Source organism: Pseudophryne corroboree, chromosome 12, assembly GCF_028390025.1.
Source record: "Pseudophryne corroboree isolate aPseCor3 chromosome 12, aPseCor3.hap2, whole genome shotgun sequence".
NCBI lineage: Eukaryota > Metazoa > Chordata > Amphibia > Anura > Myobatrachidae > Pseudophryne > Pseudophryne corroboree.
This window is the reverse complement of record NC_086455.1, coordinates 6,704,832-6,849,010: the sequence shown is the minus strand read 5'-3', so window position 1 is coordinate 6,849,010 and position 144,179 is coordinate 6,704,832. Positions and strand designations below refer to the sequence as shown.

Genomic DNA, 144,179 nt, shown 5'->3' with positions numbered 1-144,179 from the left:
GTGAGGCGTGTTATGAAAATGACTTATATCCAAATGTAAATGAGCCCCAATGTTAGTAAGATCTATTTGTTGAAGAAATTACACTGATATTTTGCAGGATTTGTTTGTGTATTGTGTTTTACAAGAGGTTCCATATACTATAAGTGGCCATAGGGATCATTGTGCCTTATAACCAATGCAGGGAAATGGCACTAATGATCCCATTTGAATGTATGTATCTCTGATTTATTTTTCCCCCAAGAATGTACTAGCTGCATAATGGGGGTAAGGTGCAATCAGGGAGATTGCTGGACTTTTCAGGGAGTGAGGGAGATTGTTACTATTTCAGGGAGTCTCTTGCAGAATGAGGGAGGGTAGGCAACTATGCATAGGAGGTTTGGTGTTCAAATCCCCTTGCTTTGAGTATTGTTGAGTAGCTAGCTTAGTGGAAACCATCAGTATTCTTGAGCCAATGTTTAGAACTTAACAATGTCTCTGCAGCGGGGTACACTGTGTTCCACAGGAAAACATCGGGGTGTAGAGATGGATCTTGATCCAGAGGCACCAACAGGCTAAAGCTTTAGGCTGTCCCAGGATACATTGGGGCCTCCTCTGTAACCCCGCCTCCAGGCACTGTGAGCTCAGTTTCGAATTGGTGGCTGTAGCAGCAGGTCACCTAACAGGAGGGCTGCACTGGGCAGCCCTGAAAAAGCTTTTTCAAATTACACTACAGTGCCCCCAGTTCACATTATGCCACATTTCCTCCTTTACTGTATACTCTGTTCCGTTACATTGTAGCAATAGTTTATTTGCCAATATATATTGTCGGGGCCAAAGCTCCAGAATGCAAAGTATTTTGGGGCTTGGTAGATCTAACTACATATGGGGGCAGCTGCAAATATTGGCGATATCTGCTGCAATCTCTATGGTACATCTCGGGGGGCCTTAATAATTTCGGGTACCACTGGAAAACATCTGTTTTTGGGGAATATCCTGCAGATACTGAATGATAAATATCTGCCCCATAGATCGTGAGTCGAGGAGTCGACAAACTGAGTCGGTTTATCAAGAGGTGAAAATAACAATGACCGATAGACCCCAGTGGTAATTTGTATCTTATTTACAATCATACAATATATACATTGCCACACATGGTGACCTGGTAGTCCTCCTCTGACATGTAACAATCACACTACACATCTCGTGTATCATTGTATCACAATAACATCACAACACAGTCAGATTTGTGGTTTCCTGACGCTCAGCCAGAACGGGCGGCCCCAGCGAGCCGCATCCTCTAGTATGGATGTCCGCTGACAGAATAAGAGAGGCTTATTAAATGGAGCATTATAATTACAAGTGTCATCATTGTACTGGTAACAGTATAGGCCACTACGGGACTAACCAGCCGCTGTGGAACTACAAGTCCAAGCATTCCTCACCAGCATCAGATATATCATTGTTTTGTAAGATAATATGTGACCACGGTGAGCACTGAACTATAACAAACTCAGAGAAACAGTTTCACAGGCTTGTGTTGAACTGTAAGTCCCAGCATGTCCTACCTGACTCTTCTAGGTTACCTACAGATCTATAATAAACTCAACGGAAGTATCTGTCTAGTTGGGGCAGAGGGGGACACAGATAAGAGAGAGAGATAAATGGGGCAGAGGGGGACACAGAGATAAGAGAGAGAGATAGATGGGGCAGAGGGGGGACACAGAGATAAGAGAGAGAGATAGATGGGGCAGAGGGGGACACAGAGATAAGAGAGAGAGATAAATGGGGCAGAGGGGGACACAGAGATAAGAGAGAGAGATAGATGGGGCAAAGGGGGACACTGAGATGAGAGAAAGTGAGAGATAGATGGGGCAGAGGGGGACACTGAGATAAGAGAAAGTGAGAGATAGATGGGGCAGAGGGGGACACAGAGATAAGAGAGAGAGAGAGATGGGGCAGAGGGGGACACTGAGATAAGAGAGAGAGAGATGGGGCAGGGGGGAACACAGAGATTAGAGCGAGAGATGGATGGGGCAGAGGGGGACACTGAGATAAGAGAGAGCGAGAGATGGGGCAGAGGGGGACACAGAGATAAGAGAGAGAGATAGATGGGGCAGAGGGGGACACGAAGATGAGAGAAAGTGAGAGATAGATGGGACAGAGGGGGACACAGAGATAAGAGAGAGAGAGATGGGGCAGAGGGGGACACTGAGATAAGAGAGAGATAGATGGGGCAGAGGGGGAGAGAAAGTGAGAGATAGATTGGGGCAGAGGGGGACACAGAGATAAGAGAGAGAGATAGATGGGGCAGAGGTGGACACTGAGATAAGAGAGAGAGATAGATGGGGCAGAGGGGGACACTGAGATAAGAGAGAGAGATGGGGCAGAGGGGGACACAGAGATAAGAGAGAGAGATAGTTGGGGCAGAGGTGGACACTGAGATAAGAGAGAGAGATAGATGGGGCAGAGGGGGACACTGAGATAAGAGAGAGAGAGAGATGGGGCAGAGGGGGACACAGATAGAGAGAGAGATGGGGCAGAGGGGGACACTGAGATAAGAGAGAGAGATGGGGCAGAGGGGGGCACAGAGATAAGAGAGAGAGAGAGATGGGGCAGAGGGGGACACTGAGATAAGAGAGAGAGATAGATGGGGCAGAGGGGGACACTGAGATAAGAGAGAGAGAGATAGATGGGGCAGAGGGGGACACTGAGATAAGAGAGAGAGAGAGAGATGGGGCAGAGGGGGACACTGAGATGAGAGAGATAGATGGGGCAGAGGGGGACACAGAGATAAGAGAGAGAGATAGATGTGGCAGAGGGGGACACAAAGATGAGAGAAAGTGAGAGATAGATGGGGCAGAGGGGGACACAGAGATAGAGATAGACTGGAGTAGAGGATGGGGGGCTGGAGATGAGAAAGACATGGGATAGAGGAGGGACAGAGATGTGAGAGACAGATGGGAGAGAGGAGAGACACAAAGATGAGATAGGAGTAGAGGATGGGGACCAGAGATGAGAGAGACAAATAGGAATGAGGAGGGGACACAGAGATGGGAGAGACGGACAGAAGTAGAGCATGTGGAACAGAGATGAGAGAAAGAGACAGACAGAAGTGAAGGGAAACACAGATGGGAATGAGGGGCGGCAAAAAAATGAGAGACGCGGATTAGTGACAGGGGGGCATAGATATGTAAGAGATAGGGGACATAGATGAGAGATACAGATGGGAGAGGAGGACACGGAGGTGAGAGAGACAGGCAGAAGAGAGGGGACTCACAAAGATGAGAGACGCAGACAGGAGAGGTGGGATGGGCACAGACATGGGAAGAAAGAGGAAAAAACCCTGTAACACTGGGCACTACCTCTAGCGATCCAGCACATGACTCTTCCAAGTACTGCTAAGGAAGTAAAGTTTGTGAATTCCTATGTACAAATGAATGTACAGGGTCACATAGAGTGGCCGTTGGAAACCCGTGGTAAAATCCTGACTGTTTGGGGACAGCAGTCTTTGGCTGCAGCCATCACATCCCGATGGTGGAGCTGTTGTTTTCTGTACAACATATGGACAACCTTACCCAGCAATCCTCCTACTGTAAGATGTAGAGAGGGCAGCACCATAACCCGTGTACACAGTACGTACATGCTGCCGGGAAATGAGCAGTTCCCTCTGCGTGAGCATTCCAACCAGACCAAACATGAATTTTACTCCTAGTCTGTAATGTGTTTTTTTGTTTTGTTCTCGTAATCGTAAGAAGGTCTTTGTGCCTTGGCGATTCTCAGAGCTCTGGCGCTGCCGCACGGCGTGTCCTGATTGGTCAGCCTGATACTGAGGCGTTATGTTACCAGGCCTTCACACTGCGTGTCCTCTGTAAGCTCTCAGTCAGCGTCGGGCAACATGGGGGCACACACGGTTACCGAAGTAGGGGGTGGGAAGGGCAACATGAGAGCTTCACTCTGCAGCGGCTGCGCTCTGGTGACTTTGGGCAGTGACTGGAACATGATCCTCAGCAGTCTCTCTTTTAAACTTAAGAGGTTCACGTCATGCTGCCTAAAAAGAAGACATTTTAGATTAAACTACATATATTTATTTATATACATGTTTAATAAAACACATGTATGCCCTCTGCACAAAGCACTTGACATTTCTGCAGTTATTACATCAGTAACACTGCGCATTAGATAAGGATAAATGCAATAACATCCCTAGGATCTGGTAGCAGAGTGCGTGGGCGTGTTTGTGTACCTCAGGGGTTGAGCTTACAGTGAGGTGGGTGGAGCTTCATCAAGCAAGGGTGTGATTGAGGGGATAGTGAGTGTGGCAAATGGGACATTCATTTGCATCCAGCAATATAAGACCTGTATGTAATGTCTACGTGTATATTGTAATGGAGTCTGTGACACAACATGGTTGCCAGCCTGTACTCTAAGTGAACTCATAGCTACATACTGTAGATATGGGAGTAGAGGACGCTGATGTATAGCGGGGAGTCAGAGGTTAGTTTATGGCCCTTACCTTATCTAAGAAGCTATTAACTATAGTTAGGAGAAACATCACAGGTCAAGAAACCTGACCTCTTGAAACGTAAAAGAAAGCTAGTTGGAATAAGTAACTCTGGTTTCTCACTGCCCAGGTACACAGCATTGAGAGAGTTAAGGAAACGGTGGGGGCTGCAGCTGTGAGGGGGTTATATCTGTCCCTCTCACCTACACTGGGTTGTTCATTCCTGAGGGAGCAAGAAGAGCTGGGAATGCACCATATATCTTACATTGTGAAATCCCTCCACACAGAAGGCTCACCAACTGCTGAGTAATTTAGGTTTTCTGAAATTATTCTCCCTTTTGTTTTATTTGAAATTGTATCCTAATCGGTGTGTACTTTTAAATATTTCTCATAATTTTTGTAACTGAAGCTCTGAAGATATTCCTGAAATGTAACATCTAATTTTTAGTTCTGGTCTGTGTTCTTATGCCCAAAGGCCTCATGGTCCATGCTATCATTTTGTGACGTATTAATAATTGTGTGTGTAGGCCGAAGCAAAGACGGCCTTGCGTTTAGTTGCTAAAATCTTCTTGCTGGTGGCAGTTTCGGGTTTAAAGTATTCTAGCAGTCACACATGGCGATTCTCGGATTGGTGTATCTGGAGAATCCGGCCGGTGGTCGTGACAGTGAGTGTGTCTGTAGTTCAGGGGTGGGGCTTATATTTTATCGGTTTTGTCTTTGTAAATGTTGGGACGTATGATTAAAGCTTGAAGTACTAATGTAGCCCACTATTGTTAGAGCACTGAGGGGACAGTTAAGTCAGTCGATCACGTCGTATTCCACAAACAGGAAGCTTCAGGGCTGATTCTGAGACAGACCTAAAATGGCTGTATTGGCAGGAAGCTGCAGTCCTTGCGGTGAAAGAAGACATTTTGTAAACTAAAGCTACTTTCAACTTATAGCTCACTAGGAAATAGTGACATCGTGAAGGCATGATGCAGAGGCTGCCCGCTGTCTCAGTGATATCCCTGGGTCCTAGAGACTTTGTAAGCAGCACTCCAGAATGGCTGCCTGTGCCGAGGACATGGGTGCGCAGTATGGTCTTTCCTTGTTTAGAAAAACCAAACAATAAAACGGTAACTCTTCTATCCAACCTGTGCTTCTTCTCACCTTATCAATATTATCATGAAGAGCAGAATGGCCACGGTCGCACTGAGTCCTGCTACAAGCCAGGGGTATCTGGGGATCGGCGCCACCGTGGGCTCCTTACCTGCAAGATAAAGAGATACATTGCTCTATGTCTTTTATGGTGCATATCCACATGTATAGTTACACCCATCGCCTGCAGACAGTAGAGGTTGGCCATTTTCTGGACGGGGCCCATAATGATTTCCTGTTTGTGCCTGACTGGTATCACAAGGGGTCTGGGACTCAAGGTCGACACCACTTAAGTTGACTCCAGTTGGTCGACACTGTAAATAGGCCGACATGGACAAAAGGTGGACAGAAAAAAAAGGTTGACGTGAGGGTTTTTTAGTGTCGTTTTCTTTGTAATGTGACCAGGAACCCCAATTAGTGCACCGTGTCCCCTCTTATGCTTCGGGCAAGGTGCCTCACTCTGCTACCGCTGCGCTCGGCACAGGTTACCGTTCCCAATCGTAGTCCACGTGGATCGTAAAGTATGAAAAAGTTCAAAAAAAAGGAAACAAATGTGAAAAACTCATGTCGACCCTTTTTCCTGTCGACCTTGTCCATGTCGACGTATTTGCAGTGTCGACCTTCGGTGTGTCAACCAACTAGTGTCGACTTGGAGTCCGGATGCCGTCACAAGTTGGTTGCCTTCACTGAGTATAAGCAACAGGTGCAACATGTACGACTATAGTGCAAAAAAAAAAAAGTTTGCATACATTTATAATTAAAATAGAATGCACAATATATTATAAAGCTTTAGTTGTAATAATATTTAATGACTTGTTTGGAGTCTCTCACTCTTGTGCGTTTTGTGGAGAGGATTGTAAGCTGCAGCACCACCTATAGACATGCACTCCCGTTACAGAAACTCCTGACGACTTCTGTAAAGTTGTGTACACTTTAAAAGATACCAATTCCATTAGTCCTTTCCATCCTCTGCCATTCTTCCCTTGGTCCTCTGCACCATGTGCCCTTTTCTTTGCCCTCTTCACACTTTGCCCTTAATCTCTTGGTTCTCCACACCCCTACAATATGGTTTCTCAGTCCTCTCCTCTTTCTGCTGTTCTCCCCTGTGGTTCTCTCCACCCTCTATTCTCCACCCTGCACTAATCATCTTTAGGTCTCCTCCTCTGTCTACCCCACTTACCTTGGTCTCATGCAACCACTGCTGGTCTTCTCCACTATCCAACATCTGTCATTTCCCCCATTGGTCTTCTCCACACACTGGCCTTCTTCTCTTGGTCATTTCCACCATGTGCCAGTTTTCTCTTGGTCCTCTCCAGCACTGGGCTGCTGCTCCGCCATATAGTGCAGGGGGAAACCTTTTAGCACATATAAACATACATGTTTTGATGTATGTAATATATGTGCTGGCTGGCTCTTCTGGGGATCGGCAGCGCTATGTGCATCAGGACCCATACGGGCACCCGGAACTCAGCATAAGGCATAATCACACTCCTTTAAAGTCTGCACCTGGACTCCCATTGGCTGGTTTCACAGGAGTCTGCGCGCAGGCTTAGAAGAAGTGTGATGCCTTAAGCTGAGTGTCAGGTGACCCCATGGCACCTGATACACACAGCACTGTTGATCACCAGAGGAACCAGCCATCACATATATGACATGCATCAGGACATGTATGTTTATATGTGCTAAGCAGTCCCCCCCTACACTATATGTCGGTGCTGCAGCCTCTGCTGTTCCTCTCCACATTTCTGCTCCTCTTTTCTTGGTCCTCTCCACCATGTGCATCTACTATTTTGGTGCTGTCCACCATCTGCCTCTCTCTTCTTGTTCCTTTCCACATCAGCTTCTCTTCTCCACCATAGGCATCTCTTCTCTTGGTCCTCTCAACAATCTGACCCTCTTCTCTTGGTCCTCTCCACCACCTACCTGTCTTCTCGAGGTCCTTTCCATATCTACTCCTCTTCTCTTGGTCCTCTCCACCATCTGCCCTTCGGCCTCTCCATCATCTCCTTCTCTTCTCTTGGCCCCCTCCACCCTTTGCCTCCTTTCTCTTGGACCTCTCTACCTACTGGCTCCTCAGCTCCTGGTCCTCTCCATCCTCTGCCAATCTTTTCTTGTGCTATCCACTCTTTACCTCTCTTCCCTATGTTCCTCTCTTCTCTTGATCCTCTCCACCGTATTCCTCTCTTTTCTTGGACATCTCCACCTTCTGCCTATCTTCTCTTGGTCCTCTCCACCATCTGCCAATCGTCTATACTTTCACTGCATCATATGCCTCTCTTCTACTGGTCCTCTCCATCCTCTGTCAATATTTGCTTGTGCGATCCACTCTCTATCTCTCTTTCTCACATGTTCTTCACTTGGTCCTCTCCACCATCTGCCTCTCTTCTCTTGGTCTTCTCCACCCTCTGCCTCCTTCCTCCTGGTCCTCTCTACCCTCTGCCATTCTTTTCTTGTGCTATCCACTCTCCACTCCTATCTTCTATTCTTCCTCTGTACCATCTGCCTCTCTTCTCTTGGTCCTCTCTACCCTATGACTCTCTTCTCTTGGTCCTGTCCACCCTCTGCTTCCCTTATCCTCGCCCTATCCACCCTCTACACCTCTCAGGTCCTGTCCATCACCACAGTGACATACCTGACCTTGGGGCTGCAAATCTATAAAACTCTGCTCAATGCACTACTTCTTTATGTTTGCATAGACCTTGACCATTTGGCTGAACCCAGTTTCAGTTGTTTCCTATATATATATTTTCATGAAATTCATTTTCACATAGATTCCTTCAATACATCATTATACAAAGCAAACTCCCTTACTGTCATTTTCTGGGTCTTCTTCCTGATATTCAGCCATCGAGTAATATTCACTGGGAGCCTGCCAGGGAAAGTCCAGAATTAGTGACACATTCTCTTTATAAGGACATTTCCCTCTGCAACCCCCACTCACACTCACCAGTGATGTCTGAGTCTCAGCCTCCTCCTCTTCCTCTTCTGTACACAGAACACAGTGTTGTTATTATCAGTGTAACCACAAACAGCCCTATCAGCATCCATATTCTCTGTGTTTTTTTATGTGTGTATATATATGTATGTATATATATATATATATATTTGCGCAAATGACGAGAATAGATATGGAATATCAGTTATATTTGGAGAGTAGTGATGTCATGTGTCACATGACTCATTGACTGTTCCGTTCTACTGGTAATTCAGAATGGGGACGTGACTATGGCATGCCTGGGGCAAGCGTGGCCCCCTGGTACCCACAAAAAAAATACTGAGGCCCATTTATCAATGAGTTTTAAAACTCGTTGCATATGATAAATGGTGATCCAGCCAATCAGCTTCCAACTGTCATTTTACATGAGAGGAGTTGATTGGCTGGTTCACCATTTTTCAAATGCAACCAGTAACATATATTAGAAACCACAGAATCAGTGGTGTATCTATAACGAAGGTGGGGGCAACTCAGACACTCGCACATGTACCCCACCCCTCATAAGACCTCATAAGTCCCCACTGCAGAGAGATATTTATTGCATAGTGACCTTGATTTCCCGGAAACATCCAAAAATGTTTCCTCCCGCGACATAACTGCCCTGTGCTGACCAGGCTCTTACTGACCGGACATAAATAGTTTACACATGACGCAACTAATTCTCCTTTTGGGTCCACTGAAAACTATTTCTGTGCCTCTGTAACTCAGTCAGAGCCGCACAGAATACTTCCCGTGTGAGCACCATCATTTTTCAAACACATGACAGTAGGCAGCTGATTGGCTGGAGAACCAATTATCATACGCAACAAGTATTAAATAGCAAAAACTCGTTGATAAATGGGCCGCAGTGTTTCTATGGTGATTTTATGATAATAACTCCAAACCTGCAGCAGGTCGCGACAAAAGTGCTGATGGCTGAAACTGGGACGGTTGGGAGTATGACTTGGGCTTGCACAGATTGGCCAGTGTAAATGCTGTGGGATGTGGAAAGAGTAGCGTGAGGCTGGGTAATAATGGTACAGAAGTCAGGTGATTCGGCAGCCGCAGCAGGAGGAAGTGAGGAGTGACTGCTGAGATTTCCCAAATCTGGTGACAGCGCAACTCTACTAAAAGGCTGAAGATAAATGTCTGTGCAGGAGCGGAGCGCTCTGTCTGTGCGTGCTGGCTGTGCAGCGCTAGCTCTGACCCAGTTACACCCACGCCAGAACAGTTTTCAGTGGACCCAAAAGGAGATTTTGTTGCGTCATGTGTAATCTATAGTCGTGCAAACGCATAGTCGCCGCCCACGGGGGAGTGTATTTTCGCTTTGCAAGTGTGCGAACGCCTGTGCAGCCGAGCGCTACAAAAATAGTTTGTGCAGTTTCTGAGTAGGTCTGAATTTACTCAGCCGCTGCGATCACTTCAGTCTGTCAGGTCACGGAATTGACGTCAGACACCCGCCCTGCAAATGCTTGGACACGCCTGCGTTTTTCCAAACACTCCCAGAAAACGGTCAGTTGACACCCACAAACGCCCTCTTTCTGTCAATCTCCTTGCGATCGGCTGTGCGAATGGATTCTTTGTTAAATCCATCGCTCAGCAACGATCCGCTTTGTATCCGTACGACGTGTCTGCGCATTGCGGTGCATACGCATGCCCAGTAGTGACCTGATCGTTGCGCTGTGAAAAACGTCAGCATGCGATCAGGTTGGAATGACCCCCTATGTCCGGTCAGTAAGAGCCTGATCAGCACAGGGCAGTGATGTAGCGGGAGGAGATGTTTTTGGGTGTTTCCAGGAAATCTAGGACACTATGCTATACATTCCTCTCTGCAATGGGCTCTCATGAGGGGAAGGGGGCGAATATATTGTTATTATATATACCATCAGACGGGTGTCATTACCTGACCATGGCGTGCCCACCGCCTCCTCGCTCCAGGAACCCCAGGGTGTACCAAACTCCTCCTTAGCCCTCACCCTGATTACGTGCCTCCGCCCCATCAAAGCGTCGTTAATGACAAATGAGGCGTCCGTCGTTGTGCCCTGGTTGAAAGAACAATATATGTATTACTAGTAACATTTCTAAATTTAGCAAAAAACTGCTGTAACTGGCATGATTGGGATCTTTTTTGAACTTTTTCATACTTTACAATCCACGTGGACTACGATTGGGAAGAGTAACCTGTGCCGAGCGCAGCTAGTCACCTCTCCCAAAGCATGGCGAGAGAAGCGAGGGGATACGGCGCACTAATTGGGGTTCCCGGTCACTTTACGAAGAAAATAACACAATTTTTTAAAAAACTTTTTCCATGTCGTCCTTGTTCACGTCGACCTAATGATTGTGTCGACCTATTTCAGGTGTCGACCTAGTTACTGTTGACCCTATAATCCACACCCATAATTGAGGCAGGACTGGAAGTTAATGCTGAGTTGTGTCGGGGGAAAGTCGCGCCATGATACGAATATTTTTAGATTGCATCTCCCAGAAGCTCAAAGTGGGTAATAAGAGCAATAGTCTGGTGCAAATGTTTACTGTTCAGAAATAGGGATATTGTGAGGTAGAGGAATTTGTCAGCAGTGCAGCCTCCATCGTGTGTAGGTGATATATAGAGTAGGAGGAGTTACGTGTTTTTGTTTTAGTTATTAACAGTTCAGGGAAAGAGCTGACTCTGCAATGAGACGTGCTGTGGACCGCTGCCCAGATTAAGATTGTGGTTATAAAGAAGAGGGGTGAGCAACAACACAAGCACTGTCTGTTTCCACCACCGCACAGTTTCACTTTCACCAGAAACATTAATGCAGGGGTGATGTAAACGTTACGCTCTCTTATCGGCTGTTACCTAAACTTAGGCTCACGTTGGAGACATGCTGTGGACCGCTGCCCAGATTAAGATTGTGGTGATAAAGAAGAGGGGTGAGCAACAACACAAGCATCATCTGTTTTCACCACCGCACAGTTTCACTTTCACCAGAAACATTAATGCAGGGGTGATGTAAAAGTTACACTCTCTTATCGGCTGTTACCTAAACTTAGACTCACGTTGGAGACGTGCTGTGAGTTCTCGACACGGTATTGGACCTGGTATTCCAGCTGGTAGAAACCGCCCACCCACAGCTGAGGGCATCTCCATGAGACATTGAGTCTTCTGGGTTGATTCTCCACCGGCGTCACTGTGATGTTGATGGGAGGGTCGGGCCGCACTGTGGGGAACAGAACAGTAACAGCAGGTTACTTGCCATCTCTTAGTACCAGGCAGAAGTATTGGCCCCTTGCCACTAATGAATATAGACTTCTAGGTCTCCAGGTCTAACGGTCCAACGCAGCAGTTTATTCTACGTTGTTTCACACTGGTGTTGATGCCCTTCCCCCATGAACTTCAGAAGAAGGGCACAGACACTCGTCTGGTCTTTGTGGAAAAAGAGAGGAGGAGAGTGGATTGTGATTTAGGACCAACAGACTCAGAAAAATATTGTTTCTCATCCAGCTCCAACCAAAACCAATTTTTATTTAAACAGTTTAACAGTCTGAGACTTCATCTTTTTATATTGCATCAGATTCCTTTGGAGCAAAAGATATGGGGTGTGCCTTCAGCTAATTGTCATGGAGTAAAAAGTTTTATATCCATATTACTCCAGTGTGTATGGGCCTTTATATGTATTTACTCCTGTGTGTATGGGCCTTTATACGCATTTACTCCAGTGTGTATGGGCATTTATACGTATTTACTCCAGTGTGTATGGGCCTTTATATGTATTTACTCCAGTGTGTATGGGCCTTTATACGCATTTACTCCAGTGTGTATGGGCATTTATACGTATTTACTTCAGTGTGTATGGGCCTTTATACGTATTTACTCCAGTGTGTATGGGCCTTTATACGTATTTACTCCTGTGTGTATGGGCCTTTATACGTATTTACTCCAGTGTGTATGGTCCTTTATACGTATTTACTCCAGTGTGTATGGGCCTTTATACGCATTTACTCCAGTGTGCATGGGCCTTTATACGTATTTACTCATGTGTGTATGGGCATTTATACGTATTTACTCCAGTGTGTATGGGCCTTTATACGTATTTACTCCAGTGTGTATGGGCCTTTATACGTATTTACTTCAGTGTATATAGGCTTTTATACGTATTTACTTCAGTGTGTATGGGCCTTTATACGTATTTACTCCAGTGTGTATGGGCCTTTATACGTATTTACTCCAGTGTGTATGGGCCTTTATACGTATTTACTCCAGTGTGTATGGGCCTTTATACGTATTTACTCCAGTGTGTATGGGCCTTTATACGTATTTACTCCAGTGTGTATGGGCCTTTATACGTATTTACTCCTGTGTGTATGGGCCTTTATACGTATTTACTCCTGTGTGTATGGGCCTTTATACGTATTTACTCCTGTGTGTATGGGCCTTTATACGTATTTACTCCTGTGTGTATGGGCCTTTATACTTATTTACTCCAGTGTGTATGGGCCTTTATACGTATTTACTCCAGTGTGTATGGGCATTTATACGTATTTACTCCAGTGTGTATGGGCCTTTATACGTATTTACTCCAGTGTGTATGGGCCTTTATACGTATTTACTTCAGTGTATATAGGCTTTTATACGTATTTACTTCAGTGTGTATGGGCCTTTATACGTATTTACTCCAGTGTGTATGGGCCTTTATACGTATTTACTCCAGTGTGTATGGGCCTTTATACGTATTTACTCCAGTGTGTATGGGCCTTTATACGTATTTACTTCAGTGTATATAGGCTTTTATACGTATTTACTTCAGTGTGTATGGGCCTTTATACGTATTTACTCCAGTGTGTATGGGCCTTTATACGTATTTACTCCAGTGTGTATGGGCCTTTATACGTATTTACTCCAGTGTGTATGGGCCTTTATACGTATTTACTCCAGTGTGTATGGGCCTTTATACGTATTTACTCCAGTGTGTATGGGCCTTTATACGTATTTACTCCAGTGTGTATGGGCCTTTATACGTATTTACTCCAGTGTGTATGGGCCTTTATACGTATTTACTCCTGTGTGTATGGGCCTTTATACGTATTTACTCCTGTGTGTATGGGCCTTTATACGTATTTACTCCAGTGTGTATGGGCCTTTATACTTATTTACTCCTGTGTGTATGGGCCTTTATACGTATTTACTCCTGTGTGTATGGGCCTTTATACGTATTTACTCCAGTGTGTATGGGCCTTTATAGTACGTATTTACTCCAGTGTGTATGGGCCTTTATACGTATTTACTCCTGTGTGTATGGGCCTTTATACGTATTTACTCCAGTGTGTATGGTCCTTTATACGTATTTACTCCAGTGTGTATGGGCCTTTATACGCATTTACTCCAGTGTGCATGGGCCTTTATACGTATTTACTCATGTGTGTATGGGCATTTATACGTATTTACTCCAGTGTGTATGGGCCTTTATACGTATTTACTCCAGTGTGTATGGGCCTTTATACGTATTTACTTCAGTGTATATAGGCTTTTATACGTATTTACTTCAGTGTGTATGGGCCTTTATACGTATTTACTCCAGTGTGTATGGGCCTTTATACGTATTTACTCCAGTGTGTATGGGCCTTTATACGTATTTACTCCAGTGTGTATGGGCCTTTATACGTATTTACTCCAGTGTGTATGGGCCTTTATACGTATTTACTCCAGTGTGTATGGGCCTTTATACGTATTTACTCCTGTGTGTATGGGCCTTTATACGTATTTACTCCTGTGTGTATGGGCCTTTATACGTATTTACTCCTGTGTGTATGGGCCTTTATACGTATTTACTCCTGTGTGTATGGGCCTTTATACTTATTTACTCCAGTGTGTATGGGCCTTTATACGTATTTACTCCAGTGTGTATGGGCATTTATACGTATTTACTCCAGTGTGTATGGGCCTTTATACGTATTTACTCCAGTGTGTATGGGCCTTTATACGTATTTACTTCAGTGTATATAGGCTTTTATACGTATTTACTTCAGTGTGTATGGGCCTTTATACGTATTTACTCCAGTGTGTATGGGCCTTTATACGTATTTACTCCAGTGTGTATGGGCCTTTATACGTATTTACTCCAGTGTGTATGGGCCTTTATACGTATTTACTCCAGTGTGTATGGGCCTTTATACGTATTTACTCCAGTGTGTATGGGCCTTTATACGTATTTACTCCAGTGTGTATGGGCCTTTATACGTATTTACTCCAGTGTGTATGGGCCTTTATACGTATTTACTCCTGTGTGTATGGGCCTTTATACGTATTTACTCCTGTGTGTATGGGCCTTTATACGTATTTACTCCAGTGTGTATGGGCCTTTATACTTATTTACTCCTGTGTGTATGGGCCTTTATACGTATTTACTCCTGTGTGTATGGGCCTTTATACGTATTTACTCCAGTGTGTATGGGCCTTTATAGTACGTATTTACTCCAGTGTGTATGGGCCTTTATACGTATTTACTCCTGTGTGTATGGGCCTTTATACGTATTTACTCCAGTGTGTATGGGCCTTTATACGTATTTACTCCAGTGTGTATGGGCCTTTATACGTATTTACTCCAGTGTGTATGGGCCTTTATACGTATTTACTTCAGTGTGTATGGGCCTTTATACGTATTTACTTCAGTGTGTATGGGCCTTTATACGTATTTACTCCAGTGTGTATGGGCCTTTATACGTATTTACTCCAGTGTGTATGGGCCTTTATACGTATTTACTCCAGTGTGTATGGGCCTTTATACGTATTTACTCCAGTGTGTATGGGCCTTTATACGTATTTACTCCAGTGTGTATGGGCCTTTATACGTATTTATTCCAGTGTGTATGGGCCTTTATACGTATTTACTCCAGTGTGTATGGGCCTTAAGCCAGCAGCATTTTTCCATTTGTTGTTATTATCTGAAAAATAGGGATTTTTGAGTTTAAGAATTATATGGACGAGCTGACTGGTTTCCAATAAAAATACTGTCGGGAACAATGGGGGTAAATTTACTAAGGTGGGAGGTTTATTTACTGGTGATGTTGCTCATAACAACCAATCAGATTCTACTTAACATTTATCTAGCTGCTTCTAGAAGATCATCGATAGACTCTGGTTGCTATGGGAAACATCACCAGATCTAAATAAAAATTCCACCTTAGTAAATTTACCCCAATGTGTGTAATTGTCACCTGTAACACTGACAAACATTTTGCCTATTTTAGCGGTTGGATACTTTAGCAAGCCAGTCAGCGTACCTTGGTCGTGCATGGAAGTCCTCACAGTGTTGCTGGATTGGCTGTCTGTCCGGCTGGTTACACACACGGATAATGTGTGCTGTCCGTTGTCTCCTTCGCTGTACGGCGAGGAACAGGCGAATGTCTCGGTAGAGCTGATAAAGGAGCAGGCGCTGACGGTGTGGTTCCCTGTAATGCTACAAGTGCGGAGCATAGAACAGTATCACTTCGGAGTATCACACAGATTGTCCATTCACTCAGCCATGAGGTCATAGTCTCACCTATGAGCCACTATGTGGCTGGGAGTCTCATAGCCTGCTGGGTGCGGACAAACCCAATGTGTGAATCCACACTCACTTACACGTGTACTGGTACCATCACAGATTCATATTACACGTCATCGCACACTCACTGTATGTGATCTGCGCCACCTCACTAGATAATACTGTAGTGTTCATTCTAGCACCCTACACCTGTCACAACCCGTGCAGTTAACCTTTACTGCCCGGGGTGTCGCGCTCTGCTCTGGTGCTTCTAGCACACTCTGGTCTGTAACGCAGCGCTGTGATACATACCAGAGTGTGCTAGAAGCACCAAAGCAGAGAGCAACGCCCCAGGCAGGAAAGGGGAACTGCAGGGATTGTGACAGGGGCAAGGTGCTAGAATACTGAGGTGAGTGAGTTGTTGCAGCCACAATGAGGATACAGGGGGAATCTAGGATTATTATTTATATATTAAATTGGATCCACAGGATTTTATTCTGAAAAGATTTTTATTTATTAAAGAGAGTGGTGAAATGATAACAGTAAGAGATTGGTGGTTTGACGCGTTTCGCGGGAAGCCTGCCCACTTCATCAGAGGAGTATGCTGTAAGATACTGTCGGATTGAGGAGGACACTCACAATTGGTGTTTACATGGGTTCAGGGACGTATTTCCCAGGGATTGCGTAGCTGAACGCAGGTAACAGTGCTGTGGGGTCATTTATAATAAGTATAATTTGCTGATGTTTAATATATTGTGAATTAGAGTATCGGCTATCCCAAGTACCCTCGTTTGATGGCATTGCACGCTCACTGAGGTATGTTCCAGTATAATACATGGTCACTCTCTTGTTCTTACAGTCAGGAATAGCGTCCGTTCAGCTTTTATCATCAACAACACACCTGCGTCCTCCTGACCATATTTATTATTATTATTTAGTAACAGTGTCTTATATAGCGCAGCATATTCCATTACACTTCACCATTGTAACAACAGTAATAGAACAAAACTGGGTAAACACAGACAGACACAGAGGTCGGAAGGCCCTGCTCGCAGCTTACATGCCACATACTGTATACACCTGCTGGAGGCAGCTTCCTGCACTTACCTCCATGCAGTCAGAGTGACCTTCGTCAGTGGGTGGAGATTCCTGGTGGGTTTCCACTCGCAGGTAATATTATGGGCTGGGTGCCTAAGGTAACACAAGATCTCCGGCTTCTCCAGCTCATCTGTGGATAGGGAGTAAGCGTGACTGGAGAATTTCACACAGCTGCACTCACACTCACTCCTCCTCTGACAATATACTGCACTCCACTGTGTGAAACAGCTGTCACACTAATCACCCTGTACTCACACTCACTCCTCCTCTGACAATATACTGCACTCCACTATGTGACACAGCTGTCACACTCATCACCCTGCACTCACACTCACATTTCCTCTGACAGTATACTGCGCACCACTCTGTAACACAGCTGTCACACTCATCACCCTGCACTCACACTCACATTTCCTCTGACAGTATACTGCACTTCACTATGTGAAACAGCTGTCACACTCATCACCCTGCACTCACACTCACATCTCCTCTGACACTAGACTGTACATCACTATATGACTAGAGAACATGACACAGCTGTCACACTCATCACCCTGCACTCACACTCACATCTCCTCTTACACTAGACTGAGCATCGCTACATGACTAGGGAACATGACACAGCTGTCACACTCGTCACCCTGCACTCACACTCACATCTCCTCTGACACTAGACTGTACATCACTATATGACTAGAGAACATGACACAGCTGTCACACTCATCACCCTGCACTCACACTCACATCTCCTCTTACACTAGACTGAGCATCGCTACATGACTAGGGAACATGACACAGCTGTCACACTCGTCACCCTGCACTCACACTCACATCTCCTCTGACACTAGACTGTACATCACTATATGACTAGAGAACATGACACAGCTGTCACACTCTTCACCCTGCACTCACACTCACATCTCCTCTGACAACAGACTGAGCATCACTATATGACTGGAGAACATGACATAGTTGTTACACTCATCACCCTGCACTCACATCTCCTCTGACACTAGACTGAGCATCACTATATGACTGGAGAACATGCCACAGCTGTCACACTCCTCACCCTGCACTCACACTCACATCTCCTCTGACACTAGACTGAGCATCACTATATGACTAGAGAACATGACACAGCTGTCACACTCTTCACCCTGCACTCACACTCACATCTCCTCTGACAACAGACTGAGCATCACTATATGACTGGAGAACATGACATAGCTGTTACACACATCACCCTGCACTCACACTCACATCTCCTCTGACACTAGACTGAGCATCACTATATGACTGGAGAACATGCCACAGCTGTCACACTCGTCACCCTGCACTCACATCTCCACTGACACTAGACTGAGCATCACTATATGACTGGAGAACATGACATAGTTGTTACACTCATCACCCTGCACTCACATCTCCTCTGACACTAGACTGAGCATCACTATATGACTAGAGAACATGACACAGCTGTCACACTCATCACCCCTGCACTCACATCTCCTCTGACACTAGACTGTACATCACTATATGACTAGAGAACATGACACAGCTGTCACACTCATCACCCTGCACTCACACTCACATCTCCTCTGACAACAGACTGAGCATCACTATATGACTGGAGAACATGACATAGCTGTTACACACATCACCCTGCACTCACACTCACATCTCCTCTGACAACAGACTGAGCATCACTATATGACTAGAGAACATGACACAGCTGTCACACTCTTCACCCTGCACTCACACTCACATCTCCTCTGACAACAGACTGAGCATCACTATATGACTGGAGAACATGACATAGCTGTTACACACATCACCCTGCACTCACACTCACATCTCCTCTGACACTAGACTGAGCATCACTATATGACTGGAGAACATGCCACAGCTGTCACACTCATCACCCCTGCACTCACATCTCCTCTGACACTAGACTGTACATCACTATATGACTAGAGAACATGACACAGCTGTCACACTCATCACCCTGCACTCACACTCACATCTCCTCTTACACTAGACTGAGCATCGCTACATGACTATGGAACATGACACAGCTGTCACACTCGTCACCCTGCACTCACACTCATATCTCCTCTGACACTAGACTGAACATCACTATATGACTAGAGAACATGACACAACTGTCACACTCATCACCCCTGCACTCACACTCACATCTCCTCTGACACTAGACTGAGCATCACTATTTGACTGGAGAACATGACATAGCTGTTACACTCATCACCCTGCACTCACACTCACATCTCCTCTGACAACAGACTGAGCATCACTATATGACTAGGGAACATGACACAGCTGTCACACTCATCATCCTGCACTCACATCTCCACTGACACTAGACTGAGCATCACTACATGACTAGGGAACATGACTCAGCTGTCACACTCACATCTCCTCTGACAACAGACTGAGCATCACTATATGACTAGGGAACATGACACAGCTGTCACACTCATCACCCTGCACTCACACTCACATCTCCTCTGACACTAGACTGAGCATCACTACATGACTAGAGAACATGACACAGCTGTCACACTCGTCACCCTGCACTCACATCTCCACTGACACTAGACTGAGCATCACTATATGACTAGAGAACATGACACAGCTGTCACACTCTTCACCCTGCACTCACACTCACATCTCCTCTGACACTAGACTGAGCATCACTATATGACTAGAGAACATGACACAGCTGTCACACTCTTCACCCTGCACTCACACTCACATCTCCTCTGACAACAGACTGAGCATCACTATATGACTGGAGAACATGACATAGCTGTTACACACATCACCCTGCACTCACACTCACATCTCCTCTGACACTAGACTGAGCATCACTATATGACTGGAGAACATGCCACAGCTGTCACACTCATCACCCCTGCACTCACATCTCCTCTGACACTAGACTGTACATCACTATATGACTAGAGAACATGACACAGCTGTCACACTCATCACCCTGCACTCACACTCACATCTCCTCTTACACTAGACTGAGCATCGCTACATGACTATGGAACATGACACAGCTGTCACACTCGTCACCCTGCACTCACACTCATATCTCCTCTGACACTAGACTGAACATCACTATATGACTAGAGAACATGACACAACTGTCACACTCATCACCCTGCACTCACACTCACATCTCCTCTGACACTAGACTGAGCATCACTATTTGACTGGAGAACATGACATAGCTGTTACACTCATCACCCTGCACTCACACTCACATCTCCTCTGACAACAGACTGAGCATCACTATATGACTAGGGAACATGACACAGCTGTCACACTCATCATCCTGCACTCACATCTCCACTGACACTAGACTGAGCATCACTACATGACTAGGGAACATGACTCAGCTGTCACACTCACATCTCCTCTGACAACAGACTGAGCATCACTATATGACTAGGGAACATGACACAGCTGTCACACTCATCACCCTGCACTCACACTCACATCTCCTCTGACACTAGACTGAGCATCACTATATGACTAGAGAACATGACACAGCTGTCACACTCTTCACCCTGCACTCACACTCACATCTCCTCTGACAACAGACTGAGCATCACTATATGACTGGAGAACATGACATAGCTGTTACACACATCACCCTGCACTCACACTCACATCTCCTCTGACACTAGACTGAGCATCACTATATGACTGGAGAACATGCCACAGCTGTCACACTCATCACCCCTGCACTCACATCTCCTCTGACACTAGACTGTACATCACTATATGACTAGAGAACATGACACAGCTGTCACACTCATCACCCTGCACTCACACTCACATCTCCTCTTACACTAGACTGAGCATCGCTACATGACTATGGAACATGACACAGCTGTCACACTCGTCACCCTGCACTCACACTCATATCTCCTCTGACACTAGACTGAACATCACTATATGACTAGAGAACATGACACAACTGTCACACTCATCACCCCTGCACTCACACTCACATCTCCTCTGACACTAGACTGAGCATCACTATTTGACTGGAGAACATGACATAGCTGTTACACTCATCACCCTGCACTCACACTCACATCTCCTCTGACAACAGACTGAGCATCACTATATGACTAGGGAACATGACACAGCTGTCACACTCATCATCCTGCACTCACATCTCCACTGACACTAGACTGAGCATCACTACATGACTAGGGAACATGACTCAGCTGTCACACTCACATCTCCTCTGACAACAGACTGAGCATCACTATATGACTAGGGAACATGACACAGCTGTCACACTCATCACCCTGCACTCACACTCACATCTCCTCTGACACTAGACTGAGCATCACTACATGACTAGAGAACATGACACAGCTGTCACACTCGTCACCCTGCACTCACATCTCCACTGACACTAGACTGAGCATCACTATATGACTAGAGAACATGACACAGCTGTCACACTCTTCACCCTGCACTCACACTCACATCTCCTCTGACACTAGACTGAGCATCACTATATGACTAGAGAACATGACATAGTTGTTACACTCATCACCCTGCACTCACACTCACATCTCCTCTGACACTAGACTGAGCATCACTATATGACTAGAGAACATGACACAGCTGTTACACTCACCACCCTGCACTCACACTCACATCTCCTCTGACACTAGACTGAGCATCACTATATGACTAGAGAACATGACACAGCTGTCACACTCTTCACCCTGCACTCACACTCACATCTCCTCTGACAACAGACTGAGCATCACTATATGACTGGAGAACATGACATAGTTGTTACACTCATCACCCTGCACTCACACTCACATATCTTCTGACACTAGACTGAGCATCACTATATGACTAGAGAACATGACACAGCTGTTTGTTACACTCATCACCCCTGCACTCACACTCACATCTCCTCTGACACTCGACTGAGCATCACTACATGACTAGAGAACATGACACAGCTGTCACACTCATCACCCTGCACTCACACTCACATCTCTTCTGACACTAGACTGAGCATCACTATATGACTGGAGAAAATGACACAGCTGTCACACTCATCACCCTGCACTCACACTCACATCTCCTCTGACACTAGACTGAGCATAACTATATGACTGGAGAACATGACACAGCTGTTTTTTACACTCATCACCCTGCACTCACACTCACATATCTTCTGACACTAGACTGAGCATCACTATATGACTAGAGAACATGACACAGCTGTTTGTTACACTCATCACCCCTGCACTCACACTCACATCTCCTCTGACACTCGACTGAGCATCACTACATGACTAGAGAACATGACACAGCTGTCACACTCATCACCCTGCACTCACACTCACATCTCCTCTGACACTAGACTGAACATCACTATATGACTGGAGAACATGACATAGCTGTTACACACATCACCCTGCACTCACACTCACATCTCTTCTGACACTAGACTGAGCATCACTATATGACTGGAGAAAATGACACAGCTGTCACACTCATCACCCTGCACTCACACTCACATCTCCTCTGACACTAGACTGAGCATCACTATATGACTAGAGAACATGCCACAGCTGTCACACTCCTCACCCTGCACTCACACTCACATCTCCTCTGACACTAGACTGAGCATCACTATATGACTGGAGAACATGCCACAGCTGTCACACTCTTCACCCTGCACTCACACTCACATCTCCTCTGACAACAGACTGAGCATCACTATATGACTGGAGAACATGACATAGTTGTTACACTCATCACCCTGCACTCACATCTCCTCTGACACTAGACTGAGCATCACTATATGACTGGAGAACATGCCACAGCTGTCACACTCCTCACCCTGCACTCACACTCACATCTCCTCTGACACTAGACTGAGCATCACTATATGACTGGAGAACATGCCACAGCTGTCACACTCGTCACCCTGCACTCACATCTCCACTGACACTAGACTGAGCATCACTATATGACTGGAGAACATGACATAGTTGTTACACTCGTCACCCTGCACTCACATCTCCTCTGACACTAGACTGAGCATCACTATATGACTAGAGAACATGACACAGCTGTCACACTCCTCACCCTGCACTCACACTCACATCTCCTCTGACACTAGACTGAGCATCACTATATGACTGGAGAACATGCCACAGCTGTCACACTCATCACCCCTGCACTCACACTCACATCTCCTCTGACACTAGACTGTACATCACTATATGACTAGAGAACATGACACAGCTGTCACACTCATCACCCTGCACTCACACTCACATCTCCTCTTACACTAGACTGAGCATCGCTACATGACTAGGGAACATGACACAGCTGTCACACTCGTCACCCTGCACTCACACTCATATCTCCTCTGACACTAGACTGAACATCACTATATGACTAGAGAACATGACACAACTGTCACACTCATCACCCCTGCACTCACACTCACATCTCCTCTGACACTAGACTGAGCATCACTATTTGACTGGAGAACATGACATAGCTGTTACACTCATCACCCTGCACTCACACTCACATCTCCTCTGACAACAGACTGAGCATCACTATATGACTAGGGAACATGACACAGCTGTCACACTCATCATCCTGCACTCACATCTCCACTGACACTAGACTGAGCATCACTACATGACTAGGGAACATGACCCAGCTGTCACACTCACATCTCCTCTGACAACAGACTGAGCATCACTATATGACTAGGGAACATGACACAGCTGTCACACTCATCACGCTGCACTCACACTCACATCTCCTCTGACACTAGACTGAGCATCACTACATGACTAGAGAACATGACACAGCTGTCACACTCGTCACCCTGCACTCACACTCACATCTCCTCTGACACTAGACTGAGCATCACTACATGACTAGAGAACATGACACAGCTGTCACACTTGTCACCCTGCACTCACACTCACATCTCATCTGACACTAGACTGAACATCACTATATGACTAGAGAACATGACACAACTGTCACACTCTCCACCCTGCACTCACACTCACATCTCCTCTGACAACAGACTGAGCATCACTATATGACTAGAGAACATGACATAGTTGTTACACTCATCACCCTGCACTCACACTCACATCTCCTCTGACACTAGACTGAGCATCACTACATGACTAGAGAACATGACACAGCTGTCACACTTGTCACCCTGCACTCACACTCACATCTCCACTGACACTAGACTGAGCATCACTATATGACTAGAGAACATGACACAGCTGTCACACTCTTCACCCTGCACTCACACTCACATCTCCTCTGACACTAGACTGAGCATCACTCTATGACTAGAGAACATGACATAGTTGTTACACTCATCACCCTGCACTCACACTCACATCTCCTCTGACACTAGACTGAGCATCACTATATGACTAGAGAACATGACACAGCTGTTACACTCACCACCCTGCACTCACACTCACATCTCCTCTGACACTAGACTGAGCATCACTATATGACTAGAGAACATGACACAGCTGTCACACTCTTCACCCTGCACTCACACTCACATCTCCTCTGACAACAGACTGAGCATCACTATATGACTGGAGAACATGACATAGCTGTCACACTCATCACCCTGCACTCACACTCACATATCTTCTGACACTAGACTGAGCATCACTAATTGACTAGAGAACATGACACAGCTGTTTGTTACACTCATCACCCCTGCACTCACACTCACATCTCCTCTGACACTCGACTGAGCATCACTACATGACTAGAGAACATGACACAGCTGTCACACTCATCACCCTGCACTCACACTCACATCTCTTCTGACACTAGACTGAGCATCACTATATGACTGGAGAAAATGACACAGCTGTCACACTCATCACCCTGCACTCACACTCACATCTCCTCTGACACTAGACTGAGCATCACTATATGACTGGAGAACATGCCACAGCTGTCACACTCCTCACCCTGCACTCACACTCACATCTCCTCTGACACTAGACTGAGCATCACTATATGACTGGAGAACATGCCACAGCTGTCACACTCGTCACCCTGCACTCACATCTCCACTGACACTAGACTGAGCATCACTATATGACTGGAGAACATGACATAGTTGTTACACTCATCACCCTGCACTCACATCTCCTCTGACACTAGACTGAGCATCACTATATGACTAGAGAACATGACACAGCTGTCACACTCCTCACCCTGCACTCACACTCACATCTCCTCTGACACTAGACTGAGCATCACTATATGACTGGAGAACATGCCACAGCTGTCACACTCATCACCCCTGCACTCACACTCACATCTCCTCTGACACTAGACTGTACATCACTATATGACTAGAGAACATGACACAGCTGTCACACTCATCACCCTGCACTCACACTCACATCTCCTCTTACACTAGACTGAGCATCGCTACATGACTAGGGAACATGACACAGCTGTCACACTCGTCACCCTGCACTCACACTCATATCTCCTCTGACACTAGACTGAACATCACTATATGACTAGAGAACATGACACAACTGTCACACTCATCACCCCTGCACTCACACTCACATCTCCTCTGACACTAGACTGAGCATCACTATTTGACTGGAGAACATGACATAGCTGTTACACTCATCACCCTGCACTCACACTCACATCTCCTCTGACAACAGACTGAGCATCACTATATGACTAGGGAACATGACACAGCTGTCACACTCATCATCCTGCACTCACATCTCCACTGACACTAGACTGAGCATCACTACATGACTAGGGAACATGACCCAGCTGTCACACTCACATCTCCTCTGACAACAGACTGAGCATCACTATATGACTAGGGAACATGACACAGCTGTCACACTCATCACCCTGCACTCACACTCACATCTCCTCTGACACTAGACTGAGCATCACTACATGACTAGAGAACATGACACAGCTGTCACACTCGTCACCCTGCACTCACACTCACATCTCATCTGACACTAGACTGAACATCACTATATGACTAGAGAACATGACACAACTGTCACACTCATCATCCTGCACTCACATCTCCTCTGACACTAGACTGAGCATCACTATATGACTAGAGAACATGACATAGTTGTTACACTCATCACCCTGCACTCACACTCACATCTCCTCTGACACTAGACTGAGCATCACTATATGACTAGAGAACATGACACAGCTGTTACACTCACCACCCTGCACTCACACTCACATCTCCTCTGACACTAGACTGAGCATCACTATATGACTAGAGAACATGACACAGCTGTCACACTCTTCACCCTGCACTCACACTCACATCTCCTCTGACAACAGACTGAGCATCACTATATGACTAGGGAACATGACACAGCTGTCACACTCATCACCCTGCACTCACACTCACATCTCCTCTGACACTAGACTGAGCATCACTACATGACTAGAGAACATGACACAGCTGTCACACTTGTCACCCTGCACTCACACTCACATCTCATCTGACACTAGACTGAACATCACTATATGACTAGAGAACATGACACAACTGTCACACTCATCATCCTGCACTCACATCTCCTCTGACACTAGACTGAGCATCACTATATGACTAGAGAACATGACATAGTTGTTACACTCATCACCCTGCACTCACACTCACATCTCCTCTGACACTAGACTGAGCATCACTATATGACTAGAGAACATGACACAGCTGTTACACTCACCACCCTGCACTCACACTCACATCTCCTCTGACACTAGACTGAGCATCACTATATGACTAGAGAACATGACACAGCTGTCACACTCTTCACCCTGCACTCACACTCACATCTCCTCTGACAACAGACTGAGCATCACTATATGACTGGAGAACATGACATAGTTGTTACACTCATCACTCCTGCACTCACACTCACATCTCCTCTGACACTCGACTGAGCATCACTACATGACTAGAGAACATGACACAGCTGTCACACTCATCACCCTGCACTCACACTCACATCTCTTCTGACACTAGACTGAGCATCACTATATGACTGGAGAAAATGACACAGCTGTCACACTCATCACCCTGCACTCACACTCACATCTCCTCTGACACTAGACTGAGCATAACTATATGACTGGAGAACATGACACAGCTGTTTGTTACACTCATCACCCTGCACTCACACTCACATATCTTCTGACACTAGACTGAGCATCACTATATGACTAGAGAACATGACACAGCTGTTTGTTACACTCATCACCCCTGCACTCACACTCACATCTCCTCTGACACTCGACTGAGCATCACTACATGACTAGAGAACATGACACAGCTGTCACACTCATCACCCTGCACTCACACTCACATCTCCTCTGACACTAGACTGAACATCACTATATGACTGGAGAACATGACATAGCTGTTACACACATCACCCTGCACTCACACTCACATCTCTTCTGACACTAGACTGAGCATCACTATATGACTGGAGAAAATGACACAGCTGTCACACTCATCACCCTGCACTCACACTCACATCTCCTCTGACACTAGACTGAGCATCACTATATGACTAGAGAACATGACACAGCTGTTACACTCATCACCCTGCACTCACACTCACATCTCCTCTGACACTAGACTGAACATCACTATATGACTGGAGAACATGACACAGCTGTTACACTCATCACCCTGCACTCACACTCACATCTCCTCTGACACTAGACTGAACATCACTATATGACTGGAGAACATGACATAGCTGTTACACACATCACCCTGCACTCACATCTCCTCTGACACTAGACTGAGCATCACTATATGACTAGAGAACATGACACAGCTGTCACACTCCTCACCCTGCACTCACACTCACATCTCCTCTGACACTAGACTGAGCATCACTATATGACTGGAGAACATGCCACAGCTGTCACACTCATCACCCCTGCACTCACACTCACATCTCTTCTGACACTAGACTGAGCATCACTATATGACTGGAGAAAATGACACAGCTGTCACACTCATCACCCTGCACTCACACTCACATCTCCTCTGACACTAGACTGAGCATAACTATATGACTGGAGAACATGACACAGCTGTTTGTTACACTCATCACCCTGCACTCACACTCACATATCTTCTGACACTAGACTGAGCATCACTATATGACTAGAGAACATGACACAGCTGTTTGTTACACTCATCACCCCTGCACTCACACTCACATCTCCTCTGACACTCGACTGAGCATCACTACATGACTAGAGAACATGACACAGCTGTCACACTCATCACCCTGCACTCACACTCACATCTCCTCTGACACTAGACTGAACATCACTATATGACTGGAGAACATGACATAGCTGTTACACACATCACCCTGCACTCACACTCACATCTCTTCTGACACTAGACTGAGCATCACTATATGACTGGAGAAAATGACACAGCTGTCACACTCATCACCCTGCACTCACACTCACATCTCCTCTGACACTAGACTGAGCATCACTATATGACTAGAGAACATGACACAGCTGTTACACTCATCACCCTGCACTCACACTCACATCTCCTCTGACACTAGACTGAACATCACTATATGACTGGAGAACATGACACAGCTGTTACACTCATCACCCTGCACTCACACTCACATCTCCTCTGACACTAGACTGAACATCACTATATGACTGGAGAACATGACATAGCTGTTACACACATCACCCTGCACTCACACCTCTTCTGACACTAGACTGAGCATCACTATATGACTAGAGAACATAATACACAGCTGTCACACTCATCATCCTGCACTCACATCTCCACTGACACTAGACTGAGCATCACTATATGACTAGAGAACATGACACAGCTGTCACACTCATCACCCTGCACTCACACTCACATCTAGCCTGATATAATGTGTGCTGGACAGAATTACCTGCAGTCAGTGAGTGTAGCGTTTGCGTGGCACAAGCACTTCAGACAATGACAATCACTTGCCCTGTGGCTTCCACAAATGTTAGTCTGACCCTGGCCAGGCTCATTTACAAACACCAGACCTACAGACGGGACTGATCTGTATTTGCACAAGTGTCTGTCTGTAGCACACACTACACACTCACTTCCCGGTCCTTAGACCAGCTCCCCGAAAGCCAGTGTGGAAATGCGTTTCAGTGAGTGTGCATCGGGAGCAGACGATGTGCGTCTCATTATAAATATAACAACGCCAGTACGGGCTGTGCTCAGAGTGTCCGGATAGATACAACTACTGGATTACAGGTTAAGACGTGGCGAGATGTACTAACATACCAGCCATTCAGCTCCTCACTGCCATGTTACAGGCTGTGTTTGAAAAGTGACACGAGCTGATTGGCTGGTACTTTATCTCTCTCCACATGTACTAAGCAGTGATAAGAGTGGAGAAGTGAGCCAGTGGAGAAGTTGCCCATGGCAACTAATCAGCTGCTCTGTATACTTTTATAGTATGCAAATTATAAATGTTACCTCAATGCTGATTGGTTGACATGGGCAACTTCTCCACTGGCTCACTTCTCCACTTTTATCACTGCTTAGTAAATCTCCCCCTAAGTCTTGGAGAGAGATAAAGCACCAGCCAGCCAGCTCCTAGCCTGTGACAGTGAGTAAGTAAGGAGCTGATTGGCTGGTACTTTCTCTCCACTTTATCTTTCTCCAAGGCTTAGTACATCTGCCCCATATACACACTTAACCCTCCCTGTGGTCTCATTCTGCCCGTGGCCCCTGCTCACCTTTTACCAGCAGCTCCACCACGCACAGAGGGGCCCCATCCCTGTAACAGGTGTAGTTATCCTCATCCCTGTATGTCACAGCTTTCAGGACAAGATGGCCGCTCTCTGACTCCCGGGATGGTCTGGGGGGGACTTGCTGGCTCTGACGTATCCAGGACACCCGGCCTTCACACCCTGGGCAGGTCAGGGTCACACTGGAGAGAAGAGGTACCAGCGTGGTCTTCTCTGAGAGGGCTGGCCGGGGGAGAAGGGAACAGCGGACACTGAGACAAGGCAGTACTGGGCGCAATGCAGAAGACAAGCTTTGTACCCACAGGGGGATATTTACTGACGTCCATTTTCATCGAGTAAGATCGATTTTAAATCTATGAGAATCGATGTAAATCGATGCTGTGTTTTGGGGTCTGTAACACACATTTACTAACAGATGATTTTTGTTATTTGTTTTTAAATCTTAGTAAATGTGTCTTATGGCCCCTGAAACACAACTTCGGTTTAGATTGATTTCCATTGATTTAAACCAGTCTAAATAGGTGAAAATCAAACTTTATTATATATATATATATATATATATATATATATATATATATATAGTCTTTCTAAGGTTATAAAGGGGAATATTTATCAAACCCTCTGAATACAACACGTGGTGGTGTTCCCAATCAATCACATGCTAGCTATCATTTAGTAAATTAAAATTCTTTAAAATGAAAGCTAGAATCTTTTTCTATGGGCATCACCTCCACTTGTTCTCTTGAAGGTTTGATAAATCTCCCCATAAGTGCTGTTGACATATTTTTGCAAACGTCTGTCCCACACCTTCACCGTCATGTGATACAGCAGAACGTTACTACAACCTTTATCTGGTTACAAACCACAAGGAAACCGCTATTCAGGGCATAGTATGTGTATTATCCTGTGTGTATTATGTGTAGTATGTGTATTATTCTGTGTGTATTATGTATAGTATGTGCATTATCCTGTGTGTATTATGTGTAGTATGTGTATTATCCTGTGTGTATTATGTATAGTATGTGCATTATCCTGTGTGTATTATGTATAGTATGTGTATTATCCTGTGTGTATTATGTATAGTATGTGTATTATCCTGTGTGTATTATGTATAGTATGTGTATTATCCTGTGTGTATTATGTATAGTATGTGCATTATCCTGTGTGTATTATGTATAGTATGTGTATTATCCTGTGTGTATTATGTATAGTATGTGTATTATCCTGTGTGTATTATGTATAGTATGTGTATTATCCTGTGTGTATTATGTATAGTATGTGTATTATCCTGTGTGTATTATGTATAGTATGTGTATTATCCTGTGTGTATTATGTATAGTATGTGTATTATCCTGTGTGTATTATGTATAGTATGTGCATTATCCTGTGTGTATTATGTATAGTATGTGTATTATCCTGTGTGTATTATGTATAGTATGTGCATTATCCTGTGTTTATTATGTATAGTATGTGTATTATCCTGTGTGTATTATGTATAGTATGTGCATTATCCTGTGTGTATTATGTATAGTATGTGTATTATCCTGTGTGTATTATGTATAGTATGTGTATTATCCTGTGTGTATTATGTGTATTATCCTATATGTATTATGTGTAGTATGTGTATTATCCTGCGTGTAGTATGTGTATTATCCTGTGTGTATTATCCTATATGTATTATATGTAGTATGTGTATTATCCTGTGTGTATTATGTATAGTATGTGCATTATCCTGTGTGTATTATGTATAGTATGTGTATTATCCTGTGTGTAGTATGTGTATTATCCTGTGTGTATTATGTATAGTATGTGCATTATCCTGTGTGTATTATGTATAGTATGTGTATTATCCTGTGTGTATTATATGTAGTATGTGTATTATCCTGTGTGTATTATGTATAGTATGTGTATTATCCTGTGTGTATTATGTGTAGTATGTGTATTATCCTGTGTGTATTATGTATAGTATGTGTATTATCCTGTGTGTATTATGTGTAGTATGTGTATTATCCTGTGTGTATTATGTGTAGTATGTGTATTATCCTGTGTATTATGTATAGTATGTGTATTATCCTGTGTGTATTATGTATAGTATGTGTATTATCCTGTGTGTATTATGTGTAGTATGTGTATTATCCTGTGTGTATTATGTATAGTATGTGTATTATCCTGTGTGTATTATGTGTAGTATGTGTATTATCCTGTGTGTATTATGTATAGTATGTGTATTATCCTGTGTGTAGTATGTGTATTATCCTGTGTGTATTATGTATAGTATGTGCATTATCCTGTGTGTATTATCCTGTGTGTATTATGTGTAGTATGTGTATTATCCTGTGTGTATTATGTATAGTATGTGTATTATCCTGTGTGTATTATGTATAGTATGTGCATTATCCTGTGTGTATTATGTATAGTATGTGTATTATCCTGTGTGTATTATGTATAGTATGTGCATTATCCTGTGTGTATTATGTATAGTATGTGTATTATCCTGTGTGTATTATGTATAGTATGTGCATTATCCTGTGTGTATTATGTATAGTATGTGTATTATCCTGTGTGTAGTATGTGTATTATCCTGTGTGTATTATGTATAGTATGTGCATTATCCTGTGTGTATTATGTATAGTATGTGTATTATCCTGTGTGTATTATGTGTAGTATGTGTATTATCCTGTGTGTATTATGTGTAGTATGTGTATTATCCTGTGTGTATTATGTATAGTATGTGTATTATCCTGTGTGTATTATGTGTAGTATGTGTATTATCCTGTGTGTATTATGTATAGTATGTGCATTATCCTGTGTGTATTATGTGTAGTATGTGTATTATCCTGTGTGTATTATGTATAGTATGTGTATTATCCTGTGTGTATTATGTATAGTATGTGCATTATCCTGTGTGTATTATGTGTAGTATGTGTATTATCCTGTGTGTATTATATGTAGTATGTGTATTATCCTGCGTGTATTATATGTAGTATGTATATTATCCTGTATGTAGTATGTATATTATCCTGTATGTAGTATGTGTATTATCCTACGTGTATTATATGTAGTATGGGGGTCATTCCGAGTTGTTCGCTCGGTATTTTTTTCTCGCAACGGAGCGAAGAGTCGCTAATGCGCATGCGCAATGTCCGCAGTGCGACTGCGCCAAGTAAATTTGCTATGCAGTTAGATATTTTACTCACGACATTACGAGTTTTTTTCTTCGTTCTGGTGATCGTAGTGTGATTGACAGGAAGTGGGTGTTTCTGGGCGGAAACTGGCCGTTTTATGGGAGTGTGTAAAAAAATGCTACAGTTTCTTGGAAAAATGCGGGAGTGTCTGGAGAAACGGAGGAGTGTCTGGGCGAACGCTGGGTGTGTTTGTGACGTCAAACCAGGAACGACAAGCACTGAACTGATCGCAGATGCCGAGTAAGTGTGGAGCTACTCAGAAACTGCTAAGAGGTGTCTATTCGCAATTCTGCTAATCTTTCGTTCGCAATTTTGATAAGCTAAGATTCACTCCCAGTAGGCGGCGGCTTAGCGTGTGCAAAGCTGCTAAAAGCAGCTAGCGAGCGAACAACTCGGAATGACCCCCTATGTGTATTATCCTATGTGTATTATCCTGCGTGTAGTATGTGTATTATCCTGCGTGTAGTATGTGTATTATCCTGTGTGTAGTATGTGTATTATCCTGTGTGTAGTATGTGTATTATCCTGCGTGTAGTATGTGTATTATCCTATGTGTATTATCCTGCGTGTAGTATGTGTATTATCCTGCGTGTAGTATGTGTATTATCCTGCGTGTAGTATGTGTATTATCCTATGTGTATTATCCTGCGTGTAGTATGTGTATTATCATGCGTGTAGTATGTGTATTATCCTGCGTGTAGTATGTGTATTATAGTGCGTGTATTATCCTGCGTGTAGTATGTGTATTATCCTGCGTGTAGTATGTGTATTATCCTGCGTGTAGTATGTGTATTATCCTGCGTGTAGTATGTGTATTATCCTGCGTGTATTATCCTGCGTGTAGTATGTGTATTATCCTGTGTGTAGTATGTGTATTATCCTGCGTGTAGTATGTGTATTATCCTGCGTGTATTATCCTGCGTGTAGTATGTGTATTATCCTGCGTGTAGTATGTGTATTATCCTGCGTGTATTATCCTGCGTGTAGTATGTGTATTATCCTATGTGTATTATCCTGCGTGTAGTATGTGTATTATCCTGCGTGTAGTATGTGTATTATCCTGTGTGTAGTATGTGTATTATCCTGCGTGTAGTATGTGTATTATCCTATGTGTATTATCCTGCGTGTAGTATGTGTATTATCCTATGTGTATTATCCTGCGTGTAGTATGTGTATTATCATGCGTGTAGTATGTGTATTATCCTGTGTGTAGTATGTGTATTATAGTGCGTGTATTATCCTGCGTGTAGTATGTGTATTATCCTGCGTGTAGTATGTGTATTATCCTGCGTGTAGTATGTGTATTATCCTGTGTGTAGTATGTGTATTATCCTGCGTGTATTATCCTGCGTGTAGTATGTGTATTATCCTGCGTGTAGTATGTGTATTATCCTGCGTGTAGTATGTGTATTATCCTGCGTGTATTATCCTGCGTGTAGTATGTGTATTATCCTGCGTGTAGTATGTGTATTATCCTGCGTGTATTATCCTGCGTGTAGTATGTGTATTATCCTATGTGTATTATCCTGCGTGTAGTATGTGTATTATCCTGCGTGTAGTATGTGTATTATCCTGCGTGTAGTATGTGTATAATCCTGCATGTATTATCCTGCGTGTAGTATGTGTATAATCCTGCGTGTATTATCCTGCGTGTAGTATGTGTATTATCCTGCGTGTATTATCCTGCGTGTAGTATGTGTATTATCCTATGTGTATTATCCTGCGTGTAGTATGTGTATTATCCTGCGTGTAGTATGTGTATTATCCTGCATGTAGTATGTGTATTATCCTGCGTGTATTATCCTGCGTGTAGTATGTGTATTATCCTGCGTGTAGTATGTGTATTATCCTGCGTGTAGTATGTGTATTATCCTGCATGTAGTATGTGTATTATCCTGCGTGTATTATCCTGCGTGTAGTATGTGTATTATCCTGCGTGTAGTATGTGTATTATCCTGCGTGTATTATCCTGCGTGTAGTATGTGTATTATCCTGCGTGTAGTATGTGTATTATCCTGTGTGTAGTATGTGTATTATCCTGCGTGTATTATATGTAGTATGTGTATTATCCTGTGTGTATTATGGCCCTCATTCCGAGTTGATCGCTCGCTAGCTGGTTTTAGCAGCCGTGCAAACGCTATGCCGCCGCCCTCTGGGAGTGTATCTTAGCTGAGCAGAATTGCGAACGAAAGGATCGCAGCGCTGATACAAAAATATTTTCAAGCAGTTTCTGAGCAGCTCCAGACCTACTCAGCGCTGGCGATCACTTCAGTCGATTTAGTTCCTGCTTTGACGTCACAAAAAAGCCCTGCGTTCGGCCAGCCACTCCCCCATTTTCCCAGGCACGCCAGCGTTTTCATCTGACACGCCTGCGTTTTCTAGCACACTCCCGGAAAACGGTCAGTTACCTCCCAGAAACGCCCCATTCATGTCAATCATTCAGCGATCAGCAGAGCGACTGAAAAGCGTCGCTAGACCTTGTGTGAAACTGCATAGTTTTTTGTGAAAGTACGTCGCACGTGCGCACTGCGCACCATACGCATGCACAGAAATGCCAATTTTTAGCCTATTCGCTGCGCTGCGAACAACGGCAGCTAGCGATCAACTCGGAATGACCCCCTGTGTGTATTATCCTGTGTGTATTGTATGCAGTTTGTGTATTATCTTGCGTGTAGTATGAATATTATATGTAGTATGTGTATTATCCTGCGTGTAGTATGTGTATTATATGTAATATGTGTATTATCCTGCGTGTAATATGTGTATTATATGTACTATGTGTATTATCCTGCGTGTAGTTTGTGTATTATATATAGTATGTGTATTATCCTGCGTGTAGTTTGTGTATTATATATAGTATGTGTATTATCCTGCGTGTAGTATGAATATTATATGTAGTATGGCCCTCATTCCGAGACGTTCGCTCGGTAATTTTCATCGCATCGCAGTGAAATTCCGCTTAGTACGCATGCGCAATATTCGCACTGCGACTGCGCCAAGTAATTTTACAATGAAGATAGTATTTTTTACTCACGGCTTTTTCTTCGCTCCGGCGATCGTAATGTGATTGACAGGAAATGGGTGTTACTGGGCGGAAACACAGCGTTTTCGGGGCGTGTGGATAAAAACGCTACCGTTTCCGGAAAAAACGCAGGAGTGGCCGGAGAAACGGGGGAGTGTCTGGGCGAACGCTGGGTGTGTTTATGACGTCAAACCAGGAACGACAAGCACTGAACTGATCGCAGATGCCGAGTAAGTCTGAAGCTACTCTGAAACTGCTAAGTAGTTTGTAATCGCAATATTGCGAATACATCGGTCGCAATTTTAAGAAGCTAAGATTCACTCCCAGTAGGCGGCGGCTTAGCGTGAGCAACTCTGCTAAAATCGCCTTGCGACCGATCAACTCGGAATGAGGGCCAATGTGTATTATCCTGCATGTAGTATGCGTATTGTATGTAATATGTGTATTATCCTGCGTGTAGTATGTGTATTATATGTAATATGTGTATTATCCTGTGTGTAGTATGTGTGTTATATGTACTATGGCCCTCATTCCGAGTTGTTCGCTCGTTCTTTTTCATCGCATCGCAGCGATTTTCCGCAAACTGCGCATGCGCAATGTTCGCACTGCGACTGCGCCAAGTAAATTTGCTAAGAAGTTTGGTATTTTACTCACGGCATTACAAGGTTTTTTCTTCGTTCTGGTGATCGGAGTGTGATTGACAGGAAGTGGGTGTTTCTGGGCGGAAACTGGCTGTTTTATGGGAGTGTGTGAAAAAACGCTACAGTTTCTGGGAAAAACGCGGGAGTGGCTGGAGAAACGGGGGAGTGTCTGGGCGAACGCTGGGTGTGTTTGTGACGTCATACCGGGAACGAAACTGACTGAACTGATCGCAGTGTAGGAGTAAGTCTCGAGCTACTCAGAAACTGCTAAGAAATTTCTATTCGTAATTCTGCTAATCTTTCGTTCGCAATTCTGCTAAGCTAAGATTCACTCCCAGAGGGCGGCGGCCTAGCGTGTGCAATGCTGCTAAAAGCAGCTAGCGAGCGAACAACTCGGAATGAGGGCCAATGTGTATTATTATCCTGCGTGTAGTATGTGTATTATATGTAGTATGTGTTTTATCCTGTGTGTATTTAATGTAGTATGTGTATTATCCTGTGTGTATTTTATGTAGTATGTGTGTTATATGTAGTATGTGTATTATCCTGTGTGTATTTTATGTAGTATGTGTGTTATATGTAGTATGTGTATTATCCTGTGTGTAGTATGTGTATTATATGTAGTATGTGTAATAGCCTGCATGTAGTATGTGTATTATCCTGCGTGTAGTATGTGTATTATCCTGTGTGTATTATCCTGCGTGTAGTATGTGTATTATGTATAGTATGTGTATTATCCTGTGTGTATTTTATGTAGTATGTGTGTATTATATGTAGTATGTGTATTATCCTGTGTGTATTTTATGTAGTATGTGTGTTATATGTAGTATGTGTATTATCCTGCGTGTAGTATGTGTATTATATGTAGTATGTGTATTAGCCTGCATGTAGTATGTGTATTATGTATAGTATGTGTATTATATGTAGTATGTGCATTATCATGTGTGTATTATGGTGGTCATTCCGAGTTGTTCGCTCGTTGCCGTTTTTCACAACGCAGCGATTAGGTGGAAAATGTGCATGCACATGGTTATTAACACAAAACTTAGCAGTTTTGCTGTAGTTCGAGCGACGCTTTTCAGTCGCACTGCTGATCGGTGAGTGATTGACAGGAAAGGGGCGTTTCTGGGTGGTAACTGAGCGTTTTCTGGGAGTGTGCTAAAAAACGCAGGCGTGTCAGGGAAAAACGCGGGAGTGTCTGGAGAAACGGGGGAGTGGCTGGCCGAACGCAGGGCGTGTTTGTGACGTCAAACCAGGAACTAAACGGACTGAGCTGATCGCAATCTGTGAGTAGATCTGGAGCTACTCAGAAACTGCAAGGAATTATTTAGTAGCAATTCTGCTAATCTTTCATTCGCTATTCTGCTAAGCTAAGATACACTCCCAGAGGGCGGCGGCCTAGCGTGTGCAATGCTGCTAAAAGCAGCTCGCGAGCGAACAACTCGGAATGAGGGCCATTGTGTATTATGTGTATTATCCTGCGTGTATTATGTGTAGTATGTGTGTTAGCCTATAATGTGAATGTGCAGAGATTAGCCCCGCCCACTCTCGGATGCAGCATCATGGCCGCCCACAGTCACTGAAGACTTTGTAGACTGATGTATGACATCATACTCCATGTCACTCATGGGTATGCAGTTATGTTCCTGATTGTCGGGATCCTGGTGGCCGAAATCCATACGCCGAAATCCCAACAGCCGTTGAAATGCCGACGGTCAGAATCTCAACCGCCGGACAAAACCCCACTTCCCGAGGGGAAATAGAGCCTTGGGTCACCACCGGGCCCGAAGCATGGCGAGCGGAAACGCTGCGCTTGAGGTCGGGATTACGGCGTTGGTATTTTGACCACTGGGATTCCGTCTGTCAGGTGATCGTAGCGATCCCCACCCATGTATTGCTTCCACACATATGAATACAGAATAATTTTGCTGCTGTGATCAGAATTAGGCCCTTTGTCCCCTGTACGACAGTATATAAATACTGCACCCAGTAATAGCTCACCTGGGCATGCCAAGGGGGCAGATGTACTAAAGCCTTGAAGAGTGATAAACTAGAGAAAGATAAAGTATCAGCCAATCAGCCCCTAACTCTTACTATTTACGAAGTGCAGTCGATGTATTCCGCCTAATGCAGGCTCTATGGGGCTAATTCAGGTTGGTTTCGCAAATCGCAATCCAACCGGAATTTTTGCATTTGCCCCATGGGCGCATGCGCGGGGCCCGTCCTGCGCATGCACCCGCATTTACTGCGGGTGACCCTCAGTAATTACAAATGCCTCTGCCTGATTGACAGGCAGAGGCGTTCACGGTGTGGGAGGGGGTCAACAACGCTCCGTTTCCAAGGCGGAGACGGAGCGTTGCGGGGGCCTTAGGAGGGAAACAGGGGTGTGGTGGTGCGAATGGGGGGCGTGGCATGATGTCACACACAGCTCCTCCAATCAAAAAGATGGCGGTGGGCCTCCTGCCGTCGCATCCATGCTGCGCCGGAAGGAGGCTTCCCTAATTCCTGTGACCGCGCACTAATTGCGGCATGTTTGCAATTAGTGCGTGGTCGCAGAGTGGGGGCGGTGGCTAGCGTACTTGGCAGCCCCAGCATGTGAGGCAAAGGATTGCAAATTCTGCTAAAAAGCAGGTCCTGTGACCTCATTCAGTAAGGATTGCAAAATCTGTGAATTGCATTGCGCATGTGTGAGTAAAAATAGCGTCAGGAATTGTGTAAGGTCCTATGGGGGTCATTCCGAGTTGATCGCTCGCTAGCAGTTTTTAGCAGCCATGCAAACGCATTGTCGCCGCCCACTGGGGAGTGTTTTTTCGCTTTGCAGGAGTGCGAACGCTTGTGCAGCCGAACGCCTGCAAAATCTTTTTCTGCAAAACAAGACCAGCCCCGGACTTACTCTTCGTGTGTGTTGATTCTAACGACGGAGGGACGGCTTTTGACGTCACACACCCACCCAGCGAACGCCCAGCCATGCCTGCATTTTTCTAAGCACTCCCTGAAAACGGTCAGTTGACACCCAGAAACGCCCCCTTCATGTCAATCTTCCTGCGTTCGGCCGGGCAATAGGAATGTACGTTAGACACTGTGCAAACCCACGATGCTCATTGTACCCGTACGACGCGCCTGCGCATTGCGGTGCATACGCAGAAATGCCGATTTTTAGCCTGATCGTTGCACGGCGAACAACGGCAGCTAGCGATCAACTCGGAATGATCCCCTATATACGTACATCCCTGCTCCCCGGACTGCCACCGGAACTGTGTGGAGCGTTCCCTGCTTCCCGGGAGTGTTGGCCACGCCCCATGATCTACCCTGATCCAATTTACCGTGAGCTGCATCTTCATGACCCCGCCCTGATTCTGCAACTTGTGTCACTGCGCAGCGGGGAGCAGGGCCATGAAGGCGCATCTATCACACAAAGCCATTCACGGCGGTGCAATAAGAAAAGTAGTCACATATGGACAGTTTTACGCCATAGGGTGGTCCGCTGAGCGCAGCCTAGGTGCAGGCCTGGGATCTAGATGGATGGTGGGAAATGGGGGCACAACAACACCATCCGTGACGTCACAGACCACCTTCCGCTGTGGTACATGCAGGATGCATCACCCTGATGTTGTACGGTTGTTCGGTGGTGTCATCATATCTCGCCGCACCCCACTCCCTGCCCTCATGTAGCGCCACCACACGCTGCTGTGCCGGCTATTGGGTTGATGCCGATCTTCAGTGTCGGCATGTGAGACCTAGGTGTGCAATGAGGTGGAAACTCCAGACAAAGTTATAAATGACGCATGGAAGTCCACCCTCCGACCACTTTACTTCCATCTCAGACAGTAGCAAGTCAGCAACTCAGAGATGGAGAATCCAATATGGCGGCAGCCTCAGTAACAGCGCTAATCTCTCACAACCGGCAAATGCTCGTCCAGCAGAATCCGATCAGCTCTGATAGATCTGGCGCAAGGCGATCACTGATAACGAGAAGTTCAGCTTTGTACATGGGGACGAAATAACTTTTTATACTGACTTATTTACTATTTAGTACGCATGCCCCCATAGTGGGCTAGAAACCACGCGCTGCTACACCCAGGGACCTCTGGTGCAGAGGAAGCTGATGTGAGTTCTCCTATATCCTGCACCCACAGCAGCTGCCTCCGTGCACAAGGCAGGATGTATTCCGGGGCCGCTTTCTATGCAAATCATCCTGATTTACATACTGGCAATAGTAACATCTGCCGGAGGCCCAGATAGTCTCAGCAGACGCTCAGGGCCAAGTCATACAGGGGGCTCCGAATACAGTAGAGATAAGGGTGACAAGGGTTACAGCATGGAAAGAGTTACACAAACTGCGTATTCTACGTCTGCAATGAACCTCACAAATCTGCGTCAGTTACTGAATCCAACATGAAGAAACATAATGATAAGTAATAGCGGGTCCTTGGATAGTAACAGGTCAATTTACCATTGGTGGCAGTGGGCTGGCGGTACCTGACATCATATATTGTTGCATATCATGATGCACCGACACTGCAAGGATTTCCTATACGCTGGGAATGCTATGTGCTGGCGCATAATGCTCTGGCCTCTCCGGCAGTGATGGGTAGGGCTGGCGCCATCCTGAGATGACGTTAGTTTGCTGCCAATAGGCCAAACTTTTCACTGCTTGATAAATTGACTTAATCTGCTGTGTGTGTAATATAGCAGCGGGGCAGTGGAGGTAGGATTCTGCACTATGACTGGTGGATGGCCAGTGCTCTGCACCAATCAGAGTGCTCCTGCGTCCGCGCACTGCATGTCTGTGTCTGAGAAGCAGGCAGAGGAGGGCTCAGCCACAGGACCCACTGGTCTATCTCTCAGCCATCTCTATATATTGTGCAGCCAGAGGCCGTCTGCCCATGCTAAGTAGGGTGGTCCCCCCTCCCCCCACCCTGTATCCAGCAAAAAGCAATATTTAATAATTGAAGTTTCTGCAGTCACTTGGGCAGAAGTGGAGCCTGGACAGTGTTGTTCACACACATCATCTACAATAGAGCTCATGTGGCACAGGGGTGAGTACCGCACCATCAACCTTACTGGAGATGGGTGGAGGAGACTAGCCACTGGGTGGTGGAATGACGATGAGCTTACCTTTGGATATATTACTTTGAGGCACCATTCTGCCATCCAAGTGGGGATGGTGGAGACACAGAGAAGTGAGAGAGGAGAGAAGGAGAAAGGTCGGGGAGGAGGAGGAGGGTGTAGATCAGGGCCTCATCAGCATAGAGGTGATTTGGGGGTGAAGGAGCAGATGAGTCACGACAGAGGGAGTGCATAGTAAAAAGAGGGTGGCCAATTGTCTCAACATTGGCAGAGAGGTCACGGAGCAGAGACAAGCAGAAGTGACCCTGCCAGTTACCCTGGAGCAGATCATTCATCACTTTGGTCCTGATGGGGTGGATAGGGAAAAAGTAGTCTAGTGTCCCAGAGATGAGCAGAACTGTAAAACTCCTTCATGAAACATAAGTCTCCTGCCACATTCACCAGATTGTGGTATTCATTTCCCCCCCCCCCCCTCCCCCAACAGGTATCCACTCAGAAGGTCGGCAGTAGCCGTGTCAACATTCATGTCAACACCACAATGTCAACATTAAAATGACAACATTGTTCAGACTGTCGACAGCCTTACAATGTGGATATCGGAACTATTGCCATGAAATGTTGACATGCTGAACTCATCCACATGAGACCGCCGGGGCCCGAAAGAAGACGCTGGAGCCGCTGCAGCCGCAAGAAGAAGGTAAGATACCGATAGACCACCGGGGACGGTTTGTCGACAGTTCATCATGTTGATGTATTATCCATGCACACATGATGAATATCAACATTATAACTGTCAACCAATCATACCCAACCCTCCGCCCCACCAGCGCACACTGTAGAATGAGTTGTCTGTCATGGAGTCTGCTCTGCTCATTGGATAATGACTCGGATACAGTGTGGGATTGCGTTGTGCGGAATGGCGACATAATGCAAGACTGGAATGTTGTATTTCCGGAACTTCCAGCTCTCTGACCCGGCCAGTTCCTAACTCTGGTCACATGAGCTGGGAATCCACTTATCTGCATTACGTCTATGTGGTCCATTGCCACCATATCGGGAGCTGCAGGGTTACCCGCTGGTAACGCAGGCGGTGACCTTTGTACTATTACACAGAGTCCTCCCCAGTTACTGCCCTCTCTCTGTCCGTAAACATTCTCTGTGTTACTGGAAGGAGAGCAGGTACTGTACATTTACATTATGCAGAACATCCCCCCGCCAGGCCCCTACAATGCTCTGCACCCACGTATCACGTATACAGCTCGTCTTCTGACTGCCATGTTACAGGCTGTGCTAGATATATGACAGAAGCTGATCAGTTGGTACTTTATCTCTCTCCACTCTGGGGGACATTTACTAAGCAGTGATAAGAGCGGAGAAGTGAGCCAGTGGGGAAGTTGGCCATGGCAACCAATCAGCACTATAAAATGATACAGAGCTGCTGATTGGTTGATGGGATAACCTCCACTTGCTCACTTCTCCGCTCTTATCACTGCTTAGTAAATGTCCCTTTCTGTCTCTATCCTATCTCTCTCCACTCTATCTCTCTCAGCTCTTTGCAATGGGCACTGTCATAACACTATACATCATGGTATATGTGAAAGTCTCCTATGACACCACTAGACTGTAAGCTCCCTGGGACAGTCTGCAATTATACCCTGAGACTGTAACATTAGTATGGAGCAGTGTCCCGGGCGTGTAAGCTGTGGGGCACAGTGTCGGCCAAGTCATAACTGGATGGCAGTGATCTTGGGAGAGGGTGTGCCGTGTTACCAATAGATTGTAAGCTCTTGGTACAGGATTGGCAGCCTTTTTCCCATTGCTTGCCCCCATTGTTTCCCTTATTGTATTACAGATAAATCAGCCTGCTGTGTTCCTATTTGCACGTTCACTCATGAATATAATAGGTCAGTCTTATGGACTGGAGAAAGAGAAGGAGACACAGGTATTCTGGAGGTGTAATAGGCAGGTGAAAGGTCAGAGAGCAAGGCGAGGTCACAGAGAGGCAGATGTTACCTGGCTTTGCGCAGCTGTTTCTCTGGGACTCTGCAAATGTCAGGAGCGCGACCGTCATCAGATAGGAGTACCAACGTCCAGTAATGACCACCATCGTCACACAGTGTGCTGTGATTTCCCCCAGTCTCTGAATGTCTCATTTGTCGTCCTCTCGTGTCTCCGTTACATGCAGTCTGTGTGTTTGCGTCGTCTCTTCCATGGCTGTCACTTCTGCACGTTTTTGCTGCCTTTAGTCTCTCCCTCTGTTTCTGGACTGTCTCGGTAATGCTCAGTCTCTTACACTCTCTCCCTCGCACCCCGTCCCTCTCGCACTTAGCAGCCTGTTCCTCTACGTAATGAACATCGTGTCCCGGCTCCCTGTCTCTTTAACGCCTGTACCATCCTGGATTCCAGCTGCTTGGTTGCTATGGGAAACGTCTCCACGTCCTCTTTAGAAGGTTTGATGCATCTCCCCCTCTGTAACATCACTCTCGCTGTGTCTCATCATGTATATGTGTGTCTGCCCTCTGCACTCTCTGTACGGCCGATGCACGCCCACGAAAGCTTCTGAATAAATAACAGGCTGACAGGAACATGTTTGAGGAACCAGCTACTGATTGAGCTGAAGGTCCCAGAGAGATTGTGCAATCTGGTGACACTATTCACTCCTGAGCCTCTGGGAGCTGAGACCGCAGCACCTGAGAGGGGAGGGGTCTGCGTGCAGCGCCGACGAATAATTGAGGGGGGTGTTAATGGTGCAGGCAGTTGGGCCGCACGGTGCTTTTCAGAGGAAATACTGTAGGTGTGTTTGGCCCGCACCACGGTACGACGCGCTGCTATAAAAGTGCCATCATCTGTCGCCGCAGTCATCCAGTATGACGTGTGCCCCTTTCTCCTAATCCCCCAGTCTTGCGGCAGGCTAGACAGGTGCCTGGCTTGTAGCTGTCACCTGTGCCCTATTTTCATCAGACCATTACCCACTGCAAATATTTGCCTCAAAAATATAATATAAGCAGAATGACTGATGCACACAGAATCGTGCCGGCCGCGCGACCGTTAACCTGCGCATTCAGGGCCGGATTCGGGGATGTGCGCAAACCCGATGCGCTCGCAGCTGCGCGATTATCAGGTGACTGCGCAATTTGCGATGGCGGTTGCGGAGGGGATTTATTCGTAAAGTGAGTGACAGGGAGCGCTTGGGAGTGTTTATAGGGAGTGGGCGGCAAAAGCGTAGGCATGTCTCGGACATTTTCTGGGCGTGTCTCAGTCTGCGCCTGCGATTCTGTATGCAGCTGCAATGGCTCCAGCGTCTCACTTCTTGCGCCCATGCTGCGTCTTTGTATACAGAAGTTCCATAAAGGACTGATCTGCGACTGATGCTTTGTACGCAGCTTCTAAGACTCGCTAAGCCGCCGGTGGGCGTCTCAGTACAGATCTGTTTTCTGTTACCCCAAAACATTGTGGTGGAAACAGTGGGCCTGATTCCGATTTGTACGCTTATGTACAAACCCGATGCTTGGGGGTCTGCACATGTGCAAGGCGGGTGTTCAACCCATCCCGATTAACATACCGTTTTGTGGGCGCGCCTAGCCCAGGGTTCCGACGGGCTTATGCAGAATGGCCGAGGGCTTGGGACCATCGTGATAGGTAGTCACGATGGTGGTCCAATGTCTTGAGATGGCAGATGCCGGCAGGAGACATTGTTTTCCTGCAGACCCCTCCTGCAGCATTTGCATTTTAGTTGTACGGTATTGCACGGCGGCTTCCCTGCGCCTCCCTGTGGCTGTGCAATCCCGTACAAATCGTAATCAGTCCCAGTATTTGGTACAGTATTCCATTTCCCCCTCTCACAAAACATCTGAATTTATTTCAAAGTAATGCACCCACTGATTGGCTGAGAGAGGTCTGACTCTAAGCCAATCAGCGCTGAGGTGCAGGAAACCATGCGGGACCTGTCATTTACATGCAGTGCTTGCATGTCTGTGGGATCAGGAGAGCGCGCTGGGTGTCTACCGGAGACTCAGAGGGCGCCAGAGCAGCGTTTGTCTTCAGGCGTTCTGTGACTCCAGTTACCAGGTCTCCCTGTATCTGCTGTCACTCGGGTAAATTTACTAAGATGGGATGTTGCCCATAGCAACCAACCAGATTTCACTTCTCATTTATCTAGCACCTTCTAGAAGATAATACCTGGAATCTGATTGGTTGCTATAGGCAACATCCCATCTTAAATAGAACTCCCATATGCTAACATATGCGATCAACATCGCAATGCGGTGACGGAGGCTCCCCACGATACCTGTGAGGTGATGTGCAGGGGTCTCCGTCACCTCCCTGGGCTCTCCACATTCCTCCCATGCCGACACAGCAGCAGGCTGTCCCCGGCGCCTCCTCCTCCTCCCTGCAGCTGGGAGGACCTTCGGCTGCGTTGCTTGGGGGCGGAGGAGTTTTCTTTCCGGGTCCGGGCTTCCTGGAGGAAGGTTTGCCGGGGGAGAGGGGTCGGCGTCAGCGGAGGAGAGCGGCGAGTTGCGGCGGCCGGCGATAAGAAGCCCAAATGGGGGTTTTATCGCATTTTCCCTTTATTACATCTCACCCTAAGAGAGGAGGTTATGGTTAGGCAATAAAGATGGAGGTTACGATGAGGTAAGTGAGGGTAAGTGTGGTAGCGGGAGGAGGTAGAATATTTACCTCTCCCTTGTTAGGTTTGTGACATCGATATTGTGACCAAAGTCCTGACATTTCTACCTTTAATTACCTATTTTCCCTGACATGCGAGAAAAAGCCACAGACATTTCATTTTAGAATTACCGCGGCAGAATTCTCGCACCTAATTGAATACTGAAAACATTGCGGCTGCGGGAAAACCTTGCACTAAGAGGAATAGAAATTGCGGACAATCGGATAGGCCCCTATATGTGTAATACAGTAAGCCGTATTGGGTTGTCTTGTGCTTACAGCCTAAATCTGTGTAAAATGCCTGCTGGTATGTTATTACAGATGTGAGTAATTATATTGTGCGGCCCATGTGAAGGTTAGAGGGCCGCCCGTCCGGCCTCTGATGTCCATCATTATCACCGATTATCACAGTCTTTAGGCAACACCTGGTAAGACTATTACCCTACTTTAATACCATGCATAAAGTCTATAGAACACCGGATATGACTCTACCAGAAGCCCAGAAGAACCTGACCATCTTGATGCCTTCTAGGGAATTTATTCAACACATGGAGATGACCTTCAGCCACTTAAGCTCCTCTGCTGCCCACTATTGCTGGTAAGTTTGCCTGAGATCATAGAGAAAATGTCATTTCATAACCTGGTCTATATAACCGATCAGTGAAGTGACGTCCTCGGGTACCAATGACTGTCTATGTATAAGTCGCACATTATCTTGGATTTTTTCTGCCATGTACAAGAGAAAAGGCAGAACGCGGCCACCTTATTCACACAGCATACAATACCTATTGTGCTACGTTCCATGGTGGAAGCAGAGCAGAGAGACGGTGATGCCCCCAGGCTTGCAGCAAGTAAAGTTCTCTTCCTATTAGCCAATTATTACATGGTGAGTACCATCTGGGAGCTACAGAACTGTATGCAGGCCTCCCCGTGCTTCCCTCTGCCTTCAACACTTACCACACCGGCTGCGTCAATGTCCTACACCAGTGTGCCGCTCTCCTTCATGGGTCATATGCTGCCTGTAATATGTTCTCTGATGGAAACAGCGACTGATCCCCGCACCCACAGAACTCTGGCTATAATGACCCATAACGCTGCTTAGACCATGGAAAGTATGGCTGTGCTAGAGCCAGGAATAAAAGGACATTGCACCAAAGCCTGCGTCCTGCTGACCACCTGGGAAACACAAAGCAGGAATAACCCTGATTATCTGGATACAGTGATAACCGCCGTAGTAGAAGTGGAGACTTTGCAGAAGATCTATGTGGAGTACAGACCTAGGAGGCCCCAGGACACCTCTTCTTCCTTATGGCACAGGAGAAATAGGCCACCCAATTCTAACTAACAGAGACAATAAACCTGTATCTGCTGAGGACTATGTTAGTAGTCTCGTCCACACCGGGCACTGGAAGGACTTATTGTGTCATCTTATGCCATTAGGGAGATCTAGTACCATCCACAACAAAGTGACCATGGTCAGTATTTGTGCACCCCACCTGGCACATCCAGACCATCTACTGGACGCCCGTATGATGTGGTCACTGGGGAGATGTTACACATGTTGGATGACACTGATATCAACATTTGCATGAAAGTCCTAGAAGGTATCACCAATTCCACCAGGACATCACCAGACCAGGTCCTGAGATACACAGATGTATTTATAGCTACTATCCTGCAGATAATGAAAAAGCGACACCTACAGCTGCTCCCCACGCTGCTAAAAACATGATTGGCGGTAATACAGATGCGTCACCATAAAACATGGACGAAGTATGACCAAGTCCTCCTCCACATCATACATTGTATGGTCTACGGCCTCCATGACATTGATCTCCGTGCAACTGTACTATTTGAGGAGATACAGTAGTTGAGAGATACAGGGTGTTCCCATGGAGTCCTATCAAGAGGCTGTTGAAAGAACAGTGCCTGTCACTAATGATAAAGCTACAGAGCTGGGACATGTCTCACCCCATGCCTTTCTCACCTGGGCTGCAGGTCCATGGTGCTGGAAGAGGGCTGCCAGTGGCAGGACACAAGGTGAGTGTGGGCTGTGTACCGTAAGGTGGCAAGGAAACATCTCCTTAAGCCTACGCTGCTATGGGCAGTAGACAATCTGGCCATCTATAGGGATGTTTGGGCCACAGTGAGACATATTAATACTATGAAGACCCTTATGGGCCACCCTCTCCCCTAGTTGCCGAGGCCCTCTCCTTTTGGGGAGGGCCAGGGGCTGTATCGATCCCCAGGGGGAAGCTTCGGACAACCTTGGGGATACTCGAGGGTCCTTCTGCGCTTCGGCAAGGGGGGACCCACAGTCCCTTTTTCCCCTCAGACCTTTTGGCTCTGAGGGGTTAGGGGAGTAACGGGGCCCTTCTCCTTTCGGAGAGGGTCCAAGAACTTATGCACCCAGCATGTTTGGCACAGACACTGGGTGATGAAGCCACGCACCTCAGGCTTCAAGTATAAAAAAAGAAAAATATCCTATGAGGAGCTCACCGCGACTGACTACAAAGACTTATGGTGTGGTTTAATAAACACATAGAGCCCAATTTACTCCAGAGGAATACAGGAGGCCGCCATGAGGACATCACTGAATTTAGTAGAGAAGTGGAAATATCTAGTAACAGTGACGTAAAGAAAAAGGTTGTCTACGCAAGTCGCAGGTGGGAACGTTAGGCTTCCCAAGGTTAGTCCATTCCACAACAACACCATCGTTTTGTGTAGCCATGTCTCTGATACCACCTAATCTATAAGGAATACATGAAGAACTTTGCCAGGGTCTTGCACGCCCACGTTGAGTGACGCAGGGGAGTTGCTGGTGATGATTCCTGCACCTTCATCGCGTGTATACACCTGTGATCTCCTACACGCAACAACCATTTGCTGATTGTGGAGCAACATTCCACCCCCACCGGACAAGGCAGCAAGGAAGGAAAAGACCTTTCTTCCCAGAGATATTTCTTTTGTTATATTAATGTCACAACTGAGGGCCTGAGCTGACGGAAGGCAGCCTCAGTTGTAGGGGCTGAGATGTACCGGAACCTGGGAGGTTGTATCAGACCCCTGGACATGTAAGTAACATGAAGAGAAACCGCCCGAAGGCGTGACCACGACAACTTGAGTAAAAGTCAATGATATTTATTTATGACAAACTCCATGCATCACAGTAGCAGTAAAAAGTAACATAAAAATCAGCAGAGAAATAATAATACAGTTCCTGGGTACTACAGGGTGGCAGGGGCCACAGAGCTCTGGTGGTATGAGACAGTTCTTATTATCTGCAAGTTGGAAAGTCCTTACCAGGCTCAACTGTAGCAATGAGGAAAGCCCAGGGTCGTACCAGCTGGTGTTCCAGGGAAAGCTGGACTGCTGTAGATAAAATGCTGCTGTGGGTACTGGTTAGAACCAGACAGGTGTTGGCACGGAGTGGATACTGGCTGGAACCAGTTAAATAATAAATAAAGCTTGAGAGCGATGAAATATAGATGAAATGTAGAATTTGAGAGCGGAGAAATAATAATACCGGTGGAGAGTGGTAAACTGCAGAAAGGACACCGGCCCTTTAAGAGAAGCTGTACACTGCTGGAAGCTGAGCTGGAAGCAGGTGATGTTGTAGCTGGAAACAGGTGAGTCCAGAATGGATCGGAGAGTCAGGCTACACCGCAGATGGAATGCTGGTGCGGGTCTCTATAGCAGAAGTCTGGAGACAGGAGCTGGAACCTGGAAGACAATCACAGGAGAGAGACAAACTGGAACTAGGTTTGACAACCAAAGCACTGACGCCTTCCTTGCTCAGGCACAACCTATTTATACCTGCAGCAAGGAAGGCATTGGCTAGGCAATTATGCAAATTAATAATACTGACAACGGATTGGTAGGAAAGATCAGCTGACAGAATCCAAGATGGCTGCGCCCATGCAGACACTTGGAGGGAAGTTTGGATTGTAATCCATGTGGTCTGGAAAACAGTAATGGCGGCGCCGGCCACCGGAGACAGGAGACGCCAGGCTGACAGATGCACATCCGACCACGCGGACACAGCGGAGGCCGCGGCTGACGTAATCACCACTCTGACACTCTGCATGCAGAAGCTCAGGGACGGCGGCGGAGGCCGCGGGAGACGCCATGCCAGATGTATAAGGCGTTACTGTGACTGCGTCCAGAGAGACAGGAGAGGATGCGGGAATGTGCACATCAGGATAACAGATGGGATCCGGTCCTGGAGCGCTGAGCCAGCCTTAGGAGGCATCTGAAAGGTAAGAAATGGCGTCCAGATACCCGGATCGTGACAATTAATGGTAATGGTGAATGGCTGCCAGTGGATTGCAGGTGGCATTTGGTAGTGGCAGGAGATGGGGGTCCATATCGTGGGTGCAAAACGGCCCCTTTGCCTGTGCACAACCAGGCAATGCCATTTCCAAATGCCAATTACTGCTGTACCCTGCCGGATTACTGCAAAGCTTTAAAATAGCTTATTGCCAAATTCTTTTGTTTTATTTTCTTCCCATGTACTGTAATATGCTGAGATGTGACTCTGATGTCTGTTTTTGTTGTTTTTAGGCTGTTTTTCTTTTTTTCCTTGAATAAAATGTTTTTATGCCGTTCTGATCTTTATATTTGTATGTGTACAGGAGGATCTGCATCAGGAAAGCACTGGATGGTGGTGATGCGAGAGAGGGAATCAGCGCGTCTTGTGCGCCAAAGTAGATCAGGCAGCATATGGGCCCGGTTCTTGGTGGAGGAGTGGAAGCTAAGGCTGGTGTGCGCCCTGCATCCGACCTCTCTACACAATAAGGTAAGAGACTAGGAATAGTTTGTATAAGCCTTACAGTAATCTCCTCATATGTTAATGCTGGTGCTGAGATCACTCTGTTTGTATTTTGTATAATTTTTTCTTTCAATAATTACTTTCTGTGTTATTTTAGAGTGACACCGTACAGGGTATGTAGTCAAAATCTCATCATTCACAATGTCTACACTACAGTTTTGGGTTTACGGTTAACGTTAGGCTGTGGTTAAAGTTAGGATAGGGTTAGGGTAAGGTTAGAGTCAGGTTAGAGTTGGGATATGGTAAGGTTAGAGTTAGGATAGGGTTAGGGTAAGGTGACAGTTAGGTTAGGTTAGGATAGGGTTAGGTAAGGTTATAGTTAGGTTAGGATAGGGTAAGGTTAGGTTAGAGTTGGGATAGGGTAAGGTTAGAGTTAGGATAGGGTTAGAGTAAGATTAGAGTTAGGTTAGAGTTGGGATAGGGTAAGGTTAGAGTTGGGTTAGGGTAAGGTTACAGTTAGGATAGGGTTAGGGTAAGGTTAGAGTTAGGTTAGAGTTGAGATAGGGTAAGGTTAGAGTTGGGATAGGGTTAGGGTAAGGTTACAGTAGGGTTAGGGTAAGGTTACAGTTAGGATAGGGTTAGGGTAAGGTTAGAGTAAAGGTGCGCACACACGGTAAGATTTTGTAAAATGATGTGGGCATTTCCGACAGATCGGAATGACACATTGTTTAAAAACGGTCCATGCGTGGGCATGTAAATGATGTGATGCGCGCATCTGTGAGTCATTCGCCACCTCCTCAGATCTGTTGAACATGCAGAAAGATCTAAGAAGGTAACATGTTACTCATTCACCCAGCACCCAGGTAGGGTTAGCATTAAGGTAGTGTTGGAGTAAGGGTACGGTTAGAGGTAGCGTTAAGTTAGTGTAAAGGTAAAGTAATGGTGGGGTTAGCATTAGACTATAGTAAGAGTAGGGTTAGAGTTAGCGTTAAGTTAGAGTAAGGGTACAGTAATGGTGGGGTTAGCGTTAGACTATAGTAAGAGTAGGGTTTGTTAGTGTTAGGCTAAAGTAAGGGTAGGGTTAGAGTTAGGGTTAGGTTAGAGTAATGGTAGGGTTTGTTAGCGTTAGGTTAGAGTAAGAGTAGGGTTAGAGTTAGCATTAGGTTAGAGTAAGGTTAGAGTTAGTGTTACGTGAAAGTATGGGTAGGATTAGAGTATGGGTAGGGTTAGAGTTAGCATTAGGTTAGAGTAAGGGTAGGGTTAGAGTTAGCATTAGGTTAGAGTATGGGTAGGGTTAGAGTTAGCATTAGGTTAGAGTAAGGGTAGGGTTAGAGTTAGCATTAGGTTAGAGTAAGGGTAGGGTTAGAGTTAGCATTAGGTTAGAGTAAGGGTAGGGTTTGAGTTAGCGTTAGGTTAGAGTAAGGGTAGGGTTAGAGTTTGCATTAGGTTAGAGCAAGGGTAGGGTTTGAGTTAATGGCCCTCATTCCGAGTTGATCGCTCGCAAGGCGAATTTAGCAGAGTTGCTCACGCTAAGCCTACGCCTACTGGGAGTGTATCTTAGCTTCTTAAAATTGCGACCGATGTATTCGCAATATTGCGATTACAAACTACTTAGCAGTTTCAGAGTAGCTTCAGACTTACTCGGCATCTGCGATCAGTTCAGTGCTTGTCGTTCCTGGTTTGACGTCATAAACACACCCAGCGTTCGCCCAGACACTCCCCCGTTTCTCCGGCCACTCCTGCGTTTTTTCCGGAAACTGTAGCGTTTTTATCCACACGCCCCTAAAACGCCGTGTTTCCGCCCAGTAACACCCATTTCCTGTCAATCACACTACGATCGCCGGAGCGAAGAAAAAGCCGTGAGTAAAAATACTATCTTCATTGTAAAATTACTTGGCGCAGTCACAGTGCGATTATTGCGCATGCGTACTAAGCGGAATTTCACTGCGATGCGATGAAAATTACCGAGCGAACGACTCGGAATGAGGGCCAATGTTAGGTTAGAGTAAGGGTAGGGTTTGAGTTAGCGTTAGGTTAGAGTAAGGATAGGGTTAGAGTTAGCATTAGGTTAGAGTAAGGGTAGGGTTTGAGTTAGCGTTAGGTTAGCGTAAGGGTAGGGTTAGAGTTAGCATTAGGTTAGAGTAAGGGTAGGGTTTGAGTTAGCGTTAGGTTAGAGTATGGGTAGGATTAGAGTATGGGTAGGGTTAGAGTTAGCATTAGGTTAGAGTAAGGGTAGGGTTAGAGTTAGCATTAGGTTAGGGTTAGAGTTAGCATTAGGTTAGAGTAAGGGTAGGGTTAGAGTTAACATTAGGTTAGCGTAAGGGTAGGGTAAGGTTAGAGTAAGGGTAGGGTTAGAGTTAACATTAGGATAGAGTTAGGGTAGGGTTAGAGTAAGGGTAGGGTAACGTTAGAGTAAAGGTCATTAGGTTAGAGTAAGGGTAGGGTAAGGTTAGAGTTATGTAAGGGTAGGGTTAGAGTTAGCGTTAGGTAGATTAGAGTATGGGTAGGATTAGAGTTAGCATTAGGTTAGAGTAAGGGTAGGGTAAGGTTAGAGTTATGTAAGGGTAGGGTTAGAGTTAGCATTAGGTTAGAGTAAGGGTAAGGTTAGAGTTAGCGTTAGATTAGAGTAAGGTTACAGTTAGGTTAGAGTAAGGGTAGGGTTAGAGAATGCGTTAGGTTAGAGTAAAGGTAGGGTTAGAGTTAGCATTAGGTTAGAGTAAGGGTAGGGTTTGAGTTAGCGTTAGGTTAGAGTAACGGTAGCGTTAGAGTTAGCATTAGGTTAGAGTAAGGGTATGGTTAGAGTAAGGGTAGGGTTTGAGTTAACGTTACGTTAGAGTATGGGTAGGATTAGAGTATGGGTAGGGTTAGAGTTAGCATTAGGTTAGAGTAAGGGTAGGGTTAGAGTTAGCATTAGGTTAGAGTTAGGGTAGGGTTAGAGTTAACATTAGGTTAGAGTAAGGGTAGGGTTAGAGTTAACATTAGGATAGTGTAAGGGTAGGGTTAGAGTAAGGGTAGGGTAACGTTAGAGTAAAGGTAGGGTTAGAGTAAGGGTATGGTAAGGTTAGAGTTAGGTTAGAGTAAGGGTAGGGTTAGAGTTAGCATTAGGTTAGAGTAAGGGTAGGGTAAAGTTAGAGTAAGGGTAGGGATAGAGTAAGGGTATGGTTAGAGTTAGCATTAGGATAGAGTAAGGGTAGGGTTAGTGTTAGCGTTCGGTTAGAGTAAGGATAGGGTTAGAGTTAGCATTAGGTTAGAGTAAGGGTAGGGTTAGATTTAGCGTTAGGTAGATTAGAGTATGGGTAGGGTTAGAGTTTGCATTAGGTTAGAGTAAGGGTAGGGTAAGGTTAGAGTTATGTAAGGGTAGGGTTAGAGTTAGCATTAGGTTAGAGTAAGGGTAAGGTTAGAGTTAGCGTTAGATCAGAGTAAGGGTAAGGTTACAGTTAGGTTAGAGTAAGGGTAGGGTTAGAGTTAGCATTAGGTTAGAGTAAGGGTAGGGTTAGAGTTAGCATTAGGTTAGCATAAGGGTAGGGTTAGAAGTTAGAGTTAGCGTTAGGTTAGAATAAGGGTAGGAGTTAGTGTTAGGATAGAGTAAGGGTGGGTTAGAGTTAGCGTTAGGTTAGAGTAAGGGTAGGGTTAGAGTTAGCATTAGGCTAGAGTAAGGGTAGGATAAGGTTAGGGTAGGGTCCCAGGGTTAGTTTTGAGTAATCTCTTGTACGTGATGCAGTTGCGCTGGTTTGGAGAGGAAGATTCTGACCAGTGGTGTTAGTTGTTACTTTTTGCGAGTGTGACATATTGTTGTTTTTTATTTTTCTTCCAACGTCTTACTTTCATCTCAACAATAATGTGAAAAGATTCATCTTAAACTTTAGGGTCGATCCAATTAGGTGTGAGCTGGCTTCTGCTTCCCGTTCTCACAGCAATCTCACACCGCGATTTGCATCTGCAATCCATTTCCAAACTCGCATTGTTTTTCCAGCGGAAATTCATGTTTTTCGTGCGCTCCCCACTGAGCAGGTGAAAAGGTAGGCACATCTTTATTTTGGGGTACAAATGTTGGGGACATTGTTCATTGTACAAATGTTGGGGAATGTTCAGAACCCCTTGGACATCCCCATTACTCGTTAAATTTATTTGCGTTTTATTAAAATACACAAATCACCCAGTTGCCACGTTTTAAGTGCACCCAGTACTTTCCCTGTGCCCAAAAACAGCCTTCTGTATGATTCTGCTTACAAAGTTGGCACTTTCTGGGGCCCAGGGAGGCCCCCCTCCCCCGGCCCATTTTGATGCACTTCTCCCAGATGTCATTGTGTAAATTCACACACCCTGAAAATTCAATTGAAAATTCACCCCCCACCCCTCACCGCAACTACCCCAATAGGCTTTTCTAATTCCTGCCCCCATCTCTCTCTATTAGGGGTATCCAATTAGCTGTGATATCTCAGTTTTACAATGATTTATCGCAAATGCGATAATTCGGTATCCTATTGGCGGTGATAAGTTATCGGCGATAAGTCTCCAGAGGGTCTATCACGGATTTCTCTTCACCATCTCAGAGCTGGTGAGAAGTAGTGCAAAATCCCTATTTTAAGGTAAAAATGTCGGGGTTAGGTTCAAAACCCCTGGGACACCTGAATGACTAATTAGGCACTTAGATGTTTTTAATTATTTTTAATTAGCCAATAATGACATCATTTTTGTTGTGCAGGTATATTGGGGTGCTTTATGAGTGGACAAGTGTTTTTAGGCTTGCGGGTTGGAGTAATCCGTCCATTTCCACTTAGTCCCCTAAAATGACCCAATTATACACTTATACCCATTCTAATGTACCGCAAATATAATGAGAGCGCTTGTTTTGAAGGAAAAAAAAATAGCTTTCTATCATTTTTCAGCTTTTAAAAAAACAAAACATGCATATAACATCCATGTGACCCGATTTAATTACACCGATTACTTATATTAAGGCCACGAATAGACTTCTATAATGTTTTCCGATATTAGTTTGCCATTTTTGAGCCTACAGGCAGAGTTCCCCACTTTTTCCTATGCTTTTGCCGGCTAGAATTATCGTGCGAATCCCGTTATCGCCTGAATAGCATAGGTGCTATAAGTGGGAGTGCGCAGGCTGCGATAACACAATTTTTATTAGCCGCGATCGCGTTATAATGGCTAATTGGTTACCCTTGTGTGTGTGTATATATATATATATATATATATATATATATATTGTGTGTGTGTGTGTATATACATATATATGTTTGTTTTAAAAAAAAAAATTCCTGATTGCCGATACACTGGGCTAGCTGAGAGGACTGGTAGCGGTGCGCCGTACTGCGAATATGGTAGATCGCCTCCTTCCAGTTCTGCGCTGTACGTACTGTAGGTGTTGCAGATCTTGTACCTGACTGATGGAAGTAATGGAATCCGTTTGGCAGGTCGACCCTACTTAGGTCGACCACTATTGGTCGACATTGACATGGTCGACACGTGTAAAATGTTGACACGGGACAGGTCGACACATGAAAAGGTCGACATGGCTTCTTTTTTTTTACACAATTTTTTTACTTTTTCATACTTTACCATCCACGTGGACTATGATTGGGAGTAGTAACCTGCGAGACATGCCAGGCGACGCGGTACACTAATTGAGGTTCCTGGTCATGTTACGGAAAAAATGACACGAAAAACAGTTCAAAAATCCATGACGACCTTTTTATGTGTTGACTTGTCATGTGCCGACCATTTTCAGGCGTCGACCATTAGCCCATGTAGACTACTGTATGTCAATGTCGACCAGTCATGGTCGACCTTAACATGGTTGACCATTCATACCAGAACCGGCGGTAACATAGGACGCCATGCTTGGAGGCTGCACTGACACCCTGGGCTGGCACGTAGTCTCTGCACACAACAAGTGTGTAATGCCAGGTGTAAATCCCACTATAAGATTCTTTTTCAGAACAAGGGAACTTGAACCTCATTTCTCATTGTGCTACCAGCCGGGCAGTCTTATGCCAGCTTCAGTGGAGAACCGTAGGCATCAGCTGACAAGCTTCTCTTTAGTGTCTCTGCATGGCACACAGGGTTGGTTGTTCCCCGGTCAGTGGGCTGGTATCCAATACATCTTCTCATCAGTGGTCATGAGCCTAAGTAGAACCCACAGCCGGGCATCATCCTATTATACACTGCATGTTGCTCCAGGCAGGTGGATGATACGGTTACATGTCGCCCCACCTACACAAGGTGTTAGCCGGAACAGCCGCCCAGCAGACAGAAGCCACCGCCAGTGATGGTGGATGTCCTGGTGCCTTACATGTGACAACAGGCTGGCAGGTGACATTGGGAACAGGCATGCGCTGGCTGAGCGCATTAGTAGCTGTCACGTGGAGGCCGCAGTTACAATACACAGGCAGCTTTCTCTTAGCACTTTGCTGCATTTGGCTGGTTGGTGAATAAAAAACTGCACTTGGTATGAGATGGCACAATGGTCTAGTAGACTGACTGCAATGCTGGAGTCTGTGGTTCTATTCCCATAGTGAGCTGGTTTTGCTGTGTATTGGCCATTGCACTGGGGTGATTGATAATAATGAGAAGAATCTTTCTGTAGTAGTAGAACCTTCTGTGGCTCGGTCTGTATATCTGCAGGCAGTTGGTACTCTATGGTGGTGGAGTCTCAGGTTTGAATCCCATGTAGTTTGTTTTTGTGTACATTGGCAATTGCACTGGGATAATTGCTAAGAATGAGACAAATCATCTAAGTACTATCTGACCTTCCATAGCTCAGCCTGTATGATGGCAGACACTCTGTGCTACTCTATGGTGGTGGAGACTGTGGTTCGAATCCCATGGTGAGCTTGACCTCAGCTATGTGTTTAGAAAATAACCTGTGGCTATTAAGTGCTGTTTTAATTATTTTATTAGGTACTTAAAAAAATCCTGCATAGCTCCTTTGCCCTGTAGCTGCCCTCCCTACTGGCAATGACGGGGATGTCCTAGCTCGGATCTCTATCCTGGGGACGCTCCTTGCGTGTTCTGATTGTGTGTTATGCACCATCAGGGCTGCTGGGAGGCATCCTCCACATGAGGCACCTAGCTACGAGGACTCACCATTGCTGTCAGGGTGGGAGGGAGGCATGCAGGGTGAGTGCGGTGCGGGGGTGGGCATGCAGTGTGGAGAGGCATACTGGGAGCCTGCTTACAAGAAGCAGCGAGAGTATCGTCATCCAGCCGGGATCATTATCCAAGGTGCTAAAGGGAAGCCGTCATGGGATTCGAACCTGGGATCCCACCATCATTGCCAGTGTATGGAGCAGCTACTAGCCCACTGAGCTACGCAGGCTACAGAGACATAGGCTTCCGTTCCTCAGTGTCATCATACAGCCTAGTGCAAAATCCACAGAACTAAATAGAAACCCACATGGGACTCGAACCAGGAACACCACCATCAATTACCAGTAGAGAGAGCATCTATTAGACCACTGAGCTACGCAGGATACTATAACTTATCTTTCCGTTCCTCAGTGTTATCATCTATCCTAGTGAAAAATACACAGAACTAAATTGAAACCCCCATTGGAGTCAAACCAGGGATCCCACCATCATTGCCTGTGTAGGGGAAACCTATTAGACCACTGAGCTACGCAGACTACAGTAACATAAGTTTCCGTTCCTCAGTGTTATCATCTAGCCTAGTGCAAAACCCACAGAACTAAATGGAAACCCACACGGGACTCAAAACCCACAGAACAGAAACACACATGGGATTGGAACCAGGGACCTCACCATCATTGCCAGTATACAGGGCAGCCGCTAGCCCACAGTGATACAGTAAGACAGCCTTCCTTTCCTCAGTTTTATCATCTAGTCTAGTGCAAAATCCCATCACCATTGCCAGCATAGATAGCAGCTACTAGACCACTGAGCTACACAAGTAATGGTGAGATTTGCTTCCGTTCCTCAGTGTTATCATCTAGCCTAATGCAAAACCCACAGAACAGAAACACACATGGGATTGGAACCAGGGACCTCACCATCATTGCCAGTATACAGGGCCCACAGTGATACAGTAAGACAGCCTTCCTTTCCTCAGTGTTATCATCTAGTCTAGTGCAAAATCCAGAGAACTAGACCTAAACCCACGTGGGAATGGAATCAGGGATCCACCATCACAGCCAGTACAGGGAGCAGCTACTAGCCCACTAAGCTATGTAGGCTATGGTAAACCAGCGTTCTTTTACTCGGTGTCATAAACAAGTCTACTGCAAAATCCATAGAACTAAATGTAAACCTACATGTAAATAAGAACCAGGGCTCCCATTAACGCTGCCATTATACAACAGGGCATTAGTGCACCGAGCCATCCTGCTCTGTCCTGGAACTCAGCACTTATTAATGACATTAATCAGCCAGGTGCACCATGCGAGGCACTGACAGGAGGCCAGACGGGGGATTTTACCCATGATCAGCCCAATGAAGCACCTGGCCACATGGCGTTACTCTGTCAGTGGGAGACTGCGCCCCGGTGTATGTAAGCAGGGAGACTTCCATCATCCAGCAAGGAGCAAAACAGAGACGTGAACCAGGGACCCCACTATCACTCCTACCAGCCCACTAGGCTACTCTGGCTGCAGCTCGCTGGAACTGTTTTCTCAGGACCCTGGCCCCATCACCAGCAAGGTTGGTATCTATCAGGGAATGGGAACCAGGACCCTGGGATGTACTGCTGAGTATAGGAGCGGGGCATTAGTGTACTGATCTGGCTTATACCAGAAGTCGCGTGGAATATTATATCAGTGCCATCAGACATCTTGTTGCACCATCCATGGTAATAAGTTGATCCTGCCTGGGGAATCCGTCCCAGGACTCCGCTATAATGCCAGGAGAGAACAGTTGCACATCAATGCTCAAACTCCAGAACCCATAGTAAGAAGAAGGAATATTGCTTGGAAATACAAAGCAGCTGCCAGCCGACCTACATGTCCACTGAGCCGCGCTATGCTTACAGGAAGTAGAGAGAATTACTGTCATTATCCATTCAGGCGCAACAGCCAAGGCGTCACACGTGGGGTGCACCCAGATGTCACCCTTACTGGGGGAGACGCCAAATCTTCCACAGTGACCAAAACCGGGTCCTGCAGAGTGACATTACCCTGCAGCAACAAGCTCCTCACTGTGAAGGAGCTGACATTGCAGGTACCGTGTCTGGGGGCAGCCCAACAACTCCAGGGAAATAAAATCATCTTACCCCACCTGCAGTCCCATGCCGTCTCTCTACATGCTTCCATACAGCGAATGACTGCCAGCACTCTGATTAGTGGATAGCTCCAGCCATCCACCAATCCACTGGCTGCAGGCTGGGAGGCAGGTAGAGAATGCTGCATTCTGATTGGTGGATAGCTCCAGCCATCCACCAATCAGCATGCTGCCAGCCATCCACTGGCTGCAGGCTGGGAGGCAGGTAGAGAATGCTGCATTCTGATTGGTGGATAGCTACAACCATCCACCAATAAGCATGCTGTCATTCACTGTTTGGCTGGGAGGCAGGTAGAGAATGCTGCATTCTGATTGGTGGATAGCTGCAACCATCCACCAATCAGCATACAGTCATTCACTGTCTGGCTGTGGCTGGGAGACAGGTAGAGAATGCTGCATTCTGATTGATGGATAGCTCAAACCATCCACCAATCAGTATGCCGTTGAGAAATCACTGCGTCTCCTTTCTCGCACCCCCAGAGCAGATCTGATTATTCCTAAAGACTTTGTGTGTGTGTGTGTGTGTGTGTGTGTGGCAGCAGCAGGGAGAACCACATCTCCCAGCAGCCACCTCCCCTCCCAACATCTTCCGCTGCAATGGAAAGATGAAGGGGAGATGACCAGGAGCTGCGGAGACCGCCGGACCGGCTGGAAACACTCAGGTAAGTATCCTTTTTTTTCTCCTCCCACGTCATTTTGGCAGGAAATGTTTTATAACTGGATACCCCGGGTATTGGGTGTGTGCATACCCGCGGTAATCCAAAATTGGGTGCGAGGCCGCAAGGTTTTATAGCAGCCAGAACCTCTCCGCTATTTAGATACCCCTCACACAGTCAGTAGGCACCAGCCTGCCCCTACAATGGTGGGACCCAGGGAAGCAGTGTGCCCATACGTAAAGATGCCCGATTGAGGCACACAGTATCAGTACCGGGAATTAGCTGGCCGTCTTGGGCGGTGACTGTGAGGTGCTGATCGTCTGTCTTATGGGTGCGTTATGGGAGTGTCGCTGAACTTCACATTGGAGGCCACCTAGAGTGGGGCTGGTGCAAGATGCGACGGTGCGACTTATGGCGATGTCTAAAGAAGTAACAAGCGCTGACAGTGCGCATCTCAGACCTAAGATATGTAGACGCAGCTGTACACAAGGGAGGGGCTTGTACAGCAGGGAGGGGCTTGTACACCAGGGAGGGGCTTGTACACCAGGGAAGGAGCTTGTACACCAGGGTGGGGCTTGTACAGCAGGGAGGGGCTTGTACAGCAGGGTGGGGCTTGTACAGCAGGGTGGGGCTTGTACAGCAGGGAGGGGCTTGTACAGCAGGGAGGGGCTTGTACACCAGGGTGGGGCTTGTACACCAGGGTGGGGCTTGTACAGCAGGGAGGGGCTTGTACACCAGGGAGGGGCTTGTACACCAGGGTGGGGCTTGTACAGATGGATTTGCACACCAGGGAGGGGCCTGTACACCAGGGTGGGGCTTGTACAGATGGATTTGCACACCAGGGAGGGGCCTGTACACCAGGGTGGGGCTTGTGCAGATGGACTTGCACACCAGTGAGGGGCCTGTACACCAGCGTGGGGCTTGTACAGATGGACTTGCACACCAGGGAGGGGCTTGTACAGATGGACTTGCACACCAGGGTGGGGCTTGTACAGATGGACTTGCACACCAGGGTGGGGCTTGTACAGATGGACTTGCACACCAGGGTGGGGCTTGTACAGATGGACTTGCACACCAGGGAGGGGCCTGTACACCAGGGTGGGGCTTGTACAGATGGATTTGCACACCAGGGAGGGGCCTGTACACCAGGGTGGGGCTTGTACAGATGGACTTGCACACCAGGGAGGGGCCTGTACACCAGGGTGGGGCTTGTACAGATGGACTTGCACACCAGGGAGGGGCTTGTACAGATGGACTTGCACACCAGGGTGGGGCTTGTACAGATGGACTTGCACACCAGGGAGGGGCCTGTACACCAGGGTGGGGCTTGTACAGATGGACTTGCACACCAGGAAGGGGCCTGTACACCAGGGTGGGGCTTGTACAGATGGACTTGCACACCAGGGAGGGGCCTGTACACCAGGGTGGGGCTTGTACAGATGGACTTGCACACCAGGGAGGGGCCTGTACACCAGGGTGGGGCTTGTACAGATGGATTTGCACACCAGGGAGGGTCCTGTACACCAGGGTGGGGCTTGTACAGATGGACTTGCACACCAGGGTGGGGCTTGTACAGATGGACTTGCACACCAGGGAGGGGCCTGTACACCAGGGTGGGGCTTGTACAGATGGACTTGCACACCAGGGAGGGGCCTGTACACCAGGGTGGGGCTTGTACAGATGGACTTGCACACCAGGAAGGGGCTGTACACCAGGGTGGGGCTTGTACAGATGGACTTGTACACCAGGGTGGGGCTTGTACAGATGGACTTGCACACCAGGGAGGGGCCTGTACACCAGGGAGGGGCTTGTACAGATGGACTTGCACACCAGGGAGGGGCCTGTACACCAGGGTGGGCTTGTACAGATGGATTTGCACACCAGGGAGGGGCCTGTACACCAGGGTGGGGCTTGCACACCAGGGTGGGGCTTGTACAGATGGACTTGCACACCAGGGAGGGGCCTGTACACCAGGGTGGGGCTTGTACAGATGGACTTGCACACCAGGGAGGGGCCTGTACACCAGGGTGGGGCTTGTACAGATGGACTTGCACACCAGGGAGGGGCCTGTACACCAGGGTGGGGCTTGTACAGATGGACTTGCACACCAGGAAGGGGCCTGTACACCAGGGTGGGGCTTGTACAGATGGACTTGCACACCAGGGAGGGGCCTGTACACCAGGGTGGGGCTTGTACAGATGGACTTGCACACCAGGAAGGGGCCTGTACACCAGGGAGGGGCTTGTACAGATGGACTTGCACACCAGGAAGGGGCCTGTACACCAGGGAGGGGCTTGTACAGATGGACTTGCACACCAGGAAGGGGCCTGTACACCAGGGTGGGGCTTGTACAGATGGACTTGCACACCAGGAAGGGGCCTGTACACCAGGGAGGGGCTTGTAGCAATAATTACATTGAGTAACAGAAGCAGTACCAGCAAGAAATACAGACACGAACGCTGCAGCGACCGACTCAGAAGCGGGCCCTGTGTGCTAGGAGAACATTCATTGCATACAGTAGTCACATCTACAGGACTGTGTATGTCTGCAGTGCCGCTCGTTGCCCTTCACATCCATTCTGCTCACTTTTATTTACAATTTTGTTGCACTGATTGATAGTGCAGTTTGTTAGCAAGAGTGTGTTACCAGGGTGGGGCGAGTGCCCAGGGTGCCTGCGTCTGGTGGGGGCACGGTCTGGCAGGTGATTGCCCTTTCTCACTGGGACCGAATGTCACAATAAGGTATTAATCCCCCAACACTGTATGTCCCCCTCCCTATGCCGCCTCCCCACTTACCACATGCATGGCACAAGTGAAATAGGACGCTCCTGCAGCACACACGTGTTCGTGAAGGTATAGAATGGGTAGGGGGCACTGATTGGATCATTTGCTAATGAAATGGCTTGCTGAATGGAGCTAACCGAGTCTGAAAAGGGGATCATCGTAGGCTGATGGATCGGAGGTATGAGGGTGAAAAGCGTTGCGGATGTCTGGAAGGTTTCTATATCCACTGTGTCTTTTGTCATTAATGTGTGGAAGAAGAGCGGGCATTGCAGGAATGCGCCTCGCCCTGGAAGACTCCCAAAACTTCAACCCAGGTACCAGAGAGTACTAACCAGGGGTCATCCCATAGATACATTATACACGAGCTCCAAATGGCCCCTAATGTGCTGGTTTCCACAGGAACACTTGGCAGGGAGGCCCATGCACTTGGATATTATGGGCGAGCAGATGATCATACACCTCTGATCACAAAGAAGAATGCAGCCACCAGGTGTGATGCATAGTCACAGTATCTCTGAGAAGTATAGAGATGTTCTCTATAACTCTGTGCTCCCTGTTCTGCGGAAACGACAAATGTGTTTATCTGGGTGACAATGCCACCTGTCATGTTTCCAGGGCAGCGCTGGGCTGGTATACAGAAGATTTAGTAACCCAGATGGACTGATTAGCTCAGAGTCCAGATTTTAACCTCGCTGAGAACCTCTGGGGTGAATTGGAGCGATGGGTGCGTTCTAGACCAACTCGACCTTCAGTGTCACAGTACTAACGGCGGAATGGCAAAACATAGTGTCTACTGCTGTCCAGGAACTTGTGGACAGTTTGCCAGGAAGGTGTCTGTAGTAATCACTGCACGTGGTGACCTACACAGTACTGACCTCAGTAACATCTCACTGATCTATCTGCTGTCAGTGTCCAATCACTTTTGTCTACGTAGTGTAAATATATATATATATATATATACACACACACACACACACACTATGTGTATATATATGTATACTACATGTTTGTACAATACATGTAATTACACTACGTATAAGTATATAGGCCTACATGGCAGTCTAAGGACAGGAATCTAGAGCTATAGCAATTACTTTTCAGGAGATGACATTTGTGGGGTACAGGGAGCACTGGCGTGTGGGGCACATGGAGCACTGCCGTGTGGGGCACAGGGAGCACTTCTCGTCTATCTATTCCCCACCTACGCCTTCTCTCCATGGAAAGTGGATGATGACCAGAAGGGAGGTGAATAAAGAGGCACATCCATACACAATGTCACACCTTAGGATGTCAGGCCAGCACAATTTAGTTGAATAAAGTATTTCATAATTTGTAAAGATGTCATATATGAAAAACTGTTGTGACAATCTGTTTATGTACGAGTGTCTATGTATAGGTTGCTGTACAGTTCCCTATTGTACACTAGAGGGCGACATAACACAATGTTCTCTCACATAGGTAGTATACAGTGTGTCGCTATATTCTGCCCATCACTGTCAGACCAGAGGCGAAGTGACTGGTTGGTGTACAACCAGCTCCTCATCTGTTTTATATCTATTCTAATGTATACTATGCCTGTGCTTGTAACACTGGGCGCCAGAGACGTCCGCTGAGAGCACATGGTGTGGACACGGCACAAGAGGTCAGACACAGCACAGAGCCCAGCAAGTATCCTGACATTTAGGTCAGGGAAGGGTAAAGAATAATAGGAGATGGGTGGTGGAGAGGGCTCAGGTAAGAGGGGCACAAGGATAAGGCACAGAGAGGAAGGGATGGGTGCGGGAGAAGGCGCGGGGAGGATGGGTGCAAGGATACGGCACAGAGGGGAAGAGATGGGAGAGGGTGCGGGGAGGATGGGTGCAAGGAAACGGCATAGAGAGGAAGAGATGGGTGCGGGAGAGGGCGCGGGGAGGATGGGTGCAAGGATACGGCACAGAGGGGAAGAGATGGGTGCGGGAGAGGGCGCGGGGAGGATGGGTGCAAGGATACGGCACAGAGGGGAAGAGATGGGTGCGGGAGAGGGCGCGGGGAGAATGGGTGCAAGGATAAGGCACACAGAGGAAGGGATGGGTGCAAGGATACGGCACAGAGAATAAAGGGATGGACACAAGGATAAGGCACGGAGAGTAAGGGATGGGTGCGGGAGAGGGTGCGGGGAGGATTGGCACAAGGATAAGGCACATAGAGGAAGAGATGGGTACAAGGATAAGGCACATAGAGGAAGAGATGGGTACAAGGATAAGGCACAGAGAGAAAGGGATGGGTACAAGGATAAGGCACAGAGAGGAAGGGATGGGTAAGGGGAGAATGGGCACAAGGATAAGGCACAGAGAGGAAGGGATGGGTACAAGGATAAGGCACAGAGAGAAAGGGATGGGTAAGGGGAGAATGGGCACAAGGATAAGGCACAGAGAGAAAGGGATGGGTAAGGGGAGAATGGGCACAAGGATAAGGCACAGAGAGGAATGGATGGGTACAAGGATAAGGCACATAGAGGAAGAGATGGGTACAAGGATAAGGCACATAGAGGAAGAGATGGGTACAAGGATAAGGCACAGAGAGAAAGGGATGGGTACAAGGATAAGGCACAGAGAGAAAGGGATGGGTAAGGGGAGAATAGGCACAAGGATAAGGCACAGAGAGAAAGGGATGGGTGCGGGGAGAATGGGCACAAGGATAAGGCACAGAGAGGAAGGGATGGGTACAAGGATAAGGCACAGAGAGGAAGGGATGGGTGCGGGGAGAATGGGCACAAGGATAAGGCACAGAGAGGAATGGATGGGTAAGGGGAGAATGGGCACAAGGATAAAGGCACAGAGAGGAAGGGATGGGTACAAGGATAAGGCACAGAGAGGAAGGGATGGGTAAGGGGAGAATGGGCACAAGGATAAGGCACAGAGAGGAATGGATGGGCGCGGGCGGGGAGAATGGGCACAAGGATAAGGCACAGAGAGGAAGGGATGGGCACAAGGATAAGGCACAGAGAGGAAGGGATGGGTGCGGGGAGAATGGGCACAAGGATAAGGCACAGAGAGGAAGGGATGGGTGCGGGGAGAATGGGCACAAGGATAAGGCACAGAGAGGAAGGGATGGGCACAAGGATAAGGCACAGAGAGGAAGGGATGGGTAAGGGGAGAATGGGCACAAGGATAAGGCACAGAGAGAAAGGGATGGGTAAGGGGAGAATGGGCACAAGGATAAGGCACAGAGAGGAATGGATGGGTACAAGGATAAGGCACAGAGAGGAAGGGATGGGTACAAGGATAAGGCACAGAGAGGAAGGGATGGGTACAAGGATAAGGCACAGAGAGGAAGGGGTGGGTACAAGGATAAGGCACAGAGAGGAAGGGATGGGTACAAGGATAAGGCACAGAGAGGAAGGGATGGGTACAAGGATAAGGCACAGAGAGGAAGGGATGGGTGCGGGGAGGATGGGCACAAGGATAAGGCACAGAGAGAAAGGGATGGGTGCGGGGAGAATGGGCACAAGGATAAGGCACAGAGAGGAAGGGGTGGGTAAGGGGAGAATGGGCACAAGGATAAGGCACAGAGAGAAAGGGATGGGTAAGGGGAGAATGGGCACAAGGATAAGGCACAGAGAGGAATGGATGGGTACAAGGATAAGGCACAGAGAGGAAGGGATGGGTAAGGGGAGAATGGGCACAAGGATAAGGCACAGAGAGGAAGGGATGGGTACAAGGATAAGGCACAGAGAGAAAGGGATGGGTAAGGGGAGAATGGGCACAAGGATAAGGCACAGAGAGAAAGGGATGGGTAAGGGGAGAATGGGCACAAGGATAAGGCACAGAGAGGAAGGGATGGGTACAAGGAGGATGGGCACAAGGATACGGCACAGAGAGGAATGGATGGGTACACGGATAAGGCACAGAGAGGAAGGGATGGGTACAAGGATAAGGCACAGAGAGGAAAGGATGGGTACAAGGATAAGGCACAGAGAGGAAGGGATGGGTACAAGGATAAGGCACAGAGAGGAAGGGATGGGTACAAGGATAAGGCACAGAGAGGAAGGGATGGGTACAAGGATAAGGCACAGAGAGGAAGGGATGGGTACAAGGATAAGGCACAGAGAGGAAGGGATGGGTGCGGGGAGGATGGGCACAAGGATAAGGCACAGAGAGGAAGGGATGGGCACAAGGATAAGGCACAGAGAGGAAGGGATGGGTACAAGGATAAGGCACAGAGAGGAATGGATGGGTAAGGGGAGAATGGGCACAAGGATAAGGCACAGAGAGGAAGGGATGGGTACAAGGATAAGGCACAGAGAGGAATGGATGGGTGCGGGGAGGATGGGCACAAGGATAAGGCACAGAGAGGAATGGATGGGTACAAGGAGGATGGGCACAAGGATACGGCACAGAGAGGAATGGATGGGTACAAGGATAAGGCACAGAGAGGAAGGGATGGGTACAAGGATAAAGGCACAGTGAGGAAGGGATGGGTACAAGGATACGGCACAGAGAGGAAGGGATGGGTACAAGGATAAGGCACAGAGAGGAAGGGATGGGTACAAGGATAAGGCACAGAGAGGAAGGGATGGGTACACGGATAAGACACAGAGAGGAAGGGATGGGTACAAGGATAAGGCACAGAGAGGAAGGGATGGGTACAAGGATAAGGCACAGAGAGGAAGGGATGGGTACAAGGATAAGGCACAGAGAGGAAGGGATGGGTACAAGGATAAGGCACAGAGAGGAAGGGATGGGCACAAGGATAAGGCACAGAGAGGAAGGGATGGGTGCAAGGATAAGGCACAGAGAGGAAGGGATGGGTGCAAGGATAAGGCACAGAGAGGAAGGGATGGGTGCGGGGAGGATGGGCACAAGGATAAGGCACAGAGAGGAAGGGATGGGTAAGGGGAGAATGGGCACAAGGATAAGGCACAGAGAGAAAGGGATGGGTAAGGGGAGAATGGGCACAAGGATAAGGCACAGAGAGGAAGGGATGGGCACAAGGATAAGGCACAGAGAGGAAGGGATGGGTAAGGGGAGAATGGGCACAAGGATAAGGCACAGAGAGGAAGGGATGGGCGCGGGCGGGGAGAGACACAGAGGAAGGATGCAGTAAGACGGGCATGTGAGAAGACAGAGGGTTATATGGTAATAAAGTGGAAAACCACAGTCGCCCATAGCAACCTAACACGTACTTCCATCATATCGCTCTAGAATTGCACAGATGATTGGTGTTAAGGGGATGACATATTTGCATGGCACCCAAAGACCCCCCCCCCCCCCCCCCTTTCTGCTCATATTTTGACATCTCTGTTTATCGCCACTAACCTGGTATGAATTAAACCGGTGATAATGAAACGTCGCGTGTCGGCATCCCCGGAACATTGATACGTAGACTCAGCATAAAGACCACACACAGACTAAGATGGGTTCATCGGCTATTTATACAGAAGCTTTAATTGCACAGAAATTTGCTTGTCGCTATTAGGAATCATATAAACAAAGCAAAGCCATGAACAGAAATCTACAAACATCATGCAGAGAGGGGCAGTGGGGGTCTTCCATCCCAGCGGGACACCGATAAGGCACTTATTCTGCTCCGTCATCCGTCTAAGGCACCTGGAACCACATCTTCCTGCACTTACAGTCAGTCATCTTCTAGCGGACACATTTTTGGTATATTGAGATTAAATCTGACCGGCCACCTCCATACTAGGTACCCGGGACATAGTACTATCTCAGCAGTCCCCCGCGGACAGCGGTGACCTCATCCTGGGTTTGGGGAGTGACTGCAAAGTGCTGGGATTATATGGTGAATAAAGGCACAAGCGGTCATGTAAGGCCACGTACTGTGAAGCTTGGACATCTTCCCGACCCATCGCGTTTTACAATTCCTAATCCCTACTTCAAAGCTCCTCTAACGGTGAACAAGTACTTTACATCAACCAGCTTTACAAAACCTCCCCTGGGATTACATCATCTAAACCTTGTAATATAGATATATATATATACACCTCGACCTAACGCATTTCGCAGTTAGGACTATGTGCTTTATAACCTCAATGACAACTGTAAAATAAGGATATTACTTATAAAGAGTTAAGTGAAATATTAGCTTAGTGTCGCCATTGAGACAATATTATTTTTATATATATTTTTTAAATATTATTTTTTTGGTGTTTGCTTGTTTTTTGGGGTTTTTTTTTTGTAGACACATCATGAAATGCTAATTTTAAAGGAAAACATCAAAAGGCGTCACATATAAAAGCTGCACTACCCCCTCCCTCCACTAGCCCGAGTCTTTAGATTGTGGCTTGAGGCTGGTCCTCTCCTCCGCAGCCTCACACAGCCCAGGTGGTAAGCGGACGCACGGAGCAGCTCCGCAGGTACCCTATACTGAACAGATCACAGCGCAGCTTTAATATAGACCCTATAATGAGCGGTTATATTGGTGTCCCTTTAACACTGGCATTTCATGAGTTGCTGTTTTCATTATTATATGTCAAAAAATAATTCCAATATAAAAAAAACAAATCATAACTCGTCAAAAAAAAGCAGGACCTAACGAACAGAACATACAATATATATATATATATAGATATATATATAGATATACTTATAGGGACATGCTCTGCTAAAGTGTGAAAGCGGCTGCATAGCGGATTATGGAAGGTAAAGCGTTAATAATAGACTTTACTGCGCACCGACGCTGCAAAAGCCAAATGGTAGCGGGATTCCTATCATAGACGTCCCCCACAGATTTACTATCTCTACGACAAAGCCACATTCGGGGGCCCCTGTGAGTTAGGACCTCAACGGTATACACCATTGTGAGTTAGAATGTTGGGGGACAATCCTCCCGCGGTCCTAGACAAAATCTCTACACCCTGAAATACTGTTTCCCATCCCCCAACAATCCCGCAGCATCCTGTCACTTCCCTACAACCGCTATGGCGCAGTTAGCACCGGTTACTGTAGTATAACACAGACAAGAAACGGGACGTAACAAATTGAGATGCGCTCACATAATAAAATGGCAGCCTCCTGTGGCGTCATTAACAACTGGCACTTAGTGGCATAAAGGCGACTCAAGGGGTGACGGCGGCTAAGCCACAGTTATAGTTTGACCTTTATTATTCCTGACAGGGCTTATTCATTGGTTATACCAGGTCATGTGACATTGGCGGCTATTAATCTGGTGACCCGATTCCTGACTAATCTAATAGGGCACTATGTACAATAACCCCCACATGAACCGATCTGTAAAACAAGACGTTTTTGGGACCATAATGCATACTAGGAGGCCGGATCTCTACCACAGCCTCACAAGATGGAGGCCCTACCGCTCGGGGGCCCTCGTCGTCCTTCCCAGTCCTGCCGCACGGGAAGAGGACAAAGGCCGAATCGGGCACATGTTGCGTCTTTGGTTTCATTTGTAAAAATATACAAAAAAAAATAAATGCTGCATTGTTTTTTCCTTCTATATAAAATACCTGATGTAGTGAGTACAAAAAAACAAAACAAAAAAAACCCACAGAAAAATAGTTATATCTGTATTTCGTTTCGGCACTTGTGGGCATCACTGGGCGCGGCCGGGTTACATTATGTGGCAGTTCTGCGGCGAGACCTGTAACAGAGTAACACAGGATTAGCATCTTCCACTAGCAGTGGACCAACTCGCTGTCATAATAGATAGATAGATAGATAGATAGATAGATAGATAGATAGATAGATAGGGCTATTGACCCTCACCTGCGCACGCTGGTTGTTGTTCCCCAGGATGTAAGACCTGGGAGTCAGACTCTCGCCGAGGCTGCTGGCTCCACCAGCTCCCCCTGCTCCCCCTGCGCTGCGGAAGGTGCGGGTGACTGTAGTGTAGGAGCTGGAGGAGGAAGAAGAGGCGCCGGCTGCCGGGGTGCCCCCCAGTCCTTTATCAGCCGGCTGTCCGCAGGTGGTGCATGTGATATTGCGGGAGCGCAGGTTATACTCGCTGGGGTCTCCAGTCGAGTTCTGACCATCCTGCAAGCAGGGGAGATAATATGCAAATTAGCCGCAGTGGGAGGAGACTCCGTAACACACCAGTACATACGGCTGGTGGTAAATCATGACTTACATGATGATGGTGATGGTGGTGGTGATGCTCGTCGTCTTCATCATCGTCATCCTCATCCTCATCATTCACCGTGGTCCGGACTAGCTTCCGCATTGCCACTTCCTGCGGGTAATTGATAAAGAGATGAACAGAAAATCACTAACAGGGGAGGAGCTAACCCCACGTCACATGACTGCGTTCCTTATGAGCCTACTTCTTCCTAACAAAGTCCTACACCCGCCCCACCATGGGTAACCTCTGGGTAATTCCACAGCCACTGTTCCTGGCCCTGTATACGTATGTGCGGGTTTATGTAGCGTGTTACGGCACTGCAGGTTTAGCCTGTTCTGTTCATGCAAATCTATCACCTGCTGAGTACTAAGCGCGGTGGGCATAGTGTCCGGTACTCACCTCATTGCTGGAGGTGAGCAGAGCTGTACGGATGCTGTCTCCCGTTCCCCAGGAAGTGTGGGACTTCAGCACAAAGTCAGTGGGGGGGTTGTGGGGAACTCCGGCCCCGGAGGCCCAGACCTGAGGGATGACAAGAGATAAAGACACCATTAGTGAAATGCAAATTACATCCCCCACGCTCCTCCTCACTCCTCATCTGTGACTAATAACCAAATAACAGATCTAGGGACGTTTGACCAGGGCCGTAACTACGTGTGTGCCAAGTGGGCTTGGCACACAGCGCAGTTGCCCTGAGGGCGCACGGCCAGCGGCATGTAATGAGTCAAATTGACTCATTACATGCCCCCTGTGCTGTGCACCGCCGCGCTGTGAAGGGAGAAGAGAGCAGCGCCGGGCAGCTGAGAAGGAGGAGGAGGGAGGGGGACTGGAGCAGCAGCAGCGCTATTTCATTGGTAGTAAGCGCCGCTGCAGCATCCCCCTCTCCTTCTGTATTGGCTGCCTGGCGCTGCTGTGGATGCTGGGATGTGGTTCCTCCATCCCAGCATCCACAGCAGCGCCAGGCAGCCAATACGGAAGAAGAGGGGGATGCTGCAGCGGCGCTTACTACCAATTACATAGCGCTGCTGCGGCTCCAGTCCCCCTCCCTCCTCCTCCTTCTCCCCTGCCTGCACCGAGGAAGCTGCACAAGGAGCCTGTCAGCGGGGAGATGGTAAGTATCTATCTCTCTCTCGGACACCGTCTGCCGCAATGTGTAAAAAGGGGGCCTGGCTGCCGCAATGTGTAAAAAGGGGGCCTGGCTGCCGCAATGTGTAAAAAGGGGGCCTGGCTGCAGCAATGTGTAAAACGGAGGACCGGCTGCCGCAATGTGTAAAAAGGGGGCCTGGCTGCAGCAATGTGTAAAAAGGGGGCCTGGCTGCAGCAATGTGTAAAAAGGAGGACCGGCTGCCGCAATGTGTAAAAAGGGGGACTGGCTGCAGCAATGTGTAAAAAGGGGGACTGGCTGCCGCAATGTGTAAAAAGGGGTACACCATCTGGTGTAATATGTAAAAAGGGGGCCTGGCTGCCGTAATATGTAAAAAGGGGACTGGCTGCCGCAATGTGTAAAAAGGGGGACTGGCTGCCGCAATGTGTAAAAAGGGGGACGCTGGCTGCTGCAATGTGTATAAAGGGGGACACCATCTGCCGTAATGTGTAAAAAGGAGGACGCTGTCTGCCGTAATGTGTAAAAAGGGGCACTGTCTGCTGTAATGTGTAAAAAGGGGGACGCCGTCTGCTGTAATGTATAAAAGGGTCTCTACCTGGTTTAGTGGCAATACTGTGCAGCGTCAGAGAATCATGTTAAACAAACCTTATTTACTTTTTTGACTGTGACACTAAAGTAATAGATAAAGGAGGAGCTGTAGAAGATATAGACTTTAGTAAGGCTTTTGACGCTGTCCCACATCGCAGACTGCTAAATTAACAGGAGGAGGGGGGGGGGGGGGGGGGGGAAAGCACCCACCTCTCTGTCTACTGTTTGTCTGTGACCCCTCCCCCTTTCTAGCACCTGATATATAATTATCTCCAGGAATGATAGAGCAACTGCCACTGTTTGTATGCTAAATAAACTCGAAAGCTTGGGATTGGATGCTAAAATGGTTGAATGAATAAGATCTTGGTTGCAGGATAGAAAACAGAGAGTTGTGGTAAATGGAGTGCATTCACAGGAGGGAAATCTTACCAGTGGAGTACACCAGGGATCTTATGTACTAGATAAGCAGCCGAAACCAAGTGATGAAGAGAAAGTGTGTCACCTTCACACTATAATAAACCACAAGTAAAAAAAAACAACCACATTTTCACCACTCTGTTTCCAGATGCTGATAAATTTCCAGATCTTGTCAATGGATATTAATATATATATCAGGTGCTAGAATATAGATATATATATGCCGTACAGACAACTCTCCATCAGTGAGTGTTACCTAAAAAAACAACAAAAGGACATACAATAGTGCAATACAATTAAAACCACAGTGGTCATGAAAGGTGACTTGATATATTCGTGCCGAAAATATAGGTCTACGTATATATAAAGTCACTATTCAAGACAACTGTGGTTTTAATTGTATTACACTATTGCATGACTTTTTGTTCTTTTTTAGGTAACACTTACTGATGGAGAGTTGTCTGTACGGTGTATATAATATATATCCATTGATAAGATCTGGGAATTTCACAGCTCCTGGAAACAGAGTGGTGAAAAGGTGTTTCCCACCCCAGGGATCTGTACTCGGATCAATGCTTTTTAATATCTTTATTGGTGACATTGCAAATGGCATTAAAGGGAAAGTATGCCTTTTTCTTGCAGATGACACAAAGGTATGCAACAGGGTAGACACACCAGGAGGAGTAAAACAAATGACTGAGGATCTAGGTAGACTAGAGGAATGGTCAAGAGTCTGGCAATTACAGTTTACTGCCAAAAAATGCAAAATCATGCACTCTCTCAAAAATCCAAAAGCTAAATATAGTATTAATGGCACTATACTGGAGACTACTGAGGAGGAAAGGGATCTAGGAGTCACTATTTCAGGTGACATAAAGGATAAATATAGTATTAATGGCACTATACTGGGAACTACTGAGGAGGAATGGGATCTAGGAGTCACTATTTCATGTGACATAAAGGATAAATATAGTATTAATGGCACTATACTGGAAACTACTGAGGAGGAAAGGGATCTAGGAGTCACTATTTCAGGTGACATAAAGGATAAATATAGTATTAATGGCACTATACTGGAAGCTACTGAGGAGGAAAGGGATCTAGAAGTCACTATTTCAGGTGACATAAAGGATAAATATAGTATTAATGGCACTATACTGGAAACTACTGAGGAGGAAAGGTATCTAGGAGTCACTATTTCAGGTGACATAAAGGATAAATATAGTATTAATGGCACTATACTGGGAGCTACTGAGGAGGAAAGGGATCTAGGAGTCACTATTTCAGGTGACATAAAGGATAAATATAGTAATAATGGCACTATACTGGGAACTACTGAGGAGGAAAGGGATCTAGGAGTCACTATCTCAGGTGACATAAAGGATAAATATAGTATTAATGGCTCTATACTGGAACTACTGAGGAGGAAAGGGATTTAGTAGTCACTTTCTCAGGTGACAAAGGATAAATATAGTATTAATGGCACTATACTGGGAGATACTGAGGAGGAAAGGGATCTAGTAGTCACTATCTCAGGTGACATAAAGGATAAATATAGTATTAATGGCACTATACTGGAGACTACTGAGGAGGAAAGGGATCTAGGAGTCACTATTTCAGGTGACATAAAGGATAAATATAGTATTAATGGCACTATACTGGGAACTACTGAGGAGGAAAGGGATCTAGGAGTCACTATTTCAGGTGACATAAAGGATAAATATAGTAGTAATGGCACTATACTGGAAACTACTGAGGAGGAAAGGGATCTAGGAGTCACTATCTCAGGTGACATAAAGGATAAATATAGTATTAATGGCACTATACTGGAAACTACTGAGGAGGAAAGGGATCTAGGAGTCACTATTTCAGGTGACATAAAGGATAAATATTGTATTAATGGCACTATACTGGAAACTACTGAGGAGGAAAGGGATCTAGGAGTCACTATTTCAGGTGACATAAAGGATAAATATAGTATTAATGGCACTATACTGGAGACTACTGAGGAGGAAAGGGATCTAGGAGTCACTATCTCAGTTGACATAAAGGATAAATATAGTATTAATGGCACTATACTGGAAACTACTGAGGAGGAAAGGGATCTAGGAGTCACTATCTCAGGTGATATAAAGGATAAATATAGTATTAATGGCACTATACTGGAAACTACTGAGGAGGAAAGGGATCTAGAAGTCACTATCTCAGGTGACAAAGGATAAATATAGCATTAATGGCACTATACTGGATACTACTGAGGAGGAAAGGGATCTAGGAGTCACTATCTCAGGTGACATAAAGGATAAATATAGTATTAATGGCTCTATACTGGGAACTACTGAGGAGGAAAGGGATCTAGTAGTCACTTTCTCAGGTGACAAAGGATAAATATAGTATTAATGGCACTATACTGGAGACTACTGAGGAGGAAAGGGATCTAGGAGTCACTATTTCAGGTGACATAAAGGATAAATATAGTATTAATGGCACTATACTGGAAACTACTGAGGAGGAAAGGGATCTAGGAGTCACTATCTCAGGTGACATAAAGGATAAATATAGTATTAATGGCTCTATACTGGAACTACTGAGGAGGAAAGGGATCTAGTAGTCACTTTCTCAGGTGACAAAGGATAAATATAGTATTAATGGCACTATACTGGAGACTACTGAGGAGGAAAGGGATCTAGGAGTCACTATTTCAGGTGACATAAAGGATAAATATAGTATTAATGGCACTATACTGGGAACTACTGAGGAGGAATGGGATCTAGGAGTCACTATTTCATGTGACATAAAGGATAAATATAGTATTAATGGCACTATACTGGAAACTACTGAGGAGGAAAGGGATCTAGGAGTCACTATTTCAGGTGACATAAAGGATAAATATAGTATTAATGGCACTATACTGGAAGCTACTGAGGAGGAAAGGGATCTAGAAGTCACTATTTCAGGTGACATAAAGGATAAATATAGTATTAATGGCACTATACTGGAAACTACTGAGGAGGAAAGGTATCTAGGAGTCACTATTTCAGGTGACATAAAGGATAAATATAGTATTAATGGCACTATACTGGGAGCTACTGAGGAGGAAAGGGATCTAGGAGTCACTATTTCAGGTGACAAAGGATAAATATAGTATTAATGGCACTATACTGGAGACTACTGAGGAGGAGAGGGATCTAGGAGTCACTATTTCAGGTGACATAAAGGATAAATATAGTATTAATGGCACTATACTGGACACTACTGAGGAGGAAAGGGATCTAGGAGTCACTATTTCAGGTGACATAAAGGATAAATATAGTATTAATGGCACTATACTGGGAACTACTGAGGAGGAAAGGGATCTAGGAGTCACTATTTCAGGTGACATAAAGGATAAATATAGTATTAATGGCACTATACTGGAAACTACTGAGGAGGAAAGGGATCTAGGAGTCACTATTTCAGGTGATATAAAGGATAAATATAGTATTAATGGCACTATACTGGGAACTACTGAGGAGGAAAGGGATCTAGGAGTCACTATCTCAGGTGACATAAAGGATAAATATAGTATTAATGGCTCTATACTGGAACTACTGAGGAGGAAAGGGATCTAGTAGTCACTTTCTCAGGTGACAAAGGATAAATATAGTATTAATGGCACTATACTGGGAGATACTGAGGAGGAAAGGGATCTAGTAGTCACTATCTCAGGTGACATAAAGGATAAATATAGTATTAATGGCACTATACTGGAGACTACTGAGGAGGAAAGGGATCTAGGAGTCACTATTTCAGGTGACATAAAGGATAAATATAGTATTAATGGCACTATACTGGAGACTACTGAGGAGGAAAGGGATCTAGGAGTCACTATCTCAGGTGACATAAAGGATAAATATAGTATTAATGGCACTATACTGGAAACTACTGAGGAGGAAAGGGATCTAGGAGTCACTATCTCAGGTGACATAAAGGATAAATATAGTATTAATGGCACTATACTGGAAACTACTGAGGAGGAAAGGGATCTAGGAGTCACTATTTCAGGTGACATAAAGGATAAATATAGTATTAATGGCACTATACTGGAAACTACTGAGGAGGAAAGGGATCTAGGAGTCACTATCTCAGGTGACATAAAGGATAAATATAGTATTAATGGCACTATACTGGAAACTACTGAGGAGGAAAGGGATCTAGGAGTCACTATCTCAGGTGACATAAAGGATAAATATAGTATTAATGGCACTATACTGGAAACTACTGAGGAGGAAAGGGATCTAGGAGTCACTATTTCAGGTGACATAAAGGATAAATATAGTATTAATGGCACTATACTGGAAACTACTGAGGAGGAAAGGGATCTAGGAGTCACTATTTCAGGTGACATAAAGGATAAATATAGTATTAATGGCACTATACTGGGAACTACTGAGGAGGAAAGGGATATAGGAGTCACTATCTCAGGTGATATAAAGGATAAATATAGTATTAATGGCAGTATACTGGGAACTCCTGAGGAGGAAAGGGATCTAGGAGTCACTATCTCATGTGACATAAAGGATAAATATAGTATTAATGGCACTATACTGGAGACTCCTGAGGAGGAAAAGGATCTAGGAGTCACTATCTCAGGTGACATAAAGGATAAATATAGTATTAATGGCACTATACTGGAAACTACTGAGGAGGAAAGGGATCTAGGAGTCACTATCTCAGGTGACATAAAGGATAAAATAAGATTTTACTCACCGGTAAATCTATTTCTCGTAGTCCGTAGTGGATGCTGGGGACTCCGTAAGGACCATGGGGAATAGACGGGCTCCGCAGGAGACTGGGCACTCTAAGAAAGATTTAGTACTACTGGTGTGCACTGGCTCCTCCCTCTATGCCCCTCCTCCAGACCTCAGTTAAGGAAACTGTGCCCGGAAGAGCTGACATTACAAGGAAAGGATTTTGGAATCCAGGGTAAGACTTATACCAGCCACACCAATCACACCGTATAACTTGTGATAACCATACCCAGTTAACAGTATGAACAACAACAAAGCATCAACCACGGATGCCAACATAACATAACTCTTTATTAAGCAATAACTATATACACGTATTGCAGAAAGTCCGCACTTGGGACGGGCGCCCAGCATCCACTACGGACTACGAGAAATAGATTTACCGGTGAGTAAAATCTTATTTTCTCTAACGTCCTAGTGGATGCTGGGGACTCCGTAAGGACCATGGGGATTATACCAAAGCTCCCAAACGGGCGGGAGAGTGCGGATGACTCTGCAGCACCGAATTAGCAAACACAAGGTCCTCCTCAGCCAGGGTATCAAACTTGTAGAACTTTGCAAAGGTGTTTGAACCCGACCAAGTAGCTGCTCGGCAAAGCTGTAATGCCGAGACCCCTCGGGCAGCCGCCCAAGAAGAGCCCACCTTCCTTGCGGAATGGGCTTTTACTGATTTTGGAGGCGGCAAGCCAGCCGCAGAATGAGCCTGCTGAATCGTGTTACAGATCCAGCGAGCAATAGTTTGCTTTGAAGCAGGAGCACCCAGCTTGTTGGATGCATACAGGATAAACAGCGAGTCAGTTTTCCCGACTCTAGCCGTTCTGGCCACATAAACCTTCAAAGCCCTGACTACATCTAGTAACTTGGAATCCTCCAAGTCACGAGTAGCCGCAGGCACCACAATAGGTTGGTTCAAATGAAAAGATGACACCACCTTTGGCAGAAATTGCGGACGAGTCCGTAATTCTGCCCTGTCCATATGGAAAACCAGATAGGGGCTTTTGCATGACAAAGCCGCCAATTCTGACACACGCCTAGCCGAAGCTAAGGCCAATAGCATGACCACTTTCCACGTGAGATATTTTAACTCCACGGTCTTAAGTGGCTCAAACCAGTGAGATTTCAGGAAACTCAACACCACGTTAAGATCCCAAGGTGCCACTGGTGGCACAAAAGGGGGCTGAATATGCAGCACTCCCTTTACAAACGTCTGAACTTCAGGTAGAGAAGCTATTTTTTTTTTTTTTTTTGAAAGAAAATGGATAGGGCCGAAATCTGGACCTTAATGGACCCCAATTTTAGGCCCAAAGTCACTCCCGACTGTAGGAAGTGAAGGAAACGGCCCAGCTGGAATTCCTCTGTAGAGGCATTCCTGGCCTCACACCCAGCAACACATTTTCGCCATATACGGTGATAATGTTTAGCCGTCACGTCCTTCCTAGCCTTTATCTGCGTAGGAATAACCTCATCCGGAATCCCTTTTTTCTACTAGGATCCGGCGTTCAACCGCCATGCCGTCAAACGCAGCTGCGGTAAGTCTTGGAACAGACAAGGTCCATGCTGAAACAGATCCCTGCCCTAGAGGCAGAGGCCATGGGTCCTCTGTGAGCATTTCTTGCAGCTCTGGATACCAAGTCCTTCTTGGCCAATCCGGAACAATGAGTATTGTTCTCACTCCTCTTTTCCTTATGATTCGCAGCACCTTGGGTAAGAGAGGAAGCTCCGGGAACGGACGACCAAGGTTAAGTTCCTGTGTTCGATCCCTCTGGAGCTAATGGTGTCCAGTAGCCTAAGAAGCGCAACCTAGCCGCAGTTAGTAGGTTTGCTTCTCTCCCCTCAGTCCCACGTAGCAGAGAGTCTGTTGCCAGCAGAAGCTCTCTGAAAATAAAAAACCTAACTAAAATACTTTCTTAATAGCAAGCTCAGGAGAGCTCACTAAAATGCACCCAGCTCCTTCCGGGCACAGATTCTAACTGAGGTCTGGAGGAGGGGCATAGAGGGAGGAGCCAGTGCACACCAGTAGTACTAAATCTTTCTTAGAGTGCCCAGTCTCCTGCGGAGCCCGTCTATTCCCCATGGTCCTTACGGAGTCCCCAGCATCCACTAGGACGTTAGAGAAATATATAGTATTAATGGCACTATACTGGAAACTACTGAGGAGGAAAGGGATCTAGGAGTCACTATCTCAGGTGACATAAAGGCAGGTAAGCAATGTAACACAGCTATGAGGAAGGCTAGTCAGATGCTTGGTGCATAGGGAGAGGAATCAGCAGCAGAGAGAAGTAATGATGCCACTGTATAGGTCACTGGTGCGGCCTCATCTAGAATACTGTGTCCAGTTCTGGAGGCCATATCTTCAGAAGGATATTATTACATTAGAGACTGTACAAAGAAGGGCATCGAACATGTTGCATGGTCTACATCACAAAACTTACCCAGAAAGACTAAAACATCTCACTATGTACAGTGTGGGGCAGAGAAGGGAAAGGAGGGACATGATAGAGACTGTCACATATATCGGGTTTTACCAAAGTCCAGGAGGGAAACATTCCTCACAGGAAGAGAAGTAATAGGACACAAGGACATGCACTGAGGCTGGGGGGAGGTTCAGGGGAAATTTGAGGGAAAATGACTTCACAGAAAGAGTAATGAACAAGTGGAACAGCCTCCCATCAGAGGTGGTAGAGGCTAAGACAGTAGAGCAATGTATACATGCATGTAACAGACATTAGCATATCATTATAAGGTTTGAGGTAAAAAAATATGGTAAAAAAGGGGCAGACTAGATGGGCCAAGTGGTTCTTATCTGCGTCACATTCTATGTTTCTATCTCATATTGGGAGCAAAATTATTTAAAGTGTTAAATCTATAGAATGTAAGCTCTTAAGAGCAGGGTCTTCAACCCTCATGTGCTTATCCTACGCTTACTTAAACCATCTTCAACGGCACCAAATCCCTCGGTTTTCTGCCACCTGATACCTATCTCAGTGTCATCTGCTGATGGAGCTATGTTTAGTTACCCTGTACTTGTGCTATATTGTCTTCACCTGTAAGTCACTTTTGTCCTGTTATGATTATTTAGTTTATGTACTATGTAATTGGGCGCTGCGGAACCTTTCTGGCGCCGTATAAATATTATTAATAATAAATACAATATTCAGTTCCCTGCTTGCAACAGCAGGGGGCGCCCAAGGTCCATCTACAAGAACAAGCACACAAGTAAAAGAAACTCCAGTGTAACACTTACCGTCAGCGTCTGGCCAGCTTTCAGTGTCGCTCTGGGGGGGAAGCGGAATATAATCGGTTTCTCCTCCCCGATCTGGCGCTTGATCTGCCAGTTCCCCAGCGATTGGTCCTTTAAGACAATACAAATACAGTACAATAGGTTACCCCACAGCGGTGACCCTAGAACTCTTCCACATTCTATCACTGTCCCTACAATGACTGGGACACTCTCCCATCACATTCCCAGGCTGAGCCCAATTACCCCAGCCACCCGCCCACATTTATTAAGATGTATGCAATAACTCTCCCCTTCCTATGGCACAGATACCGCAGATGTGGAATTGCAACCCGACGCTGGAAATAACATGGGCACACGTGGACAGTCACCAGTACGAGAGCCACTTTATACCATCAGAATGTGCAATGTGCTGTTTCGAGGTATGAGGCACCCTTGTAGGAGCAAACAATGAAACTCGCCCTTAAATCCTGCCGTTCCCCGTAGGTCCCTCCGAGCAACAGCAGAGGGCGCCCAAGGCCCATGTACAACAAGAATGACGTTGCTGTATCTGTAATACAGTACATGACTCTGGCATCTGCTGGCATTCTAGTCACGGGGGGACTGTAGCAGACCACTGCCACAAACATAAAGCCGGGACATGCCGCAGGAGAGTTTGATTGTGGTTGGTCACTGCGCAAGCATCATACATAGTGACTGCGGCAAAGTTAGCGTGCTGCTAGCTAAAAAAAGCGGCGTGAGGTTATTTTTATTTTTTTATTCGGTCTTTTATATTTCACCCAAAATCAAAATGATAAATTAATTACACCCCCCCCCCCCCTCCCCCTTCCTCAGTAATCAGCTCTGCAAATTCTCCGCACATCCTTCCAGGGCCCGTTTATAAATAAGAGTCCTACATTGGGCCAGAGACAGGGCTCCTGCCTGTCCTACATTGTAGATGAATCTGTTAGTGGGAGCGTGATACTGGGTTTCCAGTACAGAGCGCATGTGATATGGATTGGCCGGCGATATCTTACCGCTGCCATTCTCCGATAGAGAATGTGTTCTACCCCAGCACAATGATAGCGATACCCCTTACTGCAGGGTATGTCTGATCATTACCTCCTAGAAACCCTCTGAGATAGTTCTGTGGAGAAACCCTCTGAGATAGTTCTGTAGAGAAACCCTCTGAGATTTCCACGCACTCACCTCACTTGATTTGTTCTTCAGACGGACAAACTTCCCGTCTAAATCTACCTCCTCCACGGCCACTTTCCCACTGGTCCTGGCATGCTGGCTGTAACTGGTGGTCTTCCGCTCCCCTTCCTCCAGCCTCCTCTTCTTAGAAGAGGAGGTAACGTTACTCCCGGAATGTGCTGTCCGCGAGGACCTCTTCTGCCCAGTGGGGCTGGGCGAGAGACGGAGCCTGCGCAGAAGTACAGAAGTCAGACATTCACATCGCCCTAATATAAGATTAGTAAGAAAGACCGCTATACTGTATCATCAGCTGCATTGTGCCAAGAACAAACTTTTATACCAAAGCTACAGTCATGCTTGAAGGAGCGTATCCACTAGGGGGCAACATTCACCCACCTCTCCTCCTCTCCCTCCAGCAGTTTGCGATAAGCGTGGATCTCCATGTCCAACGCCAACTTGATGTCCAACAGTTCCTGGTATTCATCCAGTTGCTGTTGCATACGAGCTCTCATCTCCGCCATCTCCCGGTCCTTCTCCGCCAACGCCCGCCGGTTGGAGTCCCTCTCCCTGGTCAGGGCATCCTCCAGGTCACGTAACTTGGCTTCTTTAGCCGCCAGCTAAAATTGAATCACAAGATGTTAGATACAAGGGAGTATATTTACAAAAGTGCGAGTCTACAGAAATGGAGACCTATTCCCATAGTAACCAATCAGATTCTACTAATCATTTATCTAGCACCTACCAGAAAATAAAAGCTAGAATCTGATTGGTTAGTATGAACAACATCTTCACTTCTGCAAAAACGCACTTTAGTAAATGTACCCCTAGGTGTCAAGGTTGGGCTGGCCTGAGCAGTGCAGTGAAGTGAACTTGACGCGTTTCGTCAACAAGCCAATCAGCCTCACCTGTTTCTGCAGCTGACTGAGCTGCGCGCTCAGGCTGTCTATCCGGATCCTGCTCTGCTGGATCTCGTCGTGGGCCTCTCCAACCATGGTACTGTTCCGCTCCGCAGACAGCTTGGCATTCTCCAGCTGGATAGGGACACAACACGCACAGTCAGATGAAGACGGAATCATCAACCAAAAAGTTTCCAGTAACGGGCTCTAGCATAATCATACCAGACGCCAAAGTAATACCTTGGCATTGTACGTCTTCTCCAGCTCCTCCTTATACAGGGCGATCTGCCCCTCGTGTTGGGCACGCAGACCGTGCAGAGCATCAGCCAATTTGCTTTCGAACTCCTGCTGCCGCCCACTGTCAACCTCCACCAGACGCGTTTCGTGGCGCCGTTTGGTCTCTCGCAGTTCCTGCAGGACAGGTAGAAGACAAGGTCACCCACGACGCCAGAAAGGTCGCATTTGTTAGAGCGGGCGTTTTAGCTGGCCTGGATTCGGCCCCGTCGTGAGCGCACACTCACCTCACTATAGATGCTCTTCTGGAATTCTAGCTCTTCTCTCAGAGTCTGATTGCGGTTTTCCGCATCCACGCGACGCAGCATCTCATCCTGAAGTTGCTTCTTGGCGTCAGCCAGACTGCCTTCCAGCTGTGCAGAGGGTGAAAAGAACACTTAACGGAGATGGCAGCGGCCTACAGTATACAGTAAGTACACAATCCAATAAAGTATCACTCAGCAATAGCAGAATGCCACCTAGTGGCCAGTTATCAAGAAAAATGTGACAAGCTCAGAAAGATACAATGATACAGAGAATAAATTATTTATATCCAATATTTTCCAATAAAAGCAATTCCGCTTCAAACTAAACATATCTTTCCTATTTTGGATTGCAGCTCGGAGGGGTAATGTCCCCTCATTCATCGGTCAAGTACTGGGAGAAATACTACATAATTAGAGGATCATTTCATCTTTCAGTGCAAAAAAAAATAATCTAAGACCCCAACCAGCTTACTCTAACTGTGGTACAAATTCCCGGACTGCAGGCGGCAGCGCCTTTTTCTGCTGCCCGGCCTCAAGATTCCACTCTCCAATGTCCCCGCCCCCTTCTACACTGCCCCCCCCCCCCCCCCCCCCCCCAAGCGCTAGTCCCTGCAGTGACCTCCTCTCCCGTTTGTCAATGGACGTGCACAGGACAGTGTTCCAACAGGATACAGAGCTCGGTCACCAAGACACACGTACAGGCTCTTTTATACCGGGCTGCGCAGATCCTTGTAGTGAATGCGCATGTCACACAGACCAGCCATAGTTTCCATGTCACGATGGGACTGGTGTTTTCTCGTAGGCAATAGTGCCTGTAGCCTAACATCCGGGGAACAAACAGCGTGACGTCCTCCTGAAGAAGCCGCACTGACGGTATGCTATCATTCTGGCCCCTGCCCCCACTACACAGACGCTCTGCGTTACGCCGCAAGGGTGCAATGATGGAAAGTGCAGAGGTGCGGAGTGTTAAGTGCGTACATTCACACTGCGCTGATCAGCAAATGAGCGCACACTGCGGCAGGAAGCCAGGGAGAGCCGCACTGTCACTGCCACAGCTACTGTATGGGGGGAGGCCACTGTTCTGTCTAGCTACAGTTTTCATGTGAATGTATTGCTCCCATTCCCTTTTGTAGAAACCACAATTCCCTTTGCAAGTTCTCAGTATGCAGGACGCTACAGTTCCCTCCAAAACCGGCCCTGGGAGCAGCGTGACAGTACAGATCAGCTGACCAGTCGGGATCCAATCAGGAGTCAGTCAGCGGTCAGGTGACTCCTCTGACCAATCATCAGAGACCCAGGGGTATAAAGTTCCTGCAAAGGCCCTTCCTGGTTGTCAGATCTTTGTTGTCTGTAGACCTGCTGAGACCCTCCCTGACCAGCATTCTGCTTATTGTGACTCCAGTGCAGTTACTATCCTTAGCACTCACTGACTCCTTTCAGCATTTCTAAGTAGCTGGTCGTGCTCCAGCAATCCTGAGTAGCTGGCCGTGCTCCGCAGCACAGTATCTAAATCTGAGCAGTTAGCAGTGTCCCAGCAATCCTGAACAGCTGGTTCTGCTCCGCATGCCAGCGTCTAAGCCTGGGTAGCTGGTTGTAACCCAGCAATCCTGAATAGCTGGTTCTGCTCCGCATGCCAGCGTCTAAGCCTGGGTAGCTGGTTGTAACCCAGCAATCCTGTGTAGCTGGATCTTCTTCGCATCCCAACATCCAACCTGTGAAGCTAGTACTGTCCCGTCTGTATCTCAGCCCAGTTTCCGTATGAGAAAGAACTACCAAAGACTCTCCCAGTTTCTGCTCAAGCACCCATGACCCTAACCCAATATCTACGTCTAGTCCGAGTTCACAACCAAATAGACCCGTGACAGACCGTTCCCCATAATAACCTAAGTAAGGCCAGAAGAGGAGGCAGATTCAGCAGTCACTCTAGTAGTGTAAAAGGAAACACGTTTGGGAGAGAAAACACTACATGACGCAATAATGGCCGCCCATGTCTGACCTTAGCAATCTGGGCCTTCAGGTCGCGCAGTTCCGTCTCAATGTTCCTCTTCTCCCCCAGAGCGGTGGTCAGCGTTGCATCCTTTGAGTTCAGAAGGGCCTCCAAATCCTTCAGGCGAGCCTGCGCGGCCAGCAAGTCAGACTCCTTCTTCTTGTTCCTGGAATAGAGAGAGAGGGTTCTGGGTGAGGAGAGGAGGTGCCCAGTGGGCGCTGTGCCAGGCGCAGGGATGATAGTCAGTGACAGGACTGGGTGAGGAGAGGAGGTGCCCAGTGAGCGCTGTGCCAGGTGCAGGGATGATAGTCAGTGACAGGACTGGGTGAGGAGAGGAGGTGCCCAGTGAGCGCTGTGCCAGGTGCAGGGATGATAGTCAGTGACAGGACTGGGTGAGGAGAGGAGGTGCCCAGTGAGCGCTGTGCCAGGTGCAGGGATGATAGTCAGTGACAGGACTGGGTGAGGAGAGGAGGTGCCCAGTGAGCGCTGTGCCAGGTGCAGGGATGATAGTCAGTGACAGGACTGGGTGAGGAGAGGAGGTGCCCAGTGAGCGCTGTGCCAGGTGCAGGGATGATAGTCAGTGACAGGACTGGGTGAGGAGAGGAGGTGCCCAGTGAGCGCTGTGCCAGGCGCAGGGATGATAGTCAGTGACAGGACTGGGTGAGGAGAGGAGGTGCCCAGTGAGCGCTGTGCCAGGTGCAGGGATGATAGTCAGTGACAGGACTGGGTGAGGAGAGGAGGTGCCCAGTGGGCGCTGTGCCAGGCGCAGGGATGATAGTCAGTGACAGGACTGGGTGAGGAGAGGAGGTGCCCAGTGAGCGCTGTGCCAGGTGCAGGGATGATAGTCAGTGACAGGACTGGGTGAGGAGAGGAGGTGCCCAGTGAGCGCTGTGCCAGGTGCAGGGATGATAGTCAGTGACAGGACTGGGTGAGGAGAGGAGGTGCCCAGTGAGCGCTGTGCCAGGTGCAGGGATGATAGTCAGTGACAGGACTGGGTGAGGAGAGGAGGTGCCCAGTGAGCGCTGTGCCAGGTGCAGGGATGATAGTCAGTGACAGGACTGGGTGAGGAGACCAGGTGCCCAGTGAGCGCTGTGCCAGGCGCAGGGATGATAGTCAGTGACAGGACTGGGTGAGGAGAGGAGGTGCCCAGTGAGCGCTGTGCCAGGTGCAGGGATGATAGTCAGTGACAGGACTGGGTGAGGAGAGGAGGTGCCCAGTGAGCGCTGTGCCAGGTGCAGGGATGATAGTCAGTGACAGGACTGGGTGAGGAGAGGAGGTGCCCAGTGAGCGCTGTGCCAGGCGCAGGGATGATAGTCAGTGACAGGACTGGGTGAGGAGAGGAGGTGCCCAGTGAGCGCTGTGCCAGGCGCAGGGATGATAGTCAGTGACAGGACTGGGTGAGGAGAGGAGGTGCCCAGTGAGCGCTGTGCCAGGTGCAGGGATGATAGTCAGAGACAGGACTGGGTGAGGAGAGGAGGTGCCCAGTGAGCGCTGTGCCAGGCGCAGGGATGATAGTCAGTGACAGGACTGGGTGAGGAGAGGAGGTGCCCAGTGAGCGCTGTGCCAGGCGCAGGGATGATAGTCAGTGACAGGACTGGGTGAGGAGAGGAGGTGCCCAGTGAGCGCTGTGCCAGGTGCAGGGATGATAGTCAGAGACAGGACTGGGTGAGGAGAGGAGGTGCCCAGTGAGCGCTGTGCCAGGCGCAGGGATGATAGTCAGTGACAGGACTGGGTGAGGAGAGGAGGTGCCCAGTGAGCGCTGTGCCAGGCGCAGGGATGATAGTCAGTGACAGGACTGGGTGAGGAGAGGAGGTGCCCAGTGAGCGCTGTGCCAGGCACAGGGATGATAGTCAGTGACAGGACTGGGTGAGGAGAGGAGGTGCCCAGTGGGCGCTGTGCCAGGCGCAGGGATGATAGTCAGTGACAGGACTGGGTGAGGAGAGGAGGTGCCCAGTGAGCGCTGTGCCAGGCGCAGGGATGATAGTCAGTGACAGGACTGGGTGAGGAGAGGAGGTGCCCAGTGAGCGCTGTGCCAGGCACAGGGATGATAGTCAGTGACAGGACTGGGTGAGGAGAGGAGGTGCCCAGTGAGCGCTGTGCCAGGCGCAGGGATGATAGTCAGTGACAGGACTGGGTGAGGAGAGGAGGTGCCCAGTGAGCGCTGTGCCAGGTGCAGGGATGATAGTCAGTGACAGGACTGGGTGAGGAGAGGAGGTGCCCAGTGAGCGCTGTGCCAGGTGCAGGGATGATAGTCAGTGACAGGACTGGGTGAGGAGAGGAGGTGCCCAGTGGGCGCTGTGCCAGGTGCAGGGATGATAGTCAGTGACAGGACTGGGTGAGGAGAGGAGGTGCCCAGTGGGCGCTGTGCCAGGTGCAGGGATGATAGTCAGTGACAGGACTGGGTGAGGAGAGGAGGTGCCCAGTGGGCGCTGTGCCAGGTGCAGGGATGATAGTCAGTGACAGGACTGGGTGAGGAGACCAGGTGCCCAGTGAGCGCTGTGCCAGGCACAGGGATGATAGTCAGTGACAGGACTGGGTGAGGAGAGGAGGTGCCCAGTGAGCGCTGTGCCAGGCGCAGGGATGATAGTCAGTGACAGGACTGGGTGAGGAGAGGAGGTGCCCAGTGGGCGCTGTGCCAGGCGCAGGGATGATAGTCAGTGACAGGACTGGGTGAGGAGAGGAGGTGCCCAGTGGGCGCTGTGCCAGGTGCAGGGATGATAGTCAGTGACAGGACTGGGTGAGGAGAGGAGGTGCCCAGTGAGCGCTGTGCCAGGTGCAGGGATGATAGTCAGTGACAGGACTGGGTGAGGAGACCAGGTGCCCAGTGAGCGCTGTGCCAGGTGCAGGGATGATAGTCAGTGACAGGACTGGGTGAGGAGAGGAGGTGCCCAGTGGGCGCTGTGCCAGGCGCAGGGATGATAGTCAGTGACAGGACTGGGTGAGGAGAGGAGGTGCCCAGTGGGCGCTGTGCCAGGTGCAGGGATGATAGTCAGTGACAGGACTGGGTGAGGAGAGGAGGTGCCCAGTGAGCGCTGTGCCAGGTGCAGGGATGATAGTCAGTGACAGGACTGGGTGAGGAGACCAGGTGCCCAGTGAGCGCTGTGCCAGGTGCAGGGATGATAGTCAGTGACAGGACTGGGTGAGGAGAGGAGGTGCCCAGTGGGCGCTGTGCCAGGCGCAGGGATGATAGTCAGTGACAGGACTGGGTGAGGAGAGGAGGTGCCCAGTGAGCGCTGTGCCAGGCACAGGGATGATAGTCAGAGACAGGACTGGGTGAGGAGAGGAGGTGCCCAGTGAGCGCTGTGCCAGGCGCAGGGATGATAGTCAGTGACAGGACTGGGTGAGGAGAGGAGGTGCCCAGTGGGCGCTGTGCCAGGCGCAGGGATGATAGTCAGTGACAGGACTGGGTGAGGAGAGGAGGTGCCCAGTGGGCGCTGTGCCAGGCGCAGGGATGATAGTCAGTGACAGGACTGGGTGAGGAGACCAGGTGCCCAGTGAGCGCTGTGCCAGGCGCAGGGATGATAGTCAGTGACAGGACTGGGTGAGGAGAGGAGGTGCCCAGTGGGCGCTGTGCCAGGCGCAGGGATGATAGTCAGTGACAGGACTGGGTGAGGAGAGGAGGTGCCCAGTGGGCACTGTGCCAGGTGCAGGGATGATAGTCAGTGACAGGACTGGGTGAGGAGAGGAGGTGCCCAGTGAGCGCTGTGCCAGGCGCAGGGATGATAGTCAGTGACAGGACTGGGTGAGGAGAGGAGGTGCCCAGTGGGCGCTGTGCCAGGTGCAGGGATGATAGTCAGTGACAGGACTGGGTGAGGAGAGGAGGTGCCCAGTGGGCGCTGTGCCAGGTGCAGGGATGATAGTCAGTGACAGGACTGGGTGAGGAGAGGAGGTGCCCAGTGGGCGCTGTGCCAGGTGCAGGGATGATAGTCAGTGACAGGACTGGGTGAGGAGAGGAGGTGCCCAGTGGGCGCTGTGCCAGGTGCAGGGATGATAGTCAGTGACAGGACTGGGTGAGGAGACCAGGTGCCCAGTGAGCGCTGTGCCAGGTGCAGGGATGATAGTCAGTGACAGGACTGGGTGAGGAGAGGAGGTGCCCAGTGAGCGCTGTGCCAGGTGCAGGGATGATAGTCAGTGACAGGACTGGGTGAGGAGACCAGGTGCCCAGTGAGCGCTGTGCCAGGCGCAGGGATGATAGTCAGTGACAGGACTGGGTGAGGAGAGGAGGTGCCCAGTGAGCGCTGTGCCAGGCACAGGGATGATAGTCAGTGACAGGACTGGGTGAGGAGAGGAGGTGCCCAGTGAGCGCTGTGCCAGGCGCAGGGATGATAGTCAGTGACAGGACTGGGTGAGGAGACCAGGTGCCCAGTGAGCGCTGTGCCAGGCGCAGGGATGATAGTCAGTGACAGGACTGGGTGAGGAGAGGAGGTGCCCAGTGGGCGCTGTGCCAGGCGCAGGGATGATAGTCAGTGACAGGACTGGGTGAGGAGAGGAGGTGCCCAGTGGGCGCTGTGCCAGGTGCAGGGATGATAGTCAGTGACAGGACTGGGTGAGGAGACCAGGTGCCCAGTGAGCGCTGTGCCAGGCGCAGGGATGATAGTCAGTGACAGGACTGGGTGAGGAGAGGAGGTGCCCAGTGGGCGCTGTGCCAGGCGCAGGGATGATAGTCAGTGACAGGACTGGGTGAGGAGAGGAGGTGCCCAGTGGGCGCTGTGCCAGGTGCAGGGATGATAGTCAGTGACAGGACTGGGTGAGGAGACCAGGTGCCCAGTGAGCGCTGTGCCAGGTGCAGGGATGATAGTCAGTGACAGGACTGGGTGAGGAGAGGAGGTGCCCAGTGAGCGCTGTGCCAGGTGCAGGGATGATAGTCAGTGACAGGACTGGGTGAGGAGACCAGGTGCCCAGTGAGCGCTGTGCCAGGCGCAGGGATGATAGTCAGTGACAGGACTGGGTGAGGAGAGGAGGTGCCCAGTGAGCGCTGTGCCAGGCACAGGGATGATAGTCAGTGACAGGACTGGGTGAGGAGAGGAGGTGCCCAGTGGGCGCTGTGCCAGGTGCAGGGATGATAGTCAGTGACAGGACTGGGTGAGGAGACCAGGTGCCCAGTGAGCGCTGTGCCAGGTGCAGGGATGATAGTCAGTGACAGGACTGGGTGAGGAGAGGAGGTGCCCAGTGAGCGCTGTGCCAGGTGCAGGGATGATAGTCAGTGACAGGACTGGGTGAGGAGACCAGGTGCCCAGTGAGCGCTGTGCCAGGCGCAGGGATGATAGTCAGTGACAGGACTGGGTGAGGAGAGGAGGTGCCCAGTGAGCGCTGTGCCAGGCACAGGGATGATAGTCAGTGACAGGACTGGGTGAGGAGAGGAGGTGCCCAGTGAGCGCTGTGCCAGGCGCAGGGATGATAGTCAGTGACAGGACTGGGTGAGGAGACCAGGTGCCCAGTGAGCGCTGTGCCAGGTGCAGGGATGATAGTCAGTGACAGGACTGGGTGAGGAGAGGAGGTGCCCAGTGAGCGCTGTGCCAGGCGCAGGGATGATAGTCAGTGACAGGACTGGGTGAGGAGAGGAGGTGCCCAGTGGGCGCTGTGCCAGGCGCAGGGATGATAGTCAGTGACAGGACTGGGTGAGGAGAGGAGGTGCCCAGTGAGCGCTGTGCCAGGCGCAGGGATGATAGTCAGTGACAGGACTGGGTGAGGAGAGGAGGTGCCCAGTGGGCGCTGTGCCAGGCGCAGGGATGATAGTCAGTGACAGGACTGGGTGAGGAGAGGAGGTGCCCAGTGAGCGCTGTGCCAGGTGCAGGGATGATAGTCAGTGACAGGACTGGGTGAGGAGAGGAGGTGCCCAGTGGGCGCTGTGCCAGGCGCAGGGATGATAGTCAGTGACAGGACTGGGTGAGGAGAGGAGGTGCCCAGTGGGCGCTGTGCCAGGCGCAGGGATGATAGTCAGTGACAGGACTGGGTGAGGAGAGGAGGTGCCCAGTGAGCGCTGTGCCAGGCGCAGGGATGATAGTCAGTGACAGGACTGGGTGAGGAGAGGAGGTGCCCAGTGGGCGCTGTGCCAGGTGCAGGGATGATAGTCAGTGACAGGACTGGGTGAGGAGACCAGGTGCCCAGTGAGCGCTGTGCCAGGTGCAGGAATGATAGTCAGTGACAGGACTGGGTGAGGAGACCAGGTGCCCAGTGAGCGCTGTGCCAGGTGCAGGGATGATAGTCAGTGACAGGACTGGGTGAGGAGAGGAGGTGCCCAGTGAGCGCTGTGCCAGGTGCAGGGATGATAGTCAGTGACAGGACTGGGTGAGGAGAGGAGGTGCCCAGTGAGCGCTGTGCCAGGCGCAGGGATGATAGTCAGTGACAGGACTGGGTGAGGAGAGGAGGTGCCCAGTGGGCGCTGTGCCAGGTGCAGGGATGATAGTCAGTGACAGGACTGGGTGAGGAGAGGAGGTGCCCAGTGAGCGCTGTGCCAGGCGCAGGGATGATAGTCAGTGACAGGACTGGGTGAGGAGAGGAGGTGCCCAGTGAGCGCTGTGCCAGGCGCAGGGATGATAGTCAGTGACAGGACTGGGTGAGGAGAGGAGGTGCCCAGTGGGCGCTGTGCCAGGCGCAGGGATGATAGTCAGTGACAGGACTGGGTGAGGAGAGGAGGTGCCCAGTGGGCGCTGTGCCAGGCGCAGGGATGATAGTCAGTGACAGGACTGGGTGAGGAGAGGAGGTGCCCAGTGGGCGCTGTGCCAGGTGCAGGGATGATAGTCAGTGACAGGACTGGGTGAGGAGACCAGGTGCCCAGTGAGCGCTGTGCCAGGCGCAGGGATGATAGTCAGTGACAGGACTGGGTGAGGAGAGGAGGTGCCCAGTGGGCGCTGTGCCAGGCGCAGGGATGATAGTCAGTGACAGGACTGGGTGAGGAGAGGAGGTGCCCAGTGGGCGCTGTGCCAGGTGCAGGGATGATAGTCAGTGACAGGACTGGGTGAGGAGACCAGGTGCCCAGTGAGCGCTGTGCCAGGCGCAGGGATGATAGTCAGTGACAGGACTGGGTGAGGAGAGGAGGTGCCCAGTGGGCGCTGTGCCAGGCGCAGGGATGATAGTCAGTGACAGGACTGGGTGAGGAGAGGAGGTGCCCAGTGGGCGCTGTGCCAGGCGCAGGGATGATAGTCAGTGACAGGACTGGGTGAGGAGAGGAGGTGCCCAGTGGGCGCTGTGCCAGGCGCAGGGATGATAGTCAGTGACAGGACTGGGTGAGGAGACCAGGTGCCCAGTGAGCGCTGTGCCAGGTGCAGGGATGATAGTCAGTGACAGGACTGGGTGAGGAGACCAGGTGCCCAGTGAGCGCTGTGCCAGGCGCAGGGATGATAGTCAGTGACAGGACTGGGTGAGGAGAGGAGGTGCCCAGTGGGCGCTGTGCCAGGCGCAGGGATGATAGTCAGTGACAGGACTGGGTGAGGAGAGGAGGTGCCCAGTGGGCGCTGTGCCAGGTGCAGGGATGATAGTCAGTGACAGGACTGGGTGAGGAGACCAGGTGCCCAGTGAGCGCTGTGCCAGGCGCAGGGATGATAGTCAGTGACAGGACTGGGTGAGGAGAGGAGGTGCCCAGTGGGCGCTGTGCCAGGCGCAGGGATGATAGTCAGTGACAGGACTGGGTGAGGAGAGGAGGTGCCCAGTGGGCGCTGTGCCAGGTGCAGGGATGATAGTCAGTGACAGGACTGGGTGAGGAGACCAGGTGCCCAGTGAGCGCTGTGCCAGGCGCAGGGATGATAGTCAGTGACAGGACTGGGTGAGGAGAGGAGGTGCCCAGTGAGCGCTGTGCCAGGCGCAGGGATGATAGTCAGTGACAGGACTGGGTGAGGAGACCAGGTGCCCAGTGAGCGCTGTGCCAGGTGCAGGGATGATAGTCAGTGACAGGACTGGGTGAGGAGACCAGGTGCCCAGTGAGCGCTGTGCCAGGCGCAGGGATGATAGTCAGTGACAGGACTGGGTGAGGAGAGGAGGTGCCCAGTGGGCGCTGTGCCAGGCGCAGGGATGATAGTCAGTGACAGGACTGGGTGAGGAGAGGAGGTGCCCAGTGGGCGCTGTGCCAGGTGCAGGGATGATAGTCAGTGACAGGACTGGGTGAGGAGAGGAGGTGCCCAGTGGGCGCTGTGCCAGGCACAGGGATGATAGTCAGTGACAGGACTGGGTGAGGAGAGGAGGTGCCCAGTGGGCGCTGTGCCAGGCGCAGGGATGATAGTCAGTGACAGGACTGGGTGAGGAGAGGAGGTGCCCAGTGGGCGCTGTGCCAGGCGCAGGGATGATAGTCAGTGACAGGACTGGGTGAGGAGAGGAGGTGCCCAGTGGGCACTGTGCCAGGTGCAGGGATGATAGTCAGTGACAGGACTGGGTGAGGAGAGGAGGTGCCCAGTGAGCGCTGTGCCAGGTGCAGGGATGATAGTCAGTGACAGGACTGGGTGAGGAGAGGTGGTGCCCAGTGAGCGCTGTGCCAGGTGCAGGGATGATAGTCAGTGACAGGACTGGGTGAGGAGAGGAGGTGCCCAGTGAGCGCTGTGCCAGGTGCAGGGATGATAGTCAGTGACAGGACTGGGTGAGGAGAGGAGGTGCCCAGTGAGCGCTGTGCCAGGTGCAGGGATGATAGTCAGTGACAGGACTGGGTGAGGAGAGGAGGTGCCCAGTGAGCGCTGTGCCAGGCGCAGGGATGATAGTCAGTGACAGGACTGGGTGAGGAGAGGAGGTGCCCAGTGAGCGCTGTGCCAGGCGCAGGGATGATAGTCAGTGACAGGACTGGGTGAGGAGAGGAGGTGCCCAGTGGGCGCTGTGCCAGGCGCAGGGATGATAGTCAGTGACAGGACTGGGTGAGGAGAGGAGGTGCCCAGTGAGCGCTGTGCCAGGCGCAGGGATGATAGTCAGTGACAGGACTGGGTGAGGAGAGGAGGTGCCCAGTGGGCGCTGTGCCAGGTGCAGGGATGATAGTCAGTGACAGGACTGGGTGAGGAGAGGAGGTGCCCAGTGGGCGCTGTGCCAGGTGCAGGGATGATAGTCAGTGACAGGACTGGGTGAGGAGAGGAGGTGCCCAGTGGGCGCTGTGCCAGGTGCAGGGATGATAGTCAGTGACAGGACTGGGTGAGGAGAGGAGGTGCCCAGTGGGCGCTGTGCCAGGTGCAGGGATGATAGTCAGTGACAGGACTGGGTGAGGAGACCAGGTGCCCAGTGAGCGCTGTACCAGGTGCAGGGATGATAGTCAGTGACAGGACTGGGTGAGGAGAGGAGGTGCCCAGTGAGCGCTGTGCCAGGTGCAGGGATGATAGTCAGTGACAGGACTGGGTGAGGAGACCAGGTGCCCAGTGAGCGCTGTGCCAGGCGCAGGGATGATAGTCAGTGACAGGACTGGGTGAGGAGAGGAGGTGCCCAGTGAGCGCTGTGCCAGGCACAGGGATGATAGTCAGTGACAGGACTGGGTGAGGAGAGGAGGTGCCCAGTGAGCGCTGTGCCAGGCGCAGGGATGATAGTCAGTGACAGGACTGGGTGAGGAGACCAGGTGCCCAGTGAGCGCTGTGCCAGGCGCAGGGATGATAGTCAGTGACAGGACTGGGTGAGGAGAGGAGGTGCCCAGTGAGCGCTGTGCCAGGCACAGGGATGATAGTCAGTGACAGGACTGGGTGAGGAGAGGAGGTGCCCAGTGAGCACTGTGCCAGGCGCAGGGATGATAGTCAGTGACAGGACTGGGTGAGGAGAGGAGGTGCCCAGTGAGCGCTGTGCCAGGTGCAGGAATGATAGTCAGTGACAGGACTGGGTGAGGAGACCAGGTGCCCAGTGAGCGCTGTGCCAGGTGCAGGGATGATAGTCAGTGACAGGACTGGGTGAGGAGAGGAGGTGCCCAGTGAGCGCTGTGCCAGGTGCAGGGATGATAGTCAGTGACAGGACTGGGTGAGGAGAGGAGGTGCCCAGTGAGCGCTGTGCCAGGCGCAGGGATGATAGTCAGTGACAGGACTGGGTGAGGAGAGGAGGTGCCCAGTGAGCGCTGTGCCAGGCGCAGGGATGATAGTCAGTGACAGGACTGGGTGAGGAGACCAGGTGCCCAGTGAGCGCTGTGCCAGGCGCAGGGATGATAGTCAGTGACAGGACTGGGTGAGGAGACCAGGTGCCCAGTGAGCGCTGTGCCAGGTGCAGGGATGATAGTCAGTGACAGGACTGGGTGAGGAGACCAGGTGCCCAGTGAGCGCTGTGCCAGGCGCAGGGATGATAGTCAGTGACAGGACTGGGTGAGGAGACCAGGTGCCCAGTGAGCGCTGTGCCAGGTGCAGGGATGATAGTCAGTGACAGGACTGGGTGAGGCGAGGAGGTGCCCAGTGAGCGCTGTGCCAGGTGCAGGGATGATAGTCAGTGACAGGACTGGGTGAGGAGACCAGGTGCCCAGTGAGCGCTGTGCCAGGTGCAGGGATGATAGTCAGTGACAGGACTGGGTGAGGAGACCAGGTGCCCAGTGAGCGCTGTGCCAGGCGCAGGGATGATAGTCAGTGACAGGACTGGGTGAGGAGAGGAGGTGCCCAGTGGGCGCTGTGCCAGGCGCAGGGATGATAGTCAGTGACAGGACTGGGTGAGGAGACCAGGTGCCCAGTGAGCGCTGTGCCAGGCGCAGGGATGATAGTCAGTGACAGGACTGGGTGAGGAGAGGAGGTGCCCAGTGAGCGCTGTGCCAGGCACAGGGATGATAGTCAGTGACAGGACTGGGTGAGGAGAGGAGGTGCCCAGTGAGCGCTGTGCCAGGCGCAGGGATGATAGTCAGTGACAGGACTGGGTGAGGAGAGGAGGTGCCCAGTGAGCGCTGTGCCAGGTGCAGGAATGATAGTCAGTGACAGGACTGGGTGAGGAGACCAGGTGCCCAGTGAGCGCTGTGCCAGGTGCAGGGATGATAGTCAGTGACAGGACTGGGTGAGGAGAGGAGGTGCCCAGTGAGCGCTGTGCCAGGTGCAGGGATGATAGTCAGTGACAGGACTGGGTGAGGAGAGGAGGTGCCCAGTGAGCGCTGTGCCAGGTGCAGGGATGATAGTCAGTGACAGGACTGGGTGAGGAGACCAGGTGCCCAGTGAGCGCTGTGCCAGGCGCAGGGATGATAGTCAGTGACAGGACTGGGTGAGGAGAGGAGGTGCCCAGTGGGCGCTGTGCCAGGCGCAGGGATGATAGTCAGTGACAGGACTGGGTGAGGAGACCAGGTGCCCAGTGAGCGCTGTGCCAGGCGCAGGGATGATAGTCAGTGACAGGACTGGGTGAGGAGAGGAGGTGCCCAGTGAGCGCTGTGCCAGGCACAGGGATGATAGTCAGTGACAGGACTGGGTGAGGAGAGGAGGTGCCCAGTGAGCGCTGTGCCAGGCGCAGGGATGATAGTCAGTGACAGGACTGGGTGAGGAGAGGAGGTGCCCAGTGAGCGCTGTGCCAGGCGCAGGGATGATAGTCAGTGACAGGACTGGGTGAGGAGAGGAGGTGCCCAGTGGGCGCTGTGCCAGGCGCAGGGATGATAGTCAGTGACAGGACTGGGTGAGGAGAGGAGGTGCCCAGTGAGCGCTGTGCCAGGCGCAGGGATGATAGTCAGTGACAGGACTGGGTGAGGAGAGGAGGTGCCCAGTGGGCGCTGTGCCAGGCGCAGGGATGATAGTCAGTGACAGGACTGGGTGAGGAGAGGAGGTGCCCAGTGAGCGCTGTGCCAGGCGCAGGGATGATAGTCAGTGACAGGACTGGGTGAGGAGAGGAGGTGCCCAGTGGGCGCTGTGCCAGGCACAGGGATGATAGTCAGAGACAGGACTGGGTGAGGAGAGGAGGTGCCCAGTGAGCGCTGTGCCAGGCGCAGGGATGATAGTCAGTGACAGGACTGGGTGAGGAGAGGAGGTGCCCAGTGAGCGCTGTGCCAGGCGCAGGGATGATAGTCAGTGACAGGACTGGGTGAGGAGAGGAGGTGCCCAGTGGGCGCTGTGCCAGGCACAGGGATGATAGTCAGAGACAGGACTGGGTGAGGAGAGGAGGTGCCCAGTGAGCGCTGTGCCAGGCGCAGGGATGATAGTCAGTGACAGGACTGGGTGAGGAGAGGAGGTGCCCAGTGGGCGCTGTGCCAGGCGCAGGGATGATAGTCAGTGACAGGACTGGGTGAGGAGAGGAGGTGCCCAGTGAGCGCTGTGCCAGGTGCAGGGATGATAGTCAGTGACAGGACTGGGTGAGGAGAGGAGGTGCCCAGTGGGCGCTGTGCCAGGCGCAGGGATGATAGTCAGAGACAGGACTGGGTGAGGAGAGGAGGTGCCCAGTGGGCGCTGTGCCAGGCGCAGGGATGATAGTCAGAGACAGGACTGGGTGAGGAGAGGAGGTGCCCAGTGGGCGCTGTGCCAGGCGCAGGGATGATAGTCAGTGACAGGACTGGGTGAGGAGAGGAGGTGCCCAGTGGGCGCTGTGCCAGGCACAGGGATGATAGTCAGTGACAGGACTGGGTGAGGAGAGGAGGTGCCCAGTGAGCGCTGTGCCAGGCGCAGGGATGATAGTCAGTGACAGGACTGGGTGAGGAGAGGAGGTGCCCAGTGAGCGCTGTGCCAGGCGCAGGGATGATAGTCAGTGACAGGACTGGGTGAGGAGAGGAGGTGCCCAGTGAGCGCTGTGCCAGGCGCAGGGATGATAGTCAGTGACAGGACTGGGTGAGGAGAGGAGGTGCCCAGTGGGCGCTGTGCCAGGCGCAGGGATGATAGTCAGTGACAGGACTGGGTGAGGAGAGGAGGTGCCCAGTGGGCGCTGTGCCAGGTGCAGGGATGATAGTCAGTGACAGGACTGGGTGAGGAGAGGAGGTGCCCAGTGAGCGCTGTGCCAGGCGCAGGGATGATAGTCAGTGACAGGACTGGGTGAGGAGAGGAGGTGCCCAGTGGGCGCTGTGCCAGGCGCAGGGATGATAGTCAGTGACAGGACTGGGTGAGGAGAGGAGGTGCCCAGTGAGCGCTGTGCCAGGCACAGGGATGATAGTCAGTGACAGGACTGGGTGAGGAGAGGAGGTGCCCAGTGGGCGCTGTGCCAGGCACAGGGATGATAGTCAGAGACAGGACTGGGTGAGGAGAGGAGGTGCCCAGTGAGCGCTGTGCCAGGCACAGGGATGATAGTCAGAGACAGGACTGGGTGAGGAGAGGAGGTGCCCAGTGAGCGCTGTGCCAGGCACAGGGATGATAGTCAGAGACAGGACTGGCTGCTTCAGGAGTGACCCTCAGGGGTGACACGTTCTCTCTGGCACCAGGAGAGCCCCGTATAATATAACTGTGAGCCACAGAGGAGCGTGCCACGTGCCTCATACACAGGCAGAGACCGCCATAGCTACCAGGCCGAAACCTGTCTGGGCAAGATCCCCCATTTCCCATACTGCCCCTGGGCTCAGGGCCGTCTGCACTGTGGAAGGAGCAGGAGATGGACAGACATTGTTACACAGGACTCCGAGCGCTGGTCACACACACACACACACATATACAGATGGAGCGGGCTTAGCTGCAGCACTGCACATGACCGTGTTACCTATAGCTCACGTCTGCTGCAATCACGCTCGCTCCATCAGCACACAGTGACGCGGCCCAATATTACCATAAACATTTTGACGCTAACGGGCATATTCATTTAGCTGCGGGGTTACCTGGCGGCCAATCACAGGAGGCAGCGCAATTCAGTGACCAGCGGGGAAATGGCCGTACCACAGGAATGAGCCATAGAAGTCATTTATTAAGGCGGCCCTGGGCCCATCTTGTAGGTAGAACACATTATTATAATATTACAATTCTCATCATGATACAGTATTACAGCTACGTTCTCTAGGGAACAAAAGGAAAATGAGCCCCCCCCCCCCCCCCCCCCCGGATACACAGAGCGGCTGTGGCGACAACCTGTATATAATACAGGAGTCTGTATATAACCCCGGGCGCTCTGCACAGCGCATTCCTGGTGCGTTTAGTACACACAGATCCCGGTAATGTGTTCTGTGGCCGGATTCCAGCACGCAGCCATGACGTCTCCGCCCAACATTTCCAGCTTCTTACTGGGAGCCGAGACATCGGGGAGCGCAAGACCACAATTACTGACTGCCCAGCGTCAGTAAATCTTACAGACCGGGCAGGCAGAGAAGTCTTATAATGCATCTTACTCACCCACTAATGACAGGGGGCTAATGGGACACCACAGCGTGAGAGTTATATAGTGGGAGGAGCAGGTTCCCCAGCAGCACAGAGTATATCAGGAGATGAGTGATGTGTCAGTGAGGACAGGGCTGCATGTGACAGGGGCAGTGACATGATGTGAGGAGGGGAATGGAGGCAGCAGGAAGCCACAGACTGAGAGTTATATAGGGGGAGGAGCAGAGTCCCCAGCAGCACAGAGTATATCAGGAGATGAGTGATGTGTCAGTGAGGATAATACTGCATGTGACAGGGGCAGTGACATGATGTGAGGAGGGGAATGGAGGCAGCAGGAAGTCACAGGCTGAGAGTTATATAGTGGGAGGAGCAGGGTTCCCAGCAGCACAGAGTATATCAGGAGATGAGTGTTGTGTCAGTGAGGACAGGGCTGCATGTGACAGGGGCAGTGACATGATGTGAGGAGGGGAATGGAGGTAGCAGGAAGCCACAGACTGAGAGTTATATAATGGGAGGAGCAGGGACCCCAGCAGCACAGAGTATATCAGGAGATGAGGGATGTGTCAGGACAGGGCTGCATGTGACAGGGGCAGTGACATGATGTAAGGAGGGGAATGGAGGCAGCAGGAAGCCACAGACTGAGAGTTATATAGTGGGAGGAGCAGGTTCCCCAGCAGCACAGAGTATATCAGGAGATGAGTAATGTGTCAGTGAGGACAGGGCTGCATGTGACAGGGGCAGTGACATGATGTGAGGAGGGGAATGGAGGTAGCAGGAAGCCACAGACTGAGAGTTATATAGTGGGAGGAACAGGGTCCCCAGCAGCACAGAGTATATCAGGAGATGAGTGATGTGTCAGTGAGGACAGGGCTGCATGTGACAGGGGCAGTGACATGATGTGAGGAGGGGAATGGAGGCAGCAGGAAGCTACAGACTGAGTTATATAGTGAGAGGAGCAGGGTCCCCAGCAGCACAGAGTATATCAGGAGGATGTGTCAGTGAGGACAGGGCTGCATGTGACAGGGGCAGTGACATGATGTGAGGAGGGGAATGGAGGCAGCAGGAAGCCACAGACTGAGAGTTATATAGGGGGAGGAGCAGGGTCCCCCAGCAGCACAGAGTATATCAGGAACTGAGTGGTGTGTCAGTGCGGACAGGGCTGCATGTGACAGGGGTAGTGACATGATGTGAGGAGGGGAATGGAGGCAGCAGGAAGCCACAGACTGAGAGTTATATAATGGGAGAAGCAGGGACCCCCAGCAGCACAGAGTATATCAGGAGATGAGTGATGTGTCAGTGAGGACAGGGCTGCATGTGACAGGGGCAGTGACATGATGTGAGGAGGGGAATGGAGGCAGCAGGAAGCTATAGACTGAGAGTTATATAGTGGAAGGAGCAGGGTCCCAGCAGCACAGAGTATATCAGGAGATGAGTGATGTGTCAGTGAGGACAGGGCTGCATGTGACAGGGGCAGTGACATGATGTGAGGAGGGGAATGGAGGCAGCAGGAAGCCACAGACTGAGAGTTATATAATGGGAGAAGCAGGGACCCCCAGCAGCACAGAGTATATCAGGAGATGAGTGATGTGTCAGTGAGGACAGGGCTGCATGTGACAGGACCAGTGACATGATGTGAGGAGGGGAATGGAGGCAGCAGGAAGCCACAGACTGAGAGTTATATAGTGAGAGGAGCAGGGTCCCCAGCAGCACAGAGTATATCAGGAGATGAGTGATGTGTCAGAGAGGACAGGGCTGCATGTGACAGGGGCAGTGACATGATTTAAGGAGGGGAATGGAGGCAGCAGGAAGCCACAGACTGAGAGTTATATAGTGGGAGGAGCAGGGTCCCCAGCAGCACAGAGTATATCAGGAGATGAGTGATGTGTCAGTGAGGACAGGGCTGCATGTGACAGGGGCAGTGACATGATGTGAGGAGGGGAATGGAGGCAGCAGGAAGCCACAGACTGATAGTTATATAGTAGGAGGAGCAGGATCCCCAGCAGCACAGAGTATATCAGGAGATGAGTGATGTGTCAGTGAGGATAGGGCTGCATGTGACAGGGGCAGTGACATGATGTGAGGAGGGGAATGGAGGCAGCAGGAAGCTACAGACTGAGTTATATAGTGGAAGGAGCAGGGTCCCAGCAGCACAGAGTATATCAGGAGATGAGTGATGTGTCAGTAAGGACAGGGCTGCATGTGACAGGGGCAGTGACATGATGTGAGGAGGGGAATGGAGGCAGCAGGAAGCCACAGACTGAGAGTTATATAGTGGGAGGAGCAGGGTGTCCAGCAGCACAGAGTATATCAGGAGATGAGTGATATGTCAGTGAGGACAGGGCTGCATGTGACAGGAGCAGTGACATGATGTAAGGAGGGGAATGGAGGCAGCAGGAAGCCACAGACTGAGAGTTATATAGTGAGAGGAGCAGGGTCCCCAGCAGCACAGAGTATATCAGGAGATGAGTGATGTGTCAGAGAGGACAGGGCTGCATGTGACAGGGGCAGTGACATGATGTGAGTAGGGAAATTCTTGAGATTATCTTTCAGGATTGCAACCAAACCAGCCAAGGTGATGTGCTCACCCGTCTTTGTTTTATGAGAGATAGAGAACACCCAACACCCAAGTCTCAGGTGAAAGTAACAAAACAAAACTGAGAAATGTCCCCTGAGGGAGGAGGGAGGAGGAGGATCTGGGAAGTTAGGCACCAGGCTGGGACTTGTTAGACAGGAAAGGGGGAAGGGCTGGGGTGGGGTTTTTTGGGGACAATGTGTTAAGTAGTCAAAGTACTCACACCCTACAGGTATGAAATATCAGATGAGTACCTACAGTGTACTTACAGTATGTAATATACTCACCTCCCATATTAGTACCATGGATGGGGGTGTTACATAAATCAAATAAACCAGTGGTATTATAAACTCCTCTCTCCCATACTCACCCTGCTGTAACATTAGACTGAAAGCTTTTTGGTTCAGAAGTATTTGTTTATTTGCCCTAGGCATCCGGTAGATCACCTGGCCCTCATTACAATCTAGTAGATCCGGGAGACAGTGATTGTTGGGCATGTGTGTTACATCCAGTTTTGGCACCTCATCGTCTACACCCCGCAGGGGAAGCCATTTTGTGTGCTGAACCAATTTTCAACACACTGCAGTTCACTGGGCACTACAGACATCTCTGAGGTACGAGGCACTCCGCACCTCATGCCTCAAAGTCACAGACTCCTAGGGCGTGGACAGACTGCGTATTGTTCCTCTTCCATGAAATGAATGGCTACACTGCATTATTTGAGCGAAGGGGCTCAATGATTATTCGTGAAGCATCTGCCATGCTCTAGCATCACCTCACCACTAGGGGGAGCGCCCGTGTCTGATATGATATTATCTCTAGACTAGTATAAATGATTACAATCTAATGAACAGGGTGTGGTCCCTGCGACTTCTGTCTGTGATTTCCTGAACATTACAAGTCAGGCCAAGAGAGAATAAAACCTGGCTGCTGTGTGCACAGGCTGATTGGCTGCTGCGGCAGACGAAACGTTTCCCGCTGGCACCTTACAGGGTATTATGGCTGTGGGCCGGAAGGGCCGGGCCCTGTGATCCTTGCTAGTGCCACGTCTGTGTATGTGCAGCGCCTGACTCATCCTATTCTTCCCAGATGACGATTTGCCAATTTTATTCTGCGCCTAAGCCAGATTTCCTCCCGTGCCGGGAACACAGAAAACTGGGGTGGATGGAAAATACCGGGCAGAAATTCAGTGCAAATGCCCATCTACAACTAACGCACGCCCCCAAAAAACCCAATGGCCCTCCCGGATCTGGCAGGAGCAGCCCGCAGCGGCCTTATTCCCCGGAGAAGCGACAGGATGGCATGGCTGTGTACGCACAGATAAGATCTAATTATGGGTTGTGCAATTATATTATCCCACCCGCAACCCCCACCCAGCGCTGCTGCCCTCACCCGCCCTGTGTAACGACGCAGGAAACCCTCCGCTGCATTGTGAGTAGCAGATTTACAAAGGATAGATGCAGATTTTTTGCAAATGCTTCCAAGACAATTACAAATCAAAATCCGGGATTATAAAGCACTTTTATTGCTCCTGCTCAGACAAAGTTCAGTAACGTATATACAAGCCCTGCCACCCGCGTCCATATTCGTTACTGAACTTTGTTCTGCACTGATAGACTTGTTTTCCTTATAGATTTGCTGGGACGCTAAGAGGGGACTGTAAAAGCACCAGTATAAAATGCTGGGCACCACTGACATGATGCTATAATCGGAGAGGTACCTACCCTCAGTATACCCCACCTCTCCCTCATTGCTCTGCAGGCGTGCTAGGAGGGAAGGGATTCCCCCAGCAGAGCAGGCACAGAGTGACTGGCAGTGTTGCACACTTGCTTTGCAGAATTGCAGTGTGGGGATTGGTGGATTCATACTCAGGGGGCAGTGATGTCACAGCAGTTTGAATGAAGCAGTCTCCGCTTTTTAAAGGGAACGTTCATTTTACACAATGGAGCATGAGGCAGTGGCGCACCCAGGGGGGGTTTCCGAGCACCCAGAAACCCCCCTCCACTAAAAAAAAAAAAAAAAAAAGTTTTTTTTTTTTATAGCTGCATGAGTATGATTAATGGCTGTCTAGCGTCCTCTGCAGCCTGCTGTCTTCCTGGTGGCACTTGTAAGTGCAATAAAAGTTTACTTTATTTTAATTATAGTACATATATATCCATGTGCATACATATATACACATGTATATACATACATATAAACACACACACATATGATATATATATATATACACGTGTATATATATGTGTACTGTATGTGTGTGTACATATATATATGCATGTTTAATATGCTATGTATATGTGTATATGTATGTGTGTGTGTATGTATATATATGTATGTATGTGTGTAGAGATATATATACACATATACACACACACTAATTTTACAGACCCAGCATATACTGGGTCACCTCAGTCCGCACCCCCGTGATTGGCTCCGCCCAGTTCTGGAAACCCCCCCATGCAAATCCTGCGTTTGCCACTGTGAGGGGAGGGAACAATATGACAGAGCTCCGGCGGAATGTCAGGGTTACACTGAACAGCGCACTTGCCTGTATGATACAGATCTGATTTCGGTACAGGTGTGCAGTGTTCATTACACGCATTCATTTAAAAGGGCATTTCCATAATGTTTACAATATACGCCACATGTTGATGCGGAGTAATTCCAATGGGGCACCCTTTCTACGGAACCCTAGGCTGATAGTAATAGGGCGTTATGTGGCATCCCCCCACCCCATCATTTCAGCGATATTAAAGTCCCAACGTCGATTCTAAATGCACACAGGATGCCTCAGCGCTGCGAGGCGGGCACAATGCCAGGCAGGGTATATAGATGGGATCCATTTCTCCAGGAAGGTGCGGTCAGGGGCATCCGTTACACAAGGACGACGCATACACAGCGCTAATTACAGCAGGTGATACGAGGCAAGATGGCGGCGAACGGTCAGTAAATTTACAGACCGTACAAATAACGATAAAGCAGTAAGTAAGCTGCGACTTCGCGCTGCTATTACCAAGGTGCCTGTAACGGGAGCCACTACAGCACCGGTTCCGGCACAGGAAGGGTGGTTAACCCCTCGTATCCTGGGAGATCAGACTGTCTCTGTGCAAACAATGTGAAACAATTACAATGTGCTGGGGCTCTGTACAGAAGTGAAAGTGAAAGGACTAAGGCAGGCATTCCCAACCGCGGTCCTCAAGGCACACCAACAGCGCAGGTTTTAGTGATATCCAGGCTTCAGCACAGGTGGTTAAATCAAAATAACTGAGGTACTAATTAAGTCACCTGTGTTCAAGCCTGGATATCACTAAAACCAGGACTGTTAGTGTGCCTTGAGGACCGCGGTTGGGAAACACTGGACTAAGGGGAGAATTCAGACCTGTGCACTGCAGGGGAGGCAGATGTAACATGTGCAGAGAGAGTTAGATTTGGGTGGGTTATTTTGTTTCTGTGCAGGGTAAAATAAGAATTTACTGACCGATAATTCTATTTCTCGGAGTCCGTAGTGGATGCTGGGGTTCCTGAAAGGACCATGGGGAATAGCGGCTCCGCAGGAGACAGGGCACAAAAAGTAAAGCTTTCCGATCAGGTGGTGTGCACTGGCTCCTCCCCCTATGACCCTCCTCCAAGCCTCAGTTAGGTACTGTGCCCGGACGAGCGTACACAATAAGGGAGGAATTTTGAATCCCGGGTAAGACTCATACCAGCCACACCAATCACACTGTACAACCTGTGATCTAAACCCAGTTAACAGTATGATAACAGAGGAGCCTCTGAAAGATGGCTCCCTACAACAATAACCCGAATTAGTTAACAATAACTATGTACAATTATTGCAGATAATCCGCACTTGGGATGGGCGCCCAGCATCCACTACGGACTCCGAGAAATAGAATTATCGGTAAGTAAATTCTTATTTTCTCTATCGTCCTAGTGGATGCTGGGGTTCCTGAAAGGACCATGGGGATTATACCAAAGCTCCCAAACGGGCGGGAGAGTGCGGATGACTCTGCAGCACCGAATGAGAGAACTCCAGGTCCTCCTTAGCCAGAGTATCAAATTTGTAAAATTTTACAAACGTGTTCTCCCCTGACCACGTAGCTGCTCGGCAAAGTTGTAATGCCGAGACCCCTCGGGCAGCCGCCCAAGATGAGCCCACCTTCCTTGTGGAGTGGGCCTTTACAGATTTAGGCTGTGGCAGGCCTGCCACAGAATGTGCAAGTTGGATTGTGCTACAGATCCAACGAGCAATCGTCTGCTTAGACGCAGGAGCACCCATCTTGTTGGGTGCATACAATATAAACAACGAGTCAGATTTTCTGACTCCAGCTGTCCTTGCAATATATATTTTCAATGCTCTGACAACGTCCAGTAACTTGGAGTCCTCCAAGTCACTTGTAGCCGCAGACACTACAATAGGCTGGTTCAGATGAAATGCTGACACCACCTTAGGGAGAAAATGCGGACGAGTCCGCAGTTCCGCCCTGTCCGAATGGAAAATCAGATATGGGCTTTTGTAAGATAAAGCTGCCAGTTCTGACACTCTCCTGGCCGAAGCCAGGGCTAGAAGCATGGTCACTTTCCATGTGAGATATTTCAAATCCACATTTTTTAGTGGTTCAAACCAATGAGATTTTAGAAAGTCCAAAACCACATTGAGATCCCACGGTGCCACTGGAGGCACCACAGGAGGCTGTATATGCAGCACTCCCTTAACAAAAGTCTGGACTTCAGGGACTGAAGCCAATTCTTTCTGGAAGAAAATCGACAGGGCCGAAATTTGAACCTTAATAGATCCCAATTTGAGACCCATAGATAATCCTGATTGCAGGAAATGTAGGAATCGACCCAGTTGAAATTCCTCCGTCGGAGCACTCCGATCCTCGCACCACGCAACATATTTTCGCCAAATGCGGTGATAATGTTGCACGGTTACTTCCTTCCTTGCTTTAATCAAAGTAGGAATGACTTCTTCCGGCATGCCTTTTTTCTCTAGGATCCGGCGTTCAACCGCCATGCCGTCAAACGCAGCCGCGGTAAGTCTTGAAACAGACAGGGACCCTGCTGAAGCAAGTCCCTCCTTAGAGGTAGAGGCCACGGATCTTCCGTGATCATCTCTTGAAGTTCCGGGTACCAAGTCCTTCTTGGCCAATCCGGAACCACTAGTATCGTTCTTACGCCTCTTTGCCGTATAATTCTCAATACTTTTGGTATGAGAGGCAGAGGAGGAAACACATACACCGACTGGTACACCCAAGGCGTTACCAGCGCGTCCACAGCTATTGCCTGCGGATCTCTTGACCTGGCGCAATACCTGTCCAGTTTTTTGTTGAGGCGAGACGCCATCATGTCCACCATTGGTCTTTCCCAACGGGTTACCAGCATGTGGAAGACTTCTGGATGAAGTCCCCACTCTCCCGGGTGAAGGTCGTGTCTGCTGAGGAAGTCTGCTTCCCAGTTGTCCACTCCCGGGATGAACACTGCTGACAGTGCTATCACATGATTCTCTGCCCAGCGAAGAATCCTTGCAGCTTCTGCCATTGCACTCCTGCTTCTTGTGCCGCCCTGTCTGTTCACATGGGCGACTGCCGTGATGTTGTCCGACTGGATCAACACCGGTTTTCCCTGAAGCAGAGGTTCTGCCTGGCTTAGAGCATTGTAGATTGCTCTTAGTTCCAGAATGTTTATGTGAAGAGACGTTTCCAGGCTCGTCCACACTCCCTGGAAGTTTCTTCCTTGTGTGACTGCTCCCCAGCCTCTCAGGCTGGCGTCCGTGGTCACCAGGATCCAATCCTGTATGCCGAATCTGCGGCCCTCCAATAGATGAGCACTCTGCAACCACCACAGAAGAGATACCCTTGTCCTTGGAGACAGGGTTATCCGCTGGTGCATCTGAAGATGCGACCCTGACCATTTGTCCAACAGATCCCTCTGGAAAATTCTTGCGTGGAATCTGCCGAATGGAATTGCTTCGTAAGAAGCCACCATTTTTCCCAGGACTCTTGTGCATTGATGTACAGACACCTTTCCTGGTTTTAGGAGGTTCCTGACAAGCTCGGATAACTCCTTGGCTTTTTCCTCCGGGAGAAAAACCTTTTTCTGAACCGTGTCCAGAATCATCCCTAGGAACAGCAGACGAGTTGTTGGCATTAACTGGGATTTTGGAATATTCAGAATCCACCCGTGCTGTTTTAGCACTTCTTGAGACAGTGCTAATCCCATCTCTAGCTGTTCTCTGGACCTTGCCCTTATTAGGAGATCGTCCAAGTATGGGATAATTAATACGCCTTTTCTTCGAAGAAGAATCATCATCTCTGCCATTACCTTTGTAAAGACCCGAGGTGCCGTGGACAATCCGAACGGCAGCGTCTGAAACTGATAGTGACAGTTTTGTACGACGAACCTGAGGTACCCCTGGTGTGAGGGGTAAATTGGAACGTGGAGGTACGCATCCTTGATGTCCAAGGATACCATAAAGTCCCCTTCTTCCAGGTTCGCTATCACTGCTCTGAGTGACTCCATCTTGAACTTGAACTTCTTTATGTACAGGTTCAAGGACTTCAGATTTAGAATAGGTCTTACCGAGCCATCCGGCTTCGGTACCACAAATAGAGTGGAATAATACCCCTTTCCTTGTTGTAGAAGAGGTACCTTGACTATCACCTGCTGAGAGTACAGCTTGTGAATGGCTTCCAAGACCGTCTCCCTTTCGGAGGGGGACGTTGGTAAAGCAGACTTCAGGAAACGGCGAGGTGGATCTGTCTCTAGTTCCAACCTGTATCCCTGAGATATTATCTGCAGGATCCAGGGATCTACCTGCGAGTGAGCCCACTGCGCGCTGAAATTCTTGAGACGACCGCCCACCGCCCCCGAGTCCGCTTGAGAAGCCCCAGCGTCATGCTGAGGCTTTTGTAGAAGCGGGGGAGGGCTTCTGTTCCTGGGAAGGAGCTGCCTGTTGCTGTCTCTTCCCCCTTCCTCTGCCTCGTGGCAGATATGAATATCCCTTTGCTCTCTTGTTTTTAAAGGAACGAAAGGGCTGCGGTTGAAAAGTCAGTGTCTTTTTCTGTTGGGGAGTAACTTGAGGTAAAAAGGTGGATTTCCCGGCTGTAGCCGTGGCCACCAAATCTGATAGACCGACTCCAAATAACTCCTCCCCTTTATACGGCAAAACTTCCATATGCCGTTTTGAGTCCGCATCGCCTGACCACTGTCGCGTCCATAAACTTCTTCTGGCCGAAATGGACATAGCACTTACCCGTGATGCCAGTGTGCAGATATCCCTCTGTGCATCACGCATATAAAGAAATGCATCCTTTATTTGCTCTAAAGACAGTAAAACATTGTCCCTATCCAGGGTATCAATATTTTCAATCAGGGACTCTGACCAAGCTACTCCAGCACTGCACATCCAGGCTGTCGCTATAGCTGGTCGTAGTATAACACCTGTATGTGTGTATATACTTTTTTGGATATTTTCCATCCTCCTATCTGCTGGATCTTTAAGTGCGGCCGTCTCAGGAGAGGGTAACGCCACTTGTTTAGATAAGCGTGTGAGCGCCTTGTCCACCCTAGGAGGTGTTTCCCAGCGCGCCCTAACCTCTGGCGGGAAAGGGTATAAAGCCAATAACTTCTTTGAAATTAGCATCTTTTTATCGGGGGCAACCCACGCTTCATCACACACCTCATTTAGTTCTTCTGATTCAGGAAAAACTATAGGTAGTTTTTTCACACCCCACATAATACCCTGTTTAGTGGTACCTGTAGTATCAGCTAAATGTAACGCCTCCTTCATTGCCAAAATCATATAACGTGTGGCCCTACTGGAAAATACGGTTGATTCGTCACCGTCGCCACTGGAATCAGTGCCTGTGTCTGGGTCTGTGTCGACCGACTGAGGCAAAGGGCGTTTTACAGCCCCTGACGGTGTTTGAGGCGCCTGGACAGGCACTAATTGATTGTCCGGCCGTCTCATGTCGTCAAACGACTGCTTTAGCGTGTTGACACTATCCCGTAATTCCAAAAATAAAGGCATCCATTCTGGTGTCGACCCCCTAGGAGGTGACATCCCCATATTTGGCAATTGCTCCGCCTCCACACCAATATCGTCCTCATACATGTCGACACACACGTACCGACACACAGCAGACACACAGGGAATGCTCTTAACGAAGACAGGACCCCACTAGCCCTTTGGGGAGACAGAGGGAGAGTTTGCCAGCACACACCAAAGCGCTATATATGACAGGGATAGCCTTATAATAAGTGCTCCCTGTATAGCTGCTTTTATAATATAATTTTTGCCACTATTTTGCCCCCCCTCTCTTGTTTTACCCTGTTTCTGTAGTGCAGTGCAGGGGAGAGACCTGGGAGCCGTCCTGACCAGCGGAGCTGTGTAAGGAAAATGGCGCTGTGTGCTGAGGAGATAGGCCCCGCCCCTTTTTCGGCGGGCTCGTCTCCCGCTCTTTAGTGGATTCTGGCAGGGGTTAAATATCTCCATATAGCCCCCGGAGGCTATATGTGAGGTATTTTTTAGCCAAATAGGTTTTCATTTGCCTCCCAGGGCGCTCCCCTCCCAGCGCCCTGCACCCTCAGTGACTGCCGTGTGAAGTGTGCTGAGAGGAAAATGGCGCACAGCTGCAGTGCTGTGCGCTACCTTTAGAAGACTGAGGAGTCTTCTGCCGCCGATTCTGGACCTCTTCTTGTTTCAGCATCTGCAAGGGGGCCGGCGGCGAGGCTCCGGTGACCATCCAGGCTGTACCTGTGATCGTCCCTCTGGAGCTGATGTCCAGTAGCCAAGAAGCCAATCCATCCTGCACGCAGGTGAGTTCACTTCTTCTCCCCTAAGTCCCTCGTTGCAGTGATCCTGTTGCCAGCAGGACTCACTGTAAAATAAAAAACCTAAGCTAAACTTTTCTAAGCAGCTCTTTAGGAGAGCCACCTAGATTGCACCCTTCTCGGCCGGGCACAAAAATCTAACTGAGGCTTGGAGGAGGGTCATAGGGGGAGGAGCCAGTGCACACCACCTGATCGGAAAGCTTTACTTTTTGTGCCCTGTCTCCTGCGGAGCCGCTATTCCCCATGGTCCTTTCAGGAACCCCAGCATCCACTAGGACGATAGAGAAATACTGGCTGCTTTATATTTACACTGCAATTTAGATTTCAGTTTGAACACACCCCACCCAAATCTAACTCTCTCTGCACGTGTTACATCTGCCTCCCCTGCAGTGCACATGGTTTTGCCCAACTGCTAACAAATTTGCTGCTGCGATCAGGTTTGAATTACCCCCTGCATCTGCAAACCAGGGGCAGGCCTGTACACGAGCGCACGTCATTACATTAGTATTACTGCGCCAGCGGACACGTGGTATCCGGCATTTACTGGCCTAACTCTAAAAATGTACTGTCAACGTTCTGGTGTCGACATGTTATGTTCATGTCAACATGTGACCCTGCTTGTGGTATTACACAGGGACATAGATCACGCTGAAGAGATTACCTTGCGTCTCTCCTGTGTGTGGGCATGGCGGCCCGGGCAGGTACTCATGCACAGCCGCCCCCGACGGGCACCATACCTCGTTGTCACAGCCACAGAGACCAGAGAACCCTTATTCCATTCAGCCAGGATAAGTAGCTCACGTTCCCATAACGGCAGCGTGCAGAGTGGAAATGCTCCACTCGGATAGGCTGAAGCCTATGGCAACAGTAGCTGTGGAACTACAAGTCCTAGGATACCATGCCAGTTTAAAAAGAATGCTGCCTAACATTTCTGCATTCTGAGAATAGTAGTTCTGCCACCACTGGAGGGACACAGGCTCCCTAAATCGCTAGACATGCTGGTACTTATAGTTCCACAACAGAAGGAGAGTTGCTTAAACCTACGTTTTTAAATGTTACTGTGTCTGAATAATGTAATAGAAATAAAACAAGGCAAACATTAGGCGGCCAGACAGGCTTCCCATTGTACCACACTAGCAATACGGCACCGGAGACGCAGCGCTGTCAGTGGGTTAATGGCGTCAGCGCCGTAGACACCGGAGGATCCAGCCGGTAAGGGCCGCATCCCATGAGTCATCACCCTACTCCCCCCCCCGTCCCTCTGACCAATATGGAAACACTCGGGGAGGGGGTTAATTGGAGGTTTGGTCCTGATCCCAGAGTCTGGTATTTCCTCTGACAGAAATAAACCATCGGGCTCTCAGACTGTAGGCCGGGTGGTTACGGATCTGCAGATGGCGGCAGCTGGTGATCTGGGGAACGTTTATAAAGTAGGGGATTACTGTGCTACGTTACAAGTATTCAGTTGTTGCTCACTGCCCGCTGCCATATTTCTGTGTAAGTCCCTGACAGGCCGGGTCTTTCTAAATGAACGTCATGAGGTAGAATATCACCCGCCCTGTCTTTCCCCTGTGACACTATAAAGTAACTGGTTTCATGTTTTGCAGCAGAAGGAACAGGCCCCGAACGTGTTGACACAACAGTATCACACCCTCTTTCCCAACACCTTCCAGGTGCCGTCTAAATCCGTCTCCTCAGACAGACACCTGGATTACTGCGGAATAAAAGAAGAATCAGCTTCCCCACTTCATGAGCTGATCCCATAGCCTGAGACGCTCCCGTCCCAGATGCCACCAACAATACGCTGCGGGTTCCACTACTCAGCCTAGCACCTCACTAAGAGCTGGTGACAGTGAGGCACGAGGCACAAAGTCACCTCACTTAGGGGTAAATGTACTAAAGCTTCTAAAGGTCCGTACACATTAGACGATAAAGCTCTATGAGCGACGTCGTCTAATGTTTCCCCTCCCGGGCCGGACGGTCGGCGGCCGACTGTACACACTGAGCGATATGACCGCTCATATCACTCAGTGACGTCACGCATCCGCCAGCCCTGCATGATAGTCCAGATCCTGCATGCATGCACTGCCGACAGCGACGATCGTTGCCGACACGCGGGGCCACGCATCGGTCGTCGCTGGCGGCATACACACTTGCCGATAAAATGAGCGACGTTGCTCAGGGAGGGGGAAAATGAGTGACGTCGCTCATTTTATCCGCAAGTGTGTATGGGCCTTAAAAGTGAAAAGAGGTGAAGTTGCCCATAGCAACCAATCAGATTCTGTCTATCATTTCTCTATCGCATCCTAGTTTCCAATGAACCGACTGGCTGCAAATCTCAGACTATTGGTTAAGACTTCAAAAACATGGCCGCCTCCGCCGCGAGCCAGCCCCGAGTGCACGCAACATGAAATATTAATGGAAAGATGGCGTCAGTTATGTCACCCAGTGGCTGAATCATTGTGTCAGGCAGGAACAGCGACGGCCGACAGCCAAGAATATAACTCTGTCACCGTAATATGAATAGTAAATATCTCTCAGTGAGGACGGCCCGGCCTTCATAGGAAACTCTTCCCACAGAGCCTGCCAAGCTGGCTGACCACAGCGGCATATGGCCCAGCTGATAGGTACAGCCGTCACGCGAGGCTGAGGCACAGGCGGCGCTCCTCAACCTCCCCCCCCCCCACCCGGTCACTGCCTTACTATACACATCCTACACAGGACCAACGGGAAAAATCCAGCGAGATCGCCATGGCGGAGCTGGCCAGGTAAAATGGCGGCCCGCCACGCAGGGCAGACCACATCCACTCCTTATTTTCCCAACGACAGGGATGAAATGGGTTTTGCTTTCTCTCCAGTGGGCACAGGACGCGGGGAAAGCGGCAGCCGTCACCCACGCACACAGAGGGCTGAACCAATATTTCCCCCACTAGTTCCCTCCAGCCTAGCGATGCCAGCTGCACACTCCATTTACCCCCAACACCCTGTGCCCCAATATTGGCATAGCTGAGCGGAGGGTGGCCTGTGGTGAATACAAAAATATCCGCCACGTATCGTGGCCGTGACAGTGACAGCGGGCAGCGTTCTCCGGCACACAAACGCTTCCGGAGGCCACGGTCACACGGAGACACTGACCGCCTCTTACGCTTATACAGTAAGCGCCATGACCTCGTGACACTCTCATATGGGAGAAAACCAATCACCACCTCCGCTCGGAGCGGACGAGTTCCCCTTTTCACAGACAGTGACCACGGAACCCGTCTCGCCACGCTCCACTTTACTTCTAGACAGCAGGGAACAAACTTTCATTGCGGATCCAGTGATACCGGATTCCCTGTACGAGCGCACAGTGCTTACACCTAGATGTGTCCTTACACTGATCCCGGTATCAGTACCCGCTCAGTACCACTCTCCTAGTTGGGTATGGTAGCAGATTCTTTATAACGTTACTATATATCTAAGTATACGTGAGCCATGAGGCACCTGCTGTACATCCGTACGCAGAGGCTGGCAGGGCATGCTGGGAATTATAGTTCAGCTGGAGGGTCATCGTTGATGACATGCTTTAGAGTTGGGACTAGCATTGTTGCCTGGCAGCACCGGGGTCATGGTTGCAAATCTGATCAGAGAGCTATCTGTGTGGAGTTTGTATGTTCTACGTGTGCTTGTGTGAGGTTCCTCTCTGAGGTTAGTTGGCTCCTATGTTGAATATCCTGGGGATACAATACAGCTCCGCAGTGGATACCACTATGCGCAGAGCGCAGCTTTGTGACCTATCCACAGGAGCGCATATAAATTCTCCCCAATGCTATAATGACCTGGCTGAAGAGCACAGATAAAAACTAATGAAAGGCCATGTAGAAACCAGTAAAGTCACCTGAAGGTGGAAACACCCTTTACAGGAATGTGTTTCATTGTGTCAACACTAAGTGCTGGGGACAGGTATCCCAAATATCACACTATTTATTACCAGTTATTTATATAGCGCACACATATGCCGCAGCGCTGTACAGAGAATATTTGGCCATTCACATCAGTCCCTGCCCCAGTGGAGCTTACACTCTATATTCCCTACCACATGTACACCACACACATTCACATTAGGGTTAATTTTTGTTTGGAGACAATTAACCTACCAGTATATTTTTGGTTTGTGGGAGGAAACCCACACAAGTACGGGGAGAATATACAAACTCCACACAGTAAGGGCCATGGTGGGAATGGAACACATGACCTCAGTGCTGTAATGCTAACCACTACACCATCCGTGCTGCTCTGATGAGTAATTCCTATTTTTTTGGGCAAACATGAAACCTGATGAAATGAACGAGCCGTCGTCTCACGTAGACCTCAGAGAAATTATTTCTAATATAATATCCCTTTCCCCATTGACTTCAAAATCCAATTAGATTGTAATCTCATAGGAACAGACTCTTACCAAGAATCACATTGTACTGTAATCTCTGAGACAAAGGAATCCCCAACTATGGAACTATATACGCTCTGGATCGCAAGCTCTGAGGACCAGAGTCCCATGTTTCAGAGTATAATGAAGACCCCTCAATGCCAATACACTGAACAACATAGCAGGGGCTCCCATAGAAATTACAGAGCCGGGTAATCATAAAGTGAGACACCAGGCCTATGGCGTGTCGGCACTGTGACAGAGCCGGGGTATCGTACAGTGAGACGCCAGGCCTATAGTGTGTCGGCACTGTGACAGAGCCGGGGTATTGTACAGTGAGACGAGTGGTCTATGGCGTGTCGGCACTGTGACCGCTACGGCATACTGTATAGTGAGACACCTGGTCTGTGGTGTGTCGGCACTGTGACAAAGCCAGGGTATCATACAGTGAGACGCCTGGTCTGTGGCGTGTCGGCACTGTGACAGAGCCGGAGTATCGTACAGTGATACGTCTGGTCTAGGGAGTGTCTGCACTGTGAGGCTGTACAGTGAGATGCCTGGTCTATGGCATGTCGGCAGTATGACAGAGCCGGTGTATCGTACAGTGAGACGCCAGGCCTATGGCATGTCAGCACTGTGACAGAGCCAGGGTATCGTACAGTGAGACGCCTGGTCTGTGGAATGTTGGCACTGTGACAGAGCCAGGGTATTGTACATGGCGTATCGGCACTGTGACAAAGCCGGAGTATCGTACAGTGAGACGTCTGGTCTATGGCGTGTCAGCACTGTGACAGCTGTGGCGTATTGTACAGCGAGACTCCTGGTCTATGGCGTGTCGGCACTGTGACAGCTGTGGCGTATTGTACAGTGAGACGCCTGGTCTATGGCGTGTCGGCACTGTGACAGCTGTGGCGTATTGTACAGCGAGACTCCTGGTCTATGGCGTGTCGGCACTGTGACAGCTGTGGCGTATTGTACAGTGAGACGCCTGGTCTATGGCGTGTCGGCACTGTGACAGCTGTGGCGTATTGTACAGTGAGACGCCTGGTCTATGGCGTGTCGGCACTGTGACAGCTGTGGCGTATTGTACAGTGAGACGCCTGGTCTATGGCGTGTCGGCACTGTGACAGCTGTGGCGTATTGTACAGCGAGACGCCTGGTCTATGGCGTGTCGGCACTGTGACAGCTGTGGCGTATTGTACAGTGAGACGCCTGGTCTATGGCGTGTCGGCACTGTGACAGCTGTGGCGTATTGTACAGCGAGACTCCTGGTCTATGGCGTGTCGGCACTATGACAGCTGCGGCGTATAGAAGGGACTGATAAAGAGGGCAGCGGTCTGGTGACTCAGCGTGTGGTCTGCTGGGGGAAGGAAGTCTGCTGTGTGCTGGGATACAATCAGGATATAACACATCCTCCTGACACGTCTTATCCCCCAGCTACTGCTATGTACAGTGCGGCTGCTCCCGAGAGGGGCATAAAAAGGCTGATTATCAGCGGCGTTAACGCAGAAGTGAGGTGTCTGCGCATGAAGCGGCTGTATACAATATACACCGTCTACATACGTGCCTGTCGCTGCCTAGTGTACCAGGGAGCTACCGCTACTCACTGATCACTCACATCACGCCATTAGGGTGCCAGAACGGGCGCAATGCTGCAGCACATACCCAGGCGTCTGCGTGTGCGGCACAAACCCAGGCGTGTGCGTCACATACCCAGGCGTGTGCGTCACATACCCCAGGCGTCTGCATGTGCAGCACAGTGTGCGTCGCATACCCAGGCGTGTGGAAGCCCATCCCGCATTTTACGTATGTAACAGTCATCATTATTATGGAGTCTTGCACCCACTCCATATCGGTTGCAAAAGAACCATCTGAGACAGGCGTACGCTCTGACTGAGCGCAGAACTCGGCGACACTCCCACGAGACGGAACCGTTCCGAACGATGGCATTGTCGCCCATATCTCGGAAAGTGTGTTCCACCGACAGATCAATCTGTACGCACCAGCGTCCTCCACCCGTGCTCCCACGCCTGATCCGTCGCATGCGCAGCCGCCAATGTCTTTCTTTGTCGCATGCGCAGTATGGCGAGTTTTCCCGCAAGAACCGCTCACGCTCCGCACAGATTCAGGCCCAATACGATCAGCAGCGATCTCTGCAGCGGACACATCACTGGCCATAAGCCGCGGGATTTAGGGGTCTATTTACTAAGCCGTTGGAGAGAGAAAGATAAAGTACCAACCAATCAGCTCTTAACTGCCATGTCATGGGCTGTGTTTTGAAAAATGTCAGGAGCTGATTGGTTGATACTTTGAGGGACATTTACTAAGCAGTGATAAGATCGGAGAAGTGAGCCAGTGGAGAAGTTGCCCATGGCAACCAATCAGCACTGAAGTAACATCTATAATTTGCATACTATAAAATGATACAGAGCTGCTGATTGGTTGATGGGGCCACTTCTCACTGGCTCACTTCTCCGCTCTTATCACTGCTTAGTAAATGTCCCCCTAAAACTCCGTCCACTTTATCTCTCTCCAAGGCTTAGTAAATAGACCCCATAGTTATTTTACTGTTCAGCAGGAGTGAGACGGAGATACTCAATTGTAGGAACGCTTGTTACAGGCCGCAGTCTCTGCGCGCAGCAGCTGAGGGCGTCTCCCGTCTCTGTGAAATCCCATAACAGGTTCTACGTCTCAGGACGGCGGCTGCCGTCTCCCCGGCCAACTGCACAGAATCCGGGGAGGGAGCAGCTGCCTTCCAAGCACGGTATGTACTGTGACTATTGTCATCTAAAGGCCAATAAAATTTTCCTAGTAAAATACACCCCCCCCTATTCCACTCGTCACAGGACAAAGGGCTTTTACATTGTTAAAAAGTGGAATAAAAAAAGTTGTGAAGCTCCAGTTCCTCATTCAGAAACCACAGATAGAGCAATCGAGGGACGGTAACGCTTCTGAGTCACGCGCTGGCGGAGAGAACAAGACTGGAATATACAGAAGTAACCGCAGTGGAAACTTCAGTCAGCATTCCCCCGGCTCCGGGGCTGGAGAAACCATTTTCTAGGGGATGGGATAAATGTAAAATAAAATACATGTCTGTACAAGCTGCTCTTTGTTGGGCCGCTCAGCGTGACGGTGAGACGCGTAAGGAAGCGTATCGCTGGTCCCGATTATGCCGTGTTATAGGAAACAGATGGGCCTCCAGGGGCCGCAGGAAAAGTCTGCAGAGAAAGTAAAAAACTATTTTGGTCCCAATTTGTGTTATTCCCAGGTTGTAGAAACTGCGGTCACCGGAGAGTTATCACCCCACCCCCCCCGGGAATAACCCGCCCAGGAGCGGCCGTGCGGGATTTCTGTAGAACGGCGCTGATCTAAGCTGACAGAACGTCTCAGGCTTTTGCTGAGGCAGCTCTGCGGGTAGGAGAGAGCGCTGGTCAGCAAGCAGGAGCCGGGCACCGAGGGCGATAGGAGTCCGGGGAGGGTCAGGTCACTGTCACCCTGTATATGATACAACTCTGGATACAGGAAAGTCCTGTCTGACTGTGCAGAGAGATTTTACTAGGCCGCTCTTCCTGTCACCCGACCCCGGCCGCGCTTCCCATCACTGACCTATCAGCCGACCCCGGCAGAGGCCGCACTTCCCATCACTGACCTATCAGCCGACCCCGGCCGCACTTCCCGTCACTGACCTATCAGCCGACCCCGGCCGCGCTTCCCATCACTGACCTATCAGCCGACATCGGCCGCACTTCCCATCACTGACCCATCAGCCGACCCCGGCCGCACTTCCCGTCACTGACCTATCAGCCGACCCCGGCCGCACTTCCCATCACTGACCTATCAGCCGACCCCGGCGGAGGCCGCACTTCCCATCACTGACCTATCAGCTGACCCCGGCAGAGGCCGCACTTCCCATCACTGACCTATCAGCTGACCCCGGCAGAGGCCACACTTCCCATCACTGACCTATCAGCCGACCCCGGCCGCTCTTCCCGTCACTGACCTATCAGCCGACCCCGGCGGAGGCTGCACTTCCCATCACTGACCTATCAGCCGACCCCGGCCGCACTTCCCATCACTGACCTATCAGCCGACCCCAGCCGCACTTCCCATCACTGACCTATCAGCCGACCCCGGCCGCACTTCCCGTCACTGACCTATCAGCCGACCCCGGCCGCACTTCCCATCACTGACCTATCAGCCGACCCCGGCGGAGGCCGCACTTCCCATCACTGACCTATCAGCTGACCCCGGCAGAGGCCACACTTCCCATCACTGACCTATCAGCCGACCCCGGCCGCTCTTCCCGTCACTGACCTATCAGCCGACCCCGGCGGAGGCTGCACTTCCCATCACTGACCTATCAGCCGACCCCGGCCGCACTTCCCATCACTGACCTATCAGCCGACCCCGGCCGCACTTCCCATCACTGACCTATCAGCCGACCCCGGCCGCACTTCCCATCACTGACCTATCAGCCGACCCCGGCCGCACTTCCCGTCACTGACCTATCAGCCGACCCCGGCCGCACTTCCCATCACTGACCTATCAGCCGACCCCGGCGGAGGCCGCACTTCCCATCACTGACCTATCAGCCGACCCCAGACGCTCTTCCCGTCACTGACCTATCAGCCGACCCCGGCGGAGAGCCGCACTTCCCATCACTGACCTATCAGCCGACCCCGGCGGAGGCCGCACTTCCCATCACTGACCTATCAGCCGACCCCGGCGGAGGCCGCACTTCCCATCACTGACCTATCAGCCGACCCCAGACGCTCTTCCCGTCACTGACCTATCAGCCGACCCCGGCGGAGAGCCGCACTTCCCATCACTGACCTATCAGCCGACCCCGGCCGCACTTCCCATCACTGACCTATCAGCCAACCCCAGCGGAGGCCGCACTTCCCGTCACTGACCTATCAGCCGACCCCGGTGGAGGCAGAACTTCATTTAACAAAAATTAAAGCCTCTAAAATGAAATGATCTCCAGGACCCCAGACACAGACAACATAAAGCCAAATAGAGACGGGAAGAGTTATGTGTTTGCGGGCGGGCGGTGGTACCCAGGTCCTGGACAGCGGGTGTGATGTGGCAGTGTCATTACATCATGTCACCGAGGGCACAGCCTGTGATCCGCATTCCTCTCATACTGTACACAGGCTTCTCCCCCACAGCACAGGGCCGCCCAGCTCTCACCTTCCCGGAAAAGTTATTTGTGCAGTGAGTGGATTGCAGTGAAATGCCAGGAATGCAGAGAGGAATCTGGGCCCTGGGTGACAGCAGCAACTACCGCCCGCCCGGGGTGTGTGGCCCTCGGGTCACTTGTGCCTCCATGCAACACGACGTCCGCCGTAAAACCTGCAATCAGAGCTATAACAGATGCAATAGTAATGAATGACCGTGTGCTGCAATGGTTCTCCCACACTGCGTAACGTAGACAGGGACCCCGACCGCTGAGTAACCAGGACCCCCACTGTCCCTACACTGAGCAGGCCGTACTGTGCCAAACACCGCCCTGCGTGGGGGGAAGAAGACGTTAAATCGGACATTTGCTTCTAGAGATGAACTAAGATTATTAGAAGCCATCGTGGGGAACGTGGAACAGTGAAGAGAAAGCGGCACACCCGCCAATCATTTCACAGGGCGCTAGCGTCACCGATGAGTAACCTGGCGGTGTTCCCTAGTACCCTTAGCATTGATAGGATATATACTGGTTCAGCCCCCACAGCAGCGGCATACACTGACGCAGTAAGCGGCTAGACGTGACCCAACAAACATGGCGCCGAATACTATACAGTCTGCTGGACAGTAAGCGCAGCATAACCAGCCATAAGTGAGGCAGTAGCTATCATTCTGCAGCTCAGACGTCACTGGCGCCATCGTGACGTCGGGGATGCCTGGCTACAAAATGGAGTCTGTCCCGGTAAGGGCCTTGTAATATGTCTGGGACCTGGGCCTTGACATGTGTTTTGTCTCCTCGTCCTAATCGCTGACCTTTCCCTGAAAACACCCACTCTGCCCGTCACAGACTCTGTCACGCTGCGAGGGCACAAGCAGCTGAGGGCAAGCTGCCAGGCCCAGTGGCCTTGTCTTGAGACAATCTCCCAGCCGTATTGCCCGTGTGGACAAAGAGACTCATTATCACGGCTTCGGGAGCGGCTGCTCGGAGGAGACTGTGTGGATGAGCTGAGGAATTTCAGCAGCTTGCACTGACGTCTGAGCCTGGCATGGATCCCTGCGGCTGGTGAAGACGGCGGACAGTCACATGGACCGGCCCCAGGCCCTGCCGCGTCGGCAGAAGCCAATAGGAGCTGGGAAGGGATCATAGAGTCTCGCAGACACGCAGGAGCTGATGGAAGGTACCGTGGGCCCTGAGTGGCGATCTAGCCAGAGGCGCTGACTGCGCGCAGTCTGTGGGCCTCAATAAATCTGCATTTGCACATCACTTTATAGGCCCAATGCACTAATAGTGATCATCACTAGTGAATGCAGAATAATAAGGGATGTGGCAATAATTGTAATTATGCACCAGGCGATGTACTGTTTGTCATGGTTACAGCAGCTAAAACATTACCTAACGACGGCTGCGGGCGTAAGCTGGAGAGGGCGGAACCGGCCACGCCAGTAATAAAGGGCAGTGACTCAAGGTAGCGATGGAATTCTCTACGGTGTGTAGAAATGTAGTCAATGTGTGTTATTTACTACAGGAATGCAGCGGCTCACCCCGGACCAGACAAGAGGGAGCTCGTAAGTGCTGACCGGAGGCTGCACAGTGCAGCCAGAGGGTCTACGTACGGCACAGACAGTGGTGTAGTGGGTGACACGGTGACGCTGCGGGGAGAGAGGGTCTACGTACGCACAGACAGTGGTGTAGTGGGTGACACGGTGACGCTGCGGGGAGGCTGCAGACCCCTCCTCACAGTAACAGCACCGCAGAGCGGCACCTTACACCTGAACAAAGTCAAAGGGGGTTATTCAGAGTTGTTAGCAAACCAAAAAAGTTTAGCAGTTGGGCAAAACCATGTGTAGTGCAGGTGGGGCAGATGTAACATGTGCAGAGAGAGTTAGATTTGGGTGGGGTGTTCAAACTGAAATCTAAATTGTAGTGTAAAAATAAAGCAGCCAGTATTTACCCTGCACAGAAACAATATAACCCCCCAAATCTAACTCTCTCTGCACATGTTACATCTGCCCCACCTGCAGAGCACATTGTTTTGCCCAATTGCTAACTTTTTTGGTTTGCCAACAAATTCTCGGACCCGCCACTACCTGCATATGAAGATGCGACCATCAAATGCAAATCGGTTGATCATCGACCTCCCAAAGAACCCTGCGGTCACGCAGCATGGCCGCCGGAAGTACGACAGCAGAGCCATTGTAATTATATACAGCCACAAGTTGGGACACACCCCCATAAAGGTTGTGACACGCCTGTGTTTGAGTCACCGCCACCCCGTTACCGCCCACAAACATCCCGGACTGCCAATCACTTTTTGAATAAATCCTCACGGTCACGGTCGCCAGACCATCACATTTGTATTGGCAAAAAATCTCCACTGCGTCCGCACAGACATTGCCCCTGAATCACACCCGAGCTCACTGCGCTTTGAAAATAAACCTTTTAGCCAAGAACACGTGATTTATAAGAACATAGGGAGATATTTACTAAGCCTTGAAGAGTGATACATTTCACGGTGATACAGGGGGTAATTCAGAGTTGATTGTAGCAGCAAATTTGTTAGCAGTTGGGCAAAACCATGTGCAGTGCAGGGGGGGCAGATGTAACATGTGCAGAGAGAGTTAGATTTGGGTGGGTTATTTTATTTCTGTGCAGGGTAAATACTGGCTGCTTTATTTTTACACTGCAATTTAGATTGCAGATTGAACACACCCCACCCAAATCTAACTCTCTCTGCACATGTTACATCTGCCCCACCTGCAGTGCACATGGTTTTACCCAACTGCTAACAAATTTGCTGCTGCGATCAGGTCTGAATTACCACTAAATTACCAGCCAATCAGCTTCTAGTTGTCATGCTACAGGCTATGTTTGAAAAAATGACAACTGTGAGATGATTGGTTGGCACTTTAACACCGTGCAATTTAGCACTTTTCAAGGCTTAGTACATCTGGCCTAAGCCCGACTCTTATGATGTGTTACGATTTGCGTGACCCGGCGGTTGGCACAGGTGGCAGCGTGCAGGGATAGGCTGAGCCCCAACTGCTAATGTACAGCAACAGACGCCCTACAGACCCCTTCCCAGATCAGCGCTGATACCCCCCCCCCCCTAGGCTGCGCTCACTGCTGGCATGGCTGGCACAAATCCAGGGCTTTACAACACGTAAGGGGCGAGCACGGTCTACGTGACGCGAGTCCCCGCCATTCCCTCCGTTGAACGTTTCCAGACTTTAACTATGAAACATTTCAGCGCTGAGTTTCCCGTTTAATTAAAAATTAATTCTTAAAATAAATGAATTCAGGAATGACCGTTTCTAATGGCTTCACGTTTCCCGGGATGTGGCCCAATAAGGACGGGTATGAGCAGCTGGATGTGCCGTACAGAGTGTCAGCCTTTTAGGCAAGGCCCTGCAACACTTAGCGATGCCTCATTAGGTGGCGTTCAGCCCTGGTCTGCACTGAATCACCTCATCCGTGTCATCCTCCCACACGCTTACGTTTCATCATGACCGGCCAAATAAATATGGGTTCCATAGTTACCGCAGGCTCTGCAAACCTGAGCGCTAACAGCGGAGCTACGCTGGCTCCAGGTAACACACCACCGCAGCTATACTGTCTGACGCCGCAGAGCTCAAGGCACCGAGTCGTTGTGCGATCGCTCCGGAGTCTGTGACGTTCCTCAGATACTAAACACAGACACCCGGAAACTGTTACCAGCTCATTAGCCGGCCGGATCCCAGAGTAATGTGTAGCCGCTGTTACACGGAGCCGCAGGCTCCCACGCCATGTGTATATTTATGTGGCTGCCGTGAAGCCGCAGCCAGAGGAATAATAAAGGATAAGGGGCTTTGCGAGGAATGCCGTGATCATTTGGGAAAATTAAAAGCAGCATGTCGGCAAAGTTGGCAGACTCCCATCTCTCTGGGCTGAGGAGAGCTGAGCCGGCTTCAGGGGACGCCATATAGGGACTTGCAGAAAGCGCTGCGTTATCGCTGCGTAATAAAACACACTAACGCGGGATATAACAGAGGGCAGAATGCAGAACACCTCAAAAGACCTCTCTGTCCTATCATCGGCAAACACCCCGGGGTGTAGCCTTATCTGCTCAGTGGCAGCATTTAGTACGCCCAGACACCACACGACAGAGAGCAATGACCAAACAGGACACAACATGGCACATCCCTGTCTCCTGCTTGGCACAGGCGGATCCTGCAGGGTGGCAGCTGGGCAAAGGCGACAGCTGCACGGAATGCCAGCTGCCGCTGTCCTTGGTGTGCCCTGTAAATACCCGGCGGCGGCCTGACGAATAGATAGGCGTCCGATAAGAGCGCAATCTGTAGATTGGGAGCTGAAGACAGGGACACGCAGCTGCGGCGGGCACAGGGAGACTTAAATAGCGACGGAAGAATTCAGCTAGTGCTTACATACTAAAATAACACGCAGGCGGGTGTGAGTGCGGAGGAGGTGGGGGGAGGGTGAAGGGGGGGTCTGGTCACAGAGTCCCAAAACTGAGGGTTGGGTAGCTGGCATGCGTGGGCGGCAGCAGGAAGATGCTGGATAAGTTGCATCCAAGTTTAGCTGCAGTTAGTAGGTGACGCATGGAACAGCCTCCCAGCAGGGGAGGGGGGGGAGGCAAAGTACAAATGTGGAGAAGTATTTATGGCTACAGCAATATTATTTACATGACACAGTCCACCGCTGCCGGTACTACGGCGGAATCATTATCTGCGTCTATCTGGGGAAGTAAAACACCATTATAATGCCGCCTCTGTATTACTGGCACAACCCCAAGTCCCGTCATTCAGCTTTGGAAGCATTTGTATAAATGGAAAGGTCGCACTCCCGGTCTGGCAGAAAGTGAAAGTACTTTTCCAGCAGCTGCGCCCTGGTATAACAGCACGGAGTCACACACAGACCGCGGCCCCCCGCGCACGCCCCCCCAGGCTCAGCCACATTCCCTACCTTGCTTTCAGATCGTTGTGCTCCTCCCGGATCTTGCTGAGCTCCAGCTGGAGCCTGGCTCTCTCCTTGGCCACAGAGTCCAGGGTCTTGCGGGCATCGGCCAGCTCGGTCTCGTAGGCGCTCTTGATGCTGGACACCTCCCGGCTGACCACTTCCTCGGACTCGGTGATGCGCAGACGCAGCCCGGCGTTCTCCGACTCCAGAGAGCGCACCTTGTCGATGTAGGTGGCCAGACGGTCGTTCAGCTCCTGCAGATCCTCTTTCTCCTGCAGACGGGTGATGCGGGTCGGGGAGAGCGGTGTGGAGGAGTGCCCGCGGGTGCCCCTCTTTGAGCTCGGTGTCTCCATGTTTTCCTTGGCTGGATCTGCAGAGCGGAGAGAGAGAGTGAGGGTGTGTGCTGTGCTGTGCTCTCCCCGTCTGACTGTCAGTGTGTGTGTGTGTGCGGCTATTACATTCCCGGGGAGGAGCCAGCAGAAGATGGGAACAACTCTATTACTCCTAACTACGCTCTGCATTATTCAAATCCTCTTCCTCCCTCTCCAGACACCGGCGCTGCCAATCATCGCTCTATCCACAGCCACATCTCCCAAGAGGCTCTGCAGCAGCTGAGAGCTGCATACAAAGCCGTCTCATCATATCAGCATTGTGCCATCCGCGCAATGCCGACACCTGCGGACAAACAGAAGGGTTAACGCGGCATCACCCAGTGCCTACAGGTGGGGGGACAGGCTCTGCGCCTGATTCAGAGATGGGGGTAACACAGCATCATCCAGCACCTACAGGGGGGGGGGGGGGGGGGGGGACAGGCTCTGCGCCTGATTCAGAGATGGGGGTAACACAGCTTCATCCAGCACCTACAGGGGGGGTGGGGGGGACAGCCTTATTAACTTTATAGCGCAATGCGTCCATCAGCAAACACAACCTCCGCACGCAGAATATGGTCAGCGACTAAGTAACCAGACTGACTTTGGAATGTGGGCTAAATAAATCCCATTGACTGTGGTACTAAATAAGACACCTGTACTCAAGCGTGGATATCCTGAAAACCTGGACTGTAATGGCGGAGTTAGATCATTGCTCCATAATGAGATTCCTGAGTTTATCTACTACTTACAAATGTACGAAAATGAATAGATCATTAAGATGGTCCTGCGCGCACACTACCATACCGTCGCGGTAAGACCACGCAGAGCGGATAACAGGCGAGTTACAGCCCATGGCGAGGTATATTCTGACGCCTGTCCCTATGTCAGGTGACATGTATTGGATAGTACATATATGGAGCGGTGTTGTGAAGCAGATCTCTGTGGATGATATAGAGGATTTGATGAAGAGCACAGAAGTGCAGGGAGGAGGCAGCGACCGCGCGGTGATCATTCTCCTATGAGTCAGGAGGAAGCGGAGATTCCCCTGTGCCAGGGAAAGATGCTGAGGTCGCCCTGTGGTTCTGCAATTACTAAGCGAGATCAGTATCCCGCTGGTGCCTCACACCTCCATATATTACTAATGAGACGTCACCGCCTGCACCCAGCTCTCAGTCACATCGCAGGTGCCGTCCCTCAGGTCACAAGGAAGCCCCCAGGGATAATGGTGACATCAATGTGACTAATGCTGACATTACCTGAATCATTATCACTTATGCAGAGATAAAACAGATATACCATATTCTAGGAATATTATATCCCCCTGCAGCCCCCTCCATCCCACTACAGACACACCAGGAGTCAGGGGGGGACACACACACCAGGAGTCAGGGGACACACACACACACACACACACACACCAGGAGTCAGGGGGGGGGACACACACACACACCAGGAGTCAGGGGAGGGGGGGGACACCAGGGGGGGGGGGGTCTCCACCTACTGCACTCTCCCTACAGGTGCTTCACAGATACCCTGCACACATATCCGGCCAATGCTGACATTATCCATAGCACAGAGAGGGGGAAACAGAGGTAAAGGTGGAAGTGGAGTAGCCAGGGACTAAGGACTGGGAATATACCCACACCATATACCCCCAGCACATACCTGCCCTGCACTGACCATGTGACGTCTGGAGGTGAGTGCAGCATGTAGACCCGGCCTGCACTGGACTCCTCACTGCCCCCTGGTGGCCGGTGATCTGCAGACGCCTCCTATGATACTGCACCATAGATCTGCCTCTATACCCTGCAGCGCCCCCTGCTGACACCCCCGGGCCGCGCACTGGGAGCTGTACAGCACAGCTGCATGTTGCCAGAGGGGAGATGTGCAAATCAGTGTCCCTGGTCAGATGCACAGTAATACCTATTATTGTGTACTCAGCATGTGTTCTCAGTATCTGCACTGTATCTGCCAGCAGCAAATGCACAGTGACACTTCCCTTCTCTTGTGTGCTGGGTGTAATGCTCAGACTCTGCTCTGTATCTACCAGCAGCAAATGCACAGTAACACTTCCCTTCTCCTGTGTGCTGGGTGTAATGCTCAGACTCTGCTCTGTATCTACCAGCAGCAAATGCACAGTAACACTTCCCTTCTCTTGTGTGCTGGGTGTAATGCTCAGACTCTGCTCTGTATCTACCAGCAGCAAATGCACAGTGACACTTCCCTTCTCTTGTGTGCTGGGTGTAATTAGCAGTATCTGCTCTAAATATACCATCAGCAAATGCACAGTAACACTTCCCTTCTCCTGTGTGCTGGGTGTAATGCTCAGACTCTGCTCTGTATCTACCAGCAGCAAATGCACAGTAACACTTCCCTTCTCATGTGTGCTGGGTGTAATGCTCAGGATCTGCTCCAAATATACCAGCCGCAAATGCACAGTAACACTTCCCTTCTCATGTGTGCTGGGCGTAATGCTCAGGATCTGCTCCAAATATACCAGCAGCAAATGCACAGTAACACTTCCCTTCTCCTGTGTGCTGGGTGTAATGCTCAGACTCTGCTCTGTATCTACCAGCAGCAAATGCACAGTGACACTTCCCGTCTCATGTGTGCTGGGTGTAATGCTCAGGATTTGCTCCAAATATACCAGCAACAAATGCACAGTAACACTTCCATTCTCATGTGTACTGTGTGTAGTGCTCAGGATCTGATCCAAATATACCAGCAGCAAATACACAGTAACACTTCCCTTCTCCTGTGTGTAATTATCAGTATCCGTTCCAAATATACCATCAGCAAATGCACAGTAACACTTCCCTTCTCTTGTGTGCTGGGTGTAATTAGCAGTATCTGCTCTAAATATACCAGCAGCAAATGCACAGTAACACTTCCCTTCTCCTGTGTGCTGGGTGTAATGCTCAGACTCTGCTCTGTATCTACCAGCAGCAAATGCACAGTAACACTTCCCTTCTCATGTGTGCTGGGTGTAATGCTCAGGATCTGCTCCAAATATAACAGCCGCAAATGCACAGTAACACTTCCCTTCTCATGTGTGCTGGGTGTAATGCTCAGGATCTGGTCCAAATATACCAGCAGCAAATGCACAGTAACACTTCCCTTCTCCTGTGTGCTGGGTGTAATGCTCATACTCTGCTCTGTATCTACCAGCAGCAAATGCACAGTAACACTTCCCTTCTCATGTGTGCTGGGTGTAATGCTCAGGATCTGCTCCAAATATACCAGCCGCAAATGCACAGTAACACTTCCCTTCTCATGTGTGCTGGGTGTAATGCTCAGACTCTGCTCTGTATCTACCAGCAGCAAATGCACAGTAACACTTCCCTTCTCATGTGTGCTGGGTGTAATGCTCAGGATCTGCTCCAAATATACCAGCCGCAAATGCACAGTAACACTTCCCTTCTCATGTGTGCTGGGTGTAATGCTCAGGATCTGCTCCAAATATACCAGCAGCAAATGCACAGTAACACTTCCCTTCTCCTGTGTGCTGGGTGTAATGCTCAGACTCTGCTCTGTATCTACCAGCAGCAAATGCACAGTAACACTTCCCTTCTCATGTGTGCTGGGTGTAATGCTCAGGATCTGCTCCAAAGATACCAGCAGCAAATGCACAGTAACACTTCCCTTCTCCTGTGTGCTGGGTGTAATGCTCAGACTCTGCTCTGTATCTACCAGCAGCAAATGCACAGTGACACTTCCCGTGTCATGTGTGCTGGGTGTAATGCTCAGGATTTGCTCCAAATATACCAGCAACAAATGCACAGTGACACTTCCATTCTCATGTGTAATGTGTGTAGTGCTCAGGATCTGATCCAAATATAGCAGCAGCAAATGCACAGTAACACTTCCATCCTCCTGTGTGCTGGGCATAATTCTCAGTATCTGCTCTGAATCTACCAGGAGCATATGCACAGTAACACTCCCTTCTCCTGTGTGCTGGATGTAAGTCTCAGTATTATGTATTACCAGTTATTTATATAGCGCACACATATTCCATCGCGCTTTACAGAGAATATTTGGCTCCAAACATACCAGCAGCAAATGCACAGTACAGCAACACTTTCATTTTCCTGTGTGCTGGGTGTAATTCTCAGTATCTGTTCTGTATCTAATAGCAGCTTGTGCACATTAACACTTCCATTATCCTGTGTGATGGGTGTAATGCTCAGTATCTGCTCCAAGTATACCAGTAGCAAATGCACAGTAACACTTCCCTTCTCCTGAGTGCTGGGTGTAATGCTCAGACTCTGCTCTGTATCTACCAGCAGCAAATGCACAGTGACACTTCCCTTCTCATGTGTTCTGGGTGTAATGCTCAGGATCTGATCCAAATATACCAGCCGCAAATGCACAGTAACACTCTCCTTCTCCTGCGTGCTGAGTGTAATTATCAGTATATGCTCCAAATATACCAGCAGCAAATGCACAGTAACACTTCCATCCTCCTGTGTGCTGGGCATAATTCTCAGTATCTGCTCTGAATCTACCAGGAGCATATGCACAGTAACACTCCCTTCTCCTGTGTGCTGGATGTAATTCTCAGTATTATGTTTTTATTAGCAGTCATTTATACATATTCCGCAGAGCATTACAGAGAATATTTGTCCATTCACCTAATGACTGTCAACCTAACGACCGTATCCCCACATCAGTCCCTGCCCCAGTGGAGCGTACACTCTATATTCTCGGCCACATGTACACGCACACACATTCACACTAGGGTTCATTTTGTTGGAAGCCAATTAGCCTACCGGTATATTTTTGGAGTGTGGGAGGACACCTGGGGAGAATTCAGACCTGATTGCTAGGCTGCGTTTTCGTACAGCGGGCGATCAAGTCTGAACAGAAACACAGGAGGGACCAGGCGTTTGGAGGGAGGGTGTCTGGCGTCAGCTCCGGCCCCCGATCATCGCACTGGAAGTGTAAGTCCTGGGCTGTGCAGAGACTGCACATGCGATCGCACCCCTGCACAGCGATTTCCCCTCCCCCTGTAGTCGGAGACTACCTGATCGCAAGGATGCAAAAAACGCACCCTAGCGATCAGGTGTGAATTAGGCTCCATATACAAACCATAACTCCCAACATTGGGGGTCATTCCGAGTTGTTCGCTCGTTGCCGTTTTTCGCTATGCTGCGATTAGTTGCAAATTGCACATGCGCAAGGCAGGCAGGGCGCATGCGCTTAGTTATTTAACACAAAACTTAGCAGTTTTGCTGTGGCTTCTGCGGCGCTTTTCAGTCGCACTGCTGTTCGGTAAATGGGCGTTTCTGGGCGGCAACTCAGCGTTTTCCCGGCGTTTGCAAAAAAACGCAGGCGTGTCAGGGAAAAACGAGGGAGTGTCTGAAGAAACGGGGGAGTGGCTGGCCGAACGCAGGGCGTGTTTGTGACGTCAAACCAGGAACTAAACGGACTGAGCTGATCGCAATCTGTGAGTATGTCTGGAGCTGCTCAGAAACTGCAAAGAATTATTTAGTAGCAATTTTGCTAATCTTTAGTTCGCAATTCTGCGAAACTAAGATACACTCCCAGAGGGCGGCGGCCTAGCGTGTGCAATGCTGCTAAAAGCAGCTAGCGAGCGAACAACTCGGAATGAGGGCCATTGGGAGATGGTAAAGTGGGACGCCCGTTGTCGAAAGGGGCGTGGCATATAGAAAGAGGGGGCGTGACTTTGCAGGAGTGCTGTGATCACGAGCCACGTACCTATTTTCCATCACTATGAGGGCATCACTGTATCCCGTGAATAGACGCAAGGCAGAGCAGCGAGTATCAGGAGCCTCCCCCCTGACCCGTGGGTGGGCCAGCGGGACAGTCCCAAGAAAAAAGGGACTCTACCACCAGCAAATGCACAGTGACACTTCCCTTCTGTGTGCTGAATGTCATTATTTGAATCTGCTCTGAATCTAACAGCAGCACATGCACAGTAACACCTCCTGTGTGCTGAATGTAATTCTCAGTATCTGTTCTGTATCTACTGGCAGCATGTGCACAGTAACACCTCCCTTCTCCTGTGTGCTGGATGTAACTCTCAGTATCTGTTCTGTATCTACTGGCAGCATGTGCACAGTAACACCTCCCTTCTCCTGAGTGCTGAATGTAACTCTCAGTATCTGTTCTGTATCTACAACACATTCACAGTAACACTTCCCTTTTTAGTGCTGGATGCAATTCTCAGTATCTGTTCTGAAGGAGCATTCATTGGCTGTAAGGGGGGCATTCTTATATCTCCATGCTGCTAGACATATGAATACTCATTTTCTTGTGTTTGTACCAAAGATAGAGCTGGTGCAAGTGATGACCAATGGGGATAACGTGTATCAAACCAAGCACTCAGAGTAGGGTTGGATACACTGCAGAGTAAAGTGCTCCGCACATAGGGGAATAGACGCAGGTCCATATAGGAGTAATTAAGGCGACTTTGCAATGCAACAGCCCCTGAGTGAGCAGTGGTAAGATCAGCATGTGCATACTTAGTACCTCTGTGGTGTGATCCTCAGTACCTGTCCTTATCCGGGATATGATTCTCAGTACCTGTCCTTATCCGGGATGTGATCCTCAGTACCAGTCCTTATCCGGGATGTGATCCTCAGTACCTGTCCTTATCCGGGATGTGATCCTCGGTACCTGTGCTTATCCGGGATATGATTCTCAGTACCTGTCCTTATCTGGGATGTGATTCTCAGTACCTGTCCTTATCCGGGATGTGATCCTCAGTACCTGTGCTTATCCGGGATATGATTCTCAGTACCTGTCCTTATCCGGGATGTGATCCTCAGTACCAGTCCTTATCCGGGATGTGATCCTCAGTACCAGTCCTTATCCGGGATGTGATCCTCAGTACCAGTCCTTATCTGGGATGTGATCCTCAGTACCAGTCCTTATCCGGGATGTGATCCTCAGTACCAGTCCTTATCCGGGATGTGATCCTCAGTACCAGTCCTTATCCGGGATGTGATCCTCAGTACCTGTCCTTATCCGGGATATGATCCTCAGTACCAGTCCTTATCCGGGATGTGATCCTCAGTACCAGTCCTTATCCGGGATGTGATCCTCAGTACCTCTCCTTATCTGGGATGTGATTCTCAGTATCTGTCCTTATCCGGGATATGATCCTCAGTACCTCTCCTTATCTGGGATGTGATTCTCAGTACCTCTCCTTATCCGGGATATGATCCTCGGTACCTGTGCTTATCCGGGATATGATTCTCAGTACCTGTCCTTATCTGGGATGTGATCCTCAGTACCTGTGCTTATCCGGGATATGATTCTCAGTACCTGTCCTTATCTGGGATGTGATTCTCAGTACCTGTCCTTATCCGGGATGTGATCCTCAGTACCTGTGCTTATCCGGGATATGATTCTCAGTACCTGTCCTTATCCGGGATGTGATCCTCAGTACCAGTCCTTATCCGGGATGTGATCCTCAGTACCAGTCCTTATCCGGGATGTGATCCTCAGTACCTGTCCTTATCCGGGATGTGATCCTCAGTACCTGTCCTTATCCGGGATATGATCCTCAGTACCTGTCCTTATCCGGGATGTGATCCTCAGTACCAGTCCTTATCCGGGATGTGATCCTCAGTACCAGTCCTTATCCGGGATGTGATCCTCAGTACCTGTCCTTATCCGGGATGTGATCCTCAGTACCTGTCCTTATCCGGGATGTGATCCTCAGTACCTGTCCTTATCCGGGATGTGATCCTCAGTACCAGTCCTTATCCGGGATGTGATCCTCAGTACCTGTCCTTATCCGGGATATGATCCTCAGTACCTCTCCTTATCTGGGATGTGATTCTCAGTACCTTTCCTTATCCGGGATATGATCCTCAGTACCTCTCCTTATCCGGGATATGATCCTCAGTACCTGTCCTTATCCGGGATATGATCCTCAGTACCTGTCCTTATCTGGGATGTGATTCTCAGTACCTCTCCTTATCCGGGATCTGATCCTCAGTACCTGTCCTTATCCGGGATGTGATCCTCAGTACCAGTCCTTATCCTGGATGTGATCCTCAGAACCTGTCCTTATCCTGGATGTGATCCTCAGAACCTGTCCTTATCCTGGATGTGATCCTCAGAACCTGTCCTTATCCTGGATGTGATCCTCAGTACCTGTCCTTATCTGGGATATGATCCTCAGTACCTGTCCTTATCTGGGATGTGATTCTCAGTACCTGTCCTTATCCTGGATGTGATCCTCAGAACCTGTCCTTATCCTGGATGTGATCCTCAGAACCTGTCCTTATCCTGGATGTGATCCTCAGAACCTGTCCTTATCCTGGATGTGATCCTCAGAACCTGTCCTTATCCTGGATGTGATCCTCAGTACCTGTCCTTATTTGGGATATGATCCTCAGTACCTGTACTTATCTGGGATGTGATTCTCAGTACCTGTCCTTATCCGGGATGTGATTCTCAGTACCTGTCCTTATCTGGGATGTGATTAGTGATTCTCAGTATCTGTCCTTATCTGCGATGTGATTCCCAGTAGCTGTACTTATCTGCGATGTGATTCCCAGTAGCTGTACTTATCTGGGATGTGATTCTCAGTATCTGTCCTTATCTGCGATGTGATTCCCAGTACATTTCCTTATCTGGGATGTGATTTTCAGTACCTGTTCTCATTTGGGATGTGATTCTCAGTACCTGTTCTCATTTGGGATGTGATTCTCAGTACCTGTACTTATCTGGGATGTGATTCTCAGTACCTGTCCTTATCCGGGATGTGATTAGTGATTCTCTGTATCTGTCCTTATCTGGGATGTGATTCCCAGTAGCTGTACTTATCTGGGATGTGATTCTCAGTGCCTGTTCTTATCTAGGATGTGATCCTCAGTACCTGTCCTTATCCGGTATGTGATTAGTGATTCTCAGTATCTGTCCTTATCTGCGATGTGATTCCCAGTAGCTGTATTTATCTGGGATGTGATTCTCAGTATCTGTCCTTATCTGCGATGTGATTCCCAGTAGCTTTCCTTATCTGGGATGTGATTCTCAGTACCTGTACTTATTTTGGATGTGATTCTCAGTACCTGTTCTTATCTGGGATGTGATTCTCAGTACCTGTACTTATCTGGGATGTGATTCTCAGTACCTGTACTTATCTGGGATGTGATTCTCAGTACCTGTACTTATCTGGGATGTGATTCTCAGTACCTGTCCTTATCCGGGATGTGATTAGTGATTCTCTGTATCTGTCCTTATCTGGGATGTGATTCCCAGTAGCTGTACTTATCTGGGATGTGATTCTCAGTATCTGTCCTTATCCCAGGATGTGATTCTCGGTACCTTTCCTTATCTGGGATGTGATTCTCAGTACATTTCCTTATCTGGGATGTGATTCCCAGTACCTTTCCTTATCTGGGATGTGATCCTCAGTACCTGTCCTTATCCGGGATGTGATTCTCAGTACCTGTCCTTATCCGGGATGTGATTCTCAGTACCTGTCCTTACCCGGGATGTGATTCTCAGTACCTGTCCTTATCCGGGATGTGATCCTCAGTACCTGTCCTTATCCGGGATGTGATCCTCAGTACCTGTCGTTATCTGGGATGTGATTTTCAGTACATTTCCTTATCTGGGATGTGATCCTCAGTACCTGTCCTTATCTGGGATGTGATTCTTAGTACCTGTCCTTACACGGGATGTGATTCTCAGTACCTGTCCTGATCCGGGATGTGATCCTCGGTACCTGTCCTTATCCGGGATGTGATCCTCGGTACCTGTCCTTATCCGGGATGTGATCCTTGGTACCTGTCCTTATCCAGGATGTGATCCTCGGTACCTGTCCTTATCCGGGATGTGATCCTCAGTACCTGTCCTTATTCGGGATGTGATTCTCGGTACCTGTCCTTATCCGGGATGTGATCCTCGGTACCTGTCGTTATCTGGGAAGTGATTCTCTGTACCTGTCCTAATCCGGGATGTGATTCTCGGTACCTGTCCTTTACCTGGATGTGATTCCCGGTACCTGTCCCTTTGCCTGGATGTGATTCCCGGTACCTGTCCTTTGCCTGGATTTGATTCCCGGTACCTGTCCTTATCCTGGATGTGATTCTTGGTACCTGTCCTTTGCCTGGATGTGATTCCTGGTACCTGTCCTTTGCATGGATGTGATTCCTGGTACCTGTCCTTTGCCTGGATGTGATTCCCGGTACCTGTCCTTTACCTGGATGTGATTCCCGGTACCTGTCCGTTGCCTAGAAGTGATTCTTGGTGCCTGTCCATTGCCTGGATTTGATTCCCGGTACCTGTCCTTTACCTGGATGTGATTCCCGGTACCTGTCTTCTGCCTGGATGCGATTCCCGGTACCAGTCTCCTGCCTGGATGTGATTCCCGGTACCTGTCCTTTACCTGGATGTGATTCCCGGTACCTGTCCTTTTCCTAGATGTGATTCCCGGAACCTGTCCTTTTCCTGGATGTGATCCCTGGCACTAGTCCTTTTCCTGGATGTGATTCCCGGTACCGGTCTTCTGCCTGGATGTGATTCCCGTCACCAGTCCTTTTCCTGGATGTGATTCCCGGTACCTGTCCTTTACCTGGATGTGATTTCCGGTACCTGTCCGTTGCCTGGATGTGATTCCCGGTACCTGTCTGTTGCCTGGATGTGATTCCCGGTACCTGTCTGTTGCCTGGATGTGATTCCCGGTACCTGTCTGTGATTCCCGGTACCTGTCTTCTGCCTGGATGTGATTCCCGGTACCTGTCCGTTGCCTGGATGTGATTCCCGGTACCTGTCCGTTGCCTGGATGTAATTCCCGGTACCTGTCCGTTGCCTGGATGTGATTCCCGGTACCTGTCCGTTGCCTGGATGTGATTCCCGGTACCTGTCCTTTGCCTGGATGTGATTCCCGGTACCTGTCTGTTGCCTGGATGTGATTCCCGGTACCTGTCTGTGATTCCCGGTACCTGTCTTCTGCCTGGATGTGATTCCCGGTACCTGTCCGTTGCCTGGATGTGATTCCCGGTACCTGTCCGTTGCCTGGATGTAATTCCCGGTACCTGTCCGTTGCCTGGATGTGATTCCCGGTACCTGTCCGTTGCATGGATGTGATTACCGGTACCTGTCCTTTGCCTGGATGTGATTCCCGGTACCTGTCCGTTGCATGGATGTGATTCCCGGTACCTGTCCGTTGCCTGGATGTGATTCCCGGTACCTGTCCGTTGCATGGATGTGACTCCCGGTACCTGCCCGTTGCCTGGATGTGATTCCCGGTACCTGTCCGTTGCCTGGATGTGATTCTTGGTACCTGTCCGTTGCCTGGATGTGATTCCCGGTACCTGTCTGTTGCCTGGATGTGATTCCCGGTACCTGTCCGTTGCCTGGATGTGATTCCCGGTACCTGTCCGTTGCCTGGATGTGATTCCCGGTACCTGTCCGTTGCCTGGATGTGATTCCCGGTACCTGTCTGTTGCCTGGATGTGATTCCCGGTACCTGTCTGTTGCCTGGATGTGATTCCCGGTACCTGTCCGTTGCCTGGATGTGATTCCCGGTACCTGTCCGTTACCTGGATGTGATTCCCGGTACCTGTCCGTTGCCTGGATGTGATTCCCGGTACCTGTCCGTTGCCTGTATGTGATTCCCGGTACCTGTCCGTATTCTACAGACAGTAGATGCCATGTGATCCCAGCAGGTGCGGCATTAGCATATATCCCCAGTACCGCTGCATAAGACGCAGTCACAGCGGGATTTGCGTCTGCCGCAGTATCAGGCCCTTCGTGTGGGAAACTGAGCAGGATCACTAACAAATTCTATTACTCCATCTTCCCTGGTCTATTGAGAGTCCCGGTGCAGAGGCTGCAGATGGAACCCTGGCTGATAACACGCAGGTGACGGCTTTCCTGGTGATAGAAACTTTCAAATATATCAAGGGTTTTAACAAAGTCCAGGAGGGAAACATTCTCCAAATGAAGAGAAGCAATAGGACACGAGGACATGCACTGAGACTGGAGGGGGGGAGGTTCAGGGGAAATTTGCGGAAAAATTATTTCACAGAAAGGGTAGTGGACAAGTGGAATAGCCTCCCATCAGAGGTGGTAGAGGCTAAGACAGTAGAGCAATTTAAACATGCATGGGATAGACATAAGGATATCCTTACAAAGAAATAAGGATCAAATAAGGTTAGAGATAAAAATAATATATATAAAAAAAAAAAGGGGCAGACTAGATGGGCCAAGTGGTTCTTATCTGCCGACAAATTCTATAATGAATGACTACAGGTACATTCACTTATGATCCTCCCACAACTCTATTATAGGTCAGTGGCCCCTGATGGCTCATAAATAATGGCTAACAACATAGTGTGCATCCCAGTGTGGACATGTCTGGACAGATTTATCCGTACACTATCCCCCCCCCCCGTAACAGGATACATCCCAGCTCTATATTTGTCCTCGGGAAGGAGTACAGACAAGTCCCAGACCCGGAAGTCACCTGTCACTGCGGTTCCACCTTATGCGTTCATGTTCTTCCAGGACTATTATTAGATATGACAGCGTTCTACACCGGGGGGAGGCAACATGCGGCTCCCCCCAGCTGAAGTACGTGGGGTGTGCAATACGTTCCCGGATGCACAAAACAAATTTTATTTTCAAACAGAGTGAACGTTACATTTTTTCAAAGTATTTGCCAGAGGAGTTTATGCAAAGTCTCATGACACTTGATGAAGCATCTGGACCAGTCTGAAGCAGGTGTGTCTTCTACATGCTGGATAGAGGTCTCCACTGCAGCGCGAGTTCTTGAATGGCGTCTGGGACTGGCTTCCAGCACATGCGGCAAGCATTGGTTGGTGTACCAGTCCCCAGTGACAATGTGCCGCTGCACGAGTGGTATGGTAGCTACATGACCAGTCTTGGCCACAAAAACAGCCCCCATCTACTTGGCCATGCTGCGCTCACGTTGGAACTTCTGTGGCAGTACACGTCCAACTGGGATTTACTGGGCCGATGGTTGTTTGGTTTCGGTGTCAAAAATAAGAATTTACTTACCGATAATTCTATTTCTCGGAGTCCGTAGTGGATGCTGGGGTTCCTGAAAGGACCATGGGGAATAGCGGCTCCGCAGGAGACAGGGCACAAAAAGTAAAGCTTTCCGATCAGGTGGTGTGCACTGGCTCCTCCCCCTATGACCCTCCTCCAAGCCTCAGTTAGGTACTGTGCCCGGACGAGCGTACACAATAAGGGAGGAATTTTGAATCCCGGGTAAGACTCATACCAGCCACACCAATCACACCGTACAACTTGTGATCAAACCCAGTTAACAGTATGATAACAGAGGAGCCTCTGAAAGATGGCTTCCTAAACAATAACCCGAATTAGTTAACAATAACTATGTACAATTATTGCAGATAATCCGCACTTGGGATGGGCGCCCAGCATCCACTACGGACTCCGAGAAATAGAATTATCGGTAAGTAAATTCTTATTTTCTCTATCGTCCTAGTGGATGCTGGGGTTCCTGAAAGGACCATGGGGATTATACCAAAGCTCCCAAACGGGCGGGAGAGTGCGGATGACTCTGCAGCACCGAATGAGAGAACTCCAGGTCCTCCTTAGCCAGAGTATCAAATTTGTAAAATTTTACAAACGTGTTCTCCCCTGACCACGTAGCTGCTCGGCAAAGTTGTAATGCCGAGACCCCTCGGGCAGCCGCCCAAGATGAGCCCACCTTCCTTGTGGAGTGGGCCTTTACAGATTTAGGCTGTGGCAGGCCTGCCACAGAATGTGCAAGTTGGATTGTGCTACAGATCCAACGAGCAATCGTCTGCTTAGACGCAGGAGCACCCATCTTGTTGGGTGCATACAATATAAACAACGAGTCAGATTTTCTGACTCCAGCTGTCCTTGCAATATATATTTTTAATGCTCTGACAACGTCCAGTAACTTGGAGTCCTCCAAGTCACTTGTAGCCGCAGGCACTACAATAGGCTGGTTCAGATGAAATGCTGACACCACCTTAGGGAGAAAATGCGGACGAGTCCGCAGTTCTGCCCTGTCCGAATGGAAAATCAGATATGGGCTTTTGTAAGATAAAGCTGCCAGTTCTGACACTCTCCTGGCCGAAGCCAGGGCTAGTAACATGGTCACTTTCCATGTGAGATATTTTAAATCCACCTTTTTTAGTGGTTCAAACCAATGAGATTTTAGAAATTCCAAAACCACATTGAGATCCCACGGTGCCACTGGAGGCACCACAGGAGGCTGTATATGCAGCACTCCCTTAACAAAAGTCTGGACTTCAGGAACTGAAGCCAATTCTTTTTGAAAGAAAATCGACAGGGCCGAAATTTGAACCTTAATAGATCCCAATTTGAGACCCATAGACAATCCTGATTGCAGGAAATGTAGGAATCGACCCAGTTGAAATTCCTCCGTCGGAGCACTCCGATCCTCGCACCACGCAACATATCTTCGCCAAATGCGGTGATAGTGTTGCACGGTTACTTCCTTCCTTGCTTTAATCAAAGTAGGAATGACTTCTTCCGGCATGCCTTTTTCCTTTAGGATCCGGCGTTCAACCGCCATGCCGTCAAACGCAGCCGCGGTAAGTCTTGAAACAGACAGGGACCCTGCTGAAGCAAGTCCCTCCTTAGAGGTAGAGGCCACGGATCTTCCGTGATCATCTCTTGAAGTTCCGGGTACCAAGTCCTTCTTGGCCAATCCGGAACCACTAGTATCGTTCTTACGCCTCTTTGCCGTATAATTCTCAATACTTTTGGTATGAGAGGCAGAGGAGGAAACACATACACCGACTGGTACACCCAAGGCGTTACCAGCGCGTCCACAGCTATTGCCTGCGGATCTCTTGACCTGGCGCAATACCTGTCCAGTTTTTTGTTGAGGCGAGACGCCATCATGTCCACCATTGGTCTTTCCCAACGGGTTACCAGCATGTGGAAGACTTCCGGATGAAGTCCCCACTCTCCCGGGTGAAGGTCGTGTCTGCTGAGGAAGTCTGCTTCCCAGTTGTCCACTCCCGGGATGAACACTGCTGACAGTGCTATCACATGATTCTCTGCCCAGCGAAGAATCCTTGCAGCTTCTGCCATTGCACTCCTGCTTCTTGTGCCGCCCTGTCTGTTTACATGGGCGACTGCCGTGATGTTGTCCGACTGGATCAACACCGGTTTTCCTTGAAGCAGAGGTTCTGCCTGGCTTAGAGCATTGTAGATTGCTCTTAGTTCCAGAATGTTTATGTGAAGAGACGTTTCCAGGCTCGTCCACACTCCCTGGAAGTTTCTTCCTTGTGTGACTGCTCCCCAGCCTCTCAGGCTGGCGTCCGTGGTCACCAGGATCCAATCCTGTATGCCGAATCTGCGGCCCTCCAATAGATGAGCACTCTGCAACCACCACAGAAGAGATACCCTTGTCCTTGGAGACAGGGTTATCCGCTGGTGCATCTGAAGATGCGACCCTGACCATTTGTCCAACAGATCCCTCTGGAAAATTCGTGCATGGAATCTGCCGAATGGAATTGCTTCGTAAGAAGCCACCATTTTTCCCAGGACTCTTGTGCATTGATGTACAGACACCTTTCCTGGTTTTAGGAGGTTCCTGACAAGCTCGGATAACTCCTTGGCTTTTTCCTCCGGGAGAAAAACCTTTTTCTGAACCGTGTCCAGAATCATCCCTAGGAACAGCAGACGAGTTGTCGGCATTAACTGGGATTTTGGAATATTCAGAATCCAGCCGTGCTGTTTTAGCACTTCTTGAGACAGTGCTAATCCCCTCTCTAGCTGTTCTCTGGACCTTGCCCTTATTAGGAGATCGTCCAAGTATGGGATAATTAATACGCCTTTTCTTCGAAGAAGAATCATCATCTCGGCCATTACCTTTGTAAAGACCCGAGGTGCCGTGGACAATCCGAACGGCAGCGTCTGAAACTGATAGTGACAGTTTTGTACAACGAACCTGAGGTACCCCTGGTGTGAGGGGTAAATTGGAACGTGGAGGTACGCATCCTTGATGTCCAAGGACACCATAAAGTCCCCTTCTTCCAGGTTCGCTATCACTGCTCTGAGTGACTCCATTTTGAACTTGAACTTCTTTATGTACAGGTTCAAGGACTTCAGATTTAGAATAGGTCTTACCGAGCCGTCCGGCTTCGGTACCACAAATAGAGTGGAATAATACCCCTTTCCCTGTTGTAGAAGAGGTACCTTGACTATCACCTGCTGAGAGTACAGCTTGTGAATGGCTTCCAAAACCGTCTCCCTTTCGGAGGGGGACGTTGGTAAAGCAGACTTCAGGAAACGGCGAGGCGGATCTGTCTCTAGTTCCAACCTGTACCCCTGAGATATTATCTGCAGGATCCAGGGATCTACCTGCGAGTGAGCCCACTGCGCGCTGAAATTCTTGAGACGACCGCCCACCGCCCCCGAGTCCGCTTGAGAAGCCCCAGCGTCATGCTGAGGCTTTTGTAGAAGCGGGGGAGGGCTTCTGTTCCTGGGAAGGAGCTGCCTGTTGGTGTCTCTTCCCCCTTCCTCTGCCTCGTGGCAGATATGAATATCCCTTTGCTCTCTTGTTTTTAAAGGAACGAAAGGGCTGCGGTTGAAAAGTCGGTGTCTTTTTCTGTTGGGGAGTAGCTTGAGGTAAAAAGGTGGATTTCCCGGCTGTAGCCGTGGCCACCAAATCTGATAGACCGACTCCAAATAACTCCTCCCCTTTATACGGCAAAACTTCCATATGCCGTTTTGAGTCCGCATCGCCTGACCACTGTCGCGTCCATAAACTTCTTCTGGCCGAAATGGACATAGCACTTACCCGTGATGCCAGTGTG

General features: G+C 49.3%; 2 protein-coding genes across 3 annotated transcripts; both read right to left on the bottom strand.

Moving 5' to 3' along the window:
- Positions 1–1,076: 1,076 nt before the first annotated feature.
- Positions 1,077–44,664, bottom strand: IL6R (interleukin 6 receptor). Its single transcript, XM_063946831.1, has 10 exons — positions 44,035–44,664; positions 30,092–30,325; positions 17,201–17,321; positions 15,852–16,027; positions 11,631–11,791; positions 10,495–10,633; positions 8,565–8,602; positions 8,429–8,486; positions 5,630–5,729; positions 1,077–4,027 (listed from the first exon to the last, which is right to left on the bottom strand). Exons 1-10 carry the CDS (start codon positions 44,126–44,128, stop codon positions 3,856–3,858), a joined length of 1,293 nt encoding a protein of 430 aa, XP_063802901.1. The 5' UTR covers positions 44,129–44,664; the 3' UTR covers positions 1,077–3,855.
- Positions 44,665–69,540: 24,876 nt separating this feature from the next.
- LMNA (lamin A/C) lies at positions 69,541–129,072 on the bottom strand. 2 transcript variants are annotated; one of them, XM_063946826.1, is made up of 12 exons: positions 129,049–129,072; positions 86,961–87,117; positions 84,947–85,072; positions 84,666–84,836; positions 84,435–84,560; positions 83,926–84,146; positions 83,542–83,758; positions 82,360–82,467; positions 72,618–72,737; positions 72,228–72,329; positions 71,867–72,133; positions 69,541–71,741 (listed from the first exon to the last, which is right to left on the bottom strand). In XM_063946826.1, exons 3-12 carry the CDS (start codon positions 85,025–85,027, stop codon positions 71,712–71,714), a joined length of 1,443 nt encoding a protein of 480 aa, XP_063802896.1. In that variant the 5' UTR covers positions 85,028–85,072; positions 86,961–87,117; positions 129,049–129,072; the 3' UTR covers positions 69,541–71,711. The 2 variants fall into 2 exon arrangements, with proteins under 2 accessions (XP_063802896.1, XP_063802895.1); XM_063946825.1 differs by lacking the exon at positions 129,049–129,072 and adding an exon at positions 127,019–127,382.
- Between the last annotated feature and the right edge of the window lie 15,107 nt (positions 129,073–144,179).

Bases quoted from the DNA above. Each gene is read 5' to 3' on its own strand.
- IL6R (XM_063946831.1), bottom strand. From the start codon at position 44,128: ATGGTGGTCATTACTGGACGTTGGTACTCCTATCTGATGACGGTCGCG. The intron at 30,326-44,034 runs GTAACATCTGCC...TCCCCCGGCCAG, and splicing joins AAACAGCTGCGCAAAGCCAG to CCCTCTCAGAGAAGACCACG. The intron at 5,730-8,428 runs GTAAGGGAGTTT...TTTATCTTGCAG, and splicing joins AGAAGACCCAGAAAATGACA to GTAAGGAGCCCACGGTGGCG.
- LMNA (XM_063946825.1), bottom strand. From the start codon at position 127,365: ATGGAGACACCGAGCTCAAAGAGGGGCACCCGCGGGCACTCCTCCACA. The intron at 84,147-84,434 runs GTGAGGCTGATT...ATTCAATTTTAG, and splicing joins TCAGTCAGCTGCAGAAACAG to CTGGCGGCTAAAGAAGCCAA. The intron at 72,738-82,359 runs GTAAGTGTTACA...GTCATCCCTCAG, and splicing joins AAGCTGGCCAGACGCTGACG to GTCTGGGCCTCCGGGGCCGG.